This window comes from Pristis pectinata, chromosome 17 (genome assembly GCF_009764475.1).
Source record: "Pristis pectinata isolate sPriPec2 chromosome 17, sPriPec2.1.pri, whole genome shotgun sequence".
NCBI lineage: Eukaryota > Metazoa > Chordata > Chondrichthyes > Rhinopristiformes > Pristidae > Pristis > Pristis pectinata.
The window spans coordinates 43,179,616-43,323,794 of record NC_067421.1 but is presented as its reverse complement, the minus strand read 5'-3'; the positions used below and the strand labels follow the sequence as shown (position 1 = coordinate 43,323,794).

At 53.7% G+C, this 144,179-nt stretch overlaps 1 protein-coding gene across 1 annotated transcript; it reads right to left on the bottom strand.

Annotated features, from left to right (window-relative positions):
* Positions 1 to 30,529: 30,529 nt before the first annotated feature.
* rimbp2b (RIMS binding protein 2b) lies at positions 30,530 to 130,842 on the bottom strand. The gene is given in 27 exon segments (XM_052031816.1): positions 30,530 to 30,695; positions 31,111 to 31,250; positions 34,517 to 34,587; positions 35,203 to 35,367; positions 36,924 to 36,989; positions 37,648 to 37,816; positions 38,297 to 38,311; positions 38,313 to 38,482; positions 38,988 to 39,140; positions 42,263 to 42,380; positions 42,742 to 43,440; positions 44,918 to 45,076; positions 45,858 to 46,007; positions 48,004 to 48,153; positions 48,155 to 48,472; positions 48,913 to 49,064; positions 52,581 to 53,414; positions 56,434 to 56,543; positions 57,249 to 57,328; positions 60,922 to 61,073; positions 63,716 to 63,902; positions 74,547 to 74,597; positions 75,589 to 75,693; positions 77,942 to 78,064; positions 79,969 to 80,058; positions 120,023 to 120,139; positions 130,791 to 130,842. Coding segments are annotated over 23 exon segments (4,377 nt in total). The 5' UTR covers positions 75,691 to 75,693; positions 77,942 to 78,064; positions 79,969 to 80,058; positions 120,023 to 120,139; positions 130,791 to 130,842.
* Between the last annotated feature and the right edge of the window lie 13,337 nt (positions 130,843 to 144,179).

Genomic DNA, 144,179 nt, shown 5'->3' with positions numbered 1-144,179 from the left:
ATGTAAATACACTACAGGCTGCCACCCGTATACCGCTGGTGAATTCCTAGAAAATGGTCCCCAGCACGATCTTTAGTAATGTAAACCTGCATCATCGGCACATGCGTCAAGAAACACAACTTTGTTTATTTACTTTAATTTTTTTCACACATTCCATGAGAATTTTATTCTGCATCTCAAATTTTTGGGTAGTGATTAGTGAATTCTGTGAGGGTGAATTTCTGTGACCTGGGGGTACATAAGCATGAATGTCATGGCATATTGATGTCATTTGTGGGTTCAAGTTCTGTCAGGTATTTGTCCACAGAAACTAATCTGACATTTGATGTGCGGCTGCTCTATTGTCAGTCTGTCTTTCATTTAAGACATTTAATCCAAGGCTACATCTGTGTTCACAAGTGATTATGAAAGATCCCATGATGCTGCTTTGAAAAGCTGGCATATTATCCCTGTAGTCAGTCAATACTTCAGTCAACATTAAAATTAATTGTGTTAATGTTCATGGGTCAAATTTAGGTGCTGTGATTCTTGCATTGTAGCAGTGGTAACATTTAAAGGTTTGCATTTCACAAGGACTCCAGGCATCTCGCTGTCACAGAAAACACTAAGTATTGTTCTATAAATGATGAATCTGATTAGACTAGAGTCACTGGAACAGAAACCAGAAGCAGGAAAAATCTTTATTCAAGGGCTCACACTAACTCCCCCATTTAGTAAGATCATGGTTAATTTATTTTAACCTTGAGACCCCTTTCCTTCACAGATCCCATGTCTGTTGAATCTCTTTAAATCAAAAATATATCAGACTTTTCCTGGAGTAGGCTCAGTGACCAAGTTTCCAGTCTCTTTGATAGATGTGTTATACCGTGTGAAATTTCATTTGACTTAAATGGCCAATCTGATTCAAGACTGACCATGGATTAGATACTCTGGCCAAGGGAAACATACATGCATTTATCCTGTCAAGCCCTGTAAGAATTTGATGCAGTTTACTACTAGAGGACCTAGTCTGCTGCGTGGCTCCTTGTGTAGCGAACTTGCCTTCCCAGGAGTCGATCTGATGAGCCTTCACTATAGTCCTCTCATGCAAGTGTCATTCATAGAACCTCACGGTACTGCACAGGAACAGCCTTTTGGTCACAATGTTGTGCTGAACTAATTAAGCTAATGACACCTGATTAAACCAATCCCTTCTGCCTGCACATGATCATATCTCTCCACTTTCTGCACATTCATGTGCCTGTTTAGGAGCCTCTTAAACACTATTGGTTTATTATTGTCACTTGTACTGAGGTACAGTGAAAAACTTGTCTTGCATAATGTTCATACAGATCAATTCATTACACAGTGCATTGAGGTAGTACAGGGTAAAACAATAACAGAATACAGAGTAAAGTGTCACAGCTACAGAGGAAGTGCAGTGCATAGAACACTACATTACAGACCCTTCGGCCCACAGTGTTGTACCAACATTTTATCCTGCTCTAAGATCTATCTAACCCTTCCCTCCCACATAGCCCCCTATTTTCTATTATTCATGTGTCTATCTAAGAGTCTCTTAAATGTCCTAATGTATCTGCCCCCACAACCTCTGCCGGCAGTGCGTTCCACGCACCCACCACTCTCTGTGTATAAAAAAAACTTACCCTTGACATCCCCTTATACCTTCCTCCAATCACCTTAAAATTATGTCCCCTCGTGTCAGCCATTATTGCCCTGGGAAAAAGTCTCTGACTGTCCACTCGATCTATGCCTTGTATACCTCTATCAAGTCACCTCTCTCTCACTCCTCCTATTCTCATGCTCTCCAATCCAGGCAACATCCTGGTAAATCTCCTCTGCACCCTCTCTAAAGCTTCCACATCCTATAATGAGGCGACCAGAACTGAATGCAATACCCCAAGTGCAGGTAGACAATAAGGTGCAAGGCCATAACAAGATAGGTTATGAGGTCAAGAGTCCATCTCATCATTATAAGGGAACAGTTCAATAGTGGGATAGAAGCTGTCCTTGAGCCCGGTGGTATGTGCCCTCGGGCTCCTTTATCTTCTGCCTGATGGGAGAGGGGAGAAGAGAATGACCCGGGTGGGTGGGGTCATTAATTATGCTGGCTGCTTCACCAAGGCAGCCACCAGATTGATATTTTTGAAAAGAAAAACCTTTACCCTGCACATCTCCTTTTGAACTCCAAACATCGTGCCCCCCCCCCCGCCAAAACCCTGACCCTCAGTTTAAAGCTATTCCCTCTAGTATTTGACATTTTCAACCCGGGGGTAAAAGATACCGGCTGTCTGTCTATGCCTCTAATAATGCTATAAACTCCGCTCCAGAGAAAACAACCCGAGTTTGTTCAACCTCTACTTGTAGCACCTGCCTTTTAATCCAGGCAGCATCCTGGTCAAGGTTAAACATTCTCTCTTGGCTTGTCCTGCCTGGCCCCTGTGGTTGGGAACTTGGTGCCTTTTGCCACAACTTGGATCCCTTCCCATATCTGTTTTCCTGAAACCTTCCTATGCTCATCTATCCCACTAAACATGTGACACCGTGAACCAGCCTTCAGTCAAGGTATGGTATATTTTAGTGATTCCATCACAGTTTGCTGACACGTGCTCTCCGTGTTCCACATCCATAGGCCTGCTTCCACCATGAGCAGTTAGATGAGAAGCAGGGGGGCAGGTGTTATCCAAGTTTCCTGGAATAGCATTGTTAGTGGACTGACTCACTTGGTCTGCCTTCTCTCTCTGGTTCCCTGCAGTCAGCTACAGATTGCTGCTGCTGGTCCCATCCCTAATGTAAACTGAATCCTCATTTACATTTTCCCACTACACAATGCTGAACTTCAGGCATGTTACACATTTGCACTCTGGGAGGCAGGAGTGACCTGAATCCTGGCTGCTCATTTGCATTTTACAAGATAATGCATTGCAATTACTCAAAAAAAAGTTTTCCAAAAGAACTAGAGCTCAGAATCAGTGTGTTGACAATGGTCAATATCGTTAATCTTTTGGTTAAAAAAAATATTTTTTTTATAAAGCAGGGAATTGTTCCAATCTATCTTCCAAAAATGAATTTCAAATTCTCACTTTAAATATACATTAATCACTACTTTCTCAAAGTGTAAATTTCTCTCTGAAATGTGGGGATTGTGTATCTGGAATAGAGATGCTCACATTTCTAGTGTGGCCCGTGTGAAATCCAGGTCTTTCTCTCCCCCATATCAATTCTAAAGAAAAGTGCTCAACAAAAGTATATTCCGGTTAAAAGCAAGGACAGTAGGGTGGGGAGAGCCAGCCTTGAATAACTAAGGAGATAAAGGAAGGCATCAGGCTAAAAGCTCATGCGTACAAAGTCACCAAGAGTAGTGGGAAACTGGAAGATTGGGAAAACTTTAAAAAGCAACAAAGATGCACTAAGCGAGCAATAAAGAAATGGAAGGTAGATTATGAAAGTAACCTACCACAAAATACAAGAACAGATACCAAAAGTTTTTATAATTATATAAAGTGGAAAAGGGTGGCTAAAGTGAATGTAGGTCCCATGGAAGATGGGAAGGGGGAATTATCATTGGGTAATGTGGAAATGGCCGAGGCCTTGAATGACTATTTTGTGTCAGTCTTCATGGTGGAGGACACGTCTGACATGCCAAAGAGAGATGTTAAGGATGCAATGGGAGGTGAGGACCTTGATACAATCGCTGTCACTAAAGAGGTAGTGATGAGCAAACTAGTGGGCCTAAAGGTAGACAAGTCCCCTGGTCCTGATGGGATGCATTCCCAGGGTACTGAAAGAAATGGCAGAAGTTAATGTAGAAGCTTTTGTGATAATTTACCAAAATTCTCTGGGCAGCTCCTGGCAGATTGGAAGATGGTGAATGTCATGCCTGTTTAAATAAAATAAGGATGTAGGCAAAAGGCAGGTTACTACAGGCCAGTTAGCTTAATGTCTGTAGTCCAGAAAATGCTTAAAGCTATCATTGAGGAAGAAATGGTGAGACATCTGGATAGAAATGTTTCCATCAGGCCGACACAGCGTGGATTCAGGAAGGACAGGTCCTGTTTGACAAACTTACTGGAGTCATTTGAGGATATAATGAGCGCAGTGGATAGAGGGGAACAGGTGGATGTTGTATACTTGGATTTCCAGAAGGTGGTCGATAAGGAGCCACATAAAAGACTTATCCATAAGATAAGGAAGCATGGAGTTGGGGGTAACGTATTAGCATGGATAGAGGATTGGTTAACCAATAGAGGGCAGAGAGTTGGGATAAATGGGTGTTTCTGTGGTTGGCGATCAGTGGTGAGAGGGGTGCTGCAGGGGTCGGTGCTGGGCCTGCAACTGTTCAAGATGTACATTAATGATTTGGAAGAGGGAACTGAGTGTAGCGGATCTAAGTTTGCTGATGATACTGAATTGTGTGAAAAGCAAATTGTGCAGAGGATGTAGAGAGTCTGCAGAAAGATATAGATAGGTTCAGTGAGCGGGCAAGGGTCTGGCAGATGGAGTACAATGTTGGTAAATGCGAGGTCATCCACTTTGGAAGGGAAAATAGAAGATCAGATTATTATTTAAATGGTGAAAGATTGCAGCATGCTGTTGTGCAGAGGGACTTGGGAGTGCTTGTGCAGGAATCGCAGAAGGTTGGTTTGCAGGTGCAACAGGTTATCAAGAAGGCAAATGGAATGTTGGCCTTCATTGCTGGAGGGATTGAATTTAAGAGCAGCGAGGTTCTGCTGCAACTGTACAGGGCACTAGTGAGGCCGCACCTGGAGTACTGCGTGCAGTTCTGGTCTCCTTGAGGAAGGATATACCGGCTTAGGAAGGATATACTGGCTTTGGAGGCGGTGCAGAGGTTCACCAGGTTGATTCCGGAGATGACGGGGTTAGCCTATGAGGAGAGATTGAGTCACCTGGGACTATACTCGCTGGAATTCAGAAGAATGAGAGGGGATCTTATAGAAACATATAGAATTATGAAATGGATAGATAAGATGGAGGCAGCAAGGCTGTTTCCACCAGTAGTTGAGACTAGAACTAGGGGACATAGCATCAAGATTCAGGGGAATAGATTAAGGACGGAGATGAGGAGAAACTGCTTTTCCTAGAGAGCAGTGAATCTGTGGAATTCTCTGCCCTCATTAAATATATTTAAGACACAGTTAGATTTTTGCACAGTAGGGGAATTAAGGGTTATGGGTAAAAGGTAGGTGGAGCTGAGTCCACGGCCAGATCAGCCATGATCTTATTGAATGGTAGAGCAGGCTCGACCAGTCAGATGGCCTCCTCCTGCTCCTATTTCTTACATTCTTGTGTAAAAGAATACAGATTTAAAACACAGGTAAGAGAAAGCAAAAATCCACACATGCACTTTCCTTCCTTCTGAGCATTTGCAGATAACTACATTCCTTCAGAAGACCAGACCTGTACACAATATTGCTGAGGTAACCACACCAGGGTGCTACGTAATTGGAGCAAGATGTCTTGACTTCTACCCAAATCCTCTTTCAGTAAGGATAATGGCCCTACTTGTTTGCTGCACTGCAGGTTAACTCGCATTAATTCATGTGCAAGACCACCCAGGTCCCTTTGAAGACCAACACCTTTCAATCTCTTGACACAAGAAATTCTGCAGATGCTGGAATCTGGAGCAATACACAAAAAGTGCTGGAGGAGCTCAGCAGGTCAGGCAGCATCCATGAAGGGAAATAAACAGTCGACGTTTGGGGCCGAGACACCTTAATCAGGACTGGAAAGGAAGAGGGCAGAAGCCAGGATAAGAAGGTAGGGGGAGGGGGAGGGGCACACGTAGGCAGGGGACAGGTGAGTCCAGCTGAGAGGTGACAGGTAGAAGAGGCAAAGGGCTGGAGGAGGAGGAATCCGGTAGGAGAGGGCAGTGGACCCTGGAATAAAGGATGGGGGAGGGGAGGAGAGGAGATGGGCAGGTCATCAAGGGAGGTTAAGGGAGCCAAAGGAATAAGGGACGACAAAGGAGTCGGGGGGGGGAGGAGGGGCAAGAAGAAGGGGTGGGGTCACCAGAAGTTAGAGAAATCGACTTTAAGGCCATCAGGTTGGATCCTCCCAAGGCATGAGGTGTTGTTCCTCCAACCTGCTGCCGGCCTCGACGTGGCAGTAGAGGAGGCCGTGGACAGACATGTCAGTGTGGGGATGAGATGTGGAATTGAAGTGGGCGGCCACCGGGAGGTCCTGGCTGTTGCGGCAGATGGAGCGAAGGTGCTCGACGGAGCGGTCACCCAATCTACTTCAGGTCTCACCGATGTACAGGAGGCTGCACCGGGAGCATCTCTTGACACCATATTTTTAAGACAAAATGCTATGTTTTTCCTACCAAAGTGGATGATCTCACATTTTTCCACATTTAAATTTCATCTGGCAGTTGTCATGTGAATTCCCCACGAGCACTGCAGATTGGTAACCAAGGGGATGTAAGACACACGACAGAAACAAGAGCACAACAACTGACAAAAGCACAATTCCAGAGGAGTTCAGGAGCACAGATAACAATGCTGAGCTTTGCTAAAAACTACTGCCATTGTTAGTTATGTGCCTGTACTGTAGAGGACCTAAATAGCTCTTGAACCATAGAACACTACAGCACAGAAAACAGGCCATTCGACACTTCTAGTCTGTGCCGAAACGTTATTCCGCTAGTCCCATTTACCTGCACCCAGTCTGTAACCCTCCAGACCTCTCCCGTCCATGTATCTATCCAATTTATTCTTAAAACTTAAGAGTGAGCCTGCATTCACTACAGCAGGTGGCAGCCTGTTCCACACTCCCACCACTCTGAGTGAAGAAGTTCCGCCTAAATCTTTCCCCTTTCACACTAAAGCTATGTCCTCTCGTACTTATCTCTCCTAATCTAGGTGGAAAGAGCCTACTTGCATTAACTGTCTATGCCCCTCATCATTTTGTAAACCTCTATCAAATCTCCCCTCATTTTTCTACGCTCCAAGGAATACAGTCCTAACCTTGATTTAATATTAAACGAATTTGTTTCAATAAGATGTACGTTGGCAAGAAACGCCACAATTACACTATCAGGCTAATTGGTCTGTATTTCCTCCCTCTCTTCCTTAAGTAGTGGTGTTTCATTTGTTTTCTTCCAGTCTGTGGGAACCATTCCAGAATATCTCCACATCACCACCTTCTAAATGTTGGATTGCAGGTCATCAGGTCCTGGGCTTTTATCGCCTTTCAGTAGCATCAATATCTCCAGTGATAATGTTTTATTAACACTAAATTCTCTTGGGCTCCTGGACCTGTAGTTTACTATTTTGGTAGATTTCTGTGTCTTCCACGAAAACATAAAAAAATTAAGTTTCCCTGCCAGTCTCCAATATTATCCTGTCTCGATCTGTCTGTAGAAGCATTTGCAGTCTGGTTGCTTCTTGCTCGACTACCCTTGCATCCTACTTTCCTTTTACCAATGCCTTAGTTCTCCCTTGTGAATTGACATTTTCCCCAGTCCCCAGGGTTACCATGTTTTTCAGGCAACTTGATGAACCTCTTCCTTTGATCTAACTGTAGCTTTAAGTTTCTTTGATAGCCGTAACTGCACCACTTTTTTTTTGCTGTTTTGTTTTGTCTTAAAAGGAGATATATTGTAAATGTTTATTGTTTAGTTAATAGCCGCTGCTTAACCGTTGCCAAACCTTTAAATGCAGCTTCACCACCTACCACAGCCAACTTGCACCTCATCCTCTGTGAATTGTTTGGATTTAAGACATAATTTAAGATTGAACTAAATCATTTTCAATCTTTAAATCATATTAATGTCACTCTTTTACCATAGTTTCCCCAATTGAAAAGTTCTAGTTGATGTTTATGCCTGTGGCAGAGTGCAAAAATAAGCAGTCAAAATCTTTTCTTTAGCATTAAGGTTTTACTTCCAGCAACAATGCACAACATTTACACTTCTGAATGGGAGAGGTTGATGTGTTTTTATTAACTATGAGCATTCTTTTGGTGCCAAACATAGATTTTCAAAAGGAAAGTCATTCATAGAATTAATTGGCTGATTAATGTAAAATAAACATATAACATAGTAATAGAATATTTTTAGATTGTTTTCCACAGGAAGGATGGGGTGTCGATGGTGAGAGCAGGTTACCTTGAACAGAATTCATCTCTCTTGTAGCGTGCTTTTAAAGGGATATGTTAGGAAGTTTAAATATTGAGCCTACCTTTGTTTCCTCACCAATGGCAAATGAGCAAAGAGCTTTCCTTCAGTAATGTCTCCCACCCACTCTGTTGCAGGCCTTTTAATACGTTATTGTGCCAGAAGTTTGAAAATAAAACAAGTACTGACTGACATTGTGGAATGGAATGCTGCTCTGCAGGCTCTGTAAGAAGGGTGGGATGAAGGAGTTAACATGTCAGATTGACATGACCTACTGACGTGGGGTAAGGTGCACGTTCATTTATGTTCAAAGTGTTACACCATGGTTGTATTGTTGGAACTAAGCATATACAGCCAACTGAACTACCAATAAATCCTCAGCTGTGTACATCCCAGACAAGGCCAGCACCTACTGCCCAGCCCCACTTGTCCTTGCTGGTGAGCCATAATCCCGTGTTTAGTAGAGAGTTCCAGCGTTTGAACCTGTTGACTATGAAGGAATGGGAATATGTATGAGGTAGTGGTGTTCCACTGCACTTGCTGGGTTTTGTCCTGGGCAGTAGAGATCATGGTGGGAGTATTTATGCAGCCACCACATAGATGATGGAGGTAGTGGATGAAGTACTGCTTTGTCTTGGACAGTTCATGTTTCTCGATTATTGGTATGTCTGCAGCCTCCAAATGGGAATGATGCCATCGTGCTCTGGACTTGTGTCGTGTACGTGGTGGAACACTTTGGGAAGGCAGGAGATATCTTGCACCGTACATTCCATCTCTACTGATGGTGCTTCAGCATTTTGTGGACAATCATTTGATCCTGCTTGCTGGTCACCTCAGGATGTTGATTGTGTTGGAATTTGGTGCTGGTGAACATTGAATGTCAGAGAAACAATCAGCAATGGACTGCTTATCAGCCCAAGCCTAAAAATTAGCAAAATCTTGCTACATTAGTCATATTGTTCAATACCTTAAAGGAAAAGCAACCATCTGTGTCACATTGTGGAGGGCTGGGTCCTCGACGCTATGACTGAAGGTTCAGGCTGGGTCCTTGATGCTATGGCTGAAGGTTCAGGCCTAGGGCACTTCCCAGGAAATGTCCGGTGCTGAACTGTCTGGCCTCCTCCTTTGTCCCAGATTCAACTCCAACCATCAGAGAGTTCCCTGCTGCTCCCGATCAACCTCCATTTTGCTAGAGCAACTTAATCCTACACTGAAGCATCTAATTGGAGCCATGTAGCCCTGGCCAAGCCTACGTCGAGCAGGTTACTGAGACAGGAAATATCTGGGAAACACTTGTGACAACCCGTCAGTTGAAACGTGGTTGTGAGGAGGCTGGTGAACGGCCAACAACAACTTGCATTTCCAAAGTCCCTTCTAACATCGTAAAATATCCCAAAGTGTTTGACAGAAGGATAATTAAATATCAAGCCACAGGAATCATTGGAGAAGGAGACCTGGAGCTTGATGAAAGATTTATATTAGGAGGCGACGTAAAGAATGAGTTTAGTGAGGATGGCACTGGCTCAGAAATTCCTTTGTAGAGTGCAGTGTGACAGAGTTCCTTCAGAATGCCACCGAGTCATCTAAGGGATGTCTGGTCTGTGGACTCAGCCAGAGGTGGCCTTCCCTCTGATTATTGTAGTTTAAAGTCCTGTCTAATCAAGTCCTAACCCACGGGGACTGGCACTGGGAACAGCTACAGGGAGCTATGTGGGAGGGAAGGGTTAGATAGATATTAGAGCAGGATAAAATGTACTGTGGGCCTGTACTGTGCTGTAATGTTCTATTGTTGATTAACCATAATGAAGGCTCTCCCTCAGGGCAACAGCCCCACTCCCCAGCAGTGGCAGATTGTGAGCCTGCCTTCATTTCTCTATCCCACCGCCTCACAAGCTGCAGTCCTCCCTCTGGAACAGCAGTGCAGGAGAAGCTGTCAACTGTTTGAATTGTGCAAGGCCAGGCCTAGTGCTCACTGAGGCTGACCTCAGGCAATGGAAGGTTGAGCAGTGAACTTTGTACAAGATGTTTGATCACTGCTCCATGTTCCACTTCTGCCCTTCCTTTCCAGGTGACCCACTCTCTCTGGTGTCGGAGGGAGAGATTTTGGAGTCCGTGGACTGACTCCTCACAGACAACATACCTGTCTCTCAGTAGATGGAAATATTTGTGGCTGCATTGGGACAGCTTGGCCAAAGGTGCTTCTAATTCTGCAGCCTGTATTCTGAGCAAGGAATATATCAGGCGCTGCCATGTTCAGCTCACTTGATGTGTGGACTGAGTGGAATTGGGTTGATCAGCATATGTGATGATGAGGATCTTCAGGAAGCTGAGTGTGACCTCTGGCTGAAAGCTAACCTGCTCTTCTGCTCTCATGGTGGCACCGATAACACTGACAGTGGGAATATGTTCGTAGTTGTCCACTGCATTCATAAGGCAAATCTCACTTCCCTCCTGCCAGTGCTAACACTTTGTCCTTGTCTAACCACTTTAGCAATGTGGCCTACCACCTTCTGCAGACTTGTGGCAGTCAAACCAAGAGCCCTGGCTCCTCCATTTCAGTAAAATGGCAGTTTAGAAACAGCCGTTCCTGCCCTCCATTAAATGCTGTCCATCCATTTCACCACCAGACGTCAGAAGCTTTCCACCCTGTTTACTGCATTTCGGACCTTTCTGGTATCTAACCTTTGAAACTGTATTCCTTACATCCAAGCCCAACTCACTCACTTATCGAAATGATCTGGTCCCAGCACCTCATCTGTCAGAAGAGCACAAGACACTGGGTTCCAATCTGCTAATGAGCAGTAATTTGTCTTTTAATTTTGTTTCCCTGCTTCACTTCTGCCAATGTCTGTGATATGGTTCTCCCATTAAACCCTCTTTAAAAATCCACACATAAACCATCAGTTGCACGCCCTTTGCCCTTTGCACTGGCCCCTGAACCTTCGGCAGCCTGACTGCTCAGCCAGACTGAAGGAAATTCCACTGGTGAGCCTGATGGTGAAGGACGATCCTTCATAGTCCACAGGAGCTCCAGCCATGGCTGGGGCTCCCTGACTCACACAGCGTTCCTCATGGGCAGCAGTCAGTTTCTGGAACCAGGGCTGGCTGGGGAAGGAGGGCTTCGGGTCGGGTCAGTGGTCAGAGGGGTGAGATGGGGTCAGTGGGGGGGGGGGGGGGGGGGGGGAGTGTCCGGGACAGGGGGAGGGGGTGGTTCTCACACGTGCACAGTCCTCGTTTCCTTTGCCAGTTCTGTGAGGTTACTCTCTGTCCTCTGGAGTCCCCAGTTTATCATCAATCAACATTTATAAATCTCCCAGGTAGTTGTGGAGACGGATGCTGCTCCCGGAATGTGTGCGGTGTGACCCTGGTAAAGGGACAAACCCCCTACTGCTCACTCGCTGCTTCACCTCCAGTTCACTGGCACCAGATCCATGGCACCTCAGTGAGCCTGGGCCCCCTCCCCATTCTCTTCACTTGTGGTTGTTGGCTCTCACCGCTGCTCAGGTGGGTACAGGGTGAGCCCAACGCTGCCCTACCTGAGAACTCCACCACAGAACCTGAGGTGTCTGCAGAAGTGTTGAAATTGCAACAAGAATCTTTCCACACGTTCTGTACAATCTGAAAGTTGTATCCACAGGGATGGGCGACACTTGCCACACGGTCCATCGGTGCAAGATCACAAACAGCTTCATCACTCACAACCAGCTGGTTCTAAATCAAAGCCATAGCTCGGGAAGCAGCTTCCTCTGAAACGGCTCCCTGGTGTCAAAGTCTTGCCTTATTGATGGTGACAAGAGATGGCAGACACTGGAATCTGGAGCAAAAAACTAACTGCTGGAGAAACTCAGCGGGTCGAGCAGCATCTATGGGGGGATATGGATGGTCGATGTTTCACGTTGAGACCCAGCCTCAGGACTGAGAGTGTGGATGAAAGCTGCTCAGTGTAGTGCGGTGTGTGGGAGGGGGGAGGCAGAGCTGGGGGGTGATGGATGGGACCAGATTGGGGGGGGGGAGGGGGGGAGATGGAGCCCAGAGATGGGGGGAGGTGTCGAGACAGAGGCTGATACGTGGAAATGTAAGAAAATAAATAAAATAGGCAGGTTGGACCAGATGGGTGGGGTGTGTCCGGGTGTTGGGGGAGTGGGAGGGGTGGAGAAGGTGAACCAAGGGGGAGAGATCCTGGTGGCTGTGGGTTACCTGCTCAGACCATTGGGCTGTGGCTGCCCAGGGGGAATGTGAGCCATTGTCCTTCTCGTTTGCGTTTGGTCTCACTGGGGCAATGGAGAAGGGCAAACACAGACAGGAGGCAGTGGGGGGGCAGCTGGAGGGGAGGGAGGGGGGGCAGCTGGAGGGGAGGGAGTGGGAGGGGAGGGAGTGGGAGGGGAGGCAGTGGGGGGGCAGCTGGAGGGGAGGCAGTGGGGGGGCAGCTGGAGGGGAGGGAGTGGGAGGGGAGGGAGTGGGGGGTGCAGTTTATTGGAGAAATTCTGAGGATTGGCAGATTCTGTTACACGCTGATCCATTGGGATGTGGAAGGGCTTTGCAAGATGATGGGTTTCCAATGAGTGTTTTATGTCGGAAGGTTAGCTGACAGCCATCTCGGGTTGGCAGTAGTGATACCAACTCAGCCAGGAGGGTCTGGGTTCAAGCTCCGTGTGTAAGATTGGACGATAAAGTTCGTTTACTCCAGTGTCGCACTGAGGGACTGTTGTAGGATCAGTCTTCTGAATGAAGTCTCTGTTTGTTCTGGGTTTAAGATCACAAAATATTATTCAAAGCTGAAGTGTTTTCTTAATGTCCAGGTCAATTGTTCTTCCTCAGCCAAATCCACTTAGTTGGCCTCTCACCTCATTTGAAGAGCTTGTTAAGTGCATATTGGCTTCGGCTGTTACCTATATAATAGGGAAATTAGTCTTTGACTAAAGTGTGTTGAGATGTCTTGAAAGGCATTATATAAATGAAGCTTCATCATTTTATCTAGAAATCTCAACTTTGCATTTCAAATTGGTTACTGGAGGCCACCATGAAGAGCTTGCAGAATGATTTGATGCAGTGGGTCCATTCCTGAACAGACAGAATTGAAGTAGGTGCAGTGTGTTACTACAAGTACATTATAGTAACGAGAGGTGTGGGCACTCGTGACAAGGGAAGGGCACATTGTTCGAATGGGATCTCCAGTCTCTGTTGGCTGACAGTCTTCAGTTCAGCTCCAGCAGCCATTACAACTGCCTTCTGGAATCTTGTTCTGACCCAAGTAGTCAAGGAGTTTTTTCCCACCTCTTGACCTCTGAACAAATTGCTAATCTGTACACAAACTATAGACATGCAGGGAGAAGGAACAAGACTTCGGAGGAGAAATTTGCTCTTAGACTTTGGTATTCAACATTGGACCTCTCTGCAGGCGGGCTCTCTGATACAGGTGAAGGGTTGCATTCAACATGGTGGAACTTTGTGGCACTGACCTTCAGGTGGTGCCAGATGTTCACCATCTATAGGCTGCTGCTTAGAGGCTCAAACTGTCCTGTGGGAAGTACATGGTGCTGGCTCCCTCAACTCCAAGCCATGAAATGCCAGCAAATATTTCACTGTCAACTTTCCACAAACTTGTCAAACTTTCAGGAGCAACTTTTTTTTCCAAAAGTAAACTGCAATGTTAGTTCTGTAATATGCAAGTACAAAATACCAAGCTGGACACTGCTTAGGCTTTCAGATTCCCATCAGCAATATCACAGAGGTTACAATAACTGGTCACGGTCAGTGTTTACAAATTGGAAAAGGTGACTGATATTTAGAATAATTTCCACAGGTTCAGCAGCATTTCTGCCTGTTTTCCCATGGAAAAGTTTTTAATCCCTCCCTTCGGTTCAGTTCTCTGCTGTCAGACTTGCTCAGTGTTATGTGGATTTTTGGTGACAATGTTTTGCTGCTCAACAGAACCACTCAGACGGGATCCATGGCATCTGGAAGAGTACGTACAGTGTGGGAAAAGTTGGAGAACACTGGACTGAGTTTCAACAGGCCTGTGTGAGTTAGAGGTTATGTTTTGTTGCTGAGTGTTATTGGCCAGGTGAACTGGCCCTCTGAAAGAGCTCCCCATCAGTCCCACTCCCTGCTCTTTCCCCATGGACCTGTAAACTTGTACCTGTTATAGGTTTTGGGATCGTTATTTCCCTTTAATCTACAAGAGACCACATCTTCCTAGGTGGCAAGGTGAAGAAACTTGGGGAGTCACGAGGTCTGAGAGTTGACCTGGTTCACACTGTGTTGTGAGCTGTGTCCCGGTGGTGTCCAGGCGGCGATACTCTGAACTTTGACCTGTGTTTAAGGTAGAGACTTTGGAAAGTATGTTCCGTAGCTTCCTTCCCTGGGGCCATTCTTTCTATCAAACATCAGCCCAGGCTTTGTGAAGAGCAATGGATGAGTTTCCAGCCCACTGAACCATCTTGGTTGGCTGACTTCTTCCCATCAGACTGTCCTTTGGGTGACGTTCACCAAGGAATTGCGTTCTCCAGCTGATGCCCAGTTCCCCACATATCGACGTGCCCACCAGTGACGTTGGAGGGAGTATGCAGAGCCCAGCTCCTACAGCAGCCAAGGCCGTCTCACCACCACTTCTCTTCCGCTGGCTCAGTCACAAACAATCGGGTTTGAAGTTTACTGGAGGAAGTTGTAGCAAAAATATATATTTTTAAAAATGCTTTTCTTTTTAAAGAAAAAGATAGCACCTCCAGCAGGATGGGTGGGGGGTGGGGGGGGGGTCCTCACTGTCGATCAAATTTTAGTAAGAGGAAACAAAAGGATGCCGTGCCTTCAGGTTTGCTCTGGAAGCATTTCCCAGTCAGGGGGCAGTTCCATCATTTCATCCTTATGAATGTGCACGACTTCGCTCCTGCCTATCAGATTGTCCCATCCACCTGGAGTGATAGAAAAGTCAGCATTAGTGATGCTCTGAACGCCACAAAAATGGTTTTAATTTAAAAATGTCAATTAAAATTTGTTATTTGAATTATGGAAAGAAGATGAGGCATTAATAGTCATGAACTGGATCTTAGTGCAAAATTTAATCCATGATTTACTGGTAGATATTTAACCACGATGCATTATTTATAATGGTGCAGCAAGTATATTTACTGATCTTTGTTTAATGTTTTCTTGACAGAAGCCTGCTTAACGATCAAGGAGAGTTGTTAGGGCAGTGGGAGGGTTCCCAGTGAGAATTAGTTCCCACGGGACAGGTTTTGCTGCTCCCTATCTCCCTCAGTCTACTTTCCATCCTGTAATCTCAACAAACCACATGTGGTAACAGTCAATTACACCTTCCTGATGTACACTGTATATTCTGGCTGCCGTTTACACCCTTGGTGCCCTGTGCCACAGAACAAGCATTCACCATTCTGTCTGTGCTGCTCAGAGGGCATTTCACTGCAATAATCTCAAACCTCCCAACCAAAAGGTCCCTACTTCTTGATGCTACAACCACACAGTCTCATCGATCTACTATTGTCTTGGGATGGTTCATAGATTCCTAATTATTTGCTGCATGAATTATTCTGATCATATGGCTATGGATGGAGTGTTCATTTGAAATCCTGTCCTATAGTTGTGTTTTACCAGCTGTTGTGTATAACAGGGTCAGTAAAAGTTTAAACAGAGAACAGATCCTTGCATTGGAATTGAAGCTGTTTTGTAGCTGGATGTGAAGAGCTAGCACCAGCATATATAATGAGCTGAATGGCCTCACACTGTAATTCCCAGAAGTGAGCATTATTTATAACTTGGTTGGTGTTATGCATAAAAAAAAGGATAGTCTTGTAGAGATGGTAGTAGGCTTCATTTCACATTATGCGATCCCATTGCCAGTATATAACATATACAAAACAGAGGTTGGTATTCTACAAAAAATCAAATCATTTATTTATAAAAAATTTATACACATGAATAAATTTACACATGCACGCACCCACATCTGTAACCACAAATATATTGAAGGCTGATTTGCTCTTCAGTAAGGATAGCACGTGAATACAGCAGTAATTTACAATACTTTACACTGATTGTTATAAACACAATCTGGAAGGGAGTTGCGTCATTTCATTGGAAGGACATATTACAAAAAAAAGGCAATCTGTAAATAATGTATAGAAACAGTAAAAAGAATTTACAAATGATCGAAAGTACAAAAAGAGAAACATCAGTTAAATGCTTTGTACTAAAGTAAGATTATGTATGAAATCTGTTTCATTGGCGCTTAATGTTCAATTGAACACTCCATTTCGACACCCGGTAGTGAGCAGGAGCCCACTCCTGCCACTGTGGGAAAACACATCGCCCAGCCGACCAATTGTCCTTGGTTTTACAAAAACTTAAAACAACCCATCAGCTGCATTTGGAAGGGCGCAGTGGGGAGGGACGAGGTATGGAATAAGAATTTTTTGTATGTAGCCGTGGACACATTAAAGGTACATTTTATTTAGCATAAGTCTTTCACCTGCTGTTTGTTTTTTGCACAGTTTGCATGCCATTATTTGTAAAGAACATATACCAATTTTAACCAGTTTCTGACACAAAAACTGATATAAAATATACATTTAGATGGGAAAGCATGCATTTCATGAATGTGGTGTGAAATGAATTGTAACAAAGAGAATGGGGCTTGCTAATGGTTTCAGCTGAATGCCATTTTATGTCACTAAGACAATGAAAGTTTACCATGGAATGAACAAGCACAGCCATACTCTGGGGAATGGGGCAACATTGGACACGGATTCAGGAAGGCAACACAAGACTTCACAGGTTTCAACTGATGGCTTTTGGTGGAAAGAGCTAAAATGAATAGAAATACCACATACAACGTGTACCTTCTCCGACACTGGGTGGTGTGTAAAAGAAAGGAACTCTGTGCATCTCTAAGGCAAGACTGGAAGGGTGAACAGAACATTGTGGAAGTGTGTGGCTATTCAGAACACACAAGAATCACTTCACTCCACCAAGCTTCCTCAGCAGTTTCTTTCCTTTTGATAATAGTCCCTTTTTCTTTTTTGAAGCCATATCTCTGGCCCACAGTGGGCTGCCTGGCCCAGTTATTACAGCAGATCCAGAGTGGTGGTGGTGGGGATGGACAGTTGGAGACGTAGCCCTCCTTTGCGTGTTTTCACCAGGGACCTAGTGTGCATCATACGATTCAATTAGTTTTACCTTAAGTGTCGGAAGGGATTGCGCTAAAGGATAAATGAAAACCAGAAGCAGTACATCAATTCTAAAATGCACAAAGGCTATCTTGTGACTCAGTTACAGCACTCGAGGGTCAGACACCTGAAGATACCATAGACCAGGTTTGTCTAATGCATCCGGCAGCTCGAACTGAACAAATCTACTTGTTTCAGCCTCACAAGGAAAACAGGCATGAAGTTCTGAAAGAAAAAGTGTTCCCCAAAGTCTTCAAATCTGCTTTTATCTAAAAAAGGCACCAAATAAATATTCTGTTTTAGTTGATGAGAGTTAGTTTACGAAGAGCTGCTTCCAATCTCATGCAAATAAAACTGATAACAAAAGGTTAATGTGTGGATCTAAGGAATAATTTTGTTCATGATCACTTTTGGGGAAGTGTGTTTTTCTTTCATGGTCATTTGAGAACGGCTCCAGTGCAGCAGGTGCATCGGAGGCCAGGAGCTCCTGCTATAGGTATCTTCAGTTGTTCACTTACGTGGAGGTTACAATGCGTTTATTAAGATGTGAAATGAACACTCTTCTTCTGTTCCCGGTGATGAGCAAAGGAAAAAACACAGAAAAGTTTGCAATGACGAGACTGAAATGGAAAAAGCAAAACCCCAATTAACGTCGCTGCTCATAATTAACCAGGCGTTTCACTCAACTGAGCCCCAGGAGAATGGGTTTCTACCTTTGTAAACGTTTGAAGTTAGATCCAGCACCCTCAGCAGCTAATTTGATGCTTTTCTTTCCACAAGTAATTTTTTTGTTTGGCTTACTGGCCTCTTCAATTCTGCTTTTCGAGTAAATTAAGAAATGAAGTGAACTTTCAAAGCAAGGAGCTTTTTCATTATTCAAAAGGCCAGCCTCTACACACAGAGTGAGTTTCAACTCTCTGGTGCCCACTTTGAACCTTTGGCAATGTTTCAACACATTTTACAGAAGCTCTCTCAGGCTGGCATCAGTACCCCTACTCTGCTGGAGTCTTCACCCTTCTGCATCTGTTCCCCTCCCCCAGGTCCTGCTTAAAAACATGTGTTCCCAGCCAGTCCCTGGGGAGAGCTCTACCACCCCCACTGTCTGGTGAAGAAGTTGCCCCGAGCTCCAGGACAGATTGTGTCATCGATGACCCCAGGCTGGTCATCGATACAAGACAGAAACACCTCTACACCTGCCCTGTCAAACCCCTTCATAACTTTATCCTCCTCCATCTGGTCCACATCCATCCTTACATCCTTAATCCCGCAGTTATAGCCTCAGCCTTGTAAATGTTTATTCAATCCTTCCCCAGTGAGATGGAGACTCGAGCTGTTCACTGTTCCCAACCTGACCCAAGAGGAACTGCTGTGCTTCTCAAATCCATCCCCAAGAAATAAAGGTCTGTGTTGGGTTGGTGACACTGGCTTGTGTTACTTCTAGTGACGGGTATGTCTGTTCCTCCACCTCTTACGATTCTCACCAACAATGAAATGTTCCAGTGTTCACTGCCTGTTACTAACTGAGCTCGTCTGAAGAGAATCAGACACTCCCGGAAAGCAAGCTTCAGCATTTAAAACACAAACTGCTGGAACCCCACTGAGCTCCTCCAATAGTTTGAGTTTTGCTCCAGATTGCAGCATCTGCTGACTCTTGTGTCTCAAAGCTTTTGGATTTATTCAGGTTTAAATTCTGAGCAGTTGCACCGGCTCCTGGATTACTCCAAGGACTGAAGTGTCTCTAAATTTATCAAATGAACATTGCATGGTTGTGATGGGCAAGGGAACAGTCTCCGATGTCCACACAGTAATACTGCGGAACCACCAGGAAACCGAAGGAAGTCAATACGTTCATGGGACCGAAGGCTGATAAATCCCAAGACGCTGACATTGTTGTCCCAGAGATTTGACAGCCTTGGCTGTGGAGACAGTGGATGCATCGTTCACAACTCTATAGCTGCTGGAATGTTTCCTGCGGTTGGAGGAGAGTTAATGTGACCCTGCTGTTTAGGGGAGGAGGGAGGGAGAGCACAGGGAACTTGTCACCTGTTAGCCTGACATCTGTAGGAGTGAAAATGCTGGGACGTCTAATGAACGATGAAATAGCAGGAGCCCGGACTTGGAGCAAGAGTTTAAGACAGGTATGTCTCAGGACTTGCTGCTGAGTTTCATTTAAAGGGGCCTAAAAGAAGCAAATTGTTAGTTGACTGGCTAATTAGCAAATCAACAGTAGCCAATAAAAAGAAGTTAGGGTGAAGTGGAGAGGCCACTTTGGATCGGGCCAGTGTAAGAGTGGGGAGCTGAGGTGTGAAGGGACAGGGTAAGTGGCCCAGGTGTGCGGAGTGAGAATGGATTTTAAAAAGGCTTCACTGAGGAGGCACAGGTAAGGTTTTATGTTGTTGTTGATCCTTAGTTCAGTAATAGGCAGGATGGCAGTCAGGGCTCCTCCTGCAGATGTGGGGAGTCAGGGAACCTCACGGTCTCCCTGATGACTACATCTGTGGGCAGTGCACCCAGCTGCAGCTCCTGACACACCGGGTCAAGGAACTGGAGTTAGATGTACTCAGGATCATCTGGGAAGCTGAGGGCTTCATAGCTGAGACTTTTACTGAGGTGGTGACACCCAAGGTACAGGCTTCAGATAGATGGGTGGCCACCAGGAGAAGCAAGGACAGTGCAGTCAGTGCAGGGTTCCCCAGTGGCCATTCCCCTCACTAACAGGTAAACCTCTTTGGATACTGTTGAGGTGAATGATCTTTCAGGGGTTAACAGCAGTAGTCAGGTCTCTGGCATTGTGACTGGTTCTGAGGCTCAGAAGGGAAAGGGTGCAGTCAGACAGGGCGATAGTGATAGGAGACTCGAAAGTGAGGGGGACAGACAGGAGATTCTGCGGCTGCAGAAGTGAAGTCCGGATGGTGTGTTTCCTCCTGGGTGCCAGGGTCAAGGATGTCTCTGAGCAGCTGCAGAAAATTCTCGAGGGGGAGGGTGAATAGCCAGAGGTCGTTGTACATCTTGGTACAAATGACAAGTAGAACAAGGGATGAGGTCCTGTAGAATGAGCATAGGGACTTCGAGGGTAGTGATCTCTGGATTACTCCCAATGCCACATGCTAGCAAGGTCAGAAATGGAAAGGTAGGCCAGATGAATTTGTGGCTGTGGAGCTGGGGCAGGGATTCAGGTTCTTGGACCATTGGGATCTCTTCTGGGACAGAGGTGACCTGTACAAGAGGGATGGGTTGCACTTGAACCAGAGGGCGATCAACATCCTAGTGGTGAAATTTGCTTTTATCATCAGGGAGGGTTTAAAGTAGATTGGCAGGTGGGTGAGACTTGAGAGCGTGAAGTCAGTGAGAAGATGGGGGTAGGTGCAGCAGCCAAAGTGTGTGAGCCCAGCAAGCAGGATAGCCATGTTTACAGTAACAGGGCAGGTAGGACCACTGCTGTAACTTGCATCTATTTCCAATGCACATAGCTTAACAGGTAACGTGGATGAACTGAGGGCATGGATTACCTCTAGGGACCAGGATATTGTGGCCATAATAGAAACATCCCTGAGAGAAGGGAAGGACTGGCGGCTCAATGTTCCGGGATGCCGATGCTTTAGGTGTGACAGAGCAACAGATAAGAGTGGAGGGGGTGTTGCCTTTTTAATAAGGGAGGACATTACAGCTGTGCTTAGAGAAGAGATTCTTGAGGGATCATCTAATGAGACCATTTGGGTAGGAAATAAGAAGGGGATGGTCACCTTGGTAGGGCTATATTAAAGACTCTCCAATAGTCAGTAGGAACTGGAGGTGCTGATGTGTCGAGGAATTGCACGTAGTTGTGAGAATAGTAGGGTAGTGCCAGTGGGAGATTTCAATCTTCCGGCATCAACTGGGCCACCCAGAGTGCAGGGGGCCTAGAGGGGGCCAGAACTTGTGCAGTGCAATCCGAGACAGTTTCCTCACGTAATATACAGAGAAACCTACTTTGGAAGGAGCAATACTGACCTTCTCTTGGGGAACGAGGGGGCCAAGTAACTGAAGTGGCAGGTTAGGGAGCACTCTGGGTCCCGTAACCACAATTCTATTAGTTTGAAAATAGTTTATGGTCCGAGATAGAAACAGGTCCACAGGTTAAAGTCCTGAACTGGAGCAGGGCCAACTCTGGGGGCATTAGGCAGGATCCAGCTGGGGTCGACCTGGTGACTCTAATTTCAAGGCAAAGGAACAGTTGGCAAGTGAGAGGCTCTTAAAAGGGTCATATCAAAAGTCCAGGGTCAGCGTGTTCCTGTTAGGGTGAAGGGTAAACATACCAAGTTCTGGCTGACGAGAAATATTTGAGGATCTGGTCAGGAAAAAAGGAGGAAGCATACATTGCATTTAGGCAGCTGGGTATGAATCAATCCCTCAACAAATATAAAAAGTTTTAAGACCAGGTTTAAGAGGGAAATGAGGGCAAAAAGAGGGTATGAGATGGATTTGGCAGGCAGGGGTAAAGATAATCCAAGAGGTTCTCCAGTATACTAACAGTTAAAAGGATGACTGAGGAGAGACTAGGTCCTCTTAAAGACCATCAGGGCCGCCAACGTGTGGAGCCACAGGAGACGGCCGAGATTTTTAATGTCTATTTCTCCTTGGTGTTTATGAAGGAGAATATCACGGATGCCAAAGAAATGAGGGTAATAGGTAGTGAGGTCTTGGATCACATGCAGATTGAGGAAGGAGGGATTTGCAGTGTTGAAGCACAATATGGTGGGCAAATCCCCAGGGCCTGACCAAGTGCACCCTGGACCTTATGGGAGGCCAGGGAAGAGATCGCAGAGACCCTTGTAGAAATACTTGCTTCATCGTTAGCCACTGGTGAAGTTTCAGAAGACTGGAGGGTGGCTAATGTCCGTTGTTCGAAGGGTAGCAAGGACAGGCCAGGGAACTACAGGCCAGTGAGCCTGACTTCAGTTGTGGAGAAGTTACTGGAGGGAATTCTGAGGGACCAGATCTACCATCACTTGGATAGTCAAGCCCTGATCAGGAATAATCAGCATGGTTTTGTGCGTGGGAAGTCATATCTGACGAATCTTTTGGAGTATTTGAAGAGGTAACTAAGGGGATAGATGAAGGTAGGGCAGTGGGTGTTGTCTGTATGGACTTTGGTAAGGCCTTTGACAAGGTCTCACATGGCAGGCTGATCTGGAAGGTTAGGTTGCATGGGATTCAGGGGGAGCTAGCGAGATGGATTCAGAATAGGCTTGATTCTCCGACTGGAGGCTTGTGACTAGTGGGGTGTCCCAGGGTCAGTGTTGGGACCTCTGCTATTCATTATGTATGTAAATGATTTGGATATGACTGTACATGGCACAATTAGCAAATTTGTTGTTGATACTAAATTTGGGGGTCTTGTTGATAGTGAAGCAGGTACAATGAATTGCAAAGAGGTCTTGATCCAGTTAGGGAGATGGGCTGAGGAATGGCAAATTGATTTCAACTTGGATAAGTGTGAGGTGATGCATTTTGGACACTCAACCAGGGTAGGACTTGTATAGTGAATGGCAGGGCACTGACGAGTGTGTGGAACGGAGGGAGCTGAGAGTACAAGTGCACAGTTTGCTGAAAGTGGCCAGCGCAGGTAGACGGTGGTGAAGAAGGTGTTTAGCACGCTGGCCTTCATCAGTCAGGGCATCGAGTTCAGGAGTAGGGACATTATGTTGCAGTTATACAAGTCATTGGTGAGGCCCTTGGAGTATTGTGCAGAGTTTTGGTCAACCTGTTATAGGTACGACATCGTCAAGCTGGAGAGGGTGCAGAAGAGATTTACGAGGCGCTGCCTGGACTGGAGGGCCTGAGTTATAGGGGAGGTTGGCCACACGGATCTTCATTCCTTGGAGTGTAGGAGAATGAGGGGCGACCTCATAGTTTATAAACCATGAGGGGTGTGGATAAGGTGGACAGTCATAGTCTTTCCCCAGGGTTTGGGGAGTCCAGAACTAGAGGGCACAGATACAAGATAAGAGGGGAGGAGATTTAAGAGACCCAAGAAGTAACTTCCTCACACAGAGGGTGGTGAGTACCTGGATTCAACCACCAGAGGAAGTGGTGGAAGCCGGTACAATTGGAACAGTTGAGAGGCATTTGGACAGGGACATGGAAGGGAGGGGCTTGGAGGGTTATGGGTCTGAACATGGGCAACTGGGACTAGCAGGGAGGATGCTGTGGTCAGCAGGGACCAGTTGGGCTGAAGGGCCTGTTTTTCTGTCCTGTTTGCTCTATACAGAACATCTAGAAAAGAAAACTAGGGTCACGCAGAGGCAGCATAGGTTTATGAAGGGAAATCACGTTCGGTTAATCTGCTAGAGTTCTTTGAGGATGTGATGGGCAGGATAGATTTGGGTGACCTGGGTTTTCAGAAGTTTGATAAATTTCCACACAGAAGGATGGTGAACAGGGTTGGAGCACATGGAATTGGGGATAATAAACCTGCATGGATTGGGAATTGGTTAGTCAAGAGTGGGAATGAACGGGTCTTTCCTAGGGTGGCAGGCAGTGACTAGTGAGGAACCTCCGAGCTCAGAGCTCGGGCCCCAGTCTTCACAATCTTGTCAACACGTTGGCCAAGGGGACAGTGTCTTATTTCCAAGTTTGCTGCTGATACTAATTTGGTGGGTCTGGTGGAGGAGGAGGACATACAGAGGCTTCAAGGGGACATGGAGAAGTTGAATGAGTTGCTGAGATGATGGTAAATGTCCATACTGACCTTTGTGCCCATCTACACTAATCTCATTGCCCGCACCAGGTCCCTGTTTCCAACACCTTGCCTATTTAACTGTCGAAATGCCTCTTAAACGTAGTGACAGTATCTGATCTCACCCCCTCCTCTGGCACCAAGTTCCAGATATCACTCACTCTTTGTGTGTGTGTGTGTGTGTGTGTGTGTGTGTGTGTGGAAACAATTTTCCCCTTTAAACTCCTTCCTCTCTCCCCTCTTGTGTTTGGTACCCCTATAATGGAGAAAGGTTTCTGACTCTCTACATATCTATACCTCTTAATTTTTATACACCTCAATCAGGTCACCCCTCAGCCTCCTTCACTCCAGGGGAAAACAAGCCAGCCTGTCCAATCTCTCCCCATAACTAAAGCCCTCCAATCCAGGCCATGTCCTTAGTGAATCCTCTCTGCACCCTCTCCAGTGTAACCACATCCTTCCTGTAGTGCAGTGACCAGAACTGCACACAGTGCTCCAGGTGTGGTCTGACCAGTGCTGTGTAAAGTTGTAACACATTGTCACGATGTTTACATTCTGTAGCCTGACCTGTGAAGACAAGCCTGTCATGTGCCTCCCTCACCACCCTATCCACCTGTTGTCACTTTCAGGGAACTAGGAATTTAAACTCTGTCTCTCTACATCAAAATTCTTCCATGCCCCACCATCTACAACGTATGTCCTACCCCTAGTTGACTTCCCAAAATGATCACCTTGCACTTGTTGGGATCAAGTTCTATCTCCCAACTCTCCATTCAACTTTCCATCTGAAATGTACCCTGCTTTAGCCTTCAACCTTTCTTGCCATCCACAACCCTACCAACTTTTGGATCATCTGCAAACTGTCCCACACTCACATCTAAACTGTTGATGTCGATCACAGACAAGGATCCCAGCACCAGTCCCTGTTGGACACCAACTCTTCCAATTGGATAAGCATCCCTTCCACCGCTACCCCCTGCCTCCTGTCACCAAGCCAGTTTTGGATCCAATTCAGTGAAAATCAAACTGCAGATCCTGGAAATCTGAAATAAAAACAGAAAATGCTGGATACACTCAGCAGGTCAGGCAGCATCTGTGGGAAGAGGAACAAAGTTAATGTTTCAGGACAGACACCCCTCATCAGAACCGGGAAGGAGACACGTTTGTTCAGCATGCAAGAAGGGTGGATGTCTCTGAAAGGGTAAAACTGGGGTAACCATGGAGATAAGCTGCAGACAAAGTGATCTGGTCAGTGAGTGAGGGAGTGAGACACGAACAAAGGACAAAACAGTGCAGGGGATGTCCTCTTCTATGTTTTGTATCTCCTCTGTCTATGTTCTCGCTCCCTAACTGCTCCCATTCACTCACTGACCTGATCCCTTGTTTACACCTGATCCCCAAGGTCACCCTGGTTTTACCCTGTCAGAGACCCCCCCAGCCCCCTGCCACCCAATCCTCACCTTCTGTCTCTCTGTCCCCAGTTCTGATGAAGGGTTTCAACCTGAACCATTTTGTTTCTCTTCCCACAGATGCGGCTGACCTGCTGAGGTGTTCCAGCATCTTCTGTGTTTATTTATTACTGAGCCAGCTCGCCTTGGCTCCCGTGTGCCTTAATCTTCTGGAGCAGCCTACAACGTGGGACCTTCTCAAATCCAAGAGTCCATGCAGATAAGGTCTATCACCCTGCCTTCACCCATCTTCAGTTACCACCTCAAAAACACAATCAATTAGTGAGGCAAGATTTCCCCACACAAAGCCTTGTTGACCATCCCTGATCAGCCTCTGCCTTTCCAAGTGTACATGAATCCTAATCCCTTGGGATCTTCCCCAAAACTTCCCTGCCACTGACATGAGTTTTGTTGCACACAGTGGGTGAGGTCTGGAACGTGCTGCCAGGGGAGGTGGTGGAGTCACACAGTCACTGTGTTTGAGAGGAAGGCGTGGAAGGATATGGACCTAATGCGGGCAAATGGGATTGGTGTCAATGGCAAAAGGTTGTCAAAGAGAGGTGGAGGGGAGATGTGACAGAAGTTTATAAAATGGTGTGAGGCACAGACAGAGTAGAGAGCCAGCATCTTTTTCCCAGGGTTGAAATGTCTAGTACTGGAGGGCGTGTATCTAAGGTGAGGGGGGAAGTACAAAGGAGATGTGCACAGCAAGTTTTCTTTTAAACACAAGAGGTGGGGGGCTGAAACGTGCTGCCAGGGGTGGTGGGAGAGGCAGATAACATAGGAGCACTTAAAAGACTCTTAGATCGGCACATGGATATTCAGAGAAGGGAGGGATAGGGTCAATGTTGCGGGGATGAGGGATTAGATTAATTAGGTGTCATTGGTTTAATTAGTTCGGCATACATTGTGGGCTGAAGGGGCCATTTGTGTGCTGTAGAACATAGAACACTACAGCAAGGTACAGGCCCTTCGGCCCACAATGTTGTGCCAACATTTTATCCTGCTCTAAGATCTATCTAACCCTTCCCTCCACATAGACCCTCCATTTCTCTATCATTTATATATCTAAGAGTCAAATGTCCCGAACGTATCTGCCCCCACAACCTCTGCAGGCAGTGTGTTCCATGCACCCACCACTCTGTGCTTTTTAAAAAAAACTTACCCCTGACATCCCCCTTACACCTTCCTCCAATCACCTTAAAATTATGTCCCCTCGTGTTAGCCATTGTCACCCTGGGAGAAAGTCTCTGACTGTCCACTCGATCTATGCCTCTCATCATCTTGTACTGTTTTACGTTCTGTGTCCTATGGACGAGTTGGGCTGCAGGGCCTGGTTCTGTGCTGAACAACTCAATGAATCTGTCAGGGAAATCGGGGGATACGGTGCTGGAAATGGAGCAGAAATAGATCAGCCGTGAACTGGGTGATCTGGTCAGCAGGTCTGGAGGCACAGTGACTGTCCCCACTTCCGTTTCTAACGACCTGGCTGCTCGTACGCACAGAGTACACCTTCACACCCCTAAAGTCACAGCTAGCATTGGATCATTACACTAGTTAATTCAACCAATGAGCACAAGAACTGAACAGTAAATACATATAAAGCAGTGGCTGCACACACGGAAGGCATTGGCAGCAGGTTGCGGTCACACTGGCAGTGTGGCGTCGCTGCTTCTGAACTTGTCTCCACTAAAGTCAGTGGGAGTAAATTCACTGTCCTGATGGAACTGCAGAGCACACTTATTCCCCACTGCGGAGAATGGACTTGTAGGCAACTGAACGCTGAGGAATCTGTTAAATGGACCTTCTGGGCGGATGCGAGGAGGGGGGAAAGGAAACACAACAGCAGAGTACATTCACGCAGCACCGTTACTGTAACACAGCTCGTCCCACAAACCACACACAGCAGTGTACATTCACACAGCACCGTTACTGTAACACAGCTCGTCCCACAAACCACACACAGCAGAGTACATTCACGCAGCACCGTTACTGTAACACAGCTCGTCCCACAACCACACACAGCAGTGTACATTCACGCAGCACCGTTACTGTAACACAGCTCGTCCCACAAACCACACACAGCAGTGTACATTCACGCAGCACCGTTACTGTAACACAGCTCGTCCCACAAACCACACACAGCAGTGTACATTCACGCAGCACCGTTACTGTAACACAGCTCGTCCCACAAACCACACACAGCAGTGTACATTCACGCAGCACCGTTAGTGTAACACAGCTCGTCCCACAAACCACACACAGCAGTGTACATTCACGCAGCACCGTTAGTGTAACACAGGAGCTCATCCCACAACCACACACAGCAGTGTACATTCACGCAGCACCGTTAGTGTAACACAGCTCGTCCCACAAACCACACACAGCAGTGTACATTCACACAGCCACCGTTAGTGTAACACAGCTCGTCCCACAAACCACACACAGCAGTGTACATTCACGCAGCACCGTTAGTGTAACACAGGAGCTCATCCCACAAACAGCAGTGTACATTCACGCAGCACCATTACTGTAACACAGCTCGTCCCACAAACCACACACAGCAGTGTACATTCACGCAGCACCATTACTGTAACACAGGAGCTCATCCCACAAACCACACACAGCAGTGTACATTCACACAGCACCGTTAGTGTAACACAGCTCGTCCCACAACCACACACAGCAGTGTTACATTCACGCAGCACCGTTAGTGTAACACAGCTCGTCCCACAAACACACACACAGCAGTGTACATTCACGCAGCACCGTTAGTGTAACACAGCTCGTCCCACAAACCACACACAGCAGTGTACATTCACACAGCACCATTAGTGTAACACAGCTCGTCCCACAAACCACACACAGCAGTGTACATTCACGCAGCACCGTTAGTGTAACACAGAAGCTCGTCCCACAAACCACACACAGCAGTGTACATTCACACAGCACCATTACTGTAACACAGCTCGTCCCACAAACCACACACAGCAGTGTACATTCACGCAGCACCGTTAGTGTAACACAGCTCGTCCCACAAACCACACACAGCAGTGTACATTCACACAGCACCGTTAGTGTAACACCGGAGCTCATCCCACAAACCACACACAGCAGTGTACATTCACGCAGCACCGTTAGTGTAACACCAGAGCTCATCCCACAAACCACACACAGCAGTGTACATTCACGCAGCACCGTTAGTGTAACACAGGAGCTCATCCCACAAACAGCAGTGTACATTCACGCAGCACCATTACCGTAACACAGCTCGTCCCACAAACCACACACAGCAGTGTACATTCACGCAGCACCATTACTGTAACACAGGAGCTCATCCCACAAACCACACACAGCAGTGTACATTCACACAGCACCGTTAGTGTAACACAGCTCTTCCCACAAACCACACACAGCAGTGTACATTCACACAGCACTGTTAGTGTAACACAGGAGCTCATCCCACAAACCACACACAGCAGTGTACATTCACGCAGCACCGTTAGTGTAACACAGGAGCTCATCCCACAAACCACACACAGCAGTGTACATTCACACAGCACCATTACTGTAACACAGCTCGTCCCACAAACCACACACAGCAGTGTACATTCACACAGCACCGTTAGTGTAACACAGGAGCTCATCCCACAAACCACACACAGCAGTGTACATTCACACAGCACCATTACTGTAACACAGCTCGTCCCACAAACCACACACAGCAGTGTACATTCACACAGCACCGTTAGTGTAACACAGCTCGTCCCACAAACCACACACAGCAGTGTACATTCACGCAGCACCGTTAGTGTAACACAGGAGCTCATCCCCAAAACACCACACACAGCCACACGTCGGAGAGCCGTCAAAAGCTTGGTTGAAGCAAGTAATTTAACGGTGGAGAGGATTGAGATCCAAGGGAGGAGGGATTCCTGACTGGAAACATTGACTGGTTTCTCTTTCCGCGCACGCCGCTGACTGGCTGTGTACTTCCAGTGTCTGTGTGTTTGTTGAGGAGGAAAGTTGTGCTGGAGGTACAGCTCCACAGTCAGTGGCTGAACTGGGAATGCACAGGATGGGAAACACTCACTCCTGTTCTCTGTTAATGTCTGTCTCCCAATTCAAGTCGAAACAACTGACTGTACGTGTGTGCCAGGAGTGGGTGGCGTTAGCCTGAGGAGCAGGACTAGAAATGCAGGGTTCAAGGGTGTCTTGGGACAGACAACCCCCGTCGCCCTAGCATTAATCTATGGGAGCTGGCAAGGAATTTCCAAGTACTGTTTGCACTGTTAGCTCTGGTTTTTGCTTTGTCTCGGGGGCTGTGGGGAATGTTGTGGGTCTGGTTCCACAGAGCAGCTGACCTTCTTCTGGCCCTGATGTTTGCAATTTCCAATCAACAAAGCTGATATACACAAGCAATGGGCACTCTATTTCCTGAGTGTTAGTCTGGGAGTTATAAATACTCTGCAAAGGCAGACACCAAACTAAAGTTAATCCTAAAATTCCACATGCTGACAGCTGGCCACATCCAGGACAACTTTCCTGAAAACATCCCTGTTTTTCAGGGACATTACAACATGCAATGAACTAAATATTACAAACCAAAGAAGTAGGTTGCTATTGACTGAATTTTAGAACTACAAAGCTGTGAAATGCAAGGAGAGATCAGACTGACAAAGTGCAGAGAAATCTCTGCCAGAGACTGATTGGAACTTTACTCCCTGCCTTGTCCACAATCCAACAAGAGTTTTATATGAGACTACAGCAAAGATTTGAAATGAAGTCCCTTTGCCACTTTAACATCCAAACAACAAACATTCTGTAGCATCAGACTGACAAAGTGCAGGCTTTGTAAATAATGATCTGTTAACCAGGAAAATGACTTGGGATTTGAACAAACAGAATCACTTCCTGAAGCGCTGACAAGCCAATGCTTTGTTTATTGAGGCCACAGCTAACTACAGCCTGTTCCCTACAGGTAGAGTCCATCCCACCAGGTCCCCCCGTTCCATCACACTGGCTTCACACAACAACTCAGAGCTCACAGCACAGAGGACAACCTCGGAGAGCACTGGTTAAACCTGACAGGTACGTCACGCAGAACAGAAGGACTGAACGAGTGTGCAGGGGTCACTGCAAGGAGGCACGTACTGCCCGCTGATTCAGGCTGGTAACTCGGGGAGGTCACACATTCAGACAACGGAAAGCTGCAGAAGGGAAACGGACAAGCAAGGGGTCCCCACTGCCCATTCACCACACTGGGTCTGCTTCCTTTGGCCTGGACGTGACCCCTCCTAGAACCAGGCGCTAGTCAAAGGCAGCAGCAGGAGAGGAGCAGCTTCCTGAGTCCCCCATGGGCAATGTAGTGGGTGTGGGGATGGAGGGAAGTCCACCAATGCAGGGGCCAGATCAGTGACTGCCATCACATAGGATCCAGCCCAGGGAGGCAGTTGGCCCAGAACTGGTGACGCTGACACACCGGAGGTGATAGCCAGTGACGAGAACACAACATGGAAAAGACAATGGAAACATGAATCCGAGACCAGGGCCGTGAAATGAAGCAGAACTGGGATGTGTGGGGGATGGATCCCTGCCAGCAAATCCAGACCAAGGGGAAAATACTTGCCCTTTTCCTTTGCCCTGCACGGGTGCCTCCTGAGGGTATCTGGACGGGGGCATCGGAGAGGATAGACCTCGACATCATCAGGCACCTCTTCCAGGAAGTTGGAGGGAACCAGACCTCTCTGTCCGTTGATCTCCCCCTGTACATGGGTCACACAAAATTACACAGCATTAGCACAGGAAGCCATTCAGCCCAGCAGACCTGTGCCAGCCCAGAAAGAGCTCTGCAATCAGTGGCATTGCTCCCCCCCGCATCCTTCCCACCAGCACACACCCTCACTGGACGAGGGAATTCTCTCTCTTGCTGCAGAGTTCCAAACATCTTCTAATAACCTCCACAGCACAATCGCAGAATCCCAAGTAGCATGGCAGGAAAGGTGAATTAAGACATAGGAGCAGACTCAGGCCATTCGGCCCATCGAGTCTGCTCCACCGTTCGATCATGGCTGACTTACTTTTCCCTCCCAACCCCATTCTCCTGCCTTCTCCCCGTAACCTTTGACGCCCTTACTAATCAAGAACCTATCAACCTCCGCTTTAAATATACCCAATGACTTGGCCTCCACAGCCATCTGTGGCAATGAATTCCACAGATTCACCACCCTCTGGCTAAAGAAATTCCTCCTCATCTCTGTTCTAAAGGGATGTCCCTCTGTTCTGAGGCTGTGCCCTCTGGTCCTGGACTCTCCCACTACAGGAAACATCCTCTCCACGTCCACTCTATCCAGGCCTTTCAATATTTGGTGGGTTTCAATGTGATTCCCCCTCATCCTCCTAAACTCCAGTGAGTACAGGCCCACAGCCATCAAACACTCCTCGTATATTAACCCCTTCATTTCTGGGACCATTCTTGTAAACTTCCTCTGGACCCTCTCCAACACCAGCACATCCTTCCTTAGATATGGGGCCCAAAACTGCTCACAATACTCCAAATGTGGTCTGATCAATGCCTTATAAGCCCTCAGCATTATATCCTTGCTTTTAATTCTAGTCCTCGAAATGAATGCAAACATTGCATTTGCCTCCCTTACTACCGACTCAACCTGCAAGTTAACCTTTAGGGAATCCTGCACTAGGACCCCCAAGTCCCTTTGCACCTCTGAATTCTGAATTCTCTCCCTATAGCTGCTCTAAAAAGCCACCATCTAGGCATTCTACAAATTCCTTCTCTTGGAATCCAGTGCCAACCTGATTTTCCCAATCTACCCTGCATATTGAAATCTCCGTGACCACTGTAACGTTGCCCTTTGTACGTGCCTTTTCTATCTCCTGTTGTAATTTGTACCCCACATCCTGGCTACTATTCGGAGGCCTGTACATGACTCCCATCAGGGTCTTTTTTACCCTTGCGGTTTTCTTAACTTGACCCCACACCGATTCTACATCTTCTGATCCCATGTCACTTCTTGCTAAAGATTTGATTTCATTTTTTACCAACAGAGCCACCCCACCCCTCTGCCCACCTGCCTGTCTTTTCGATAGGATGTGTATCCTCGGATGTTTAGCTCCCCAGCTCTGATCTTCTTTCAACCATGACTCTGTGATGTCCACAACGTTATATCTGTCAATTTCTAACTGCGCTATGAGCTCATTCTTTCGTACACTGCGTGCATTCAAATATCACACCTTCAGTCCTGTATTCACCACCCTTCCTCTCCAATCTGTCTCCATATTGCCTGAAGTTAAATTCTATTCTTTTCTAAACTTTCCAGAATAAAGAATGAGACAGAGATTTCAGTAACCTCTCCTGCACTCCCCTTCCCTTTTACTTTATCCACACTGTTCCAATCTGTTGAACCCCACCACCCGACTATTTAGTTTATAGCCCTATCTACAGCCCTAGATATGCGATTCACCTGGACCCTGGTCCCAGTGTGGTTCAGGTGGAGCCTGTCCCATCAGAACAGCTCCCTCCTTCCCCAATACTGGTGCCAATGTCCCACGAATTCAAACCCACTTCTCCCACACCAATCTTTGATCCACACATTTAACGCTCTGATCTTACTGACCCTGTGCCAATTTGCACGTGCTCAGGTAGCAATTCAGAGATTATTACTTTTATGGTTCTGCTTTTTAGTTTAGTCCCCAGCTGCTCAAATTCCCTCAGCAGAACCTCTTTCCTTATTCTACCTACGTCGTTGGTACCCACATGGATAACTGGACCAACTGATCTTCCCCTCCCACTCCAAATTCCTCTGCAGGTCAGATGAGTATGTCCCGAACCCAGGCACTAGGCAGGCAACACAGCCTTCGGGTCTCTCAATCCTTGCGACAGAGAATTGTGTCCATTCCCCTGACTATACTATCCCAATCACAACTACATTTCCCTCTCTGCCCCTTTTGAATGGCTCCCTGAACCACAGTTCAGTTGCTCATCCTTCCTACAGCCCCCAATCTCATCTGCACAGGGAGCAAGAACCTCGGACTTGTTGGACAAGTTCAAGGACCAAGGCTCCTCCAGCACTACCTCTTGGATCCCCCTACCCTGCCTCACTCACAGTCACACCCTCTTGTCCCTGACCACAGACCGAATTTGAAGCAGTTAATCTAATGGGTGTGGCTGCCTCCTGAAACACAGGCGTCCAGGTAACTCTCCCCCTCCCTGATGTGTCACAGTGTTTGAAGCTCAGATTCCAGGTCATCACCTTGAGCCTGAGTTCCTCGAGCAACCAACACTTGCTGCAGATGATGGCACTAGGAACCACAAAGGGGTCCACCAGCTCCCACATGATCTGGTCCTGCATTCCTACTTTATTTAATTAGTTATAATTTGATGTCTTTTTATTTAACTACTATGTTGTCAGTAACCTCGATTAAGTCTCAACTACAAGCCTGCTGAGCAATTAGTCCATCTGAGTAGTTTAAAGGGGAAAGGTTGAGGTCTTACATGGTCCTCTCCGAAAACCTCCTCTCTTGCTGGAAATTGATGTTCTAGACAGCTGCTTCATTCCACACTTGGTCAAGCTGTTACACAAGGGTACATTTACTCTCAGCACTGGGAATTTTAATGAAGCAGTCGTCTGGAACCAGAGGATGGTGAGGAGTTTTGGTAAAGAGATTTCAGAAGATCCAGGCACCAAACCAGAAGCTGAGTTTATGGGAACGACAGCACCGATTTATTCAGACGGTGGGTTTGCTGAAACATTCGGACTGCTCCTCCCACACAGACCCGGCTGTGAACATCACTCCTGCCACACTCTCACTCTGGAGCAGGGGTTTTTATTTGTTGCTCCCAATTCATGCTGCAGGGAGTGACTCTGCGGCCGGATTGTACACAACAAGATCTCACAACCAATAGATGACTGGAGCATTTCCCCACGATGAAGCCTGACCTTGTTCATACTGTTCAGTAACAAATAACGCGCCTTTGAAAGTCGACTTCAAGCACAGACAAAGATGAACGTACGTAATAGAACCCGTCTTCATCCAGTTCTCCCCAGACACTGATGATGTCTCCAGCACAGAATGTCAGCTCTGCTGTAACACAGAAACCAGCTCTGACTGTGGGCGGTGAGGAGTGTGCGCGGCAGCGAGGGGCTCCAACGGTGGGCTGGAGGAGAGATCCAGGGCAGTGAGTGGGGAGGGGGTGCAGGGGGCTGACCCACCACGAGGGATCTGCTCACTCACAGGGAGCCCCTTCTCCTGGTGCACAGGTGTGCAAATAAACCCTGCACACGTAACAGGTGGGCACATCACACACGTCTGACATCAGTGAACACGTCACACGTCTGTCAGTGGACACGTCACACACATCTGTCAGTGGACGTGTCAGACACGTCTGATGTGGAGTGAACATGTCACGTGAGGACAAACGTGCACTATGTGCATGAGGACTGGAATAAATGCCCACAGGATGAAGACGCTCAGGTTTAGGAGTTATTCCCCTTGCAGAACACAAAGTACCAGACAAAAGTGCCGACACGAAGAGCTTCTGGGCTATGGCACAGGCTCAGACCACTCAGCCCATCGTGCTGTGCTGGCTCTGCCACGAGCCCCACCTCGTGGTCACTGTCTCTCACAGAACAGTTGTTCTGTAAACCGCCCGCCAAGGTGCAGGAGAATGGAGGCGCGTGCTCTCGGGGAGGGTCGGACACAGCTTGCCTTTACAGGAGGGGGTGTGACGGGAGGCTGGGAAGCAGAAGTCCGTCCCTACCTCCATATCAACGTTCGGGGAGCTCTCTCTTGGATCGTAGTCGTACAGCGCCACCATCCTCCGAGAGATGACGGGGAGTGGACGGCGGCTGCTCCTGTTCCGTTCTGCGTTGTGGAAGGAAAGGCCAGTTCAATGGTTACCCACCAAGGTTCCCTGGGACCAACCCCCACCCCCCCCCAGGAGGACAACTGTCGCCTGAAGCAGCAGGAACACAGACTCAAGCAATAGGGAGGAGGTGGGGGGGGAGGGGGGAGGGAGGAATGGGAAGGGAGGAAGGGGAAGGGAGGACGGGGAGGGGGGAGGGGCCGATTTCCTCTGGTCAATTGCCAGCAGAACCAAGTGATGTATTGAGCGGGTCCGTCCCCCAGCGCTCAGGTCCCGTGCTGGTCACAAACACCGACACGGGAAATCTGAAATAGAAACAGAAAATACTGGAAACACTCAGTGGGAGCCCTCTGACCTGAAACGTTCTCTCCCTCCAGCTGCTGCCCTACCTGCTGAGTGTTTCTGGAATGTTCTGTTCTGTTACCGACCACAGGAAATCTGGCTGGACCTGTGGGTCTCTGCAGCGCACAGTGTGAGGCAGGAAATGGTCAACGGTGGGGTCGCCAACTCTTACTGGACCCTTGCCCCTCTGCTCCCCAGCCTCCCCCCACCACACCCCCTTCTTGGGGCAATAACTCCCAGTGACCCCCAGGAGATGGGATCCATCTCCCACACCGGCGGTGATCCTGCCTCACCGCGCTGACAAGGTTCTGCACACACAGCCACACAGCGCCCGCGAGGGAACACAAGACGCCAGGGATGGGAAGCTCTGGGTGACTGCCTCCCTCCCCACCAGCCACGGGGACTGGGCAGGGGTCGCCGAGGGTTGGATGGCAGCAGGTGAGGAGGGTTTTCCCGGGGAAGAGATGGCGGAGTCTCCCAGCGGGAACAGCTGGAGGCATCGGCCAGTTCTTCTCCCGAGGACTCGTCTCTTTGTACAGAATCCACCTGCTGCCCTGATGTGGGGTGTGGGGGGGGCAGGTCAGAGGTCAGAGGGACCGGGGTCAGGGGGAGAATCCAAATCACTCCCGGAGCCGGGACAGAGAGGAGCAGTTCACCCGGAGCAGGAAACACAGAGTGCCGGAAAACAAGGAACGTTGGATCAAAGGGAGAAGAGGTAAGCACTCACACTCACACGTACACACACTCACACTCATACACTCGCACTGACACACACCCACTCAGTACAACACTCACCACAGATATACACTACTGATCCACACTTCCCATATCCACACTTTCACACACTTCCTCTCACTCAGCCTTCCACTCATTCACTCTAACATTCACTTCTGCACGCACTCTCTCACGCGCACGCGCACACACACACACACGCACGCGCATGCTCTCTCTGCCTCGCGCACACACACACACACGCACGCTCTCTCTGCCTCGCGCACACACGCATGCGCGCACACTCTCTCTGCCTGGCGCGCGAACACACACGCACGCGCACACACACACACTCTCTCTGCCTCGCGCACATACACTTGTTGTTTAAGGTGTTCAACAAAAATGAAAAGAAACAATGCGTTTCATTGGCCCAAAGCAGATCAGCACACTCAAAGGATAGACAGCACACAACTTTTATTAAAACAAGTTAGGTTAGACAGACCTCGTTTGGACTTTCGGGACCTGCGGTTAACAGAGCGCGTACTCTCTTTGTAACGCTCAGGGTTGGCTTCAGCGGGGGAGGCGTACAAACAGAAACAAAAGAAGAAGAGAAGAAGTGAAGCGACCAGAGGAATTTCTCGGACACCTGCTGGGTGTTTACCGGCGTGTTACTGAGCCGATGAGAATCCTAGTGGCAAAGCAGCAGGAATGGAGGGGAGTCTGTGGTTGGGGTGAGGAGCAGGGGAGGGGGCTGATCCTGTGCCTCACACAGTGCCCACCCCCCACCCCCTCAATCTATGAACAAAGGGTTGCTGCAGTGAGCTGTCTCAGCTGTCTTGTCTGGGAGGCTTCGCAACTTCAGAAAGCTTTGGCCTGCGGCCCCGTGTCAACGAGTGGAAGACATGATCCCGGCCAGCGGCCCCTCTCCTTCGGGATCTAAACCAACCCCACTGAGCCAACTGGTTGGCCTCACCTTAGAGGGAGTGCCTTCTCCCACCCCTCTCGTCCTCCACCAGCTGTCGAACGTTTCTTCATCAAGAGAGAAATGGGACCCTGCCTGAATGAAGGTGTTACTCCGCATTAACCATCAGAAGCCTCCCTTGCTATGATCCAACGCACACACAACCACAGTCGACTGCACATCTCGCACTAAGCATCTGGAGACTGCAAATGAATGCATTCCAAGCACAGCAGCCAAGCCTTGCCCAATAAGCAGCCAGTAATACCAATTTTCTCCACGGGCGTGTTGAGGGGCAGGAATCCCTGTGTCACCAGCTGCTCCACCATTTCCTTGCTGTCCGCCTGGATCTCTGACACCATGTTACAGGGGATGAGACCCACCCTGCCTCCAGTCTCTCCGTGGTAGAACCCGTCTGCGTCCTTAGTCCCGTGGACCTGAGGAAAGGTGATGGTTAGCACATCGCCGGCACAAAACCTGCCTACCCCCAGTGGCAGAGACGCTGCAGAGAGTGCAAACCCTTCTCCAGCCCCAGCGCGCACCCCAAAGCCCTGTGATCCACGTAGTCACAGTGGTAGGTGAGCCGGTTTGCCAGAGAAATGGTGGTGAACAAGGCAGGGTAGGTCACCCTCACTCAACCCTTCACCATGTCCACGCTAAAACCTGGCTACAGTGACCACCCATTTTCCCAGGGCGCCCTGTGTGGGAGTCGGGGAACTGAGGGTACAGAACCCAGCCGTTCACCCCGAGCCTCTCCGTTCCCCACACATCTGTCAGGGAGTCGGGGGTACAGATCCTACCTGTTCACCCTGAGCCTCTCTGCTCCCCACACACCTGTCGGGGAGTCAGGGGTACAAACCCCACCCGTTCACCCCGAGCCTCTCTGTTCCCCACACACCAGGCAGTCTGCCCATTACCTGGATGATCTGTCCCCTCCTTGAACGGCAGCTCTTCCTCTGCTGCGTCGGGGTTTGGTGACATCGACAGCGGGTCGTAGTCAAAGAGAGCCACAAAAACCCTGGTTGGCAGGTCTTCAGTGCACAGCTTGGGCTCAGCCTCTTCGTAGAGATCTGGGGACAGCCGTCCTCTCCCGCAGTATCTGTCTGTAAAACCACTCACACCGTGAGCCTGACGGAGAGTCAGCCACACACTGACCAGCAGACCTCCACAGCCCCAGCAATGGCTCTCAGGCCATCTGCTCCCCTTCATTTCTGCTCACTTCTACCCACTAATAGATGTGCATTTCCATAGCGCCCTGATCTCAGAGCTGTGGGAAATAGATTTTAGGGGATCACTGTTGCGATTAGTGGCGACCAGATTATTGAGGGTGATGGGACCCAGCCCAGGACACAGCATCTCCGTGTGTGAACCAAGTACCTGCTGCTCTTCCCCAACGCCACCCCACCTCTCGATGCCCAGCCACTGCCCTGACCTTCCCTCAACCCTCTCACCACCCTCCCATACCTCGCCTCAACCTCCTCCACCCCCTTGTTACACTACTCCCCTCATAAACCCCCACCCATTCCCCCATGACCCCCACCTCACCCACAGACCCCCACAACCCCTCCCACTGATCCCATCAATGGAACCGGATGGGGTGGTACCCACCGTGTCGATTCTCGGGGGCTGTGCTACGTTGATGTGGCCACTTCCTCCTCCCTGTGAGACGACGATAATGAGCATCCTCTCGGGATGGGGAAACGGGGCCTTCGCTCCCCGATCGCGAGCGGCGTCCCTCGCTGTTGCTGTCAACTGTGATCTCTACAGGAGGCAGAGGGAGAGCTGAAGATGTCACAAGGTCAGACTGTCCCTCGGAGCACCCGTACATCAGCCTGACCTCCTTCTCTGGGATGTTCCTCAATATCCCGGCATAGCTGCCAACTCCTGACAGCCCTGGTCTATTCAGGGATCACCCAGGGCAGCTCCCTGTCACTGAATTGTACTGAACAGGGGGGTTGAATGAGAGAGTGGGAGGAGCTCCGGAGAGGAGGGTGGGTGTCCAGACGACATGGGGTGAAGGGGATTGGGCACAGAACCCAAGAGGAGGGGAGGGGAGGGAGGCAAAAGATGTGGGGGAGTGGCACTGTTGATCAGAGATAGTGTCACGGCTGCAGAAAAGGTGGACGTCATGGAGGGACTGTCTACGGAGTCTCTGTGGGTGGAGGTTAGGAACAGGAAGGGTGTCAATAACTTTACTGGGTGCTTTTTATAGGCCGCCCAATAGTAACAGGGATATCGAGGAACAGATAGGGAAGCAGATCCTAGAAAGGTGTGATAATAACAGAGTTGCTGTGATGGGAGATTTTAATTTCCCAAACATCGATTGGCATCTCCAGACAGTGAGGGGTTTAGATGGCGTGGAGTTTGTTAAGTGTGTTCAGGAAGGATTCTTGACACAATATGTAGATAAGCCTACAAGAGGAGAAGGCTGTGCTTGATTTGGTATTGGGAAATGAACCTGGTCAGGTGTCAGATCTCTCAGTGGGAGAGCATTTTGGAGATAGTGATCCTAATTCTATCTCCTTTACATTAGCACTGGAGAGAGATAGGAACAGACAGACTAGAAAGGTGTTTAGTTGGAGTAAAGGGAATTATGAGGCTCTCAGGCAGGAAATTGGAAGCTTAAATTGGGAACAGATGAGATGTTCTCAGGGAAAAGTACAGAAGAAATGTGGCAAATATTCAGGGGATATTTGTGTGGAGTTCTGCATAGGCATGTTCTAATGAGACGGGAGTCACGAGAGGATACAGGAACTGTGGTGTACAAAGGCTATAATAAATCTAGTCAAAAGGAAAAGAAAAGCTTACAAAAGGTACAGAGAGCTAGGTAATGTTAGAGATCTGGAAGAGTATAAGGCTAACAGGAAGGAGCTTAAGAAGGAAATTAGGAAAGGCAGAAGGGGATATGAGAAGGCAGAAGGGGATATGAGAAGGCAGAAGGGGACATGAGAAGGCCTTGGCGGGCAGGATTAAGGAAAACCCCAAGGCATTCTACAAAGTATGTGAAGAGCAAGAGGATAAGATGCGAGAGAATAGGACCTATCAAGTGCAGTAGTGGGAAAGTGTGTATGGATCCGGAAGAAATAGTGGAGGTATTTAATGAATACTTCACATCAGTATTCACTACGGAAAAAGATCTGGGTGATTGTAGTGAGGACTTGCAGCGGGCTGAAAAGCTTGAGCATGTAGATATTAGGAAAGAGGAGGTGCTAGAACTTTTGGAAAGCATCAAGTTGGATAAGTCGCCGGGACCGGATGAGATGTTACCCCAGGCTGCTGTGGGAGGCGAGGGAAGAGATCGTAGAGCCTCTGACGATGATCTTTGCATCATCAGTGGAGACAGGAGAGGTTCCAGAAGATTGGAGAGTTGCGGATGTTGTTCTTTTATTCAAGAAAGGGAGTAGAGATAGCCCAGGAAATTATAGACCAGTGAGTCTTACCTCAGTGGTTGTTAAGTTGATAGAAAAGATCCTGAGAGGCAGGATTTATGAACATTTGGAGAGGTATAATATGATTAGGAATAGTCAGCATGGCTGTGTCAAAGGCAGGTCCTGCCTTACGAGCCTGATTGAATTTTTTGAGGATGTGACTAAACACATTGATGAAGGGAGAGCAGTAGATGTAGTGTATATGGATTTCAGCAAGGCATTTGATAAGGTACCCCATGCAAGGCTTGAGAAAGTAAGGAGGCATGGGATCCAAGGGGACACTTCTTTGTGGATCCAGAACTGGCTGGCCCACAGAAGGCAAAGAGTGGTTGTTGAAGGGTTGTATTCTGCATGGAGGTCGGTGACCAGTGGTGTACCTCAGGGATCTGTTCTGGGGTCCTTACTCTTTGTGATTTTTATGAACGACCTGGATGAGGAAGTGGAGGGATGAGGAAGTGGAGGGATGGGTTAGTAAGTTTGCGGATGACACAAAGGTTGGAGGTGTTGTGGATAGTTTGGAGGGCTGTCAGAGGTTACAGCGGGACATAGATAGGATGCAAAGTTGGGCTGAGAACTGGCAGATGGAGTTCAACCCAGATAAGTGTGAAATGGTTCATTTTGGTAGGTCAAATATGATGGCAGAATATACTATTAATGGTAGGACTCTTGGCAGTGAGGAGGATCAGAGGGATCTTGGGGTCCGAGTCCATAGGACGCTCAAAGCACCTGCACAGGTTGACGCTGTGGTTAAGAAGGCATATGGTGTATTGTCCTTCATCAATTGTGGGATTGAATTTAGGAGCCGAGAAGTAATGTTGCAGCTGTATAGGACCCTGGTCAGACCCCACTTGGAGTACTGTGCTCAGTTCTGGTCGCCTCACTACAGGAAGGATGTGGAAGCCATAGAAAGGGTGCAGAGGAGATTTACAAGGATGCTGCCTGGAATGCAGAGCATGCCTTATGAAAGCAGGTTGAGGGAACTCGGCCTTTTCTCCTTGGAGCGACAGAGGATGAGGGGGGACCTGATAGAGGTATATAAGATGATGAGCGGCATTGATCGGGTAGATAGAGGCTTTTCCTCAGGGTTGAAATGGTTGCCACAAGAGGACATAGGTTTAAGGTGCTGGGGAGTAGGTATAGAGGAGATGTCAGGGGTAAGTTTTTTTACTCAGTGAGTGGTGAGTGTGTGGAATGGGCTGCCGGCAACGGTGGTGGAGGCGGATATGATAGGGTCTTTTAAGAGACTGTTAGGTAGGTACATGGAGCTGAGTGAAATAGAGGGCTGTGGGTAAGCCTAGTAATTTCTAAGGTAGGGACATGTTCGGCACAGCTTTGTGGGCCGAAGGGCCTGAATTGTGCTGTAGGTTTTCTATGTTCTATGTTCTAAAGAGCTGGCACAAGCTCAGGGGGCAGATGGCCTCTTGCTGTGCCACTACAATTCTGCTTCTCACTCACCGATGGAGGGCACTGTCATTGGCCTGACCCGCTGCCCAGTGCTGCCGTGGGAGGCCCTTCTGCCCGCGTGATCCATCCTGTCTGACGTGCGGCCAGATCCCGAGCTGTTGCCCAACATCTAGAGGGAGAAACCCAGACAGAGGGGGTAATTGGTGACATCGGCAACTTGCTTCACATCTGTTCTACTGCAAAGAAACCAAAAGTCTACTTGGGAAAACTCTAGTCTACAGGAAGGGGCTGGTCAAATCAAGGGTGGGACTGATGGGCAGAAATTAACCCTGGGAGGAGGGTCCTCAGCAAAGCAAATGAAAACGTTGACAAGATGTTTCTGTCACTGAGTGCTGATGAAGCCAGGCAGACAGGACAAAATCAGAGACGGACTGCAGAGAACAGAAACAAATAAGCAGCAAAATAGTGTGGGAATAATTAATGAGGCTGGTTGGCAAGCAGATGGGAAGAGGAGAACTTAGTCCACACACCAGCGATCTCTCCTTGTCCCTGTGGACACATACAGTAACTGCATTTGGTACACTAGTGTTACTTGTTTGTAATTTAGTTGTCCGGCCGGACTGCTCCTGCCCTGGGACGCGGTGCTCTCCTTCCCGCAGTGCGCTGCCAGCTCTGTGTTGTGAGACGTCCCTATGGGCATGGTCTGAGACTGACGTGCACCTTCCGTCGGAAGCCTCCTCGCTGAAGGAATCCTCTTCCACACTGACTTGCCTCTGCAGAGATCCTCGGCGCCGGATCTGGTGGCCGTGCCTGGAGGTGCCTGGGTCCCGGTGGTGATGGGGCGGAACGGCGACCGCCTCCCGCCGGCTTCCATTGTCCAGCCTGCCGTCCGGGCTCCGCGTCCACTCGCTGCCCGCCACGTCCTCCCACGGGGGGTGGGTGCTGCCGGAGGCAGACTTCGCCCTGGGTCCCCGCTCCTGCCCAGCAGGTGACCAGACAGGGCAGCCACACGTCATGTGGTCTCGGCGCCGTCCCTCGGGCCCGGAGCGGCCAGGATCTGTGCTGCTGGCCCAGAGGTGGGAGTCGTCCAGTGGGGGGCTCAGCTGCCAGCCCCCCGGGTCCCCGGCTTCCTCAGGGATACTGCAGAGTTTGTTAGTGTGCAGCATCTGTGGGGTGGCCTCAGGGTGCTCCCTCTGAGCTTCTCCAACACTCTTACTCTGACAGGAGATCTACAAGTGGTTGTTAAACGACAATCGGGAGCGCGGGAAACAGTGAATGAGGAAAAGAAAATAAAGACAGAATTAGTTTCCCGGGCCGGTGGGGAGGGGAGCCCACGGCCCACCCCAGACAGGGTGACGTGCTTCTGATGGGGAACCTGTAAAAATAAGGTCGTGGTACAGACGTTACTTAAACACACTGAGGGCTGCAAGCTGGACACAAACAAGGCCTGACCACTCCCCCAGCTGTTCAATGAGGCAGGCAAACCAATGTGTTAGCACAAGCAAGCGGGAGGTAACACAGGAGGAATGTGAGCAACCCATCCACACGCCCAGACACATCCTGCCCGGCTGCACCCTGGGACCCCGGGAATGGCGAGATCCCAGCACCGGGACCCTGGGGAACGGGTAGATCCTGGCACCCGGACCCTGGGGAATGGGTAGATCCCGGCACCCGGACCCTGGGGAACGGGTAGATCCTGGCACCCGGACCCTGGGGAATGGGTAGATCCTGGCACCTGGACCCTGGGGAACGGGCAGATCATGGCACCCAGACCCTGGGGAACGGGCAGATCCCAGCACCAGAACCCCTGGGAATCAGGAGATTCCAGACCCTGGGGAATGAGCAGGTCCCAGCACCGGAACCCCAGGGAATGGGGAGATCCCAGACCCTGGGGAACGAGCAGATCCCAGCAGTGGGACCCTGGGGAATAGAGAGATCCCAGTACCGGGACATCAGGAACAGAAGATCCCAGCACCAGGACCCCGGCAAGAGCAGGGACCTGTTGCACTATACGTCAGCAGCCCACAGGCTGTCAGGAGCCAGAGGACCGGAAGTGATCGGTAGAAGGACCAGTGTTGTGCGCAGTGGGCAATGTGCTTGGTGCAGTGTTGGGCCAGGTTGGTGTATGGCCCTCAGAGGGAGCTGGGAGTTACCTGAGGGGGAAGGGTTTGCAGGGCTCCTGGGAGGAAGGTAGTGAGTTATTCCAAGAGCTGGTACAGACCTGATGGGCTGAATGGCCTCCTTCCCTGCTATCCCCTGTGACTGTGGATTCATTCATTGGAGACTTTGTGGGATTGGACTGTGTACCGCAGCAGTGCTGACTGGGGATTGGGCGATCTCGTGGGATCGGACTGTGTACCGCAGCAGTGCTGACTGGGGATTGGGTGACACAGACAGAGCAGCTTCAGTTCATCCTGTCACGGAGCCCTCGCCACCCCCCACCGTCTCTGCCCCCTGGGCTGACTTGTTTCTCTCTGCCTCGGTTCTGACGAAGGGTCTTCGACCTGAAACATTATCGGTTTCTCTCTCCTCAGACGCTGCCTGACCTGCTGAGTGTTTCCAGAAGGTTCTGCCTCTATCTCAGGGTCCCAGTGCCACAGAGGCAGGGGTGAGGAGCCCGGGTGTGCACAGGGCTGTCGGTGGCACACCACAAAGCTGGTCGCCATGGCTGCAGGGTGGCGCACGGCCTGCGTGGGCTCAGCTTACCTTCAGGGCCGTGTGTGAAGTCGCACTGTGCCTTCTCCTACCCCCCTCATCCAGCTGCATCTCCGAGTACAGCTCCTCCTCATCTTCCTCCATGATGTCGGACAAGTCGGATCCCCGACTGCTCTCCGAGTGGTAGCTGTCCCCGTGGTCATAGTGCTGCTGACACCAAGAAGCAGGAGAGTAACTGTCTGCAGCCGCGCAACAACTACCCCCTGCATTTGTATACCACCTCTCATGTACAACGCACCCTGGGTGCCTCAACATGTGGGAGCATACAAGGAGAGATCAGGTCAGGAGACCCAAAGCTCAGAGACAGAGAGAGGAGGCCAGGTTCATGGAGGGGATTCCAGAGCCTAACACACACCCACACCCACGTCAGTCCGCCTGGTTTCCCTCTGCCAGACCGAGTCTGGGTGACAGCCCCTGTCCACACGGTCAGCCTCTCCCACTGTATCTGCTGACTGACCTGTGTCCTCTGGTCCTGTGTCACTACCACCATGTGAACTTCACAGCAAGATTTAGAACAATGATTTTTTCTACCCTTCAGTCAATTGGCTGTTTGGCCATGCAACCCTCAGCTTCCAAGCATCAAATAAAACTGGGACCAACCAGAGTCTTCACTTCATTATCTCCCAGTCTTACATTAACAAAAACAGAAACTGCTGGAAACACTCAGTGGGTCAGGCAGCATCTGCGGAGAGGGAAACAGTTAATATTTTAGGTCTGAGGTCCTTTGACAAAAGTGCTCTCTCTCTCTTTCCCAGTGCAGACAAAGGGACTCCATTCCGAAACATTCACTCTGCCTCTCTCTCCACAGCTGCTGCCTGACCTGCTGAGCGTTTCCAGCATGTTGTTTTGTTTTTTATTTTGGACCTTCAGCAGCTGCGGGTTGCTCCATTAACACCGACAAAAGGATCAGGAATACCGTGGGGATGCTCACCTGTCTGCCCAGTTCCGAACGCCTCAGGAAATCATCCACTGAAGCACTGGGCCTCTTGATGCTTTGTGCATCGTAACCATCCTCCTCCTCGTCTGAGTTCTCCTGCTGGAAACTGCTGCTCCTCTGGCTGAATATGCTCCTCTTCTCAGCCTGAAACCCACGGACAGAGCAGTCAGTGTGGAGCTCACCACAAGTGAATGCCAAGGTTAGCTCACTAACTCACCAAAACAGAGGACAAATGCCAAGGAGTCTGACGTAACGGACAAATGGTTCATGTCGACAGGGACAATAAAGCATTTCACCTAAACGGTGAGAGATTGCAGAGCTCTGAGATGCAGGAGGATCTGGGTGTCCTGGTGTATGCTTCACAAAGGGCTAGTATGTGGGTACAGGGAGTAATGAGGAAAACTGACAGAACGTTACCGCTTGTTGTGAGGGGATTGAATGCAAAGTAGGAGGTCATGCTTCAGTTCTAGAGCACACGCGAGATCACGCCTGCAGTACCTGGGCTCCTCAGGTCAGGAAGGACGTTAATGCCAGCTGAGTGAAGACTGATTGGGCCAAACCTGCAATGGCTGGGTTGTCTTACGTGGAAAGCTTGGAGTGGATAGGGATGTACTGGATGGAATTCAGAAGGGTGGGGGGGGACGTGACTGAAACATACAAGATGGTGAGTGGTCTTGACAGAGTGGGTTGGCGAGGACGTGTTCCCTTGTGGGGGAATCCAAAACGTAGATGCTGGAATCTGATGCAGATTTGTCAACCATCCCTGTGTCTCCATAGACGCTGCCTGACCCACTGAGTTCCTCCAACTGTTTGTTTTTTAATCCAGAATCTGGGGTCATTGGTGAACAATAAAGAGTCAGAACTTTTCCACCGAGGTTCATGAGTCTCTGGAACTCTCTCCCTCAAGGACAGTGGGAGCAGAGTCTTTGAGTCTTTTTAAAGCGGAGGCGGATAGGTAAACATGGGGTTTAAAGGTTGTCGTGGGTGAGGGGAAGGCAGAGTTGAGGTTACAATCACATCAGGCATGACCTCATTAAATGGTGGAGCAGGTTTGAGGGGCTGAGTGGCCTCCCCCACTCCAAACGTTGACATGGAGCCCACGACTCCCCTGTGGAGTCAATCAAACCATCTCAGCCCCGGACATATTCACTGACTCCTCCCTCCCTGCGGTACAGACTTCCAAAGATTCACCACCCCCTGAGAGAAGGAATTCTCCTCACCTGCATCCGAAATGGGTAATCCATTCTTGGTACCCCACCCTGGGAATCTTCTCTGGATACCCCCACCCTGGGAATCTTCTCTGGATACCCTCATCCGGGAAGTTTCTCTGGATACACCCACCCAGGAAACCTTCTTTGGATACCCCCAGTGGGGGAACCTTCCCCAGATACCCGCAGTGGGGGAACCTTCCCTAGATACCCCACCCGGGGAACCTTCTCTGGATGCCCCGACCTAGGAACCTTCCCTGGATACCCCACCTGGGATATTATCCTTGCAGCATTTGTCAGTGAGCTCCCTCAGAATATTTAACATTTTGGTAAGATCAACCTTTCATTCTACTAAACTCTCTCGAGTACAGGCCAAAGCTACTCAATCTTTCCATACGTCAACCCTCTCACCTCACCACCAGCGCTCCCCACACTGCTGCCACTGAGATTCCATTCCTCCGTAAATAAGGAGACCAAATCTCAACACAGTGGTCTCACCAGAGCCTCGTGGTTGCAGCAAAGGTGCCCTCCGTCTTTACCAGTAATTAATTTCCCCAACTAACTCTGCTGTGCTTTGCTTCTCTGAAGCGTCTCTGGTCACCAGTGATCCAGTACCGTGAGCCGTCAAGGTTGTGACATGAAATGAGAGCTCAGTCTCAGCCCACCTAGCCTGGGATGTGAGCCACAGACACAGACCAGAGGACTTGGCGTTTACTGCACAGAAGAACCAGGCCTGGCTCCTGAGTCTTTGCTGCTGATGTTGGTCTGACTTTCAATTACAGGCACGGGAAGGGATTATCCTTGAGGAAGTGCTGGCATGGCAGGTGGTTGGTGTGAGGTGTGGGGTGTGGTCGGTGCGGGGTGTGTTTGGCGCGGGGTGTGGTGTGTAGTGTGCAGTTAGTGCGGTGATGAGGCCAGGAAGGAGAGGGTACCTTGCTGCTGTCTGTCACACGTTGGGCTGCCTCTCGAGCCATTGCCTTGGCCATGGTGTTGGAGATGGGAGCTCCCTGGGGCTGCGGGAGAATTCTCTGTGGCGATGGGGACCTCGTTGTTGCCGCTCCTGTTGGTGTAGTTGGGCACAGTTGGCTCCAAGGATCGTCCATGGAGCAGAGGCGGGGAGTGTGCTTGTTCCCAGGGCTCCTCCCGTTGCGGTGTTGGGCCCAGTGGCTGGTCTTTGGTATCAGGAGCTCTGGCACTTGCTGATGTCTTGGTTCTGGCAGGACTCCACGGCTGGGAGGCTTGAAGTCCCAGCAGGTCAGTTGGGATGGCTGCAGCACACGAGTCCTCGGACTCTCCCTGTGCCGACACCGTCCGAACGATGATCTCCCTGGTTTCCAGGTTCTGTATCCGCAGGTAATCCACGGTGACGCTCTCCGCTGTGGCCAGCTTCACTTCCGCAACCTGGGATCACAGCACAAGGGGTGCAGTGAAACTTTCCCAGCAAACCTCTCAGACAAGGTGGAAGCACAACGGCAAGGGAGTCACCGGTCTGGGCGCGTGGGGGGGGGGGGGGGGGGGCTTCAGGGAGACTTGGGGGTGGGGGGGGTTGGTGGGGAGAATGGGGGGACTGGGGGACGGTCGTGGGGGGACAGGCAGGGATGGGGGGATGTTCACGGGGAGACGGGGGGATGGGGGCAGGTGCAGGAAGGGGAATGATAAACACGAGAAGGTCAAGAGGTTTGGGGAGCAGATTCCAGAGCTGAGAATGTCCGTGTCCATCTGATGCCCCCCGCCGATGTCCCATCCTCCCCCTGCCCCCCGTCCCGTCCTCCCCCCGATACCGGAGCCGCTGGCGGCGGGGACCCTGGACCCCCTCCCCTGACTGAAGCGCTGGGACGTACCTTCTGACCCTTGGCGCAGACGCTGTAGCCGGTGACGCGGGCTCCATTCGACGTGCCCATGGAGCTGAGCACGGGGGGCTTCCAGCTGATCTGCAGCGTTCCTGGCGTCGACCCAATCTGCACCGTCACATCCTGAGGGGGAGCAGGGGGTCCTGAGGACAGGAGGCACGGGTTACTGCACCGGCCTGCCCTCCCCTGGCCTGCCCCTCACCAACCAGCACCCCCAAACCAGACCCTGCCCCCGTCAGCCCCAACGCACCCCCCCCCCACCAACACACAAGAAGTATCAGGAATAAGGGTGATGAACTGAGAGCTTGGATAAATACATGGGACTACGATATTGTGGCTCTTGCAGAGACATGGCTCTCACCAGGGCAGGAATGGATACTGAATATTCCTGCATTTCAGTGTTTTAAAAGGGATGGCGGGGGGGAGAAGAGGAGGAGGGGTGGCGATACTGGTCAGGGACACTGTTACAGCTGCAGAAAGGGTGGATAATGTAGAAGGATCCTCTCTAGAGTGAGTATGGGTGGAAGTTATGAACAAGAAAGGAGCAGTTACTCTACTCTATTCTATAGGCCCCCAGGTAGCAGCAGGGATACTGAGGAGCAGATCGGGAGGCAGATTTTGGAAAAGTGCAAGAATAACAGGGTTGTTATCATGGGAGACTTCAACTTCCCAAATATTGATTGGCACCTGCTTAGTGCTAAAGGTTTAGATGGGGCAGAGTTTGTTAAGTGTGTCCAGGACGGATTCCTGTCACAGTATGTTGACAGGCCGACTAGAGGGAATGCCATATTAGATCTAGTATTAGGTAATGAACCGGGTCAGGTGACAGATCTCTCAGTGGGTGGACAGTGACCACCGCTCTCTGACCTTTAGCATTGTCATGGACAAGGATAGGAGCAAAGAGGACAGGAAGATATTTAATTGGGGAAGGGCAAATTATGAGGCTATAAGGCTAGAACTTGTGAGTGTGAATTGGGGTGACATTTTTGAAGGGAAATGTACCATGGAGATGTGGTCGATGTTCAGGGATCTCTTGCAGGATGTTAGGGATAAATTTGTCCCGGTGAAGCAGAGAAGGAATGGCAGGGTGAAGGAAACGTGGGTGACAAGGGAGGTGGAACATCTAGTTAGGAGGAAGAAGGCAGCATACATAAGGTTTAGGCAGCATGGATCAGACAGGGCTCATGAGGAATATAGGGTAGCAAGGAAGGAACTTAAGAAGGGGCTGAGGAGAGCAAGAAGGGGACATGAAAAGGCCTTGGTGAGTAGGGTTAAGGAAAACCCCAAGGCATTTTTCACTTATGTGAAGAGCAGAAGGATGACGAGAGTGAAGGTAGGACCGATTAGCGATAAAGGTGGGAAGATGTGCCTGGAAGCTGTGGAAGTGGGTGAGGTCCTCAATGAATACTTCTCTTCAGTATTCACCAAGGAAAGGGGCCTTGATGACGCTGTTGGTAAGGTTAATGTTCTAGAGCATGTTGATATCAAGAGAGAGGATGTGTTGGAGCTGTTAGAAAATATTAGGACAGTTAAGTCCCTGGGACCTGACGGAATATTCCCTAGGCTGCTCCGCGAGGGGAGGGAGGAGATTGCTGAACCTATGGCTAGGATCTTTGAGTCCTCGTTGTCCACAGGAATGGTACTGGAGGATTAGAGGGTGGCAAATGTTGTCCCCTTATTCAAAAAAGGTAGTAGGGATAGTCCAGGGAATTACAGACCAGTGAGCCTTAAGTCTGTGGTGGGCAAGCTGTTGGAAAGGATTCTTAGAGATAGGATCTATGGGCATTTAGAGAATCATAGTCTGATCAGGGACAGCCAGCATGTCTCAACAGCCTGATAGGATTCTTTGAGGAGGTGACCAGGCAGACTGATGAGGGTAGTGCAGTGGATGTGGTCGACATGGATTTTAGTAAGGCATTTGGCAAGGTTCCACATGGTAGGCTTCTTCAGAAGGTCAGAGGGCATGGGATCCAGGGAAGCTTGGCTGTGTGGATTCAGAATTGGCTTGCCTGCAGAAAGCAGAGGGTTGTGGTGGAGGGAGTGCATTCAGATTGGAGGGCTGTGACTAATGGTGTCCCACAGGGATCGGTTCTGGGACCTCTGCTTTTCATGATTTTTATTAATGACTTAGATGAGGGGGTAGAAGGGTGGGTTGGCAAGTTTGCAGAAGACACAAAGATTAGTGGTGTTGTGAATAGTGTAGAGGATTGTTGAAGCTTGCAGAGGGACATTGATAGGATGCAGAGCTGGGCTGAGAAGTGGCAAATGGAGTTCAATCCGGAGAAGTGTGAGGTGGTACACTTTGGAAGGACAAACTCCAAGGCGGAGTACAAAGTTAATGGCAGGATTCTGGGGAGTGTGGAGGAGCAGAGGGATCTGGGGGTCCATATCCACAGATCCCTGAAAGTTGCCTCACAGGTGGATAGGGTAGTTAAGAAAGCTTATGGGATGTTAGCTTTCATAAGTCGTGGGATCGAGTTTAAGAACCGTGAGGTAATGATGCAGCTCTACAAAACTCTGGTTAGACCACACTTAGAGTACTGTGTCCAGTTCTGGTCGCCTCATTTTGGGAAGGATGTGGAAGCGTTGGAAAGGGTACAGAGGCAATTTACCAGGATGCTGCCTGGTTTTGAGAGTATGTATTATGAGGAGCTAGGGCTTTAATCTTTGGAGAGAAGGAGCATGAGAGGAGACATGATAGAGGTGTACAAAATATTAAGAGGAATAGATAGGGTGGGCAGCCAGCGCCTCTTTCCCAGGGCACCAATGCTCAATACAAGAGGGCATGGCTTTAAAGTAAGGGGTGGGAAGTTCAAGGGAGATATCAGAGGAAGGTTTTTTACCCAGAGAGTGGTTGGTGCATGGAATGTGCTGCCTGGGGTGGTGGTGGAGGCAGGTACATTGGTCAAATTCAAGAGATTGCGAGATAAGCATATGGAGGAACTTAAAACAGAGGGATATGTGGGAGGAAAGGGTTAGATAGTCTTAGGCGAGGTTTAAAGGTCAGCACAACATTGTGGGCCGAAGAGCCTGTATTGTGCTGTACTGCTCTTTGTTCTATGTTCAACCAGCCCCCCTCCCCCTACCAGCCCCCCCAAACCACACGTCCCAGCCCTGATCCGTCCCTCCCCTACCCCAAACCCACCCGGGGGCCGCTCCAAATGCTGCTGCTGTGCCAGGGATTCACTTGGGTGGGGCTGGGAGCTGGTCTGATCAGTTCTTGGGAGGCACCTTGGGGAGCTTTACTGGGTTAAAGGTGCCACAGAAATGCAGCTGTGATGGTTAGAGTGAGCAGGGTCCGGGTCTGTGAGGGTGCTGTTCAATATGTCCCTCACCAGCTGTGGCACATGGTGTGGCATGGGAAGATCCCAGGGGTTGAGTCACAATCTGGGTGAGGATCAGTTCAGCTCAGGGTCAGGGGTCAGCTGCGGTCAAGGTTAAGAGAAAGGTCGGAGGAGGGTTCACTCCCCCAGTGTAACATGGGTAGTCAGTTCCTGTTCCAAAGATTCCCCACCCTGGGGCAGTGTGTGGGGACCCCTCCCCCCACCCTGGGGCAGTGTGTGGGGTCTCTCCCCCCACCTTGGGGCAGTGTGTGGGGTCTCTCTCCTCTCCTCCCACCCCGGCAGTGTGTGGGGCAGGTGAACGGGGAGATACCACACCTGTGGGCAGTGTGCAGAATTCCACGATGCCCTCCCGGTGCTCCCGCTGTTCCAGGGGCAGTTGCCAGGGCACCTGGTGGGGCAGTGCGACTGCCTTCACCTTACACGTCATGCAAGGCTTCAGGTTGAAGAACTGGTACTTGTAGCTGGCGGCTTTCACCACGTCAAACTCCTCGCCGTTGAGGAAGATGGTGTGGCTGTAGTTACTGTTGCTGGGCTGCCAGGAGATCTCGGCCGTTGTCTGGGAGATATTGTCAACCTTCAGGTGTGTGGGGGCCACGCACACGTCCTTGCCAACGAGCAGGGTGCACCGGAGCTCGTCCGAGGTGCCACGGTCCGTCACGCTCTGGACGGAGATGCGGTAGGTGAAGTTGGCCAGGTTGAGCTTCTCGATCAGAGCCTTGGTCCTCCCCCCCGAGGGGATGTTACTCCGGACCTCCTTGTCCACCAGGATGTTGTAGCTGTGCACGGTTCCCCAGCCAGGGGGGACCGCCGCTGGGTCCCAGCCCACGATCACAGTCCTGCCCAGCTGTTTGATCAGGCTGATTCTCCTGGGATAAGGCACGACATCTTCACCAATCTCGTCGATGTTGACATCCAGCATCCCTGAGCTGTTGTACACTGACGGCTCTGGCTGGCTCAGCAACAGCCCGTCCGCTTTGGAATCCTGCAGCACGTGGTCGCCGTGGAGATGGAGGTCCATGTGATTCACGTCAGCATTCAGTAGGTTGTTGTCCATCTCTGTGTCCACGGACTGGAGCAGCAGGTCCTCGTCCTGCAGCAGGGCGACGAAGTTGGAAGGAACCAGACCTCGGCGGCCGTCCATCAGCTCACCTGTGGAGGGAGGAAGTGTCAGGACCGGTCAGTGCCCAGCTCAGCACCACTGTCCTCGCACCCAGGGGTCAGTCCTTGGCTCTGGGGTCAGTCCCAGACTCCCTGGACCCAGGGGTCAGTCACCAGCTCCCTGCACCCCCGGTTTCGGGGTCAGTGCCCAGCTCAGCACCACCGTCCCCGCACCCAGGGGTCAGTCCTTGGCTCTGGGGTCAGTCCCCGACTCCCTGAACCCAGGGGTCAGTCACCAGCTCCCCACACCCCTGGTTTCGGGGTCAGTGCCCAGCTCAGCACCACTGTCCCCGCACCCTGGGGTCAGTCAGCAACTCCCCACCGCACCCCCGGGGTCAGTCCTGGGCTCCCCGTTGCTACACCCCTAGGGTCAGTCAGTCCAGTGAAAGGCTCTGGTCAGCTACAGTCTCCCTTCTCTCCCACAGCCCCACACATTTTCCCCTTCATATCTATCCTTTGGAAGTTCCTCTTGGACCTACCCTCAGAGCCCCAGCCCAGCTCCCCGTGGAGAACCCCCCTTCCCCCGCTGCTGCCTTCCACCCCCACCCTCAGCCCCTGAACTCTCAGCACTGCAGGCAGCTCCTCCCCACTGCCCCAATGCAAACCTCTCACCACTGCAGGAGGTTCTCAACTCCTGGCCTGAAGATCATTGACTGCATGTTTACTGGGGGAGTGACAACCCTGGTACTCTGTTCTGCAGTCCACGGTACCCTTGACTCTGGACACATTCCCGACCCCCCTTGGCTGGTGTTCGAACGCAGGATGTGGATGGAGCCTGCGGTCAGTGACAGGATGTTGGGAACTGGACCCCGGGTAGGAAGCCACCTCCTCTGAGGGGGGAGTGCGGCTGGGAGAGGCTGTCGTGTAACGCCCAGGAACAGCCAACACCGTCAACCCCTTCTCCTGCCCTGTCCCCACATCTCTTAATTGCTCCAACATAAAGCAACACATCAGTCCACAACTGAGCCCAGGGGAGAGAAGTCCAAGGATTCACCATCTCGAGTGGAGACTTTCCTCATCAGTCTTAAACCCGACCCATATTCTGGGACAGTGACCAGTTCTAGACTCCTCACCCTCCCCTGTATCTACCCCGCACCTTGTACGTTCCACACTGTTCTGGACGATACAAGCTGTCTACCCAACCTCGCCTCATATGACAGATCCACTATCACTGCACTCCTCCTCGTTACGGAGGGAGTTGGGAAGGAGAGCAAAGCCGTACACAGTACTGTAGGTGTGCTCTCACCAGGCCCTGCGCAGCTGCAGGAAGACTCAAAACCTGGGGCAAGACAGGTGGACGTATATTTACTTGCTGCATACAGACACCTCAGCCACGAAACAGCCGTAGCAGTTGAAGGATTGACACAAACTTCTAACAGTCCAACACTCGATGATCTGAGAGTGTTGGAGAGTGAACAGGAACTTGGCAAGGGGGTGGGTATTATGCCAGGCCAAAGATCGACACCTATGTGATGTACGTGGGTGGGATGTGGACACGTTCAGTCACACTGACGGCCTGGACTGTGGACCACCCCCCCTCACCACCCCCCCCCCCACCCCTTTACTCACCCCCACTCACACCCCCCTCACCACTCCCCCACCCACACCGCACCACCCCTGGGAGACAGCCTGGAGCAGTTCATCCTGGAGAAGATGAGACCAGTGGTGTGCCACAGGGATCGGTGCTGGGTCCCCTGGTGTTTGTCATCTATATTAATGATTCGTAGGAGAATGTAGGTGGCCTGATTAGCAGGTTTGCAGATGACACCAACATTGGTGGTGTGGTGACAGTGAAGAAGGGTGTCTAAGGTTACAGCAGGATCCGGATCAACTGGGCCAAGGAACGGCGGATGGACTTTAACTCGGACAAGTGTGAAGTGATGCATTTTGGGAAGTTAAACCGGGGCAGGAGACACACAGTGAACGGCAGGGCCCTGGGAGTGTTGTTGAACACAGAGACCTTGGGTACAAGTACATAGTTCCCTGAAAGTGGTGACACAGGTGGGCTGGGTGGTGAAGAAGGTGTACGGCACACTCACCTTCATCAGATAGGGCATTGTGTATGAGTTGAGACATCATGTTACAACTGTACAAGACATTAGTGAGACCGCTCCTGGAGCACTGTGTGCAGTTCGAGTCGCCAAGCCAAAGGAGGGGTGCGATTAAACTAGAGAGGGTGCAGTAAAGGTTCACAGGGATGTTGCCGGGATTGGAGGGCTCGAGTGATAGGGAGAGACTGGACAGGTTGGGACTGTTTTCCCTGGAATGAAGGAGTCTGAGGGGGGACTTTGCAGAGGTTTATAAAATCACGAGGGCCATAGACAGGGTGGGTGGTCACAGCCTTTTTTCCCAGGGTGGGGGAGTCTAAAACTAGAGGGCATTGGTTTAAGGTGAGAGGGGGGGATTTAAAGGGGACCTGAAGGGCAGGTTTTCCAGGAACGAGCTGCCAGAGGAAGTGGTTGAGGTGGGTACAGTTACAACATTTTAAAGACAGGTACACGGATCGGAAAGGTTCAGAGGGATATGGGCCAAATGCAGGCAAATGGGACTGGTTTGCATGGGCACCTTGGTTGGCATGGCCCAGGTGGGCTGAAGGGCCTGTTTCCGTGCTGTGTGACTCTGTGACTGAGGGCAGTGTGGTCAGGGGTGGTGGGAGTGCCCAGAGACAGAACCTAGGACTGACAGGGGTGTACCCCAGCCAAACCCAACCTGACCCTGACCCCAAGCAGGACCAGACCAGATCCCAGGGTGTGTGATCTTTTCCAGAACACTCTGAGTGGGAGATGTCAGACTGTGCACAGGCTGTTGACTGGGGTCAGGCACACGCTAACATCCTGCTGGGCCCCACGCCTGGCCTGAGGTGAACCAGATGTTTCAGCAGCCTGAGCAGACAGCCTAACCCTGAGACAGGCAGGGGGTCCTGTGGGGGCAACGGGGTGGGCTCTGTCCTCTCCAGTGCCCAGCTGACAGTCACTGAGCTCAGAACAGCAGGATCTGACACACAACAAACCTTCGTAAAAACCATCTTCATCCATCTCTCCATAAACGTAGAGATATTTCCCAGCCTTGAGAGGAAGTTCTGCTTCCGGATGTTCATTTGGTCCCTTGTAGGGGTTGTAACTTGGTTCCGAGAAAGAGAAACAAGGGTTACTTTGCAGTTTGTGTCAAATCCAAAACTTCCTCTGTTAGTGAGAAAAGGCCCAACCCCTCCTCCTGCCCTGGGACTGCTGTTCTCAGGATAACACTGACCAACCCCGGCAGTCGGACGCAGTGTGTTGGGGAGCAGATGTCTGGGGGCGTCCCACCTGAGCTGCTCGGCTGACCACACACCACTGCTCGGGGGGCCACTGCTTCCTGACCAGCGGTGGACACTGTGCCAGTCATCACTGGACAGGAGAATGTGCTGTCACTGGAGCCACTGCACTGCGCCAGCGGGCGGGGGGGTCTCAGCACCGGCGGCGGGTGGGGTCTCTGATCACATTGCCATATTTACATATGACATCAGAGGCCATTCAGCCCACCCAGTCTGTGCTGGCTCTCAGGGCAATCCCAACCCCCATTCATTTCCCTGTAACCTACTCCCTCTCACCACCCATCAACTGCCTCTGGGTGACCCACCACCCCCTGGGTGACCCACCACCCCCTATACCGGGTGTGGCCAATTCATTCACCAAACAGTACATCTGCGGCGGACAGAAGCTAGGTCACAGGGTCACAGGGAGAGTGCACGACCTCACACACCGGACACGCGCGCACACACTGACATGCGCGCACACTGACATGGACAGGCAGACACATCCTCAGACAGTGAAGCGAGCGGTTTACCTGTAGCGGGCGACACACAGACGGACCCTCCCGGTGTACTTCATCTTGGGGTTGTCACCGTCGAGTTCAATGTCCATCTGCTGTCAGAGAAACGACGGGGAACAGAATCAATTCCAGCCGACGTAACCGAGAGACTCGAACCCTCCCTTCCGACACCCATCATCCCCCCCACACCCCTCACTGTGCGGGGGGGCTGTTGGCGCACACACTGTGTGGGTGAAGGCTGCATCTTGCTCTGCTCAGAATCTGACAGCAAGACACGTACCTGTCACAGCTCTTTGCCTGAGCTCACCAACATCCCACTCCCTGCTCCTTTCCTGCTCCTTCCCTGACCCTCACTGTTTCCCTATCCCAGGACTTATCCCGTTCCCTTTGGAAAGCTCCCGTTGAACAAGCTCTCACTTCCTTTTCAGGCAGCTGACCGTAGATCACAGCAACTCGCAGTGTGAAAGAATTCACATATTCTCTTGCTAGTCGACTTCAGTCTGTGCTGTAACATTACCTCCGATGCTCTCCCCACAGGTCCTGCCTGCCTCATACCACCGCCAAAATATTTAGTATTCATTGTTAATATAAAAAGCAGGAGCCGGCTGTCGGTCCCTCAGCTGCTCCGCCGTGGACCACGACAGTGGCTGAGGTCCCACCTCAGTATCACGCTCCTGCACGTCTCCCATCCCTCGATTCCCTGAACATCCGAGAACCTATTGACAACTTTACCCAATCTTTAACCATTAGCAAACACTTTGCTCCTCTGTTTTGTGCTCAAAGTGGATGTGCTCACATTCTTCCTCAAGGTGTTGCATCTGCTACGTTCTCTCCACTTGCTCAGCATGTCCATACCCTCTCTACATCCTCCTCCCTACTCACAACACCACCTCTTCAGCCAAAGGGTTGACTACCTGGGGCTCACGCACTGACCCCACTAGTCATACCTGACAAGGACTGATTTAATCCCACTCCTTGCTTCTTGTCTGGTGATCAGTTCTCAATCCCCATCAAAATATTTTCCTCAATTCCCTGTGTACTAACCCTGCTCCAACTGTGTTGACCAACCTCTAGTAAGGAACCTTTCCAAACACACCACACCCTCTGGATTCCCCCCATCGATCCTACGGGTCACATTTCCCAATAGACCGACAGGTCAGTAATTCTGTCTTACTCTCTCCCTCTTTCTTAAATAGCGAGGTCACACTTGTAACCTTCCAATCCATACTTCCAGAAAGAGGAACAATTCTAGAATTGGGAGAGCTTTGGAAGCATCCAATGTCTCCACAGCCTCCTCACTCCAAACTCTGGGATGTAGATCACAAGATCCTTGGGATTTTTCAGGTTTTAGTTTCACCAGGACATCCTGCGGTTGAGAGGACTCCCACCCATATCTCCGCCATCTCCCTCAGCTCTGCTCTCACCCCCACCCCTCCCAGACCCGACAGGAATAGGGTCCCCCTCGTCCTCACATTTCATCCCACCAGCCCACATATCCAACACATCATTCCCCGCCACTTCCGCCATCTGCAACGGGACCCCCCCCCCAAGCATATCGTCCCCTCCCCGCCCCTTTCTGCCTTTCGCAGGGACCGCTCTCTCTGCAACTCCCTAGTTCACTAACCCCCTAACCCCCCACCACCCTCCCCCCCAATCCTGCTCCCACCCCGGGAACTTTCCACCTGCCACTACACCACCTCCATCCAGGGACCCAGACAGTCCTTTCAGGTGAGACAGAAATTTACCTGCACCTCCCTTAATATCATCTACTGCATTCAGTGCTCCAAGTGTGGCCTCCTCTACATTGGTGAGACCAAACGCAGACTAGGTGACTGTTCCACAGCTCCATCCGTAACCGCGACCTGCATCTCCCCATTGCCGGTAACTTCAACTCCCCCCTCCCACACTGTCACTGATATGTCAGTCCTCGGCCCCCTCCACTGCCAGGAAAATTCCAACTGCAAACTGGAGGAACAGCTCCTCATTTTCCGTCCTGGAACCCTGCAGCCTAATGGCATGAACATTGAATCCTCTCACTTTAGGTAAACCCCCCACTTCCCCCCACCCCCCCCCAACGCTTCTTCTCTTCTCCCCTTCCCTGGCCTATCTTTTTTCTACCTTTGTTCCTTTCTCTCCTTCCCTTTGACCCACTCCCCGGTGGATCTGCTCTCCCCCCTGCCCCTGCCCCTGCTTATCACTGTCTCCTACCCGCATCTACCTATCACCGCCCTCTGGGAGAATTTTAGGGTTTAGGGAATTCTGGAGCTCGGGGCCCAGGCCGCCAATGGTGGAGCCATTCACTTCGCCAGAACTGGAGCTGGGATCCTGGAGCCAGGAACAGGTTACAGGAGGAGGGGCGAATGACGTTGGACGGCAGCGTGAGATGGGCAGCGCGGGACCAGCAGCGCAGCACGGGCAGTGGGTGACGGGCAGAGAGGGATGGGCAGTGCGGGACCGGCAGCGCAGCACAGGCAGTGGGTGACGGGCAGAGAGGGATGGGCAGTGCGGGACCGGCAGCGCAGCACGGGCAGTGGGTGACGGGCAGAGAGGGATGGGCAGTGCGGGACCGGCAGCGCAGGACGGGCAGTGGGTGACGGGCAGAGAGGGATGGGCAGTGCGGGACCGGCAGCGCAGCACGGGCAGTGGGTGACGGGCAGAGAGGGATGGGCAGCGCGGGACCGGCAACGCAGACCCGGCAGCGCAGGACGGGCAGTGGGTGACGGGCGGAGAGGGACGGGCAGCGCGGGACCGGCAGCGCAGGACGGGCAGTGGGTGACGGGCAGAGAGGGACGGGCAGAGAGGGATGGGCAGAGAGGGACGGGCAGCGCGGGACGGGTTCATTTACTCACCACTGGGTTGTGGAGAGTCAGCGATGTGAAACCTGAGCTCCGTTCCTCTCCCCACAGATGCTGCTTGACCTGCTGTGGACATCCACACAGGGAACTCTGCAATGGGACACTTCTGTCCGGATTACACCCTCCCGTCCCAGGAGTGGGGGGTTTGACCCATCGCCCTCAGCCTCAGTCACACTCTGACCACAGCATCACAACGGGGCAACTCACAGCCACCGATCTCCCCATAACGCCCATACACAGAGCTGGGAGCTGGCCACTACATGCCGGAGACTGCCTATCTGACCACAGAGGCATCACACCAGGGTCCCACAGTCATTCCCAGCAAGGATTCTGACCGTGGTCATTAGGAAAGGTTTGGTCGGCAAACCAACAATTACCTGCCGGCCTTGACAGGGATACTTCACAGCAGCTTAAACCCTTCCCAGCCATTCCCCACTGCCCTCTGCCTGGGAAAGATCTGCATTCCCATGGTCCAAACATCTCTCAAAGTGCAGGCCTTGCTCAACACATCGAAACTTTCCCCTCGCGCCTGTTCACTATTCAATGACCACCCCCAACCCTCCTGCACTAATCCCACCCCCCTCGATCCCCCTCACCCAATCAGTGTGTGATGGAGGTTGGGGAGGCAAGGGGCAAATCAGAGTGGAACTGTTGGTGTTGACATTACCCTGATTAACCTAACAAAGAACCTGCAAGCATAGCAGGATCCCGATTCACAACATCCAATGGGCAGGCAACAAGGGGCTGAGGATTAGATGTTAAACCAACCAAAGTGTGGGACAGAGGGTGTGCCTGGTGTATCCCCTCCCTTTGACCCAGTTCTGTAGACTGACCTCGGAGAGCTGGTCTTGGCCTGTACTGCTGGCTGTACACAGAGGGAGGAGAGTAGGTCTGACAGAGAGGAGCTCTGGCTTCACACCAGACATCGGAAGGGGTCTGATATACTCGCAGATCACTGGTTGGTGAGCAGAAGGGATTTCATGACCTGAAGGGAGAGCAGAGAGAGGTTGATTCTCAGAGCCACCAGAGGCCAGGGTCTCCATCTGTCCTCACCCCCACATCCCGATCCAACATCTTCACGTACATCGCCACGGCATTCCAGCCTCATCCTCCCCAAACCATTCCACACCGCGGCTGGGAACACTCCCATTCTCCATGTCTCCAGACCACACCACTGGTCACACGGAGCGTCAGGTGATGCCCACCTCAGTCTCGCCCAGTTGTTCTCACTCCTTCCTCACCAACCTACCACCCGTCTGTCAGCCGGGAACATTCCAGTCTCCCAACCCACCACCCGTCTGGGAATGCTGGGAATGTCCCAGTCTCCCAACCCACCACCCGTCTGTCAGCTGGGAACGTCCCAGTCTCCTGACCGGGACAAAGACCCTGACCCTTTCCTTGAGAGGGAGGGAGAGATTTCTCCACAGCCAGCCGAAGTCCAGTGACGGGGGAGAGGGGACGGGGTGGGGGGGAGGGGGGGAGGGGGGGAAGGGACGGGCGGAGGAGGGGGGAGGGGAGGGGGACGCAGAGGGAGGGAGGGAGGGGACGGGTGGAGGGGGAGGGAGGGGGGACGGGGAGGGAGGAGACAGGGGGACTGGGGGAGGGAGGGGGGCACGGGCGGGGAGGGGGAGGGGGGTGACATTCAGCAACATTACCTGCCAGACACTCTCCAGCCCAGCCCACACCGGCCTGGGTAATGTGGCTCCAACAACTCAAGAAGCTCAATACCATCCAGGACACGGCAGCCTGCTCGATCGGCACCCCATCCGCCCCCACCCCCCAAACACCCCCTCCCCCCACCCCCCAAACACCCCCTCCCCCCACCCCATCCTCCCCTCACCCCCCAAACACCCCCTCTCCCCACCCCCTCCCCCCCACCACTGACACACGGCGGCTGCAGTGTGCACCGTCCGTACAGTGCACTGTGGTCATCCACCCAGGCTGCTCCCACAGCCCCTTCACCCCCACCTCTCCCACCACCCGCAGATTCCCCTCCGAGTCGCTGGGAATCCTGACCAGCGTGGTGTGGTCTGGAAGACCACAAATACCCAGGAACACACTGTGAACTTCAGCAGGAATGTCCGGAAAGTCCAACAGATACAACCGGGAGGTTCCCCAAAGACGGCTGGTCAACTCTGTTTAAACTGACAAACATCCTGGGAAACAGGAGCACGGATAATGGGATCTAGGTGTAACGGGGATACTGGGATATCATGGGAAAATGGGAATAATGGGAATGGGATCCAAGGATCCCGACTGTTCTACAGATTCATGGCTGATCTGATTGTAACCTCAACTCTGAACTGGTGTCTACCTGCCATAGTTCTGTCATCCCTTGCCTATCAAGTATCGACCTGCCTTAAAGATACTGAAAGACTCTGCTTCCAAAGACTTACAAACGTCAGAGAAAAGATTTCTATTTTCTAAAACAGGAGACCCTTTATTTTTATACATGATGTGAACCCCAAGATCCCTCTGTTCCTCCACACTGCTAAGAATCCTGCCATTAACCTTGTATTCTGCCTTCAAATTTGATCTCCCGAAGTGTCACTTCACACTTATCCAGGTTGAACTCCATCTGCCACTTCTCAGCCCAGCTCTGCATCCTATCAATATCCTGTTGTAATCAACAGCAACCTTCTACACAATCCACAACACCACCAACCTTTGTATCATCAGCAAACTTACTAACTCACCCTTCCACATGCTCATTCAAATCATTTATAAAAATCACAAAGAGCAGGGGTCCCAGAACAAATCCCTGTGGAACACCACTGGTCACTGATCTCCAGGCAGAATACGCTCCATCTACCACCACCCTCTGTCTTCTGTGGGTGAGCCAATTCTGAATCCACACAGCCAAGTTTCCCTGGATCCCATGCCTCCTGACTTTCTGAATAAGCCTTCCATGAGGAACCTTATCTAACGCCTTACTAAAATCCATGTACACCACATCCACTGCTCTACCTTCATCAATGTGCTTTGTCACATCCTCAGAGAATTCAATCAGGCTCATGAGGCACGACCTGCCCCTCACAAAGTCATGCTGACTGTCGCTAATCAGCCTATGCTTCTCCAAATGCCCATAAATCCTGTCTCTAAGAATCTTCTTCAGTAATTTGCCCACCACTGAAGTAAGACTCACTGGTCTGTAATTCCCAGGGTTGTCCCTACTCCCTTTCTTAAACAAAGGAACAACATTTGCCACCCTCCAATCATCTGGGACTACTGGTGACCTCCAGTGAAAGTGACGGTAAATGTTCCATATTCTCCCAGGAAAGGATACATTCCCTCCACATCCACCCTGTCGAAACTCGTCAGGATCTGAGATGTTTTAATCAAACGGTACAAACGTGGCAGTCAATATGTGCACAGCAAGATCCCACGATCATCTGTGTGCTCCCCCCAGTTGTCCTCAGACCCAGGAGATTACTCACCCACCGTGGGATCTTCCCTGCCTGATCGATGGGCACGCCTCGGGCAGCCCCGGTGAGATACAAGCAGACAGCGGACTGTACACACACCCTGGGGGTGGTGTCAGCCCCTCACTGAGAGCGAGGGCAGTGCGGATGGACCTGGGCAGGGAGAGGTGGTGGGGGGTGGGGGGTGGAGGTGAGGAGCTCCTACCTTTGGGGAGGGGGCTGGACACTCCATTCTTCAGCTGAGTCAGGGGCTTGCTATCCCACGGGGAGCCGGGTTTGTTCAGCAGGTCAATGTTACCAGCACTCTGCCGGAACCTCTGCAGCTCCTGGGACAGGAGGTGGAACTGCTCGCTCTGCGCCTGACATTGCTTCTCCAGCTCCCGCACCTTGGCCTGCAGAGAGATGAACACAACCCTCAGCACCGCGTGCACACAGCCCTCGGTACCGCGTGCACAACTGCCATTGGCACTGCAGTGTACAGCCCTCAGTAGCGTGTACACGCAGACATTGGCACTGCAGTGCACAGCCCTCGGTACCGTGTGCACACAGCCATCGGCACTGCACACACCTGTGGCCCTCTGTACAGCACACAGGGCCCTCAGTACTGTGTATACACATAGCCCTCACTACTGTGCGCACACGTCCCTCGGTACCGCACACACATGGCCCTCAGTACCGCGTATACACATGACCCTCGGTACCACGCGCACATGGCCCTTGGTACCATGTATACACACAGCCCTCGGTACTGTGCATACACACAGCCCTTGGTACCGCATATACACATGGCCTTCAGTACTGCACACAAACAGCCCTCGGTACTTGTGGCCCTTAGTACTATTCACACCCACTCAGGACACACATACACAGGCAGATGCAAGTCCACGCCTCAGCCCCTCCACCAGTATCGACCACCTCACCCACCCCCAGTCCTGGAGCAGGGGTGCTGGGACCCTACAACCCCAGCACTGGGCAGTGGGTCGCTGCTCCACCCCACTCCAGCACGGTTACCCCCACAGACGGGTACAGGGGGAGGCAACGGGTGGGGTAAGAGGAGGGGGTTGGTGAGGAAGGAGGGGGTGTACAGAGGGGAGAGGAAGGAGGGGGTAGGTGAGGAGGGAGGGACTCTGTGAGGAAGGAGGGGTATCCAGAGGAGGGAGGGGTGGGTACAAGGAATCAGGCCTGTCAGAGGAATGAGGAGGTTCAGTCAGTGAGGAACAGACGAAGGTCAGCGCCCAGACCCAGGGCTGACAGACCTGCTTTATCCACAACGACCAGTGCCACGTTACACGGTGAGAGCGGCTCCCAGCAGCCAGTCTCGGCGCTGGGTTTGGAACAACCAATGGCTGGAGACTGATCCTTCCTCTCTCTCTGGTGCCTGCTCACTCTGTCTGTACTTAACAGCAGGGATCTTGTGTCGCTGTACAGGGGGACCTGGGGGTGTGAGTGTCGGTGTACAGGGGGACCTTGGGGAGTGAGTGTTGGAGTACAGGGGGACCTTGGGGAGTGAGTGTCGGTGTACAGGGGGACCTTGGGGTGTGAGTGTCGGTGTACAGGGGGACCTTGGGGAGTGAGTGTCGGTGTACAGGGGGACCTTGGGGAGTGAGTGTCGGTGTACAGGGGGACCTGGGGGTGTGAGTGTCGGTGTACAGGGGGACCTGGGGGTGTGAGTGTCGGTGTACAGGGGGACCTGGGGGTGTGAGTGTCGGTGTACAGGGGGACCTTGGGGAGTTAGTGTCGGAGTACAGGGGGACCTTGGGGTGTGAGTGTCGGTGTACAGGGGGACCTTGGGGAGTGAGTGTCGGAGTACAGGGGGACCTTGGGGTGTGAGTGTCGGTGTACAGGGGGACCTTGGGGTGTGAGTGTCGGTGTACAGGGGGACGTTGGGGAGTGAGTGTCGGTGTACAGGGGGATGTTGGGGTGACAGGGTCAGGGTAGGGCTGGGACTGGGGGGGGGTGGGGTGGGGGTATCAGGTACACAGAGAGACCGGACAGACTGGGGTTGTTCTGTCGGGAGGGAATGAGGCTGAGGGGTGACCTTACAGAGGTTTATAAAGTGGCATAGATAAGGTGGACAGTCACAGTTTTTTCCCCAGAGTAGGGAAGTTTAAAACCGGAGGGCACAGGTTTAAGGTGAGAGGGGACCTGAGGGGCAAGTTTTCCAAACAGAAGGTGGTGGGAATGTGGAACGAGCTGCCAGGGGAAGCTGTAGAGGTGGGTACAGTTACAACATGTAAAAGACAGCTGGACAGGTACACAGATAGGAAAGGTTTAGAGGGAAATGGGATTGGCATGGATGGGCATCTTGGTCAGCATGGACGAGTTGGGCCAAAGGCCTGTTCTGTGCTGTAGGACTCTGTGACTCTAGAGCTGCTCTAATCCCTGTCCGAGGGCTACGTGTGGCAGCAAAGATGGTGCATTACACAAGAGGTGTATACACACCCCTCTGCTCCGGATGGAACCTGTCTCCAGGGATTCCGTGATGTGGAATTCATTGACTGGACCCTTTGAAACAGCTGGAAACTACTCAGCAGTGGGAAATCTCGGGGTTTGGTGCACTGGACACAGCTGGATCAGTGCTCCGAGCGGACAGTCTGTCATCAGGCGGAAGGGGTGAAAGGTTACCATGGGTATGTGGGAATGGAGAGGTGGCCAGTCCTGGTCCTACTGATTGGTGGAACAGGTTTGAGGGGCCGAGTGGCCTAATTAATTTGTGCAATGGCGTGCTTGAGGATAGACAAGAAGGGTGACCGATGGCAGGAGTGTGGGGGAGGCTTTCGGCAATAAAAGCTCCAGGAAGATCCAACCACCGTGGGCGTGTGTGTGCAGTGAGTGAACGGAGGGTCACCATCTTACCCCGTCACTGGCAGTGTGATGGACCAGGTCCAGCTGTGAGCGGCCAGTGTGAGCTGGCTGGACACACTGCAGTGGGAAGGCAGACGTTGCCGAAAATTCCAAATCGGCCTGCCGACAGCCATCCTCATCAGGAAATTAGGGTTTGTTGGACCTGCAGATCTCCCACAGCCAACTGGAGAGGTGCACACCTCCCACTGCGATGTGAAAACGCAGGCAGCAATCAGAACAGCTAAAGGCCAGTGCATTTCCCAAATCCCTGAAGGGACAGCGGCTGGTGACAGTCAGCAGAGGAACAATCCCAAGGCACCAGAGGGAAGTAACCAGTCATCGCAATTGTTGCCAGCCCATTGCCCGTCGCCAGGGATGTCAGCTCTGCATTTTTCTCTTTGCAAGTTTCTGTGCACTGCAAACAGATGTTTGGAAGTCAGGCAGATGTGGAGCCCACCGTCCATCTGTAACCGCCAAGGGTCATCGGACGGGGTGGTTTGCAGAACGGGTTCCTTCTGATGGTCACTTCCCACCCTGGAGTTGTCGGCAGTGCACAGGCACCAATCCCACGGGACTTTCCCATCGATGTTGGACTTTGCCAATGTGCTTGAGTGCAAAACTTGCAAAGGAGCAGAGCAGGGTCTGTGCAGAGACCAGTCTAACACACACAGCACACCTCAGAGCAAGAGCAATCTAGCTAACACATCCCGAGTATGCCTGGGTACCTGCATGCTGTCCAATGTGTTCTGGATAAGGTGCAAAGCAGTAAGGAAACATCAGGACACGACATTTACACACATGACCACACCCGGCGGGTACATTTCCTCATGCTCCACGTCACTGTTCCGAGAAGCCCACCCCCCACCAGACCTCCGTGTCTCTGATACTCGCCTCCCCCACCCCTCTCCCGAGGCGCGGTCTGGCCCTACACCCCTCTCCCGAGGCGCGGTCTGGCCCTACGCCCCTCTCCCGAGGCGCGGTCCGGCCCTACGCCCCTCTCCCGAGGCGCGGTCCGGCCCTACGCCCCTCTCCCCAGGCTCGGTCCGGCCCTACGCCCCTCTCCCCAGGCTCGGTCCGGCCCTACGCCCCTCTCCCCAGGCTCGGTCCGGCCCTACGCCCCTCTCCCCAGGCCCGATCCGGCCCTACGCCCCTCTCCCGAGGCGCGGTCCGGCCCTACGCCGCTCTCCCGAGGCGCGGTCCGGCCCTACGCCCCCCTCCCGAGGCGCGGTCCGGCCCTACGCCCCCCTCCCCAGGCCAGGTCCGGCCCTACGCCCCTCTCCCCAGGCGCGGTCTGGCCCTACGCCCCTCTCCCGAGGCGCGGTCTGGCCCTACGCCCCTCTCCCGAGGCGCGGTCTGGCCCTACGCCCCTCTCCCCAGGCGCGGTCTGGCCCTACGCCCCTCTCCCCAGGCGCGGTCTGGCCCTACGCCCCTCTCCCCAGGCGCGGTCTGGCCCTACGCCCCTCTCCCCAGGCGCGGTCTGGCCCTACGCCCCTCTCCCCAGGCGCGGTCTGGCCCTACGCCCCTCTCCCCAGGCGCGGTCTGGCCCTACGCCCCTCTCCCCAGGCCCGGTCTGGCCCTACGCCCCTCTCCCCAGGCCCGGTCTGGCCCTACGCCCCTCTCCCCAGGCCCGGTCTGGCCCTACGCCCCTCTCCCCAGGCCCGGTCTGGCCCTACGCCCCTCTCCCCAGGGGCGGTCTGGCCCTACGCCCCTCTCCCCAGGCCCGGTCTGGCCCTACGCCCCTCTCCCCAGGCCCGGTCTGGCCCTACGCCCCTCTCCCCAGGCCAGGTCTGGCCCTACGCCCCTCTCCCCAGGCCCGGTCTGGCCCTACGCCCCTCTCCCCAGGCCCGGTCTGGCCCTACGCCCCTCTCCCCAGGCGCGGTCTGGCCCTACGCCCCTCTCGCCAGGCCCGGTCTGGCCCTACGCCCCTCTCCCCAGGCCCGGTCTGGCCCTACGCCCCTCTCCCCAGGCCCGGTCTGGCCCTACGCCCCTCTCCCCAGGCCCGGTCTGGCCCTACGCCCCTCTCCCCAGGCCCGGTCTGGCCCTACGCCCCTCTCCCCAGGCCCGGTCTGGCCCTACGCCCCTCTCCCCAGGCCCGGTCTGGCCCTACGCCCCCTCTCCCCAGGCCCGGTCTGGCCCTACGCCCCTCTCCCCAGGCCCGGTCTGGCCCTACGCCCCTCTCCCCAGGCCCGGTCTGGCCCTACGCCCCTCTCCCCAGGCCCGGTCTGGCCCTACGCCCCTCTCCCCAGGCCCGGTCTGGCCCTACGCCCCTCTCCCCAGGCCCGGTCTGGCCCTACGCCCCTCTCGCCAGGCCCGGTCTGGCCCTACGCCCCTCTCCCCAGGCCCGGTCTGGCCCTACGCCCCTCTCCCCAGGCCCGGTCTGGCCCTACGCCCCTCTCCCCAGGCCCGGTCTGGCCCTACGCCCCTCTCCCCAGGCCCGGTCTGGCCCTACGCCCCTCTCCCCAGGCCCGGTCTGGCCCTACGCCCCTCTCCCCAGGCCCGGTCTGGCCCTACGCCCCTCTCCCCAGGCCCGGTCTGGCCCTATACCCCTCTCCCCAGGCCCGGTCTGGCCCTACGCCCCTCTCCCCAGGCCCGGTCTGGCCCTACGCCCCTCTCCCCAGGCCCGGTCTGGCCCTACGCCCCTCTCCCCAGGCCCGGTCTGGCCCTACGCCCCTCTCCCCAGGCCCGGTCTGGCCCTACGCCCCTCTCCCCAGGCTTGCCCATCAGCTGAAAATCTACCCATTTCTTATCAACAATGAGTGGCACAGAGGGAGGCCATTCAGCCCAGCCGTGAGCCTGCGCCTACCCCTGCTCACCTCCTCAGCACTTCCTTCTGTCCCCTCTGTCAAAGAATGCTGATCCCTTTAAAGCCCCTGCCTCAGCCACGGCCCCTGGGAGCAGGGTCCGCACTCGCTCCCTACTCCTTTCCTGCCTGTTGGTTCCTGGGGCCTGGGCAAGGGCAGGGGTTACAGACCAGCATCTCGGACCTCTGCAGCCCCTCTGGTGAAGGAGCTCCCATGGTGCTGGTGGGGAGGGAGCTCCAGGGTTCAGACCCAGAGACAGTGAAGGAACAGCGATATTCCAACTCAGGACGGTGTGTGACTTGGGGGGGGGGGGGGATCTGCAGGTGGTGGTGTTCCCCTGCACCTGCTGCCCTCGCCTCTCTTGGGGGCAGAGGTGGTGGGTTTGGGAGGGGTTGTCAGAGTAGCCTGGGTGAGTAACTGCAGTGTGTTTTGTAGATGGTGCACACTGCAGGCACTGTGTGTCGGTGGTGGAGGGAGGGAGGGAGTGGGTAGGGGGGTGGGCGGGGAGGCGGTTGAGTGGGCTGCTTTGTAATGTGAGAGTTGGTGGTCTCCACTCTACCAGGCAAGTGGAGAGTGTTTCATCACACTCCTGACTTGTGCCCTGTGGATGGTGGACCAGTCTGAGGTCAGTCACTCACCACAGGATCCCCAGCCTCCGCCCTGCCCTTGTAGCCACGGTTCAGTCAGGTTGGGATTGTGGTCAGTGGTGACCCCCAGGATAATGAATGTATCAGTGATTGCCTTACACCGGTGTTCCCTGGTCCTGGTCACTCTATGGAAACATCTACCTTCTCCAGTCCTCCCACCTCTCCCATCCTGGGTCAGGCCCAACGTCTGGGGTAAAGGCACCCAGAGTTTGCTTTCAGCATCCGCCCCAGAGCAGGCAGAGAGAGATCAGCAGTGGGGTGGGTCGTACATCAATCAGCACAAAGATCTCCACACACACAGGCACCGGGGACTAACAAGTGAGCTGCAGAGGCTGGGCAGTGAGAGATCCCACGGGGTTTATTCATAAATGAACAACCATCTAATTACAGCCCACTAATTATACACAGGAAGTGGAATATAATTAGCGGCAGCTTGGTGTTTGCTCATACTCTGCACAGCGATCAGAAACCATGCAAAAACAGCACACAAGTAATTTCCCACAGCTGACACTGCAATTGTCAAATACGCCGGGGAATATCGGGCCGATCACATTGTTCTGTTCCATCAGCCCCGATCAAAACCTGAAGCTGCTCCAATCCTTCACCCGTCTCAGTCCGGGGGGCACCGAGCACCCAGTCTCACAGAGGGGCAAGGATTTACCCCTTCGCAGCTCGGGCATTGGGTCAAAGAACAGCAGCCCCTGCCTCTCGTGGGGAGGAGGGAGGGCGGACGGTATGGTGCAGAAGTGTGTAGAGCAGGGTGGGTGCAGGGGGAGGAGAGCAGAGGGGAGGGGAGGGGGTGTGTGAGGGGAAGGGAGATGGGGGGAGGGGAGGGGACTGAGATATGGTACGTAATCTTCATGCTGGGATAGGCTGCCCTGGTTTCTGGCGAGGGGGGGATCCCAATGGTTCTAGGCGGTGAGGACAGACACTGTGTCCGGGACAATTCACAGGGACAAGGGTGGATCCGGGGGCGGGATGTGACCACGGCCGGCAGCAGGACAGGTCCTGAGCTCAGGACCAACAGTGGTCACTCATCAGAGCAAGGGTGGTCTCACCCACTGGAACCCATCGCTCCCCACACTCTGGCCACGGGGGAGACCAAACCGGGCCCCGGGGCAGGTACAGAGGAGCAGTGGGGCAGTGTCCTGGTCACGGGCTGGGGTCTGGGGGTGGGCCTGACCTCTCCCCAGCATTAACCACCCCCCCAAGACCTCCCCCCCCCACCCCACACCCCCTACACCCACCCACACCCCCAGCTGGTGCTCAGTCTGACACGCTCCCTGTTGCAGGCTTTGGCAGTGCCATCGGTTGTGACACTGTGGGGAGGTGGGACCATGGGGCGGGGACCGCGGGGGTGGGGGGACTGCGGGTCAGTGATATTCCTGTCCTCACACTAAGGCTTTTCCCCAGTACTGGTGACGGTAAGTATGGAGATTTATAAAATCAAGAGGGTCACAGATAAGGAGGACGGTCACAGACTTTCCCCAGGGTGGGGGAGTCTAAAACTGGAGGGCACAGGTTTAAGGGATGGGGGTGGGGAACAATTTAAAGAGGACCTGAGGAGCACATTTTTCCACACACAGGGTGGTGGGTGTGTGGAACGAGCTGCCGGGGGGAGCTGTAGAGGGGGGTACAATGTCAGGTACATGGATGGGAAAGGTTCAGAGGGATACGGGCCAAACGCAGGCAAATGGGACCGGCTCAGGTTGGCATGGACGAGTTGGGCCGAAGGGCCTGTTTCCGTGCTGTATAACTCTATGAACGTCCTTTGGACCGTCTCTAATGCTATGCATCATATCATCGACTTGTACAGCACAGACACAGGCCCTTCGGCCCAGCAGGTCTATTCTGACCACCTTTCTATATTCCTCCCATTTCCCTGCATTAATTCCACATCTTTTCCTCGGTTAGGGCACCCCAGAACTGTGTGTGCTACGTCAGGTGTGGCCTCACCAACCCTGTACAGATATAACAAGACACCCCCATCTCGAAACTCTGCCCTCGTGCAATCAAATCCGCTCGCTGATGCCCTTCCTCACCACTTGCTACACCTGCCGGCAAACACATGGGGCATGCTCTGGAACACACAGACCTGTGCACAACTACGTACACTCAGCTACGGGGGACACACCGGCCTACAGGGGTCTAAGTCTGCGTCGTTCACACCCGCTCACACCTGTGCACATCGTTCACCCGCGCTAACAAACGTCCACATTGTTCACACCCGCTCACGCCTGTCTGCGCCGTTCACGCCCGTCCGCATCGTTCACACCCATCTGCGCCGTTCACGCCCGTCCGCGCCGTTCACACCCGCTCACGCCCATCCACAGCGTTCACACCCGCTCACGCCCGTCCGCGCCGTTCACACCCGCTTACGCCTGTCTACGCCGTTCACTCCCGCTCACACCTATGCACATCGTTCACTCCCGCTCACATCCATCCGCACCGTTCACCCCGCTCACACCCGACTGCATCATTCACACCCACTCACACCAGTGCACATCATTCACTCCTGCTCACACCCATCCGCATTGCTCACACCCATCCGCATTGTTCACACCTGCTCACACTTGCCCACATCGTTCACATCCACACACGTTCACTCTCATGGAACACAGAACAGTCCAGCACAGGAACAGGCCCTTCAGCCCACCATGTCTGTGCCGAACATGCTATGAATTAAACTAAACCTATCTATGTCCACATGACCCATGTCCCTCCACTCCCTGCACATTCACGTCTGTCTAAATGCCTTTCTAACGCCATGTTCATATCTGCCTCCACCCCCACCCCTGGCAGCCCGTTCCAGGCACCCACCACTTTCCCCCTCACACCTTAAATGCATGTCCTCTAGTATTTGACATTTCCACCCTGGGAAACAGACTCTGGCTGTCTACCCTGTCTCTGCCTCTCATAATTTTATAAACCTCTATCAGGTCTCCAGAGAAAACAACCCGAGTTTGTCCGACCTCTCCTTATAGCTCATGCCCTCTAATCCAGGCAGCGTCCTGGTGAACCTCTCCTGCACCCTCTCCAAAGCCCCCACACCTTTCCTGTAATGAGGCGACCAGAACTGCACACAACACTCCAAGTGCGGCCTCACTGAAGTTCTATACAGCTGCAGCGTGACTTCCTGACTATTGTACTGAACGCCCCGACCGGTGAGGCCGAGCGCGCCGTGCACCTTCTTTACTGCCCTATCTACTTGTGCGGCCACTTTCAGGGAGCTGTGGACTTGGACCACAAGATCCCTCTGTACATCAAAACTGTTAAGGATCCTGCCATTTACTGTACACACTTGATTTTTCATAGTGCGACACCTCACACTTGGCCAGACTAAACTCCACCTGCCATTTCTCTGCCCATATCTGCAACTGATCCATATCCCGCTGTATCCTTTGGCAACCTTCTACACTGTCCACAACACCACCAATCTTTTGTGTCTTCTGCAAACTTACCAACCCACCCATCCATGTTTTCATCCAGCACATTTATATACATCACAAAGAGCAGGGGTCCCAGCACCGATCCCTGCGGAACACCACCGGTCACAGAATGACACCCCTCCACCACTCCCCTCTGACTTCCACAGACAGACCAATTGCAAATCCAATCTACCAAGTCACCGTGGATCCAATGCATCTTAGCCTTCTCCACATCCGGCCTCATCGCTCACTCCCAGCTCCAAAACCCACCCCCCTCCCCATCATTCACCCCCACCCTGGTGCCCAGCCCTTGCTCTAGTGTCCAGTCCTGGTCATGCCCTGGACCGCTGTGCCGAGTGCATGGAGCGGGTGTGTCTGGGTCTTTACCTGACCATCCTGGTGGGACACTGATGGGATGGGATTGGGTCCGACCTCACTCTCCTCCCTTGTGGACTTTCTAATGAAGTGAACAGAAAGGTAGATCAGGCAGGGGAAGATCTCGGCATCCGATCAGATCCCATCAGTGGCAGCTCACCCCTCCTGCTACCCTCTGCATTGCACCTCCCCGCAGAGCGTCCCGTCAGGGGGCGAACGCTCGGGGGAACCACGCAGACTGACCCGCTCCATCCATGCACTTTGGGTGACAGTTAAACCATGGAGGCCCAGAGGTAGCCCTGCTCTGTGCCCGCTGGCACCATTGCCCAGCCCGCGGAGGCTGCAGTGACCTCTGTACCAAGCTTCCAAAATTCACTGATGGGGAGGGTGGTGCCAGCGTTTACCCCGGGGCCTCTAACTCAGGAAGACAGCCCAGAGTATTCACAGCAGCAACCGTGGAGACCAACCTCGTACTGGGCTCAGGTGAGGGACAAGCCCAGAGTCAGAGACGGACGGGTTTAGGGAACGTCTGAAAGGAGGAGAGGGATGGAAGAGGGAATTCCTGAGCTCAGGACCCGAGCAATAGTGGAGGGACGGGAATGAACAAGGCAGGGGAGAGATCCCAGAGGAACAAAACACTGCAGATACTGGAAATGTGAAACAGAAGAGAGCTGCTGTAAATAGAACAATGTGTTGTGTGTGGTGGGAGTCCCACATAGGGGAGGATCTGGGGTGGGGGGGTGAGTTCTGGATCTGGGGCTGGGCAGCAATAAACTAACTGTTTGTTCACTGATTGCGAGACCAACACCGTGCCAAGACAGGTGGCAGACACAGTGACACACTCAGCAGGAACTGTGCAGCTGTGAGCTTGGGTACAGAACCTCGCAACAAAAATGCGCAGACACCTGCCGCCAGCGATGGCCTGGCTCTCATTCACTCACCTCTAGCAGCTGGACAGCTCCCTCATGCTCCCTCTTCACTTCTATCTGAGCCTGAAGCAGAACAGGTGAAAAAACAGCATTTGAGGAGGTGTTAGCGTTGAGGTAACCCGTGCGTTACAGCAGGGCCGTCTCACTGCCAGCCGTCTCACTGCAGGAGGCCACACCCCGCGCCCCCACCCCCCCATCACATCTCTGTACTCCAGAGACTCCCATAGATTGCTGGTCGGGAGAGGGCTGAGTGATAGAGCGAGTCCCAGCGGATCAGGGAGAGGTGGCGAGGGGACTGGCCTGACCACTGGCCTCTGCAGAGGTCGCATCCAGGAACGCGGGAAGGGATCCCGCAGGAAGCAGTCGCCGAAAGTAACAGCATGGACGGCGGCATCTTGTGCCGTGGGCCAGCTACCGCGGGGCAGGAGGGAGTGTGGCAGGCCCGCTGCTGGGGCAGGAGGGAGTGTGGCAGGCCCACTGCTGGGGCAGGAGGGAGTGTGGCAGGCCCACTGCTGGGGCAGGAGGGATTGAGGGGAATTGACGTGGCAGAGAGAGGAGAGGTTGTCTGGGGGGCAATTCTGGAGCTCAGGGCCAGCATTGGAGGCATGGCCCCAGAGAGGGTGGGAATCGGGAATGATCAAAGGGCGGGGATTGTAGGAGTGGGGACATCTTGAGGTTTTGGAGATAGATGAAAATAGGGAGGTTGTAGGGGCCGGAGAGGTTGCAGAGGGAGAGGTGTAGGGGCCGGAGGGGTTACAGAGAGAAAGGTGTAGGGGCCAAGGGGGTTTCAGAGGGAGACGTGTAGGGGCCGGAGGTGTTACAGAGGGAGGGGCTGGAGGGGGTTACAGAGACGGTGAGGGATGTAGGGGCCGGAGGGGGTTACAGCGACGGGGAGGGGTGAGGGGCGGCTGTGGCCCCTTGTCATGTGGGGTATCGCTGGTATTTGTCCAGAACCGGTTGGCTGAGCCGCTGTGTCTCCTCATCCCCCTGAGGAGGGGGCCCACACCTGGGAGAAGCACCCATGGGTGCTGAGCTGCTGAGTGTTGCCCCTCACCTTCTGCAGGACTCGGATCTCCTGCTGCTTGGTGCTGAGGATCCCCAAGGCCTCCACATACTCCAGCTCCAACCGTTGACTCCGGACAGCAGCTTCTCTCATGTGCTGCAAGAGAAGGTCACGGCATCAGTAATGGCTGCACCCGGTGTCACGGAAATGCAGCAGGGACTACCACCCCAACCCCTGGACACAGGCAGCAAACCCATGGAATGAGCAGGTCTGCCCCATGACAGTCCACAATCCCCACACATTCTCCATGCCGGGAGAAAGGCAACGTCGACACTTCCTCCCCTCCCGCCAACACTGCTCCACCTGCCCAGTTCCTCCAGCAGACCATGCGTTACCTTCTGGTCCCCTCTGTACCTCTTACCCTGTACCCTGAACCTCTGCCCTCTGGTCTTAGACACCTCTGGTATGGGGAGAAGTTTCTCGCTATCTACTCATAATTGTCCACCCCTCAGGTCCCCCCTCAGCCTCCTTCGATCCAAGGAAAACAAACCCGGCCTCTCCCCACAACTGAGCTGCTCCATCCTGGTGAATCCCCTCCCCAACACTGCAGCATAGAGACCAGAACAGTGCACAGTACTCCGGCTGAGGTTTGTCCACCGTTTTATAAAGTTGTTTCATGACACTTGGCTTGGTGGAGCAGCTTGTAGAGTCCCTGCCTCACAGCCCAGAAACCCAGGTTCTATCTTTTCTTTCTTTTTCAATCTTTTTATTAGTTTTCAAATTAATACAGATTAATATATAACATCAATGTTCGTACACGTAATACAAAGAGATCTGGAGAACAATCATGGCACAGATAATCATAGAGAACAATAAAGTATAAAAAAAATCTGTAGATCCAACGATCTGTTAGTGAATGAATATAATAGAAAAGAAAGGTAAGAAAATGATTTATTATTCAATATAAAAGAAAGAAAGAAATCCCCAAAACAATAAGAAAGCTTATAAACAGTATATCAAACCAAACTAAGCTAAGGAAAAAAAATTTTTTTAAAAAACAAACAGGAAAAAGAGACTGGACTGAAATTTCTCAGCAGAAACAGAGCAATATTACATCGTCAACTCTGTTCCTCTAAGTTGAAAGGTGATTACAAGGGGATCTACATCATGTGAAAATATTGAATAAATGGACTCCAAACTTCCTCAAATTTAAGCGAAGGATCAACAGCACCACTCCTAATTTTTTCCCAAGTTTAAACATGATATAGTTTGAGAGGAGACCCGGGTTCGGTCCCAACCTCCGATGCTGTCTGTGTGGAGTTTGCACGCTCTCCCTGTGACCACGTGGGTTTCCCCCGGGTGCTCCGGTTTCCTCCCACATCCCAAAGATGTGGAGGTTGGTAGGTTAATTGATCACTGTAAGTTTCCCCTGGGCTCTGGGTGAGGGGAAGAATTTGAGGGAGTTGATGAAATGGGATTAACATCGGAGTAATGCCAATGGGTGCTTCATGGTCAGCAGGGGCTCTGGGCCAAAGGGCCTGCTGTATCTCTCTGTGACCTCCTGCTCTCATACCCGATGGCCCAACAATCCCGTCACCACCCTCTCTACCAGTGGACTGTGCTGCAGGGGGGCGTCAGTGGGCGATCTGTACAAACCTGGGGCAAGGCAAAGCAGGCCAGGGTGGGGGCTGAGGGTGGCATCAGCTCCCTCACCCAACGGCTTCCTGTGGGATCACGTGACCCCTGGGGTGGGCAGGCCGGAGGAACCCCGGCGTAGCCATGGAAACCATACTTCTCTCAGGCGGGAGGAGGCCCGATTACAAACGTCAGTGTTGTGGATGACGCCCAGCGACCAGGGTCACTGCTGAATATTCCAGCACCGGATCAACTCTGCGCGACCATGCTAGTGCAGGATGGAGAGCAGGATTTGTGGTTCTGTGGACCAGCGTTTCCAGAGGACACGGCCTGCCCACCCCAGCGGTCAGAGGGATAAGCCTCTCTCTGCAAACAGTCCACAGTGACCGCTGGCCTCAGAGGGGTTCCCAGCCCTGGATCTCAGGGCCCTGACTCTGCCTGGTCACTGGGAGGTGCAGTCAGGTGTCTCTGACTGATTCTCAGCATCAGGCTCCCTGGGACCACCCCTTATCCTGAGATCCCCAGTTCCAGACTCCCAGCTGGCAGCAGTCTCTGGGCCCCCACCCCGTGCACCCCTCACTGAAGCTGCCCCTCCCTCTGAGCTCCAGCCTCACTCATCACTCTTCACAGGACGTCTCCCAGACCCCCACACCGCACTGACCCTCCGAGGCCGCCGGTCACCAGCGTCGTGTAGTAGCAGCAGTGCTCGGTGCCCAGCTCTGGTTCCTGTACGTACAGGTGACACGGGGCCTTGGAACCTGCTGCTCACCTTCAGAACCTGCTCCAGGTTCTCCAGCTTGGCTTGGATCTTCTCCCTCTTCTTCACAGCCACATCCCGCTCCACAGTCACCACAGTCAGCGCCTCTTCAAGATCAACGTCCCCTGGGTTCACCTGAAGGAACGGCAAACTGCATTATATCTCACTGCACAGGACAAGGCCATTGGGCCCGTCGAGTCTGTGCCATCTCACAAAGCAATCCCAGTCCCCTCGAACGTTCCCTGTAACTGACTCTCCTCACATTCACATCAACTCCCCCCAGACTCTATCCCTGGGGACGGGGTATCCGGAGCACCCAGGGGAAATCCACGCGGTCACAGGGAGAACATGCAAAACTGCACACAGACAGCGCCAGAGGTCGGGATCGAACCTGGGTCTGTGGAGCTGAGGCAGAAACACTACCTGCTGCGCCACTGTGCCCCCCGATCCCTGCGACTCTCACAGGGGGGTCGGCAAGTAAACTCTGAGACTGAGGTACTGAGGCCAGTTCAGGGGGGAGGGTTTAAGGAGCATCGGAGAAGGGGGAATTTGAGGGAGGGGTTCCCGGAGCCCAGGCTGAAGGAATGGTTAAAGCCAGGGCCACAACGGGGGGAGCACAGCGATCCCTGGGGACTGAGGGCTGGAGGAGACCATGGACGGGGGCTGATGTGACTGGGCAGGGTAACTCGGAGCCCCTGAGGTACTGGGGTCAGGAGAGTGAGCACAGGGTGATGGGGGGGGGGGGGGTGCAGGCACGAGGGTTGGGACATGTCCACCCACCGGTTGGAGGTCCCAGGGGTGGAGGGAGCCGGCGGCCCACAGTCTGCCCGAATATTCCAGGATCAGAGGGTTCCGGCAGTGGGAGAGGGGGTGGGGCAGGGCAGGGGGCAGGGCAGGGGGGGTGGAGTCAGGCAATGCCCCAGAGGTGGGAATGGGTGAACTGGGTGATTGATGGACATGGGGCAGGACCTTAGCACACCAAACACGTCACAAACCACAGCCCCCAACCCTGTGGGGCTAGGACAGGAAGACCGAGATGGGCCAAACAGTCTCCCTCAGCTGGTTTTCAAGAAAATACAAAATCAGCCAAAAGCAAATGAGGAAAGCGAGTGATTTTTGTCACGTTTCTAATCTGGCTTTGTACCTAACTGTGCGAGCTGAGGTGTGGATTGGGAGAGGTTCTTGTGGGCCGATTGGTCGCTACCCAGTAAACTGTCCTTTCAAAACAGCTGGAACATAAACTTTCACTCAGCACCCCCGAGAATAGGCAGACACTGCGGCTCACCGTTAACCCCTTCAGCTCTAGGTGACTGCCTGCTGTTGAGTGATGCATGGTGTGACAGACCACAGCCATTCAGCTCATCCTCCCTGTGCTAGCCCTTTGGTGGAGCTCTCCAGCCACTCCCCCTGCCCTCAGATCAGTGAGGGGGGCTCCAGGACGCGTACAGAATATAGGGAACCGTACAATGCCAGTGAGGTCACAGCAGGAGAACAGTGTACAACTGACCTGGAGAGAGTGCAGAGGGGGTTTCCGACTGGATAAGATACAAGGAAAGATTGGAGAGGCTGAGACAGAGGAGGCCGAGGGAGACGAGAGGTGTGTAAACTGATGAGGGGCCAGGAGAGAGTCAACAGGGAGGATCGTTTCTCCCTGCAGTTGGTCAAACCCAGAGGCAGAGACAGAGACAGAGTGATTAATTCTGTGCTGTAGTACTCTTGGACTCCAATGGAAGGACTAGAGGTGAAGGATTTTCCCCCAGCAGGTGGTGGGGGGGGGGGGTCTAGAACTCACTGCCTGAGGGTGGGAGAGGCAGAGAACCTCCCCAGACTGAAACAGGACTGGCTGTGACCTGCAGGGTTACAGATCCAGTGTAGGAGGTGGAGTTGGGTGGGAGATCTTCCAACAGTCGACAGGATGGCCTCATTCTGCCTCAACTCTCAGAGGAGGGGATGTTGAAGGCCGGTAAATGAGTGCTCCCTCACTGGGCGCTCTCCCCCTCTCCCAGTCCCTCTGCTGCCCCCTTGTACGTGTGGAATACCTGTTCATAACGGGGCTTCGTCCGAGGAAGGTGGGGAGCATGCGGACACCAGTCAGACTTTTCCTGAGGAATTCCTTTCAGCTCATTCTCCTGAGGGAGGGAAAAACGTAAAGAGGCAGTGAGGGCGATGAAGCAAACCGTGGATTCACTGCTGCCCTGAACTCTCTGCCCCACACTGCTCTTTCAGTGCAAGGGCTGAAGCCCTTCCCCTTCCTCCAAACCCAGCAGCGGTGGGGGGGTCACCAGACTTTGCGAAGGGGGTGGGTTTGACAGGCAGGGAGGTCCTGCTCCGGGTGTGCAGGGTGCTGGTGGAGGACTGCTGTAGAGACGGTCTCCACATTTACAGAGACGTGCTTGCACTGGAAGCAGATCAAAGAAAGTCCAATGTGTTGACTCGTGAGCAAAGAGGTCGTGTTGGGGGAGGTTGTGCAGACTGGGGCTGCACGCACTGGGCGTTAGGTAACCCCTCTGACGTGGGACGATCAGGCCACCTGGAATCCAGAGCACGTTCTCAGGACGAGGGGTCAGGCAGTTAGGATTAGCCTTGGAGTAGCGAGGGAGCGGCGGGCCGTGGGAGGGGCGGTGGTGAGGGAGCTCCCACAGTGGGAGGGGCGGTGGTGAGGGAGCTCCCACAGTGGGAGGGGCGGTGGTGAGGGAGCTCCCATACTGTGGGAGGGGCGGTGGTGAGGGAGCTCCCACAGTGGGAGGGGCGGTGGTGAGGGAGCTCCCACACTGTGGGAGGGGACGTCACAGCCCTGGCTGTTGATGTGACCACTGAGTGATGCCACACTGCGAACCCGTCACTGTCCACGTCAATACCAAAAATATTCAACGAGCAGCCACTGTGGGATCTTACTATTCACAACTCTTCACCCTGCTCCCCACAGAGAGTTTGGTGGGTTTTGGGGGCAGTGCTTCACCAGACTTCTGAAGGTTGTGACGAGTGGTTGTTTGAAGACATGTCTGGTTCATCCACTGAATCTAATCAAACCAAGCTGCTCAGCTGAGCGAGCAGGTCCCCTGTTCACTGAGTGAATTCCCTTTAACCGCTTTACAAATCTAACGAAAGGGCTTGCAGTTTCTTGGACGATGCTTGAATTAGACAATAATCAGTAATTCAGCCAGGGCACCAGTGGAACCTGCTTTGCTGAACTAATTGAAACACATTTCATTTCCGCTTGTGCCTGAAGACGGAATTATTTTCAAAAATCACAAACACAGAATAACAGCTGGTGCGTTAACCCTTGACCAGCCGTGCTGGTGTGTTGCACAGCCATCTCTCATCCCTCTGAATCACTGCTGGTGTTGGGGCAGAAACGGAAACCCACCGTTTCTCAGTCACTGAGTGCTGCTCTGTCAATGAAACACTAAACTGAGACTGCCTATGCTCTCAGTTGCAGAGAAAGATCCCAAGCAGTGTGTTGAAGAGCTGGCAAATTCTGGTCAATGTTTAACACTAACCAGCAGGTTACCTGGTTGTGGTTATAACTCCCAGTGTCCGAGGTTACAGCACTAACAACCTGAGCAGCACTCCAGGACTACGGAATTCCATGTAATCCCAGAGACTAATTTCTATCTCAGATTCCTGCGCGGGTGTCAACGGGAGGTGTGGATTCTGTCTTCCCCTTTGTAATTCCCAAAATACAAACAGTGCCCTTTGCAAACTCCCTGGAGGGTGAAGGATAGGGTGTGGAACACTGTGTTTAGAACCTGTTCGCAGATATTCCCTGTACCCTTGGTGGTTTCATCCACTGGGAGGTGGTCATGGGTCAGGTCTGCCCTGGACTGACACAGCCTACCTCCTCGATGGGTTACATCACAGGGTGCCAACTGGTCAGTCAGGGTAACAGTGGACTGGAGTCACATATAAACCAGTTTGGACAAGGGCAGTCTGATGGAACAGAGGGACTTGGCTTGGCGTTGGTCACTTGTGGGATGGGAGTATTTTTATTTCTCCATTCATGGGGGTGAATGTCTCTGCAACTTGTCCCATCCCCAATGTTGTTGGTCAGGAGTCACCTATTGACCAGTGGCCCGGTGAACTGGGCTAGTAATCCAGAGGCCCCAACGTGTCCAGAGGCCAAGTTCAAAAGACATCACGGCAACCGGGTTAGTAATCTGGAATGTGCACAACACCTACGTTAGGATGATGATCACATGCCCATGGATTGTGTAACGGGCTACCTGGCTCACTAATCCCCTCAGGGGGGAATCTGTCCTCCCCGACCCAACCCCCACCCAGTCAGGGTGTATGTGATTCCTGACCCACCACTGACTCTGAAGTGGCCTAACAATTCACTCCACTGTACCATTAACTCTGCAGGCAGCTCACCACCACCTTGGAGGGCAACTAGCGGTGGACAATAAATGCTGGCCTCACCCTCAGCAGGAATAAATAAATTCTTTCCCCGAAGGACATTATTGAGGCAGATGGGCTTTTATAACAACTCAGACCGTTCACAGTCGCTGTTACTGAGCACAGGTCTAACTCCAGGTTCACCTAATTACCTGGTGCCACAGTGGAATCTGAACCAATGCCCCTGGATCAATGATCCGGAAGTGTCTGCCAGTCCTGTGACTTAACCCCTACACCGCTGGACCCTAAGGCCAGCGTGTGTGAGGAAGGCAGATCCCTTTCTCAGAAGACATCTCCCAGAAGACATTTTTCAGAAGTTTTGGTGAGGGTTAATGATGTTCAGCTCCAGGTTTATTCAATGACTGGAGTTTAAATTCCCAGCAGTAGGTGTGGGGATTCAAACTCTTGTCCTTGGCTAGCCGGCCAGTAACTCCCCCAGCCTGCACTGTTCCCTCTTAACACACAGGCAACGTGTGGTCCTAATCATGTTTCCATGGACTCTGTTCACTTATTTTAAGAGATATTGGATTTACACCTGGTCCTGCCCCAGACATTTAATTGCCCAGTGAGCCCTCACTGACTGCACAGCTTTCAGGTCAACACAATGGCTCTGAAAGTGGAGTATTTTTTTTAAAGGCACAAGAACGATATGAGACATCTGTAAAAGTTTCCTCCATCAGTGGAGGCAACACCGTCCATCAGTGACAACTGCACCTGGGTCTGAGTTGTTTTAAAAGCCATTTTAAAGCAGGTTCTCAAAAGCATGGGTCTAGAGACTCAGTCAAACGTTGATGAGCCCATTTCAACTGTCAGCATCACTGCAGCAAACACCTCTTCGAAATTGCAAGGTACAATAGTGACCCCGTGAAACGTTGCCCAAGGGTAGAAGCTGTCCGAGTGCGCGAGGCTCACGCTGAGTGCACAGGCTGGAGCACAACCCAAAACAAGATCCGGCCTTTCCGAGAACCACTGCAAGTTCCACCGCCTCAGAGATTAGCTTCACGTCAGAAAGTCCTTCCAACCCGGTAGATAACACAATTGGAAGTGTTGCGAGAAAGTCACGGCCAACAAGACAGATAAACTGCTTGCCAGATGGAGGGAGGGCAGTGAATTAACTTCCCGTCCTGTTCCATGTGTGAGCAATAGCCCTAGGCAATTAATGATGTCAGTTCTCACCGAGTGGTGGCAATGTTTAACCCTCAGTGCGACGGAGAGAGTGGGTGACCTTCTAAAGCACAGGCAGTGTGTGGCCCTAATCATGTTTCCATAGATTTATTCACTTGTTTTAGGAGACATTGGATTAAAACCTGGTCCTGCCCCAGACAAGTTTAAGTGTCCAGTAAGCCCTCACTGACTGCACAGCTTTCAGGTCAACACAAGGGCACGAGAACGAAACAAGTCACTTGTAAAAGTCTCCTCCATGGCTGGACAATGTCCATCGGTGACACCTGTTCCAGGTCTGGTGGGAGTGCTACCATGGCCAAGTAACTCAGCCACATTCTGGTGATTTGATGCAGGTCAACGTTCAGCTTCTCCTGACACTTCCATTCCACTGGTTTCAACACGAGCCCTCCGAGACCACTGGGAGGACCACCAAAGCAAAAACTCCCTCTCCTACTTGCGGTGTGGGAGCTGACGCTGACGGGAGAGACGGCTGGCCAACTGACCACAGAGGATGAGCATCAATGGGCCTCTTTCTGGCTGTAACGAGTGGTGTGGCTCAGAGATTGATGCTGGGAACGCAATGTTGTGAACACAAATTTGTGGAAATGACTGGGATAAAGGCACCAACACTATGGCTGCACCAACATTTACTGACGGCACAAAGCTTGGTAGGGAAGTGAGCGGCGAAGTAGTCACGAGGAGGCTATCTAGGGACAGGGATAGGTTTCGTAAGTGGGTAAAGATCTGGCCAAGGTAGTCAGAATCAGAATCAGGTTTATTATCACTGACTTATACGATGTGAAATCTGTTGTTTTGTGGCAGCAGTACAGTGCAAGGCATTAAATTACTATAAATTACAAAAATAAATAAATAGTGCAAAAAAAAAGGAATAACGAGGTAGTGTTCATGGGTTCATGGACCGTTCAGGAATCTGATGGCGGAGGGGAAGAAGCTGTTCCTGAAACACTGAGTGTGGGTCTTCAGGCTCCATACAGGAGTATGTGGGAAAATGTGAAATTGTCCATTTTGGCAAGAAATAGAAAAAGCAAATTACTTAACTGGTGAAAGATTGCAGAGTTCTGAAATGTGGAGAGATCTGGGTGTCCGAGTTCATGATTCACAAAATACAGGTAGCAGGTGTAATTAGGAAAGCTAATGGCATTACTGGGATGTTTAAATACAAAGTAAGGAGGGTGTGCTTCAGTTACAGAGACCACGTCTGAAGTACTGTGGGCAGGACGGGCTCCTTATCTCAGGAAGGATGTTAGTGCAGAGAAGGTTACATAAGACGATTACACAAAATTTATTGACCTGTCAATGCTCATCAGGACCACGGCTGATCCTCTACATCAGCACCGTCCCTGTACCTCTCAATTCCTTTGACGTGCTATTGATGTCAGTTTGGAATGAATTCAACCACCAAGCTTCTGAGGGAGAGAATTCCATAGGTTCACCGCCCTCCAGCTGAAGAAACTTTTCATCTCATTCCCAAGTGGTCTATCCTTTGTTCTGAGACTTGTCACTCGGTCCCTGTGCCCTTTAAGAATTTGATAATTTCCATGAAATCTCCAATCTACAGAGTGCAATCTCGGTCAACACAACCCCTCCTCACACGTCAGACCTGCCATCCCAAGAACACTCTCTCTGTGGTGAGTACACCCACTCTTAGGTAAGGCAGCTGAAACCGTGCACACGTTGTCCTCGGCTGCAGCTTCACCAAGGCCTGACAGACCAGACTAATACCTGGAACAGGTGGGTTGTCTTATGTGGAAAGGAGGGGCAGGCTGGTCTTGTGTCCCAGGGTCCTGAAGGGCCTCAACAGTCTGGGTATGGAGGGGTCTTGTGAGACCATCTGAATTCGGAATCTTTTGAAATAAGGGTGAGGCAAAGTGGTTTATTTTCTCAGGATTGAGAGTTTGGGATTCTCTTCCTCGTTGGAGAACTTTAGTTATGGGGAGCGGTTGGGAATGCTGGGCCTGTTTTCCCTGGAGCGAAGGAGGCATAGATAGGGCAAGTAGAACCTTTTTCCTATGGTGGGAGTATCAAGAGGGCATGGGTTTAAGGTCTGAGGGAGGAGTTTTTATGGAGGTTTGAGGGGAAAGTTTTTGTTTACAGAGAGAGTGATTGAACTCACTGCCAGAAGTGGTGCTGGAATCACACATAGTCGCTACATCTTCAGAGGCATTTAGCAGACACTGAAACAGGCGAGGTGTAGAACAATACAGACAGTGTGGGCAAATGGGATCAGTGTAGGTGGGCAAAAAGGTCAGCATGGATGTGTTGGGCCGAAGGGCCTGTCTCTGTGCTGTATGGCTCCGGGACTCTGTGGAAGGGCCGTGGAAGGAGAGTCTTTGCATATTTTAAGGCAGAGGGAGGTAGATTCTTGATGAGCGAGGGGGTGAAAGGTTATTGGGGGAGGTGGGATCATGGAGTTAACCTTACAGTGAAATCAGCTGATGGGGGAGCAGGTGCTTCTAATCTGTGTGTGTGAGAGAGAGCGAGGGAGAGAAAGAGAGAGAGAATGTGTGTGAGTGTGCCAGAAAGTGTGCCAGTGTGTGTGTGTATTTACTCTTGATCCTGGATACAGCCACAGGAGATGGGATGGAAGGATTTGCCAGTGGGAGGGGTGGAAGGAGGTTGGGGGTTGTGTGGGGCAGGATCACCTGCACAGGGCAGAGGGACAAGTGGCCTGTTGGGGGGCTGTATATACAATAAACCAGAGCAAGATGGACCCGTGAGACCTGCAGAGACTGACTGAGCCCAACCTTCAGCACAGGAAGGGTGGAAGGCCGTTAACAGAGCCAAGCCTGGGCACCAGGTGGCAGACAGTTAACGTTAGTCAGCCCAAGCTGCTGGTTAACCCCACATTGTCCCTCACTTCCTCATCAGGCAGGGTAGGTGAGGAAGCCATCAGCTCCCCCCCGCCTGCCCCACACGTTTAGGGGCTGGTGCAGGGTAGCAGCATTGGGAGAGGTCAGCAGAACAGGCACAAGGGGCTGAAGGGCCTGTTGTTTTGGAGTTTAATCTGAATGTTGGTGAATATCATTTGTCCTAAACTTGCACAGGAGCAGGGGGGTGGGGGCCCATGCATTCACCCCTCCATATCATGCCATGGCTTCACCTGAAGGGTCCCGAGCTCCAGAACTCCCCCCTTGCTTTGTCCACACTGGGAGCAATGGACCACAGTCTGCAGATGCTGGAAATCCAACATGGGAATGGAAAATGCTGGAAACACTCAGCGGATCAGGCAGCGCCGTGAGGGAGGGAAACAGGGTCAACATTTCAGGTGTTGGTATGTGTAACCCCCTCCCATCCCCCTGACAGCAGGTAAACCCAGGGACGGGGCTTAACCAGCTGTTCCCGGGGGTGGGGCTTAACCAGCTCAGCGCTCCCGGGGGCAGGGCCTGTCTGCTTCACTGAGAGGATTCACCAGCCAGGGTGGGATGTCCCTGGAGACCCCCGCAGTGACAACTGCTGCAAGCAGACACCTGTGGAATTCCCATCTGTGGAAGATCAGGCCATTGGCAACAGAACAGGAGACCATTCGGCCCTGCTTCACCATCCTGTCCACCCCAGATCCTCTTTCACCTGGGAGCCACCAACATGACCAGTGACGGCACACCCTCCACCTGACCTGCAGCCAACACGGAGCCCGACATGGGCATGGAGCCGGAGCCCGACGTGGGCATGGAGCCGGAGCCCGACGTGGGCATGGAGCCGGAGCCCGACGTGGGCATGGAGCCGGAGCCCGACGTGGGCATGGAGCCGGAGCCCGACGTGGGCATGGAGCCGGAGCCCGACGTGGGCATGGAGCCGGAGCCCGACGTGGGCATGGAGCCGGAGCCCGACGTGGGCATGGAGCCGGAGCCCGACGTGGGCATGGAGCCGGAGCTCGACGTGGGCATGGAGCCGGAGCCCGACGTGGGCATGGAGCCGGAGCCTTCCCGTTTAAACAGCTGCTCCGTCACACTCCAGAGTGCGTGCAGCAGGAGCAGGTGTGACCACAGGACACACCCACAGCCCAACACTCCCAATGCAGCAACATCAACTCTGTCTCCACAAAACAAGGCCTCCAGAAGACAAAAGTACAACTCACTCAGGCTATATTTAGACAGATATAAATGAGTTTAATTACACTCAGTGCACCAACAGCACTGTCACACGTACAGTTTACTGTGAAAAACCTCCACTGATCTCAACCTTGGGCACAGGGAGATTGTCTCCAGAAAGTTATTTTTATCTGAGGAGCTAGGTATTTTGTAAATCTCTTCCAGGCTTATTCCAGGACACAGCCGCCTCACACAACAGTCAGGGCTGAACACAACTCACACTAACCTGACGCAGAGAAACGCCAGGGATGGGTGGCGAGGAGTCCCCCACGGGAACTGGGGGGGGGGGGGGGGGGGGGTCAGCTGAAGGAGCTTCCCAGAAGAAAGAGCATCAGGAATGGGATGGGGGCTGGGAGGGAGGGATGAGGGATGGGGGAGGGATGAGGGATGAGGGATGAGGGATGGGGAGGGATGAGGGATGAGGGATGGGGAGGGATGAGGGATGGGATGAGGGATGAGGGATGGGGAGGGATGAGGGATGGGGGAGGGATGGGGGAGGGATGAGGGATGAGGGATGAGGGATGGGATGAGGGATGAGGGATGGGATGAGGGATGAGGGATGGGGAGGGATGAGGGATGGGGGAGGGATGGGGGAGGGATGAGGGATGGGGGAGGGATGGGGGAGGGATGGGGAGGGATGGGGAGGGATGGGGAGGGATGAGGGATGGGGAGGGATGGGGAGGGATGGGGGAGGGATGAGGGAGGGATGAGGGATGGGGAGGGATGAGGGATGGGGGAGGGATGAGGGATGGGGAGGGATGGGGGAGGGATGAGGGATGGGGAGGGATGGGGGAGGGATGAGGGATGGGGGAGGGATGAGGGATGGGGGAGGGATGAGGGATGAGGGATGGGGGAGGGATGGGGGAGGGATGGGGGATGGGGGAGGGATGGGGGATGGGGGAGGGATGGGGGAGGGATGAGGGATGGGGGAGGGATGAGGGATGAGGGATGGGGGAGGGATGGGGGAGGGATGGGGGATGGGGGAGGGATGGGGGATGGGGGAGGGATGGGGGAGGGATGGGGGATGGGGGAGGGATGAGGGATGGGGGAGGGATGGGGGAGGGATGGGGGAGGGATGGGGGAGGGATGAGGGAGGGATGAGGGATGGGGAGGGATGGGGGAGGGATGGGGGAGGGATGGGGGAGGGATGGGGGAGGGATGGGGGAGGGATGGGGGAGGGATGAGGGATGGGGAGGGATGGGGGAGGGATGAGGGATGAGGGATGGGGGAGGGATGGGGAGGGATGGGGGATGGGGGAGGGATGGGGGATGGGGAGGGATGGGGGAGGGATGGGGGATGGGGGAGGGATGAGGGATGGGGGAGGGATGGGGGAGGGATGGAGGAGGGATGGGGGAGGGATGGGGGAGGGATGGGGGATGGGGAGGGATGGGGGAGGGATGAGGGATGGGGGAGGGATGAGGGATGAGGGATGGGGGAGGGATGAGGGAGGGATGAGGGATGGGGAGGGATGGGGGAGGGATGGGGGAGGGATGGGGGAGGGATGGGGGAGGGATGAGGGAGGGATGAGGGAGGGATGGGGAGGGATGGGGGAGGGATGGGGGAGGGATGGGGGAGGGATGGGGGAGGGATGGGGAGGGATGGGGGATGGGGAGGGATGGGGGAGGGATGAGGGATGGGGGAGGGATGAGGGATGAGGGATGGGGGAGGGATGAGGGATGAGGGATGGGGGAGGGATGAGGGATGGGGAGGGATGGGGGAGGGATGAGGGATGAGGGATGGGGGAGGGATGGGGGAGGGATGAGGGATGGGGGAGGGATGAGGGATGAGGGATGGGGGAGGGATGAGGGATGAGGGATGGGGGAGGGATGAGGGATGGGGAGGGATGGGGGAGGGATGAGGGATGAGGGATGGGGGAGGGATGAGGGATGGGGGAGGGATGAGGGATGAGGGATGGGGAGGGATGAGGGATGAGGGATGGGGGAGGGATGAGGGATGAGGGATGGGGGAGGGATGAGGGATGAGGGATGGGGGAGGGATGAGGGATGAGGGATGGGGCAGGGGGGGAGGGAGGGTGGGATGTGGGATGAGAGAGGGAGGGATGGGGGATGGGGGATAGGGGCTGGGGGTGAGGGAAGGAGGGGGCAAGTTTACACCTCTCAGCAGCAAACCGTCACAGGAATACTCTACCCCGAGCCCACAGGGTAACAAGCACCGCACGACCTGCGTTTGTGTAGCACCCGCCCCACAGGTTCAGACACTTTCAGCAGTGCAGTCACTGATTCATACAGTAAGTACAGCAGTTGGGTTGCACATAGAAAGATCCCACAAAGAACACTTAATGGCCACTATAAATTGTCCCAGTGTGCAGGCGAGGGGCAGATAATGGGAGAAGGTGACAGGAATGTGGGGAGAATTTGTTACAGGAAAAATTAGTGGGGGGGAGGGGGGAGTAGGATTGCTCTGTGAGCTGGCATAGGTTCGATGGGCCAAATGGCCTTCAATGTTGTCAGGAACAGTAAGGACCAGGGCACCAGTCTTAGTGACAGCACAGGAGCTGAAGACCATTCTGCCCATCGAAGCTGTGTCAGCTGTTGGAAGATTCCCATCACACTCATTGCCAACCCCCCCCCCCCCCACTACACCGACCCACCTTCGGGATGAGGGAGGGAACCAGGCGCTCCCTCAGCACCGCCCCTCCCGCGGCGCGGCGCTCCCTCGCCGTAGACGGACCGGGACGTGTCCCCTCCCGCCCCCGGCCCGTGGGCTCCGTTCCCCGGCTCAGCCCGGCTCCACCTACCGGGGTCCGGACGGTCGCTCTCTCCGCGCTCCCGGGCGGGGCCGCGCCGCTCCCGCGGGCTCGGGCTCGCCCCCGGCCCCCGGGCTCGCCCCCGCCCCCGGCCCCGGCCCCGTCAGTCACCGAGCCACAGGCCGCGGCTGCTCGCGTCTCCGCCGCTCGCCCGGCCTCACACGGCGGAGGTGGGAGGCGCGGCCCCGCCCACCTCCCGGCTGGTCCCTCACCCCCCCCCCCCCACCGGGGTCCCGGGGACTGACCCCCCCCCCACCGGGGTCCCGGGGACTGACCCCCCCTCCCCCCACCGGGGTCCCGGGGACTGACCCCCCTCCCCCACCGGGGACTGACCCCCCCCACCGGGGTCCCGGAGACTGACCCCCCCCCCCCACCACCGGGGTCCCGGGGACTGACACCCCCCCACCGGGGACTGACCCCCCCCACCACCGGGGACTGACCCCCCCCTCCCACCACCGGGGTCCCGGGGACTGACCCCCCTCCCCCACCGGGGACTGACCCCCCCCACCGCCGGGGTCCCGGGGAATGACCCCCCCCCACCGGGGACTGACTCCCCCCCCCCCCGCACCGGGGTCCCGGGGACTGACCCCCTCCCCACCACCGGGGTCCCGGGGACTGACCCCCCCCCCCCACCACCGGAGACTGACTCCCTACCCCCCCGCACCGGGGTCCCGGGGACAGACCCCCCCCCCCCACCACCGGGGTCCCGGGGACTGACCCCCCTCCCCCACCGGGACTGACCCCTCCCCCCCACCAGGGTCCCGGGCACTGACCCCTCCCCCGATCCTGACTGGTCACTCATCCCCTCCCGATTGGGGTCCTGGGAACTGACCCCCCCCCCCCGCCAATTGGGGTTCCAGGGACCGCGACCCCCCCCCCCCCCGCCCCCAATCGTGGTTCCAGGGACTGACCCTCCACCCCTGATCGGGGTGTCTCAGTCACCAGAACCCTCACACCTCCCCCCCAATCTGGTGCCCCTTCCTCCCACCCCGACCCCCTCTCCACATCTGTATGTTGCCTGGGCAGCAGCTGGTGGGGGGTGGGGGGGGGGGGGGAGGCCAATAAACCAGGAATAAAGGGATCTGCAGCCTGCTGGGTCAGGATCAGACCCCACACACCGGAGCTCAGTGAACTCCCAGATCCTGTCCCCAATTTTCCACGACAATATGACAACCCAGGATGTTACCCAGGGAAGGGACATCTGCAGGACGCAGAAACTGAAACTGAGGGTGTAAACCTGTTTGGGCATTTAGAGGTCAAGGAGGAGGTAGTGTTCGGTCTCCTAAACAGTATTAAGGTGGATGTCCCCGGGGCCCGATGGGATATACCCCAGGTTACTGAGGGAGGCGAGAGAGGAAATTGCTGGGGCCTCGACCAGTATCTTTGTGTCCTCTCTGACCACGGGTGAGGTCTCGGAGGACTGGCAAGTGGCTAATGTTGTTCCTCTATTTAAGAAAGGAACAGGGGAAAATCCGGGGAACTATAGACTGGTGAGTCTCACGTCAGTTGTAGAGAAATTGCTGGAGAAAATTCTTAGAGATTGGATATACAAGTGTCTGGAATCCAATGGTTTGATTAGGGAAAGCCAGCATAGCTTTGCGCAGGGCAGGTCGTGTCTTACTAACCTGGTTGAGTTTTTTGACAAGGTGATGAGAGAGACTGATGAAGGTAGAGCTGTGGATGTCATCTATATGGACTTCATTAAGGCATTTGACAAGGTCCCACATAATAGGTTAATCAAGAAAGTTCGGATGCATGGGATCAGTGGAGAATTGGCTGTGTGGATCCAGACTGGCTTACCCATAGAAGACAGAGGGTGGTGGTTGAAGGGACTTAATCAGGCTGGAGGCCTGTGAGTAGTGGTATTCTGCAGGGATCTGTATTGGGAGCTCTGCTGTTTGTGATGTACATAAATGAGCTGGATGAGTATGTTTAATGGATGGGTTGGTAAGTTTGTAGACGATACCAAGATTGGTGGAGTTGTGAATAGTGTAGAAGACTGGCGATGGGTACAGTGTGATATAGAACAGTTGCAGATGTGGGCAGAGAAATGGCAGATGGAGTTTAACCCAGATAAATATGAGGTGTTGCACCTTGGTAGGACTAATGTCAAGAGGCAGTACACTCTTAAGGGCAAGACCCTTAACAGTGTTGAAGAGCAGAGAGACCTTGGGGTGCAAGTCCATGGCTCATTGAAAGTGGCTACACAGGTACATAGGGTGGTTAAGGCAGCTTATGGAATGCTTGCTTTCATTAATCGGGGTACTGAGTACAGGAGTCAAGAAGTTATGATGCATCTCTATAGAACTCTGGTTAGGCTGCATTTAGAATATTGCGTGCAATTCTGGTCACCTCACTATAGGAAGGATGTCGAGGCTTTAGAGAGGGTGCAGAGGAGGTTTACTGGAATGTTGCCTGGATTAGAGGGCATGTGCTATCAGGAGAGGCTAGACAAACTTGGGCTCTTTTCTCTGGAGTGGCAGAGGCTGAGGGGTGATCTGTTGGAAGTGTATAAAATGATGAGAGGCATAGCAATATCTTCTTCCCATTATTGAGCGATCCAATACCAGAGGGCATGCATTTAAGGTGAGGGGGGTAGGTTCAGAACAGATGTGAGGGGTAGGTTTTTTTTTACTGAGAATGGAATGTGTTGCCTGATAGGGTGGTGGAGGCAAACTCATTGGGGGCTTTTAAGAGGGGCTTGGATGGACACATGAATGAGAGGAAAATGGGATATGGGCATTCTGTAGGTAGGAGGGATCAGCTATGTCGGCACAACATTGTGCACCGAAGAGCCTGTTCTGTGCTGTACTGTTCTATGTTCTATGACAGCCATACACATCGTTGCCCCGGACTCCACATTTGTGCTTGGGTCGTAGTCCCACCCCCGACACTTTGAAACGCAGGGAGGGGGTGTTATAGCCCTGAGGTGGGAAGTACTCGGCCAAACACATTCCATGAGCTCACCTCAGTCTCAGCTCCACTTCCCAGCCTGTCCCCATGACCCGTGACCCCCCTCCGACACCAAACATCCCTCATGGGGAGACTGTCCCTTCTGTATACCCCATCCCATCCCCCACAATAAGGCTGATGACCCATTCACCTTCCGAACTACTGCTGCCCCTGGGGTTGATGCCCGAGGGCACCATCTCAGTGTACAGTGGGGAACCTCACCTTTCCCCAAATATACTCCATCTGTCCAAATCCCTCAGTACACTGAATCCATCTCACAGCAGGTGTCCCCAGCTACCTTCGCAGTTCTCCACAAGGTCCTGCACCAATATTTAACCAACGCCACAGAAATGGTTTATCTTGTCACTATTTGTGGGATCCTGCTGTGCACAGCTCCCACATTGCAACACTAACACCACCAAACGTCCACATTGGCTGTCGTGCTCTGGGACATCCGGTGGTGTGAGTGGGGCTGGAAAACACACCCATCTCTTCTTCCCAATCCAGCACCAGGACTGGTGGAAAATGCTGCCTGTCAAACAAAAGGGCAGGGCTCCTGAAGGATGTTGCTATAGAAACAACAAAGCATCATCAAAATGTGGGGAAAGTTGGAATTGAGGGCAGTTTGTGGGTCCGGGCAGCGGCAATCAGTGAGGGACGTGCTTCTCCTTCCAACAGCTCCGAGATCGCTCATCAGCTTCCTGCAGCTGGGAATTCACCAAACGTTAACTGATTGTGGCACAAACTCCACAGCAGAACTAAGTAAACACTTGATGTAACATCAGGGAAGATCTCTCCTGCCTTCACATAGCCACCAGGAATCTGTAACACCATGGGAAATACAAACATAACAAAGGAGCAGGTCACACAGCTCCCTCATTCAATGCCACAGATAACCTCTGCCCCAGTAATCTCTCACACCTTGTTCACCAACAATCTCACAGCCTTTGGAGAGCAGTCCCGAGGACTCACCTTCAGAGAAGGTTCTGCCTCATCTGTCTTAAACAGGCGACCCCTTTATGAACAGTTCTGGATTCCCCCACAAGGGAACACATGGTCTCTGCACCCACCCCGTCAACATCTCAGCATCTTAGTTCCCTCTCAGCCTTCTAAACTCCAGCAGGTACCAGCCCAGCCTGTCCAACCTTTCCTCCAAGGACAACCCAATCATTCCAGAATCAGTCTGGAAACCTCTGAACTGTTTCCATGGCATTAACATCCTTCCTGAAACAAGGAGCCCAATCCTGTACTGCAGACGTGATCTCGCGTGTGCTCTAGAATTGAAGCATGACCTCCTACTTTGCATTCAGTTCCCCTCACAATAAGCAGTAACGTTCTGTCAGTTTTCCTAATTACCCCCTGTACATTCTAGCCCTTTGTGAAGCATACACCAGGACACCCAGATCTTCCTGCATCTTGTGGTCCTGCAGTCTCTCACCATTTCAATAATATATCCACTTTTCTTTATTTTTCCTGTCCAAATTGGACATTGTTGGATTTTCCCACATTATACTCCACCTACTATCTCTTTGTCCATCCTTTAACCCCTCCCTATCGCTTTGTGGACTTTTCCTGTCCCCTTCACCACATCTCACCAACCATTAGTCAGCATGTTCAGCAGCCATACCTTTGGTGTTTTTGTCCAACTCTTGTACAAAGTTTAAGAACCCTGAAGTCCCGCACCATTCGGTTCGTGAACCAACCTGCACAACCCTGATCACTACCCCGGTAACAGCAACACTATCACCACTACCCCGGTAACAGCAACACTATCACCACTACCCCAGTAACAGCAACACTATCACCACTACCCCAGTAACAGCAACACTATCACCACTACCCCGGTAACAGCAACACTATCACCACTACCCCAGTAACAGCAACACTATCACCACTACCCCAGTAACAGCAACACTATCACCACTACCCCGGTAACAGCAACACTATCACCACTACCCCAGTAACAGCAACACTATCACCACTACCCCGGTAACAGCAACACTATCACCACTACCCCAGTAACAGCAACACTATCACCACTTTACACTTCAATGGAATTTGATCTTTTTGTTCTAATCGTGTTCTTTCTTGTATAATTTATGTTTTTCTTGTGAATGTTGCGTCTCCAATGCTATGTGCCCGTAACACTGCTGCTAGTAAGTTTTTCAATGCGCCTGTGCACACATGGACTTGTGCATCTGACAATAGACTCAACTTGACGAAGTTGGGGTGCTGGCACCAATCGATGTGGCACGCCTCTGGTTAAATCCTGCCAGCCAGAGAAAGCCCCATTAATGGCTGCGCTCCGTTTCCTGTGAGCCAGTCATTCTCTCCGTGCCAATATATTGCCATCAGCTGGTACTGTGGTGTGGCCCATTCCTTCTGCATCTCTCAGTACAACATCCACCACTTTCCCTCATCCACAGCACTCTCTACAGAGCTTGGGAAACATGACTTCCCTTTCACATCACCACAATGACTTTGCCTGTTTACCGTGAATTTTTCCGGGTGCCTGTTATAACATCTCTGATAACAGCTTCCAGCATTTCACTCTGCCGTTTGTAATGAAGAGGCCATTTAGCCCCTAACGTGCCCAAGGCTGCTCTTACCCCAGCTCCCTCCACTTCTGTCCCTGGGAGGTCACTGACCTGAAACACGAGCCCCGTGTCTCTCCCCATGGAAAGCCCCAACCAGCAGTGATATTCCTTTCATTCTTCCCAGTAAAACTCTCAGCTCTCAACTTGCCAAGGCACACGGTGTACGGACCAAGTGCTGGGAAATAGGATGTGTAGCTTGATGGTTAGCGCTGGGCCGAAGGGCCTGTGCCGTACGACTCTGTGACTTCATGAACAGAGCCCACTGCCTCCTGCAACATTCGTACCAGGCTGTGGGGGGAGAAATGTTTCGCATTTTCAGGCATCAACTGACTCTCCCACCAGCGATGGTTCACCTCCCTCCACGTTGATTCCTTTAATCACTGAGGGTGCATTCCGGGAGCTGTGTGTGGAACATGAGGAACTGAGCAGTGATTCTCAGTTCCAGGCAGTGGGGCACCCCAGACCCACACACGGGACCCTTGGAACGGTGTGGGAGGGGCAGTACTGAGGGAGTGTCAACACTGTGGGAGGGGCAGTACTGAAGGAGGGTCACACTGTGGGAGGGGTGGTGCAGAGGGAGGGTCACACTGTGGGAGGGGCTCCCTTTGAGAGATGCCCTTAAACTGAGTCTGTCTCGACCCACATGTGGGAGTCCCCCAGGACTATTCTCCTCAGCTCCTCCACCAAACTTTGCTCATTGTGGGATCTTCCCCTGCTGTGTTTCCTGGGTTTCTGGCACATCCAAGAATTGAAAGCTGCCGACAGAAGACTCCTTCCGCACGGATCGGAGCCTGTCTGCTGCGGACAGTAACCAAGAGACCACACCACACAACCCACTCACGGGGCAGTCACTCCACCAGCCCGTCTGCCCTGGATTTACCCACCGCTGCCCCTCCCACACACACTTCGGCTGCCTCACGCACCCACCCCATGCACACTGAAGTGTCTGCAGCCTGGCAAGTGCAATCACACCACTGAACACCCTACACCCTGCCCTGACCGACATGGTACAGCCCGAACACCCTACACCCTGCCCTGACTGACACAGTACAGCCTGAACACCCTACACCCCTCCCTGACTGACACAGTACTGCGCGAACACCCTACACCCCGCCCTGACTGACACAGTACATAGCCTGAACACCCTACACCCCGCCCTGACTGACACAGTACTGCGCGAACACCCTACACCCCGCCCTGACACGGTACACAGCCTGAACACCCTACACCCCCCCCTGACTGACACAGTATACACACACACACACTCACCAAGGTACATCCATGGAGGAGCAGGTCAGAAATAGATGAATCTTTAATCTTCAGTAGCCAACTCTGACGTCAGTGTGACTCAGTGGAAGAGGAACATTGGTCCCTTGGGTCAAATCGCGAGGCACCTCGCTCACTCCCTCACCTCACCCAGACGTTAGCAGCAACACCTCTGGGCAATTACTGGCACACTCAGTTATCTGCATTAACCAATAGGGTCTGAACAAAGACTTGACTTAAAGTGCAGAGCAATGCTCCAGAGTAATTACTCAACAGATGAGCAGGCATTAGGGAGACTTTAAGTAATTTCAGTAAGAGTCAGAGATTGGCTGCAGGTAAAACCAGTCCTGGGAGGGTCACTAAGGGAGGGGCGGTTCTGAGGGAGGGTCACACTGTGGGAGGGGCAGTACTGAGGGTGCCTGGCAGTTCAAAGATGAAAGGCCACTGGTATAAGCCTCCGGCAGTTCAGCAGCTCATTGCCCAATCTCCCGCTCCCACTGGCAGACTCTGTGCACTTCACAGCTGATTCCCCCAGAGGCGAAGGGTTAAATTCCCTGGGGTTTGTGGGTAATGGGAGATGTTCCAGTTCATTGCAGAGGCAGTGTTTACCTCTCTGCGGCTGTGGGAGTGTGGCACAGATACACTGTCCACCATTCCAGATGTTACACCCTGTGATAGACCTACCATTCACCCCCTCCCTGAATCTGCCTGCAGCCCGCTGAGACCCCACTCCGAGTGCACTAGTCCCTGGGAAATTTCCCACATTGGTGGTTAGATGCCCCTCCCACAGTGAGACGCTCCCTCACCACCACCCCTCCCACTGCAGGAGTGCTGCACTGCTGTTGGTGCTCTGCTCTGCACTGGAGGTGTGGGCATGGATTCTGCCCACAGTGAGTGTGTGGGTTGTGGAAGAGTCCCTGATGTGGCTCGTGAACAAGGCTCCACTGCAGCCTGCTGTAGGCTGCAGCTGCTAGGATGCGATGAGATGTGACAGACCAGAGCTTCAGGACGTTGTTACATAAACTCTGTCATCACTCGACCATTGTACACACCAAGGACAGGCTGCCTGAAATCTCAGCACACGTCACCCCCACACCGGCTCTCCACAGCACTATCACATTACCATCATTTCTAGTTCACCAAAAGTGAAAAGTTACCCGGCCCCACCCCCAAATAAAACCTCACCCCACCACGTTAACAATCGGGGAGGTGTCTAAAACACCACCTCCCCCCACCACTGACACACAATGGCTGCAGTTACCACCTGGACTTCTCCGACAGCTCCTCCCAAACCCATCACACCCCTCCCACCCAGGGCAGCAAGCAGGGGGGGGGGGCACCACCTGCAGCTTCCCCTCCACCTCACTCAGAAATATCTCGCCGTTCCTTCACCGTCACTGGGTCCAAACCCTGGAACCCCCTCCCCACCAGTACCATGGGACCCCCTTCACCAGAGGGGCTGCAGTGGTTCAAGGTGGCTCAGCCCCACTCCCCCCCCCCCCCCCAGGGGCAGTCAGGGATGGGCAATACGTGCTTGCCCCGCAGGTGATGTTCAGATCCTGAGGCTCTGGGAGCCCTGGCCACTGGATCCCACGCTGGGAAGGACCGGATCTGCTGGCAGAAGGAATGTGTGACATCACAAATCCCATGTCCTTAACACAGTCACCTTCGAGTTGACAGAACCCCCGCCTGGTTCACACACACACGTCCTCTGTGGGAAGCAAGGTGCTCTCCTTCCCCACTCTGGGCCCACATGTGGCTCCAGTCACAAACCAACTCCTAAATGCCCTCTGAAAAGGTCCACAGTTGTATCACCAGGGAGGGTAACTCTGCCAGCACCCTACCCTCCTGTCAGTGAGTCGCTTCTCGAAGGAGGGGGCATCGATCCATCTCCCACCTCATTCAACTCCAGTGTCAATCAGGAAGATGAGAGTCTGCTCCTCTGGACGGAGGTAACCAGCGCGGATTCACCCTCTACCAGTGAGAGTGTGCACACACTTTACGAGGCTTGGCACGAGGTGCAGTCACTGCAATACAGGGAGATGCAACAGCCAATCCGTACACAGCAAGCTCCCAGAAACAGCAAGGAGGTTATATTCCAACGAAGCTGTTTCCCAGGGTGATGTAGAACAGTTCGGACCAGTAACCAAGCAGATGGGATGTCTTTTCTAACTCACTGTGAGGTCTGTGGCCAAGATGTCTGTCACAGAACGTGCACATGACTGGGTGGGAACTGAAGCCAGGAACTCACATATACCACACAGAGTATGCAAGGTGTGCTCCAGGTAAACACACAACTCTGATTTATAGAAACAATTGGCAATTAATCAGGTGATTACAGTTTTATGGTGAGAATGAGTTCCTCTTTCACTAGCTCCATTGTTCTCAACACATTCCGGGACTCCCCCATGTTGATCCCAGGGCTCCAAACTGACTTGTGATCACAAGATATTCCTTAAACTCCAGCAGATTAATTCTACAAAGCCTCACTTCAGGCTTCCTGAAGTATCGATCGTAAAATGCAAAAGAAGGGGGAGCTCATGAGGTAAAACTGTGGCCGAGGAACCTCCCGAGAAGGAAACAAAGGCTGATTTAATCAATGCTGGTATTGATTAGTAGGTACAGTGTATGGTTCGTGCTCAGATTAATAATTAATGCAACCTCATTGTAAATCACTTTGGAATACATGAGATATATTTGCTTTTGGTCTGTATTGATATTTAAACAATAAAGCTGTACCTAATAAATATTCCCCAGGCAGCACCAGGGAATTCTCACACTGACAGCTCTGACACAAACAAAGGGGCAGCAAATCCACCAACAGAGTCCAGTTAAGAATGGGGTTTGGGTGGGGGTGGAGATGAGGAACGGGGGTGGAGATGAGGAACGGGGGTGGAGGTGGGGATGGGGGTGGAGGTGGGGATGGGGGTGGAGATGAGGGACGGGGGTGGAGGTGGGGAACGGGGGTGGAGGTGGGGAACGGGGGTGGAGGTGGGGGTGGGGACGGGGGCGGGGCGGAGTGAAGATGGGATGGGGTGGAGATGGGGGTGGGGGGTGGGGGGTGGAGATGGGACGGGGCGCAGATGGGATGGTCCACTCCTTCTCAACTTCCGTCCACTTCCCGTCTGGTGTGTGTCGATAGTGCTGGAAGGGGCAGAGCTGGTGGGGGGGGGCAGGGGGCGGGGGGGGGGGAGCGAGGCTTCACCCCAACATTGTGTAGACCAGCTGCTCCATTACTCAGTCAGAGTAATTCCTGCACCAACCCCATCTCCCTCAGATGGCTTTAATATCCCCCCCACCCCCGTCGCCAGTCTCTCTCCAGTGTACTCGGGCATCGAGCCTCTCACCTGTTGGATGGGGTGTTTCAATCATCCTCATCCCCACTCTCACCCCACCCCCCTATCCACATCTCCACCCCACCCCCACTCTCACCCCCACCCCACATTCCTGGCCTCTGTTGGTGGATTTTCTGCCTCTCTGTGTGTCAGAGCTGTCAGTGTGAGAATTCCTCCCTTAGTCCTGAATGACCCCTGACTTTGTCCTGGGCACCTGGGCACCCAGCTCAGGGGAACAGACTCCCTCACCCCCTGTGCCCTATAAGAATTTTACACCTTTCAATGCAATCTTTGCTCATTCTCCTAATATCAAGACACTACGGATGTTCTCTGCCTCATCTGATCCGGTGAACATCCACTGCACTCCCTCGATCACCTTGTTAGGTGGGCAGGTGAGTCCTGTACACAGTACAGGTGTGCTCTCACCTGCCTCCACACGTCCTTCAATCCCCTTTAAGTAGAGGACAATGCTTGCAGTGTCTGAGTCATACAACACAGAAACAGGCCCTTCGGCCCAACTTGTCTTTGCCAACCATGGTGTCCATTTACACTGATCCCATTTTCCCACATTAGGTCCGTATCCTTCTCTATTTAACTAATTGTCTGAATGTCCCTTAAATGTAGTGATTGGATCTGAATCCATCACTTCTTCTGGCAGTGAGTTTCTGATATCAACTATTCTCTGTGACTTTCCCCTTTAAAGCTTCTTCCTCTCACCTGGAACCTCTGCCCTCTCGTGTCTGATAGCCCCACCATGGAAAAAGGATTCTGACTCTCCACCCCATCCCCCAGCCTCCTTCACTCCAGGGAAACAATCCCAGCCTGTCCAATCTCTCCCCATAACTAAAGTCCCCCAATCCAGGCAACGTCCTGGCGAATCCCTCTGCACTCTCTCCAGCGCGACCACTCCCTTCCTACAGTGGTGACCAGAATTTCACACAGTGCTCCAAGTACAGTCTAACCAGTGCTTTGTGAAGTTGCAGCATAATGTCCCAACATTTATATTCCATGTTTCGACCTGTGAAGACAAGCATGTCATACCCCTTCTTCACCACCCCATCTACCTGTGTTGCCACTTTCAGGGAACTATGGACTCACACCCATAGGTCTCTCTGTTCACCAACATTCCTCAGTACCCCACCATTTACTGTACATGTCCTACCCCTACATGACTTTCCAAACTGCATCTCCTCACACGTTGGAATTAAATTCCATCTGCCAACACTCTGCCCAACTTTCCATCTGATCTATCTCCTGCAGTAGCCTTAGACCTACACTGTCCACAACACCAACAGTTTTTGTGTCACCTTCAAACTTGCCAATTATACCTCCTACGTTCACATCCAAGTCGATATAAATCACAAACAGCAAAGTTCCCATCCCTGATCCCTGTGGTATACCACTGGCCACAGACTTGCACTCAGAAAAACATCCTTTCACCACTACCCTCTGCCTCCTGTCACCAGGCCAAGTTTGGATCCAATTAGCCAGCTCACTCTGGATCCATGTGCCTTAACCTTCTGGACCAGCCTCCCATGTGGGATCTTGTCAAATGCTTTACTAAAGTCCATGCAGATAATGTGTATCAGCCTGCCTTCATCAATGTTCTTAATTACTTCCTCAAACACACACAATCAAATTAGTCAGGCAGGACTTCTCCACATAGAGCCTTGCCAACAATCCCTGATCATCCGTGATCGGGCCATTTTGGAGCAGCCATTGTGTGAGTGGGCCGGTGTAGGAGTGGGAATCTGAGGCTTTGGCGAGGAGGCACAGGTGAGCAGCAGGTAAAAATAGGTAAGTTTTCTTTTACAGTAGCTAAATAAAGAGACATCAGTGAATACAGGACTGAAGGTGTGATATTTGAACGCACACAGTATATGAAACAAGGTAGATGAGCTTATAGCGCAGTTAGAAATTGGCAGATATAACGTTGTGGACATCACAGAGTCGTAGTTGAAAGAAGGTCAGAGCTGGGAACTAAACATCCAAGGATACACACCCTATCAAAAAGACAGGCAGGTGGGCAGAGGGGGTGGGGTGGCTCTGTTGGTAAAAAATGAAATCAAATCTTTAGCAAGAAGTGACATGGGATCAGAAGATGTAGAATCCGTGTGGGTAGAGTTAATGAACTGCAAGGGTAAGAAGACCCTGATGGGAGTTATGTACAGGCCTCCGAATAGTAGCCAGGATGTGGGGTACAAATTACAACAGAAGATAGAAAAGGCACGTACAAAGGGCAACGTTACAGTGTTCATGGGGGATTTCAATATGCAGGTAGATTGGGAAAATCAGGTTGGTACTGGATTCCGAGAAAAGGAATTGTAGAATGCCTAGGAGATGGCTTTTTAGAGCAGCTTGTGGTTGAGCCCACTGGGGAAAAGGCAATTCTGGATTTGGTGTTGTCAATGAACCAGGTTTGATTAGGGAGCTTAAGGCAAAGGAACTCTTAGGAGGCACTGTACCGAGGTACAGTGAAAAACTTGTCTTGCATACTGTTCATACTGATCGATTCATTACACAGTGCATTGAGTTAGTACAGGGTAAAAACAATAACAGAATGCAGAGTAAAGGGTCACAGCTACAGGTAAGTGCATTGCAGGTAGACAATAAGAAGCAAGGTCAAACAAGTCCACCTCATCATATAAGGGAAGCGTTCAATAGTCTTATCACAGTGGGATAGAAGCTGTCCTTGAGCCTGGTGGTATGTGCCCTCAGGCTCCTGTACCTTCTGCCCAATGGGAGAGGGGAGAAGAGAGAATGACCTGGGTGGGTGGGGTCTTTGATTATGCTGGCTGCTACACCAAGGTAGCGAAAGGATGGGGCAACCATGGCTGACAAAGGAAGTCAGAGACAGCATAAAAGCAAAAGAGGGCACACAATATTGCAAAAATTAGTGGGAAGCTGGAGGATTGGGAAGGTTTTAAAAACCAACAGAAGGCAACTAAAAAGGCAATAAGGGGAGAAAAGATGAAATATGAAGGTAAGCTTGGCAATAATATAAAAGAGGATACCAAAGCTTTTTCAGATACATAAAGAGTAAAAGAGAGGTAAGAGTGGACATCGGACCACTGGAAAATGACGCTGGAGAGATAGTAATGGGGAACAAAGAAATCACAGACAAACTTAATAAGTATTTTGCATTAGTCTTCACTGTGGAAGACACCAGCAATGTGCCAGAAATTCGAGAGAGTCAGGGGGCAGAAGTGAGTGTAGTTGCTATTACTAAGGAGAAGGTGCTTGGGAAACTGAAAGGTCTGAAGACAGATAAATCACCTGGACCGGATGGACTACATACCAGGGTTCTGAAAGAGGTAGCTGAAGAGATTGTGGAGACATTATTAGTGATCTTTCAAGAATCACTAGAGCCAGGAATGGTTCTGGAGGACTGGAAAATTGCAAATGTCACTCCGCTCTTTAAGAAGGGAGGGAAGCAAAAGGCAGGAAATTATAGGCCGGTTAGCCTGACTTCAGTGGTTGGTAAAATGTTAGAGTCCATTATTAAGCATGAGGTTTCAGGGTACTTGGGAGATCATGATTAAATAGGCCAAAGTCAGCATGGTTTCCTTAAGGGGAAATCTTGCCTGACAAATCTGTTGGAATTCTTTGAAGAAGTATAAGGCAGGACAGACAAAGGAGAGTCAGTGGATGTTGTTTACTTGGATTTTCAGAAGGCCTTTGACAAGGTGCCGCACATGAGGCTGCTAAACAAGATCGGAGCCCATGGTATCACAGGAAAGGTACTAGCATGGATAGAAGATTGGCTGACTGGCAGATGGCAAAGAGTGAGAATAAAGGGGGCCTTTTCTGGTTGGCTGCCGGTGACTAGTGGTGTTCCGCAGGGGTCGGTGTTGGGTCCGCTACTTTTCACGTTATATGTTAATGATCTTGATGACGGAATTGATGGCTTTGTGGCCAAGTCTGTGGATGATACAAAGGTAGGTGGAGGGACAGGTAGTGTTGAGGAAGCAGGGAGTCTGCAGAAGGACTTGGACAGGTTGGGAGAATGGACAAAGAAGTGGCAGATGGAACACAGCGTAGGGAAGTGTAGGGTCATGCACTTTGGTAGGAAGAATAAAGGCGTAGACTATTTCCTAAATGGGGAGTGAATTCAGAATTCAGAGGTGCAAAGGGACTTGGGAGTCCCAGTGCAGGATTCCCTAACTTGCAGGTTGAGTCGGTAGTAAGGAAGGCAAATGCAATGTTAGCATTCATTTCCAGAGGACTAGAATATAAAAGCAAGGATGTAATGCTGAGGCTTTATAAGGCATTGGTCAGACCACATTTGGAGTATTGTGAGCAGTTTTGGTCCCCATATCTAAGGAAGGATGTGCTGGCATTGGAGAGGGTCCAGAGGAGGTTTATGAGAATAATCCCAGGAATGAAAGGGTTAACGTATGAGGAGCGTTTGATGGCTCTGGGCCTGTACTCTCTGGAGCTTAGAAGGATGAGGGATCTCATTGAAACCTACCAAATATTGAAAGGCCTGGATAGAGTGGACGTGGAGAGGATGTTTCCAGTAGTGGGAGAGTCCAGGACCAGAGGGCACAGCCTCAGAATAGAGGGATGTCCCTTTAGGACAGAGATGAGGAGGAATTTCTTCAGCCAGAGGGTGGTGTGGGGTCCCAGTGCCCAGGCGTGTGGGGTCCCAGTGCCCAGGCTCACTGCTGCAGTCACTGTGCCAGCTCTATACCCAGCCAGGGCACAGCGTCTGCAGTCACCAGCTGCCCCGCGTCTGCAGTCTCCGGCTGCCCCACGTCTGCAGTCTGCGTCTGGTGCCCTGTGGGGTGCTCACGCCTCATTTGAGGGAAGATTTGCAGACTGGGCGCCCGGCCATCCCTGGAACCATCTGTTGTGGTCAGTGGTGCCTCAACCCTGTGTCTGCTTGGTGACCTGCTCACACCATCCGAGGGGGTAGGTCACTGTCCGTGGGCCGTGGGGGAGGTCACCAGCCAAGGGTTGGGGGGGTGGGACTGGGGGGGAAGGTCACTGCCCCAGGGTCGGCGGGGAGAGGTCACACTGCCTCAGGGTCAGGGGGAGAGGTCACTGCACCAGGGTCGGGGGAAGGGGGGGGGGAGGAATCACTGCTCCGGGGGAAGTCACTGCCCCAGGGTTGGGGGGGGCTGTCACTGCCCCAGGGTCGGGGGGGGGGGGGGGGAGGTCACTGCCCCAGGGTCGGCGGGGGGAGGGAAGTCACTGCCCCCAGGGTCGGTGGGGGGGGGAGGGAAGTCACTGCCCCAGGGTCGGCGGGGGGGGGAGGGAAGTCACTGCCCCCAGGGTCGGCGGGGGGGGAGGGAAGTCACTGCCCCAGGGTCGGGGGGGGGGCAAGTCACTGCCCCAGGGTCGGGGGGAAAGGTTGCTGCCCCAATGTCAGGGGGACAGGTCACCACCCCAGGGCCCAGGTTCAAACCTCAACACAAGCCCAGCCATTGCTATTACTGAACCCGCCCCCAGCCGGCCCCACCCACAACTCAATCCAAGCCAAGACTCGACCCAATAGTGAGGGAGAGCTGCACTGTGGGGAGGGTCAATGCTGGGGGAGCAGGGAGCCACAGTGATGGGGTTGGTTACATTCAAAAGGCACTTGGACAGGTCCATGGGTAGGAAAAGTTCAGAGGAACATGGGCCAAATGGGACTAGCTTGGTGGGCACCGTGGTTGGCATGGACCAGTGGGCCAAAGGGCCTGTTTCCATGCTGTGTGACTCTAAGTCGGCGCTGGGGTTTGGTTATACCCGATTCAGTTGGAGTTTACAATGCCTTGAGATGACATTACAGCAGATTTATTGATTCACAACATTAGACCTTTGAACCTGCAGCGACCAGGTCTCTGCGGACCCGGGTGATTCAGGTCATGGCTGTGTTCAACATCGCTTCAGGCTGACACAGACCTCGACTGTGGGACAACAAACACCGACTCACCACCACGGCTGCACTCTGCAAACCCCGAGCACCTCACATCGTCAACACCGGGTTTATTTTCAGGGAGGCAGGCCTTTCCTTGATTATAAGGCCATTCTCTCTGCTTCAATGGTAAATATTTGAACCATAAATTCCAAAGAATCTCTGTTTGATTGATCAGACAGACCCCACACACACTCCACAGCCCTGCGCTGTATACACAGACCCACACACACTCCTCAGCCCTGCGCTGTATACACAGACCCACACACACTCCACAGCCCTGCGCTGTATACACAGACCCACACACACTCCTCAGCCCTGCGCTGTATACACAGACCCACACACACTCTACAGCCCTGCGCTGTATACACAGACCCACACACACTCCACAGCCCCGCGCTGTATACACAGACCCCACACACATCCCACAAATGACGTGGGAGATCGGTTACAACTGAAACTAATAACCACCAGACACTTGCTCAGACAGTATTTAAGTGTCGGTGTTGTGCTGACGTGAATACACTGAAGCTTCCTCCCTCCTGCTGCTGACATTTCCAGCTCTTTATGCATTAACACGGGGCTGGGATGTGTGGGAGGAAAGTGCTTCTGTGGGAATGGCCGTCGGGTGCCGAGCGGGGAGCAGACCCAGCTGAGGGTCTGTGTGACTCTCCCTAGCACCATAACCCAGGCCAGAGGAAGCCTCCTCCTCCAGCCGTTCGTGGGTTCACGGCCGGACTCCACTGTCTCGCCCCGGTAAAGTGCAGAGAGCTCCCAGCGTTCCCCACACTCTGTGTGAGGAAATGCAGCCCGACTCTACCTGAGGGCTGCTACCTCGTGCTTGTGATGTTGTCCAGCCCTCCCCGGGGCAGGGGGCAGGGGTGTGGAGCAGAGGTGTGGGGCAGGGGTGTGGGGTGTGGGATGTGGAGCAGGGGGCTGGGGTGAAGGGTGTGGGGGCAGGGGTGTGGGGCCTGGAGAGGGCACTGGGTAGAAACATACCATCAGGGCATTGAGTATGGGAGTTGGGGAGTTTTATGCAGTTATATAGTTTTTGGTGAGGCCGCACTTGGAGCACTGTGTACAGTTTGGTCGCCCTGTTCTTGGAAAGATGTTATTAAACTAGAAAGAGTGCTGAAAAGGTTTACCAGGATGTTGCCTGGACTTGGGGCCTGAGTTACAAGGAGAGGTTGCGTAGACCAGGACTTCATTCCCTGGAACGCAGGAGATGGAGGGGTGACCTGACAGAGGTGTATCAGATCATGAGGGGCATAGACAGGGTGAAAGCACACAGTCTCTTTCCCAGGGAGACAGTGATAAAAACAAGAGGGCAGAGGTTTAAGATCAGAGGGGAGAGATTTAAAAGGGACATCAGGGGCAGCTTCTTCACACGGAGGGTGGTGCGTATTTGGAATGAGCTGCCAGAAATAGTGGTTGAGGCGGGCACATTAGTGATGTTTAAAAGCAATCTAGATAAGTCCATGGGTAGGAGAGGTTTAGAGGGCTGTGGGCCAAATGTGGTCCAAATGTGGGCAGGTGGGACTAGCTCGCTGGGCAGCACAGTCAGCATGGACGAGTTGGGCCGAAGGGCCTGTTTCCCTGCTGTGTGACTCTGTGACTCTATCAGGAGGGGTGGACGGGGTGTGTGTGCAGAGAGCACTCCCTCCTGTGGGACAACCTAGAACCAGGGGTCACCGTTTAAAAGTGAAGTGTCACTGGCTGGACTGAGATGAGGTGATCGTCTCCTCTGGGATGCCAAGTCTCTGGAACTCTCTTTCTCAATGACACTGGAAACTGAGACATGGAATATGTTTAAGGCAGAGCAGCAGGTTATTGACTAGCCAGGGTGAAAGGTTGCTGGGGAGCTGGGGCTGGGGATCTGAGCCAGCGATCAGCTGCTCGTCAGCAGGTTCAGAGGCCTGAGTTCCCATCCTCATCCAGCTGACATTGAGCAGCAACCGTTCCTCAGGGATCCGGATTATAACATCACCAGCCGGAGAACAGGGGGCCGCTGCTATCCAACATTGTGACTTTCAGGGAATGCGTGACGATATCCCTCATCAAAGACGTGCTAATGGATGAAAGCTCGGGGCATGAAGGGAAATTGTTAATTGGATCGCGAGCCAGTGCGATGACTGGTAGCAGAAGCTCTGTGTTACTGGAGATAATTGGTGGGCACTTCGCTGTTTGCAGAACCCCTGGAGAATCGAGACTCACTGACAGCGCTGAGTAACATTTACTTGTTGCCAGAAAACACTCTGCTGAGGCTGTGCAGGAATACATTGTCCTACTGCGTTCCTGTGCCCACATCAACCGACTGGTTAACACACGGTAGCAGCTCCACCGAAGGGGACCTGTCCAAGATGGGGCTGAGTATTTACAGACAGTTCCAGCTCCCGTCAACATCAGCCGCTGCTGGTGCTGAGAACAACTCAGTGATATACAAAGCACAACACCTTTCACTTCCATTGTTGCCCTGATGGTCACACAGGAGGGAAAGGTGGCCCTGGCTTCTGTGAGGAGACATGTGAGAGTGGACAAGGTACGCACCCAGTCCGTGAGGTGTGTGTCACCCTCACCCCCTCATTCACAGTCATGCCTCAGCCCTGACCAGAAAAGGCAAGAAGCTAGTGTCTGCTACAAGACAACCAACCCAGCTCTCTCAACCCCCTTCCCCCTCCCAGCCTCCTGACGGGACCACTCCAACCTCCCAGTTTCTCCAGACGTCACATTCTGACGATGACGCTTTCCGCATCCGCGCCCCACAGCTGACAGAGCTCTCGGCCACCTCTCCTCTCTCTCCCACCCGCCTGCTCTCACCCAAAGCAAGGACAGGCTTCCCTAGTTCTCACTTCACTTCCACCCTCCACACTCAACGGGTCAAGTTCCGTAACTGCGACACCTTCAGAGAGATTGCACCCTGAGGCACGTCTCCCCCTTCCCCATCAGTGCTCCAAGGGGACCGCTCCCCTTGTGGCTGGACCACTCTCCCGTCCAGGCCTGTTCACACAGCACCTTCCGTGTGACCACAGGAGGTGCAGCATCTTGTCCCTTCCCACCACCCGGGGATCCAAACACTCCTTCCAGGTGAAGCAGTGATTCACCGTCCCCTCTCCCACCCTAGTGCACTGCACTGGGTGATCACACCGAGGCCCCCCCCCACACTGGGGAAACCAAACACAGACCGGGTGCCCGCTTTGCAGATCTCCTCCGCTCAGTCCACAAGGGTGACCCTGAGCTTCCCGTCACTTTAATTCTCCGTCCCACTCTGACTCCAACCTACGTTGCCCCAGTATAGGCTGGAGGAACCTCACCTGTCTGCACACACTGCAGCCTCGGGGCTCAGTGTTGAACAATTTCAGGTAACCAGCCATTCCTGTTTGTGGCGGGACTGGCCAGTTCTGGTGAAGGGTCATCAACCTGTAACCTTGACTCAGAGTTTCTCTCTCCACAGACGCTTCCTGACCTGCTGAGTGTTTCCAGAATCCCATTTTTCACGTCAGATTCCGGCAGCTGCAATGTTTTGCACCTCACAGTTCCAGCCCAGTGTTTGTCCCTGGCTCCTCCGCTTCAGTCTTGGAATTACGTCCCCTCCGGGCCAGATACAAGACTTCCGTGCCCCTCTCCACCTCGACCCCATCACCGATACACAGATCTTCCTTCCGTTCTCTCCACCACTCCTCTCTCTGCCACCTGAAACACCTTCCCTCACTTTGCTGGTTCTGAAGGAGGGGAGTCTCACCTGAAACTTAACTCTGTTTCGCTCTCCACAGATGCTGCCTGACCTGCTGAGTATTTCTGTTTTAATATGAAGGGTCTCGTATGGAGTACGGGAAGACAACGGGCAGGGTCACTCCGTCTGCAGCCACCAGCCATTATACAGAGGCCACCTGACCAAGGTTTACTGAGCAGAAGGCTGTCAGTAGCCCCTGGGTGAGTCACCGTAGTGTACGTGGGGGGTGGAGGGGGGGGGGTGCGGTCGGGGGGTGGACGGGGCATCAGGCTGCTTTATCCTGGATGGTATCAATGTTCCGGCACTTGTGCTCTGTGAATGGTGAAAAGGACGTGATGTCAGGAGGTCAGTCACTCACCCCAGGATCCCCTCTGACCCGTCCTGTAGTCACGGTGTTTATGTGGCTGGTCCCTGGTCCTAGGTGACCCAGGACGTGGATGGTGGGCACTCGGTGAGGGGACTCACCGAGGGATGGTTGCTGTGAGTGTTACTCGCCACTCATTCTGATGGAAGGAAGGTCATTGACAGGCAGCTGGCGGAGGTGCTCGGGTCTCGGACACGTCCCGTGAAAGACCAATCGATGGGGTGGAATGTTCAGTTCAAAAGCTGAGAGTGAATTCTGCACACATCCACGGTGCTGAGCTCACCAGCTCCAGGTCCCCTTCACCAGTCCCCTCACACGGTCAGCCATTGCCTCTGCCAGTCTCCTGCCCACCTCGCGGCAGCCCGATAGGAGCAGGGACCACACTCGCCGGCTGAAACCAGGCCAGGTCTCCGGCAGCGACATTGACACCGAGCGCAGAGTCAATCCCAGTGACTGCAGCTGTGCTCCCCATCCCGGTCGGAACGTGGGAGGGAGGAGGGTCGGACAGCTGACAGCGATGTGCCCGCTCGCCCACACCTGGGCTGCCCTGGAGCAGCCGGTCTTCCTGCAGCAGGGAGAGGCACGGGGAGGGTAGGGAACGGGAAGTGGGGAGAAGCACGGGGAGACAGGGAACGGGCGGCAGGGAGCGGGGAGGCAGGGCCTCTCTACCTCTCCCTGTTTCCAGGAGTTACCCCGGGGTACTTACAGCACTGTGTTCTGGGTTGTCTAAAGCCACAAATATTAAACTCTCTCTTTAGTGGGTGTGTAAGTGCCGCAGGTATTTGTTCTTTCTATTTCAACATAGGAGGAGGCTGTTTGGCCCATTTGTTCCATGCCAGCTCCCACCCTCATTTCCCTCTACTCCTGCAACTTATTCCCCACCAACTCCCCTTTGATGCTATTGCGACGAACCGACCAATCTTTGGAAAATGGGAGGAAACTGGAGCATCCGGGGGAACCCACCCAGTCACAGGGAAAACGTGCAAACTCCGCACAGACAGCGCCGGAGGTCAGGATGGAACCTGGGCCTGTTGCGCGGAGGCAGTGGCTCCAACGTTATTCAACAATGCTGTTTTCACATCCTCCTGCTCAAACCTGCCCACCGCTGTCCCCGGGACCCTCAGCTGTCCTCCGCCTGTACACCGCTCTGCCTAGTTCTGGTGTTTGTCCGTTGTGGTGTCCAGGTGTTCCTGTACCACATGAACATCTGTCACTGTGACAGCACTTCCCCCACCAGCACCTCGGCCCTGGTGACACGGACTCTGAAGACCCCTCCCTAAAGGACATCATGTTTTGCCATCGACGTTAACAACAACATGTTAGATAAAAATAGGACTTTGATTCAAGGAGAGCTCTTGAATTAAAATCTAGCCCAAAATATAATTTTACTCTGAATAAAATGTCCAGGGAATACAATGTGCAGATTAAACACGTAGCAGGGAAGAGAACAATGTTGGAAGTGAAAGGATCACACCTCATGGGGGACACAACTAGGGCAGCGGGTTAAGCCCTGAACGTTAATCAGTCCTTACCCTGTGTTCATGTAATTCCACCATTTTCTGTTTATTGGGAAATGAGATCAAGTAACCAATTTTAGAAAGTCTGTTCTCAAGCTGTTCCGTGACATAAAGCACTTTATTCAGCTTGATGTTTACCAGCTGTTCTATTCTCTGACTCGAGATAATCACACACTGATTAAAAATAGATCAATAATTCCATGATATTTTCTGCAGAGCTGAATGGCAGCAAATATCTGCTCCCCTCTGAATTCGCAACACGGAACCTTTAGACCCGAGACATCAGCAACAAACAGGCCGCTCTCTGGGCAGAGAGGACACTTACCACTGCTCCACATGTACACATATGTGTGCACACATCACACATGTGCTTATATACAGACATGCACACACTCAACAATAGAGGAAAACAGCAGGAGGCCACTCGTCCCCTCAAGCCTGCCCTAACAGTCAATGTGATCGTGGCTGATCTGTGCTGGTCTCAGCTCCTCTCTGTTTCATTGCGCACACACACACACACGCACAGATACACACACACACACACACATGCACAGTTACACACACACCTGCACACACACATACACACACACACACAGATACACACACCTGCACACACACACGCACAGATACACATGAACAAATACACGCACGCGCACAGATACAGGCACGTGCGCACAGATACACGTGTGCACAGGCACATGCAGAGATATACGCACGCGCACAGATACACACACACAGAAACACACTGACACACACCCCACACCCACCCACAGACAGATACATGCGCACACACATACAGAGATACATGCACCCAAAGATACACATATACACACACAAACACAGGCACACACACTGTACAGGGCCAGCACAGACCGGGGAACTCAGAGTTCACGACTCCAGCCACATGCTCTTCCACCAGCAGCCATAGCTGTGGGTGAGATACAGGTGTGTGTGTGCGTGTGTGTGTGTGTGTGCGCGTGTGTGTGTGTGCGTGTGTGTGCGTGTGCGTGTGCGTGTGTGCGTGTGTAGAGACCCAGTAAGGCAGGTCAGAGAAACAGATGGTGACCTGCATTTCTGTAGCACCTCACAAAAACCTTGGCACGTCCCACAGGGTCTCACTGCCAGCCAAGTCCCACCAAAGTGTGATTGCTGTTGGAACAGAGAGAATGTGCAGCCAGTCCATACACAGCAAGATCCCGTGAACAGCAAGGTGACAATGGGCAGGTGTTGGTGGGGGTTAAATATTCACCCTCGACACAGGTGTGGGACCTTGTAGCCTTGAGACAGGAGTGGACCAGCGTTTAACGTGTAGCCTGGTCAGCTCTGCTAACTCTGCGGACCCCTCGGTACCGACGGGTTCCTGCTCCTGCCTCCCTGAAGCTACAGGTGGCAATTGACTGCTTTAAAATATCCATCAAATGCTTTGCAGAGCACGGCAGGGTCATTACAGAGAGAGATGAAAGTGTATCCCTGCTGTGTTCCCCATCCCTCTCTCTGCACGCTCCACTCACAGGCTGCACTACTTCATTAGAAGCTGTTTCACTGCATCTGCCCTCTGTGGAATGACACAGTTGGTGCAGAAGGTCCGAGCTCAACGAGATGGGCCAGAGCCGCGTTCCTGTGAGTGAGCGCGGACCCACCGCGCGCAGCGAGTGCAGACCCACTATACACAGTGAGCGCGGACCCACCGCGCGCAGCGAGCGCGGACCCACTATACACAGTGAGCGCGGACCCACCGCGCGCAGCGAGCGCGGACCCACTATACACAGTGAGCATGGACCTACCGCGCGCAGCGAGCACGGAGCCACTATACACAGTGAGCGCGGATCCACCGCGCGCAGCGAGCGCGGAGCCACTATACACAGTGAGCGCAGAGCCACTATACACAGTGAGCACGGACCCACCGCGCGCAGCAAGTGCGGATCCACTGTACGCAGTGAGCGCGGACCCACTGTACATAGAACCACACGGCACAGAAACAGGCCCATCAGCCCGCCCCGTCTGTGCTGACCACGGCTGAGATACACTGGTACCATCTACCCATGTTTGGCCCGTATCCTCCTGCACCCTACCTATCCATGTACCTGTCCAAACACCTTGTAACCGTTGTAACTGCACCCCCTTGACACTTCCCCCTACAGCTCGCTCCACACACCCACCACCCTCCGTGTGAGAACGTTCCTCAGGTCCTCTCTCCCTCCCCCACCTTGTTCAGTCTCAGAACTGGTTCCAGGGAACCGAGGGGTGTGCGGGTGATGCAGGGAGCTGAAGGGCGGGCAGCCTTGCTGAGAGGCAGAGGGGCTGAATGGCCTCCTCCTGTTCCCCACGTTCTCCGCGGCGGCGTGGGGCAGGGCCTCGCACTCGGACAGAGCAGGACTCGGGGACGTGAGGGGAGTTGCAGACCCAGGTTCTGCACTGTGGGGGTGGGGTGTGAGGGGTGTGGCTGTCACACTGAGGGAAGGGGCGAGGAGCAGGGAGCTCAGGATCTGTGGTGCTGGGACCCTGTGGTTCGTGATAGAGGCTCAGGGAGGTGAGTGTAGGAAGTAGGATTGGTTAGTTTGCTGCTGACATGAAAAGCGGTGGCGTCGTTGACGGACAGGAGGGCTGTCTTGGGCTACAGGAGGGCACCGATGGGTAGATGGAACGGGTGTGAGGTGTTGTACTTTGGGAGGGTTGGTAAGGGAAGGACATAGTTAACGGCAGTATTGAGGAACAGAGGGACCTTGGTGTACAAGGATCCCCGAAGGTGGTAGCACAGGTCGATAGGTTGGTGAGGAAGGCCTTCATTAGCTGGGATATGGTATAGAAGAGCAGGGAGGTCTCGATATAACTTTACAGATCATTGCTTAGGCCACAGCTGGAGTTTGCTTCCCTTGCAGCAGGGAGTGCTGAGAGAGGAGCACGAGGGGAAGAGATAGGGTGGAGAGTGGCAAACTTTTCCCAGTGACGAAAGTTAGAGGGCTTAGGTTTAAGGTAAGGGGTGACAGATTCCAGGGGGATCTGAGGAAGAGGAGCTTCCCGCAGGGGGTGAAGCAGGAAGGTGGTGCTGAGCTGGAGGCTCAGCCTTGCAAAGAGGCTCAGGGGTGGTGGAGGCAGAGACTGCAACATCTGGAGTATCTGGAGCAGCTGAAGTGCTGGTGAATGGGATCAGTACAGACGGTCAGCGTGGATATGGTGGGCCAAGGGCCTGTTTCCGTGCTGCTCAACTGACCAAACGCCTGTGGAACAACCAGCAGGGGAGGCGGCTGTGACATCACTTACCAGCAAACAGGCTACGTATTAAAATGTGTCAGCCTGTGGAGAGATGAGGGGGCGCGGGGAGTGTGGGGGTTGGCGCGGGGAACGTGGGGGTTGGCGCGGGGAGAGATGAGGGGGCGCGGGGAGTGTGGGGGCTGGCGTGGGGAGTGTGGGGGTTGGCGCAGTGAGTATGGGAGCTGGCACGGGGAGAGACACGATGACAACCTTCTGCTGTGATTCCCACAAATGCAGGAAGGGCTTTGTGAGTCCGGCATCGGACTCTGTGCTGGAGCAGGTGTCCGAGATTGGAACACTCAAAGCTACAAACTGCAGAGGCTGTGTGTCATTTTTAATTACTGTGCACTAATTATCACTCTGGAGCAGTGAGACCAACACTAACACTTGCTGAATAAACCACAGACCACACAGGGTGAAACCAGCAGGCTGAACACAACCCTGCAATAACCACCCGGGAGCCCAACTACAGGCAAAACTACCTCACAGGAAGCACCACACTGCCAGATGTGGCTGACCTGGGAACTGACTGTCAGATGTTGCGGACCATTCACTGCTAGTTGTCACTGACAATTCACTGCCAGATGTGGCTGACCTGGGAACTCACTGCCAGATGTGGATGACCATTCACAGCCAGATGTGGATGACCAGGAAGCTCTGAGAAAACCAACCAATCTGGGCCCAGCCCAAAACAGATTTCCCAAAAGGTTCTGGATTCCCAGGATCAACCTTTGTGGGAAAGGTTTACAGGGTCCCTGTGAGGTTCGTCTCATTGCTTGGTGACAGGTTGTTCAGTCGGTGATTCTGGAACCTCCATGTACATCGGAATTAGGAGCCTGATCTACTGTTCACTGACCGTGGCTGATCTTCTGACCCCAGTCCCATATCCCACAATTCTCTGGAGGAAACATGTGCCAATGGACTTTCCCTCAGGAATGAGGGCATTTTACAGCCACACCTGGATCTCACCACCAACAACCTCCCGGTTGAAGGGAGCTAATCCTCCAAATCACTGGGAAAGTACTCAACCTACGGCCAGGCCAGCCTCAGTGTTGGGGCTGTAGTACACTGACCACACCGACCTTAGTGCCCCATCAACACTTGCACCAAAACACAAGAGAAAGGACTTTCTGGTCAACATCCACAACATCCCCGAAACACACTGAGCTCTGCTGCGGAAGACGTTACCATGTGCAGGGAGGAAACCATTCAAGGATGTGCCCAGGACCTTGGGAATCCCTGGTCACCACCGCCCAATGTTCAGGATGGGATTGAGAATGGGGAGGAGGAAGGTCGTTCCCCCTAACTGAGGAGTTAAGAGCGGGGAAGCAGCGTGGGTTAAAGGCCAAGTCATTCAGCACCAAGATGAGGAGAAAGCTCTTTACTCAGAGACTGGTGAATCGCTGAGTTCTCTCCCACGGGGCAGTGGAAGTGCAACAAGTGGTCAGGACGCAAAGGGCCACGTTGTCCTTCATGGTGACAGGGCTGGAGTTTAGAAATAGGCAAGTTCAGGTGCACAGGGAGCTGGTGAGGCTGAGCACAGTTCTGATCTCTTTATCTCACTCAGGGTTGACTGGCGCTGGAGGGGGCATGATTGGCCAGCAGAGATTCACTGGGCTAATCCAGTGATGAGGGGTCACCGCATCACGTGGCTAAAGAAATTAGGTCTATGTTCTTTGTTTAGAGGAATGAGCAGCAACCTTACTGAAACTAGCAGGATCCTGACGGGGGCCCGACAGGGTCGGTGTTGAGATCCACCGGGGGAGAGACCTGAATGAGGGGTGGTATTGAGCTTGGGGTGGAATGTGTTTGTTTACCACTGGGCTGTGTAGGAACAGCTTCTCGCACAGGTGGTGAATCTCTGGAACATAAATCAGTCATCGTCCCACCAAAAGACAGATGTTTCCTGGGAGCTGCGTGAAATGTTTGAACAGTAGACACAAAGTAAATGAACTAACCAGCTGTGCCAAGGGAAGCTTTGTCACTCTGACAAGGTGACCTTTACCCAGAGCAGACAGTCGCTCTCTGATCCATCCACACCCCCTGCTAAATGCCTCTGACTGCCAACACCCAGCTCCCATCTCAAAACCAACAGGCTCACAAAGCAACAACTTAAACATCAACGTGTCCTGTGATATAATCCTTCGACAAGGATAATCCCAACAAATGCAGGGCTTCGCAAGTCATAGAGTCACACAGCAGGGAAAGAGGCCCTTCGGCCCATCGAGTCCACGCCAACCATCGACCACCCATTTACATTAATCCTACAGTAATCTATTTTATTCTCTCCACGTTCCCAATGACTGTCCCGGGATTCTACCCCTCGCCCACACTTCTACACACTAGGGGCAATTTACAGTGTCCGAGTAACATAGCAACCGTATGTCTTTGGGACGTGAGAGATGCCCGGAGCCGGTCCCTCCACCTAACGTCATGTTGAAGATAGGATAACAATTTGGAGCCAAGAGAACAACAACCAGCGATGTCAGGGACGGAACGGAGTCTCAGTCCCACCGGCACTCCCTCGGCATGGCTCGGCACCAGTGAAACCTCCATCCATCACCCTCCGGAGCAGGCATTACCCCGAGGGTGCGGAGGGGGTGCAGCGGTCTTTGTTGAATGTGCTGCCAGAGGAGGTGACGGAATCAGGTACATTTAACCAGGCCAGGTACGGCAGGCCAATGGGACCGGTGTCGATGGGCAAGGTTGGCTTGGCCCATAGCTGTCCTGTACTTTGTAACTCTTCACCCCCGCAGCTACAGAGCACAGGGCCGTGTGGTCTCAGATACAAACCACCATGGATTCTCTCCACCAGAGCCACCTGACAGATGCATCAGACACAGAGGGCTCTCCTCACCAGCGGCAGGACTGGTGTTGAGGCCCCTGTAACATGCGCTCCCTGTATCCCAAGCCTTGGCCTGAGGCAGGTGTTCTGCCTGCTGGGAGGTCACCAGCTCGGTGAGAGACGCCCTTCAACTCGCCCAACCTCGCCAGTCTTCCAGTGAAACCAGGTGTCCGGAAGGGAATGCTGCCGACCGGCACATTCTGGAGCACGGGAGCACGCACTGAGGCTGCACTGTAGCAGGAGCGGCTGGGTGAGTGACCCAGACAGTGGACAAAGTCAGGGGTACAGATGGAGGAGATAATCTTACTCACAGCAGAGGCATCTAACACTCGAGGGCAGAGGGGAAGGGGTGAGATATTTAGGGGGGGGGTCCCAGGAAGGGCACTTTTATCCGGAGGTGGTGGGAATCTGGAAAAACTGCCTGAGGGGGTGGGGGAGGAAGGGGGGTGGGCAAGGGGTCAGGAGTTGAAGGGTGATATCTGACCCCTTGGGCGGTGGGGGGGGGGGGTGTTGGTGTATCAGGGACCCAGTGGGAGGGGCAGGGTGGTGTGGGGTGGGGAACACACATTGACCCCCGGGGTTACAGCGGCCGGACTCTCAGGGGAACATTCAAGCCCATTGCGCCTGACGGCTGTTGGCCAGAACCCCCCATTCCACCCCCCCCCGTCCCACTCCCCCCACAGCTCACTCACTGTACGTACAGCTCAGTCCTTTCCAGCCATCTAGTCCGTACACGTCACACAGCCTCATCCATTCAGCCCAGGTCCCCCCCGCTTGGCGGGACCCCGGGGCAGTCACTCGCTGCCCTGGGCCGTTCCCTGAGCCCTGCACCCCCGTCACAAATTTTTTTTTACAAAATAAACTTTATTCATAATAAAAGACAAACTATATACTATTACAAAACAGTGCAAACCTTTACATTCTTGTACAGATCATTCATTAGTGTTACCTTCTTATATAGAAAACAGCACCGATTCCACACGTGTGGCTCCCTGGAAACTACCCAGTCCCATATTTACAATATTTAGGGGGCGAGTCTGCGCTTCACCAGCCTCCCACAGTAACCCATGGTAACCCCGCAGTTACCCCACGGCAACCCACAGTAACGTCACGGTTACCCCACAGTTACCCACAGCAAATGGGAATTAAATGTGAAACATGAGGCTGTTAACGGTTTAAATTGTTCTTCCATTTGAATTTACATGAAATTACACTGTGCGACAGTAACAGTGTACACACTGACACACACACACACGCACACTAACACATACACTGACACACACACACACCGACGCACGCACACACACTGACACATACACACACACTCACAAACACACGCACACACACCGACACACACACACACACACAGACACGCACACACACTGACACACACACACGCACACACAGAGAAAACAAAGTATTTGCCGAGTTGGTGCCTGTGGCGTTCCCACGACAAACCTACATTAACTACACCATCTTTAACAACCTACTGAACAGCACAGTAAAAACAACACTGAAATTTTCAAAGAGAAATTATCACCACCAGCAAAAACGCGGCATGGGACGAGGGACGGGGTCCAGGGACGAGGGGGAGCACAGCTGTCAGTGGTGAGGTGATGGGGGTCAAGGGATGGTCACAGGGTAGGAACTGGTGCAGCACAGATGTAGGGAGGGGTGTAGGGGCCAGAGGGGGGTCACAGAGACGGGGAGGGGTGTAGGGGTCGGAGGGCATTGGCAGGCAGTCAGTAGGCACAGGGAAAGGGTCAGAGACAGGGAAGGGACGGAGGGGGGGTAGGGGCCGGAGGTCAGTAGGTGCAGGGTGAAGGGTCAGACAGCACTGCCCACTCAGGGGCACAGGCAGTACAGTCAACAGCAGAGACCTCAGCCCCGACACTCACCACTGGCCTGGGGGTCTGCTTCCCTTCCTTCAGCACCGGGACATGGGTGCCAGGGGCGGAGAGCGGGGGGGTCGGCCGGGAGCTCGTCCCTGCGGGGGGCAGCAGCCCATTCCTCAGCTGCAGGGAGAGAGCAGAGGGGTTATACTGCACGTTCCCCTCATCCACCCCACATACAGCCCCTCCCATACAACAGCCCAGGTCACCGAACACTCCCTCCCCACCTCTGTCCACTGCCCCACCCATCCCCAGTACTGAGGGAGTGTCACACTGTGGGAGGGGCGGTGGGGAGGAGGGAGGGCCACACTGTGGGAGGGGCGGTGGGGAGGAGGGAGGGTCACACTGTTGGGAGGGGAGGAGGGAGGGTCACACTGTGGGAGGGGTGGTGGAGAGGAGGGAGGGTCACACTGTGGGGGGGGGAGGAGGGAGGGCCACACTGTGGGGGGGGTGGTGGGGAGGAGGGAGGGTCACATTGTGGGAGGGGTGGTGGGGAGGAGGGAGGGCCACACTGTGGAAGGGGTGGTGGGGAGGAGGGAGGGCCACACTGTGGGACCTTCCATTCCTGGTGAGATGCTAAACTGACACCTCAGCTGGATATGGGAGCTGGAATATTCAGTGGACTCGGTGGATCAGACTGCAGTGTGTGGGAGCTTGCTGAGCACTCGTTCAGTGTGGGGTTCCCTGCTACAGCAGCTCCATTTCCGCAGGACTTCACCTTTGGCCAGGTGATGGAATCCGCTGTGGGAAGCAGAGATGGGGTCCACAGACATCACGGAAGTGTAAAACAGGGAACTTTCAAACTGAAGGCTCCCAGTGTGCGGGGAATGGGAGAGTGTATGGTTACCTCCAGTCACAGAGGACAACTGGAGGTCAGAGTGATCCTTGTCAATGCTTGGCTGCCGCTGTACAGACGGCCCTGGCTCGTTAGAAATTATTTATACAGCTGAATGCTGGGAGCACTGAGGCAGTGTGTCTGTTGTCAGCACTCTCAGCACACTCCACTGCCTCCATCCACACAGCCCAGTGTGTGTGCTTCACCTCTGGATCTCTCCACCTTCCCCCACACTGCCAGCTGACCCTCTGCCCCTCAGCCCCTCACCGTCCCCTCTCATCACTGGAGGACACGGTAACCCAACGCTCCAGTCGCCACGTGCCCCCACACTGCGCCTTTGGACCCCGCTGCCAGTTACAGGCGGGTGGAGGTGAAGAGAGGCATTGCAGTTACTGAGCAAGGCCACTGACCTCAGTGCTGTGGTATCAGCAGCAGCCCCTCCACTGCCCACACCAGGTCCCACACACGGCCGGGCAGGGCGAGGCTGCGGACTGGGAGAATGAGCAGAGATCTTATTGAAAGTCTCACAGGCTGAAGGTTGCCCTGGTCCAGGGCCCAGTCTCAGGGTAAGGGGGAGGTCACTGAGGACCGGGATGAGAAACTTCCTCACCCAGAGGATGGTGAACCCCAGAGTACAGTCTTGGGGGGTCAGCCCGATGGATGTTAAGGGAGAAGAAGACATGGTGTTAGGGCAGGAAATGGGGCTGAGGTAGATCACCCCGGTGTCGATGATCAACAGAACAGGCTCCAGGATTTATCAGCACCTTAGGGCAAATGTCCACCTCCCCCACCCTTCACCACAGAATCCCTGGCTTCCCTCTATCGGAAACCGCTGGAAACACTCGGCAGGTGGGGCAGTGTCTGTGGAGAGTCAACGTTTCCAGTCCGACACCCTGGCTCAGTCCTGATGCTGATTTTAGATGGTGAAGCAGTTCAGCTCAGCGAGGAGGGTTCCCCTCACCCTGACCGGACGCCAGCTGAGTGGTCCACTGACCCGGTCCACAGCACACTGCAGTCCACAACAGGCCGATCAGCCCATTCAACCTGCCCCAGATCCTTGAGCAGCCCCGTTCCCTGCTCTCTCTCTCTCTGCAGCCTGGTGTTTCCCCTTTCCCGGGATTTTCCCGGATCCCACTCCTCGGTCTGTTTCCACTGCCCTGATGCTGTGGAGACCTCCCCCTCCCCCTCCCCCCCAGCCTCTGGACACTGGACACTGACACGCACACCTCCATCAAAGCCTCCGGCTCTTTGCTAATCATCAACACCATCCCCTCACACACACAGTCACACACATGTTCTGTGGCCACAAGTATTGATCCACTCACTCAATCACTCCCTGTGGCAAACCACTCGATACTCCAGTGGTGACCGGCCCCTCCTGGATCATCTGATCGGAGCTGGGAATCAGAGCGACAGGATGCTGTGTGTGTGGGGAGGGACATCACAGGCGGACGGCTGGGAATCAGAGTGTCAGGGTGCTGTGTGTGCGTGGGGAGGGACATCACAGGTGGACGGCTGGGAATCAGAGTGTCAGGGTGCTGTGTGTGCGCGGGGAGGGACATCACAGGCGGATGGCTGGTGCAGACAGAAACCTAGTTACCTGACGCTGTAGAATTCTATACTGGCTGCAGAATTTTGATCACTACTAAATTCTATATTAACAGATATACGTTAATGATCCGGATGAAAATGTAGGGGGTATGATTGGTAAGTTTGCCAACGACACCAGCACTGCAGGTGTGGTGGACGGTGAAGGAGGTGTCTCAGGTTAAAGCAGGATTGACATCTACTGGGAGGGTGGGCCAAGGCATGGCAGATGGAATTTAATAAGTGAAAGTGATGCATTTTAGGAAGTTAAAGCAGGTGGGACATACCCAGTGATGACAGGGCCCTGGGCAGTGTTGTTGAACAGAGAGACGCAGGTGTGTAAATCCATAGTTCCCTGAAAGTGGGAGCGCAGCTAGACAGGGTGGTGAAGGCGTTTGGCATCCTTGCCTTCATCGGTCAGGGTGCTGAGTACAAGAGTTGGGAGGTCCTGTGACAGCTGTACAGGACACTGGTGAGACCACACCTACAGCACTGTGTGCAGTTCTGGTCACCACACTACAGGAGGGATGTGATTAAGTGCAGAGGAGCAGAAACAATTCACAGGGATGTTGCTGGACTTGAGGGCTTGAGTTATCGGGAGACACTGGACAGGCCGGGACTGTTTTCCCTGGAGCTAAGGAGGCTGAGGGGTGACCTTATTGAGGTTTATAAAACCACAAGGGGCATCGATAAGGTGGATGGTCACGGTCTTTTCTCCAGGGTAGGGGAGTCTAAAACTAGAGGCACAGGTTTAAAGTGAAAGCTGAAAGGTTTAAAGGGGACCTGAGGGGTGACTTTTTCCACACAGAGGGTGGTGGGTGTGTGGAACGAGCTGCCAGAGGAAGTGGGTGAGGCAGGTACATTAACAACACTTGGCCAGGTCCATGGAGAGGAAAGGTTTAGAGGGACATGGGCCAAACGCTGGCAAATGGGACCAGCTCAGGAAGGCACCTTGGTCAGCATGGATGGGTTGTGCCGAAGGGCCTGTTTCTGTGCTGTATGACTCTGTGGTTGCACCGTGCCCAGTCAGAAGATGAGGTGCTGTTCCTCAAGCTTGCGTTGGGCCTCACTGTGACAGTACAGGAGGTCACAGACCAATAGGTCAGAGTGGAAGAATGAACAGGGAGCTCGGTGTTCCGCAATCACCCAGTCTGTGATCACAGAACCGTACAACACAGGGCAGGCCATTCGGCCCACCACATTGTGCTGATCTTGATGCCAATTTATACTAAGTGTCCTCCTCCTGTGTATCATCCACATCCCTCCAATCCCTTCATATCCATGTGTCTAAAAGCCTCTTAAACTCCACCAAACTGCCTGCTTCCACCTCTACCCCCCGTAACCCATCCCAGGCACCCACCACTCTCTGCATAAAAACTTTCCCCTCACGTTGCCTTTAACCTCCCCCCCCCACCTTAAAAGCACGTCCTCTGGTGTTTGACATTTCTACCCTGGGGAAAAGATTCTCACTGTCCACCCTATCTGTGCCTCTCATAATTCTAAAAACCTCGATCAGGTCTCCCCTCAGCCTCCGATGCTCCAGAGAGAACAACCCAAGTTTGTCCAACCTCTCTCATGCCCTCCAATCCAGGCAGCATCCTGGTGAACCTCTCCTGCGCCCTCTCCAAAACCCCCACACCCTTCCTGTAATGGGGTGACCAGAACTGCGCACAATACCCCATGTGCGGTCCGACTAAAGTTTATACAGCTGCACCGTGACTTCCCTACTCCGGTGTAATCGGTTTCCCCAGTGTAGAGGTGACCACACTGTGCTCACTGCGTGCAGTGCACTGGGTTGGAACAAATGCAAGTGAATCACTGATTCACCTGGAGGGGTTTTCGGGTCCCTGGATGGTGGGAAGGGACGAGGTGAAAGGGCAGGTGCTGCATCGCGGTTGCACGGAAAGCTGCCGTACGGAGGGAGACGGGTGGTGGAAATGGAGGTGGAGCAGGGAGTCACGAAGGGAAATGCTGCAAGGAGAAGCTGTGTCTGATGGTGGAATCGGGTACAACAAGTAACTCGATTTCTGTTTGTGTCAGTCATCCTTCTGTGATTAAACCTCGATCAAAGGTCCCCCCGTGAAGACCTGCTGGCTCACTGCAATCCTCCAGCACCCTCCCACCAACCTCGCCCCCACCCAGTCCTGATTCAGGGTTTCGATCCAAAACATCGACAATTCCTCTCCCCCCACAGATGCTGCTCGACCCGCTGAGTTCCTCCAGCAGACTGTGTGTTACTCCTGAGAAATCGGCTCAGCCTGTTTTTCCCTTTCTCCCTCTGGGAGCAGAGTACATTCCCAGCCTGACCTGCCGGGAACGTCTTCCCGCTCTGCATTTCACTGCTCCCACATCCCTCTGCCCACGTTCTCCCTCTCGAACTGCTCCCTGACCTTGTTCACACCTGACCCCCGGCCATCCCAGGATTACCCTGTCACAGACACCACCCCCCCCCCCCCCCCCCCCCCCATCGAACCTGCTTCTTCTGTCTTCACCTGAAACATTCCCTCTGTTCCCCTTCCCACAAATGCGGACTGACCTGCTGAGTGTTTCCAGCATTCCCTGTTTATGGTTGAGATTTCCAGCATCGGCAGTATTACTCACCGGAGATGGGAGGAACCCTACTGCCTGGAACCTAGAATTTACTAAAAATAGTTTGAAGGCTTTCTGCAAAAATGCCTTCAGTTGCCAATGTCTAAACCTTCCGTGCGGTGGAATTGTGATATGAAATTCCCAGCCCCACGTCAGTGGAATCCCGGATCCCAACCGGACTGCAAGAGACCAGGAGTGCAGGTGGCAACAGTGGTGAGGAGATTCCAAGAGAGCCTGTATCCGATTCCCAAGATCCCTGGTGTTGGGGGGGGGTCAGTGTATCCGGTTCCCGAGATCCCTGGTGTGGGGGGGGGGTCAGTGTATCTGGTTCCTGAGATCCCTGGTGTGGGGGGGAGGGAGTCAGTGTATCCGGTTCCCAAGATTCCTGGGTGAGATGGGAATGACTAGGATCCGACCATCAGTTTGTGTGGGGACGGTGAACGGGATTGGGACAACCAGTTAGGTCCACAGGGGGTCAGGGAGAGGCAGATTGGGAGGGGCTTCGAGGTGGAGGTGAGGCTGGTGTCAGTGGGAATGGTGGGGGGTGCACTGGTTTACCGACCCCAGCCCCCACTCACTGGGTGATGGGGGTAGAATTAAGCTCCCAGCAAGCCACCAACTGGTACATGTGCCAGGTCAGACCCGGTCACTCCCAGGACAGCAGTGCAGGATTCCTGCAGGGATCCAGGACAGGGACGGAGAGCAGAGCTGCTGCCTCACAGCTCCAGAGACCCGGGTTCGATCCCAAGCTCCGGCGCTGTCTGTGTGGAGTTTGCACGTTCTCCCTGTGACTGCGTGGGCTTACCCTGGGTGCTCCGGGGGGTGGGGAGTTGGTTACAGAATCAATGAGGAATGGGATTGATGGTATCTCTCTGAGAGCTAGCATAGACTCAAGGGCCAAATGTCCTCTATGTATGTTGTAAGGAAAATATGAAAATAAATGAATATCAGGGGACAGGCTGCCTGATGACTGGAAATCGCTTCCGATTGGAGTGACGTGAAACAATTGGAAATGGTCGTCACCAACTCCCCACTCCCCTAAATCAATCAGTTTTCACTCGCCCAACACATTACGTCACTGAACTCATCACACTAATACCATCCACCACTTTCACAGATTAAATTACCCTGAACAACATGGTGTGAGTGGACAGAGTGGGTGACGTACGTCCTGCAGTGACCATCACAGTTCTGGGGTAATATCGATCCTGGGCGTCAGTCAAAGGTTTAAAGACCTACGTTTCATTTGACCAGTGGGTGGTTGGGTGGGTGCGTTGGTGGAGGTGTGAGCTGTCTTTGGCAGGATGACACAGATAGCCAACATATGTCTCCTGACTGAACCTGCATCTCTCCACCTTCAAAAATCCCCTCAAAAGAAAATGCAGGTGGGTCACGTCCTTTGCCAAAGAGAGAGTTTGTGGTTCAAGAATAACAGCGGGCTGTCACTCCAGGGTGAAACGGGGAGTGCGGCAGTGCCAGGGGGCAGGGCTGGGGCACACCACCGAGGAGCGGTTGCCTGAAGCTCGGGCATGCAGTAGCCCAGGGTACTGCTTATCCTGCCCAACAAACTGCACCTGAAATAGATTGTCCAATGATTACTACATTGCTCTGGTGGGGTTTACTCTGCACAAATTGCCTGCCTCGGTGATACGTTTACACTGCAAAAGCACTTTGCTTTTTTGGAAAGGGCTTTAGTCATGAAGAATCTGTGGGATTGCAAGTATTTGCCTGACGCTGACGATGAAAATGTTTATCCAGACATCGTTGGCTCTGCATCTGCTGCTTGTCACCAGTGTAAACGTCGCTGCATCTGGTGTTTAAGTGAGGGCTGCACTAAACTCCATCTGTTCTCAGACGGTGTCGGTGAGGCCACACTTGGAGCACTGTGTGCAGTTCTGGTCGCCCAGCTACAGGAAGGATGTGATTAAGCTGAGAGGGTGCAGAAACGGTTCACAGGGATGTTGCCGGGACTGGAGAGCTTGAGTTATCGGGAGACGCCAGGACTGTTTTCCCCGGAGCCCAGGAGAATGAGGGGTGACCTTACAGAGGTGTATAAAATCATGAGGGGCATCGATAAGGTGGACGGTCACAGTCTTTTCCCCAGGGTTGGGGAGTCTAAAACTAGAGGGCACAGGTTTAAGGTGAGGGGGGAAGGATTTAAAGGGGACCTGAGGGGCAAGTTTTCCCACACAGAGGGTGGCGGGTGTGTGGACATTTGGACAGGTACATGGATAGGAAAGGTTTAGAGGGCCTAATGTGGGAAAATGGAACTAGCATAGACGGGAATCTTGGTCAGCATGGAAGAGTTGGGCTGAAGGGCCTGTTCCATGCTGTATAACTCTATAAACCTGAGATATTCTGATCATGAAAGTCGGAATTGAAGCAGCCAACGGTCTACGTGACATGACTTTCACCACAGGACACCCCAGGCTGTGGGTCAGTCAGCTCCACTCCATGTTGGAATGCGAGAGGCTGAGACCTCCCAGCTCCTCTCCCCCTTCGCTGTGTATCCCCCACCACAACAACAACTTGCATTTAAACAGCACCTCCAAAAAACCTCCTGTGGACTACACTAGAGCATCAATAAAGAAGGCAACTATTTGTCTCGCCCCTCCCTCTCTCTCTCCTGAGCCCTTCAAAGCCAAGCCTGCCTTTGGGGCAGGTGACCAAAGGTTTGGATGAGAGGGGGGATTAGGGAAGAATTCCAGGGGCTTGAGGGTTAAAGGGGCTCTGGGTGGTTGGTTTGGAAACACGAGTTCAAGCCTCACTCGGGGCAGCTGAGAATTCACATTCAGTTCTGGAGTACATCACTAACCGTGACCACGGATTGTTGTACAAATCCATTAGGTTCAATCAATCCTTCAGGAAATAAATTTAAAAGCAAAATCCTCTGGCTCCACCTGACCTCTGCCGTGGGTCTCCTACACCAGTCCAACACGAGAAGGAGCCCTTGTCCTGACTGTGCCTGTTACACCTTCCAGACTCACAGAATTCAACTCATTTATCTACCTCACATCTGCGGAGACCGCTCCTGTCTCCTCCTGCGGCCTTCTGTTCACCTTCTGGTTACACCACCCCTCCCTCCCAACACATCCCTTGTTCACCAGCCTGCCACCCTCTCTCAGAGGAGGCAGCAGCCCCATGTGTGTCACGCTCTCCTGCTCTCTGCCCAGTCTCACACCTCCCCTTTCGTCCTCCTACCCCCCCCCCCCAACCCCACCCCATCACTTCCTCTGCAACTTTAAGGGTTTGATCTCCAACTTTCCCCAACCATTGGCTCAAAACCAGCACTCTGACTCTCCACACACCCTGTTGGATCTGTTGAGTGTTTCCGGAGTTTTTTGATTTTATTTTATCAAGGCTGGTCTGTGTGTGACTCCAGGTCACTGGGCTACACACTACCTGCCTCTGAAATCTTCTCACAACCCACTCTGTTCAAGAGCAGTCACCATGCACAATAAGTATTATAGAAAAGTGTTTCCCTGTTACAGGAATGATGTTACTAAACTAGAGAGTGCTGAAAAGATTTACCAGGATGTTGCCTAGACTTGGGGGCCTGAGTTACAAGGAGAGGTTGTGTAGACCAGGACTTCATTCCCTGGAACATAGGCGATTGAGGGGTGACCTGACAGAGGGGTATAAGATCATGAGGGGCATAGATAGGTTGAAAGCACACAGTCTTTTTCCCAGGGAGGGGGAGCTAAGAACAAGGGGGCAGAGGTTTCAGATCAGAGGGGAGAGATTTAAAAGGGACATCAGGCACAGCTTCTTCACACAGAGGGTGGTGCATATTTGGAACGAGCTGCCAGAAATAGTGGTTGAGGCGGCACATCAGCAATGTTTAAAAGCCATCAAAGTAAGTCCATGGAGAGGAGAGGTTTAGAGGGCTGTGGGCCAAACGCGGGCAGGTGGGACTAGCTCACTGGGCAACACAGTTGGCATGGACAAGTTGGGCCGAAGGGCCTGTTTCCCTGCTGTGTGACTCTGTTGTCCTTGCCCAAGGACAGACCAAACAATAATGTTCAAATTCAGGCTCTGGCAAGTGAAACCAAGTCCTTCAGGGGTGAGACAGTTACAGTCAATGATGAGAAAGAGGCTAGAATTGCAGAGATCTGTAGAGCGGAGACAGGGTGGGGCAAGATCATGGAGAACTTAAAGACAAGAATCAGTATTTTAAACTCAGATTGTTGCCAGATTGGAGTCATTGACAGTTTCCGTGTGGTGTTGGGGTCCGCTCCTTGGCCTGTCACTGACCTACTCACCCGTTCAGGCAGAATTACAGCTGAACAGGATGTCCCCATTGGGTCAACTATTTAATGGGGGTATTAACGGCTTTAACGAAGGGCCTGAATGAAATTTGCTGGCAACACCAAGACTTGCCGCAGGAGGATGGAACAGGTTCGAGACGGGGTCCGAGAGAGCAAAGACAGTGCTGGTGGAGGGTGAGGTGGGGAGATGGGAGCTGGGCTATGGTGGTGGGTGGGATGGGAGATCGCTGTGGGACATGGGGGCTGGGTCCCCATACAGCGAGCAGCCCCTCATCCCACAGCAATCTCCCATCCCTCCCATCTCCCATTCCCGCCCACGGCTGGAGCCCTGTCCTCATCCCAGGATAGATTCACATCCCGGGAACAGGATCACTGATTCCTGAGGATAGATTCACATCCCGGGCACTGGGCTCCCCCATCCCTGAGATGGGAGGTTACAGGGAGAGGTGATCTTTCTGAGACAACTTTCTGAAGGGTTTGGAATGTTGACCTTCCTGGGGATGTCCAGAACGTGGTGGAGAGACAGGGGGTGGTGGGGGGTGGAGGTGGTGGTGAGGGGGGCAGGTGCAAGGGGTCAGGCACCGTCACGTTGCATTTTATACAGGAAATATTTACAGCAGCAAACCTACACCGGAGGATCTCTCAGGTGTCCCCCTCGCCCCCACATCTCTGCCCCCCCAACACACTCACCCACCCCACCCCACCCACCGCTCTAACCTCCTCCCCCGCACACGGTCTCCCGCCCCCACAACCCCACCCCCCCCTCGGTCTCTCCCCACACCCCCCACCCACACCGGTCCCCCCCCACACCCCGCACCCACCCCCCCCACCCACACCGGTCCCCCCCCCACCACACCCCCCACCCACCCCCCCACCCACACCGGTCCCCCCCACACCCCCCACCCACCCCCCCCACCCACACCGGTCCCCCCCACACCCCCCACCCACCCCCCCACCCACACCGGTCCCCCCCCACACCCCCCACCCACCCCCCCCCACCCCCACACCCCCCCCAACCCACACCGGTCCCCCCCACACCCCCCACCCACACCGGTCCCCCCCACACCCCCCACCCACCCCCCCACCCACACCGGTCCCCCCCACACCCCCCACCCACACCGGTCCCCCCCACACCCCCCACCCACACCGGTCCCCCCCCCGGTCGCCCACCTCCCACCTCCAACGCGGAGCCGAGGCCGCGCTCGGTTTCAGCGGGACCGGCGGGACAGGGAACCGCTGGCGCCCGACCCCGGGGGGAGCGGCAGGAGGACCGGGGGGGGGGGGGGGGGGGTCCGGATCCCGGGGGTCCGGATCCCGGGGGTTCCGGGAGAGCCGTCACCCCGGGTACCCGGATCCCGGGGGAAGCGAGTGTCCGGTTGCCAGGGGTTCCGTATCCCGGGGGAAGCAGGTGTCGGGAGGGGGGGGGGGCCCCGGGGGGGGTCACCCCCGGGGCCGGGGGCCGGGGTCGGTGCGCGGGCCCGCGGACGGCTCCTACCTCCCGGCCTGCTCGATGCGCGCTGCCGAACGTGGAACCGCAGCCCGACTGCGCCGCGAACGCGCTCGGTTGTCCCGGCGCGGCGCCGGTCCGCGCTCCCGCTCGGGTCCCGCCCCTCGCACCGTCACCGGCAGCTGGAGCCCGTCCCCGTCCCGGTCCCGGACCCGGACCCCGGACCGCGCACTGCGGGGCTCAGCCCCCTGCCCCCGTCCATCTCCACCCCCCTCCACCCCACCCCCATCCAGTCTAACCCCCCCCACCCCACCCCACCCCAACCCCCCTCCAGTCTAACCCCCACCCTAACCCCCCCTCCAGTCTAATCCCTAACCCCCCCTCCACCCCACCCCAACCCCCCTCCAGTCTAACCCCCACCCCACCCCAACCCCCCTCCAGTCTAACCCCCACCCCACCCCAACCCCCCTCCAGTCTAATCCCCACCCCCACCCCCCTCGTCTGACCCCCACCCCACCCTAACCCCCCCTCCAGTCTAACCCTCACCCCACCCTAACCCCCCTCCAGTCTAACCCCCACCCCAACCCCCCCTCCAGTCTAATCCCCACTCCACCCTAACCCCCCTCCAGTCTAATCCCCACCCCACCCTAACCCCCCTCCAGTCTAACCCCCCCTCCACCCTAACCCTCCCTCCAGTCTAACCCCCACCCCAACCTAACCCTCCCTCCAGTCTAACCCCCACCCTAACCCCCCCTCCAGTCTAACCCCCACCCCACCCTAACCCCCCTCCAGTCTAACCCCCACCCCACCCTAACCCCCCCTCCAGTCTAACCCCCACCTCACCCCACCCCACCCTAACCCCCCCTCCAGTCTAACCCCCACCCCACCCTAACCCCCCTCCAGTCTAACCCCACCCCACCCTAACCCCCCCTCCAGTCTAACCCCCACCTCACCCCACCCCACCCTAACCCCCCCTCCAGTCTAACCCCCACCTCACCCCACCCCACCCTACCCTAACCCCCCCCTCCAGTCTACATCCCCACCCCCTCCTGCCACTGAGCCCCATCTCCACCCCCTAACCCTTCCCCTAAACCCCTCTACCCCTAACTTCCTCTCCCCAACCCCTCCCCAGCCCCCTCCCCCCAACCCAACCCAACCCAACCCCCTTCAGTCTAACCCAAGCCCACCAACCCCCCCATCACCCCTGCAGTCTAACCCCTTCATCTCCCATCCCCACCCCTCTTAACCCCCTCCCATCTAACTCCTACTCCAGTCTAATCCCACCCCTCGAACCCCCCAGTCTATCCCCCTCCCCCCCAGTCTATCCCCCACCCCCCAGTCTATCCCCAGAATTGTACACAATACTCCAAATGCAGCCTAACTGAAGTTTTATATGCAGAATCAAACAGCAAGGAAACAGGCCCTTCGGCCCAACTGGTCCATGCCGACCAAAGTTCCCATCTAAGCTGGTCCCATTTCCCCACCTTTGGCCCAGATCTCTCTGAACCTTTCCCATCCTTGGACCTGTCCAGGTGCTGGTTGTTGATGTGCCTGCCTGACCCACTTCCTCTGGCAGCTCGTTCCGTATACGGACCTCCGTCTGAGTGGAAAACTTGCCTCTCAGATTCCCTTTAAATCTCTCCACTCTCACCTTAAACCTGTGCCCTCTGGTTCTTGATTCCCCGACCCTGGGGAAAAGACTGAGTGCGTTCACCCTATCGATGCCCCTCGTGATTTTATACACCTCTGTAAAATGGACCTCTGTGAGGGGTGTCTCTTTCGCCTACGGTCCAATGAAAACGGTCGTCCCATTTGCCTGTGTTTGGCTCCTATGCCTCTGAACCTTTGATTGGACACTCCTACACACTGTAGGCTGAGTATAGGTGGAGGTTGTGGTTACAGTTTAATGTGGACACAAGGAACTGCCAGTGGAAAAACTATTCAAAAAAGAGGAGAAAACGTTATGTTTAGAGGAGGTCAGGTTGTGTACATTTATCGTTTACGAGATGTGGGAGCCATCAGCTGTGTAGCATTCCCACAGAGTGGATCAGGCTCCAGTGACAGCCCCAAGACCTGGTGCTGCTCTCTGCTCATGTCCGACCCAGAGACCGGAACACTGAGACCGAATGATGAATGGGTGGCAGAGGCTGGAGGGAGCTCTGTGCCCACAGGGGGTTAGACTTTAAGGAATGGCACAAAATGTCAGCCTGTCCAAGGTGACAGGAGGTCGCTGCAAGCAATCTTCAGAGGAAATCATGTTGAGTCAGGAACAGCTCCTCATGTAGAAGGAAGAAAGGCAGTGAAGTTGTTCTTGGTATCCAGGGATCCTGCCTCTTGATTTGAGCAGGAAGGTCTGGCATTGTAACTCTTCATTCACTGGATCCAGCCGGCTCTTCCAGCAGACTGCAACACCCGGACTTGGTTGGGAACATTGGGGGAGGTGTCAGTTAAACGAAACCCACCTCCTTCTGCTCCACCAGTTGGCTCTCCCACCAGGGCAGGGCAGCCACCCTGGCTGTGGGTAATCTGGCTCCTGCATTGACTGGTCTTTATACGTCACTGGCTGGCCCCAGTGGGTGGGTTACTGGCTCCCACGCTCTCAGAATGACACAGAGGAGATTTGCTGGGGTGGTCTCGGGGTGAGGGTCTTCCGTTAGTGCAGAGGCTGCAGGAGCCGGTGCTGGTCCTCCTGGAGCCAGAATCGTGGAGAGTAAAATGCAACAGGCGAAGGATTAATGTGGGTGGGTGCGGACTCGATGGGCCAAAGGGCCTGTTTCTGCGCTGTATCACTGCGAGGACTCCATGAGGAGGTTAAGGGGAGATTTAGTGAAAGTGTTGGAGAGATCCAGGACTGGAGGAGCAGTGGCAGGTTGGTACGGTGTGACAGGGATCAGGGAGGGGAAGGGGGGTATGGTGTGATGGGAATCAGGGCAGGAGGGAGTTCCTTCTGAAGCACATTGTTGATTTGGGATGGAAGCAGGTTCAAGACAGAAATCCTGGGAGAAAATGTCTGCAGGGAGTTGGGGAAGGGTGGGAGTGGGACTGACTAGAGGGTTCTTTCAGAGAGTCACCCCAGGTTTGATGGGCTGAACGGCCTCTTGGGCTGTGAAGTCAGCTCTGCAGACGTTGTGGGAAGGGCGGGTTTGGGGATGTGTCTCCGTGCCAGGGTTTGGGCAGAGCTGTGGTCACGGGCTGTGGATGGACAATGCTGGACAACCACACCTCCTCGACGCACACACTGCACTGGGACAACCAGGCCTCCTCGACCCACACACTGCACTGGGAATAACTAATGCTTCCACCTTATTTGGCATATTCTTGACACAGGAACTTTGGCCATTATATTGTTATGTTTAAGGTTCTATTGCCATCCATTTATACGGTCTCATTTCACTAACTGATAGTCCATTTATTGAGGTTTGATATATGATTGTTATTTCTGACGATTTTTAAGTCCATCATTTCACCAATTAAAAGCAATCTGAATAATTCAAAGGCCTGGATTCCAATGGATCACACTCTCTGAGAGTCACACCTTTCAGCTGATAAAACTCTGATGGGCCTCAAATGACTTCCTCCCTGCAGAGTGACCGATCCAGTGGCCAGGGATCAATAAACCGGATAGGACCTGCCAGTCCCTCCCAAAGCCACCACCTCTCCCACCAGGAAGGGCACGGGCAGGAGGAGCAGGGAAACACCACCCTCCCAGGCACACACCATCCTTTATCGTCACTGGGTAAGAACCCTGGGGGTCTGAGCCCTGGGGGCCCGAACCATGGGGGTCCAGACCCTGGGGGTATGAACCCTGGGGGTCCAGACCCTGTGGGTCCCTCCCCAACAGCACCGTGGGAGCACCTTCACCAGAAGGACTGCAGCGGTTCGAGAAGTTGGCTCACCTCCCCCCACCAACCCCCACCCCACCTCCTCACGGGCAATTAGGCGCTGACTTACCAGTGATGCCCACATCCAACTGTAGAATTAAAATAAAAAGTAGTAAATAAAGTAACCAATGGGAGGGAGTAGTCACCTGAAGAGCTGCCACGGTTACCTTGTACATGTACCATAGAACAGTCAATCAAATGATACAACCTCTGGAGTCCTCTGCCCCAGAGCATTGTGGAGGTGGAGGGTTGTGGAGATGATCTGATGATATTCAAGGTTGAGGTCAAGGTTGAGCAGAAGGCCATTCGGCCCCTCAAACCTGACTCACTTCAATATGACCGTGGCTGATCTGCCTCAGGACTCACCTCCTCTTTTGACCTCTTGGAGTCCAGGGTCATGGGGAACAGGTGGCAAAAGGTGCTGAGGCCAAGACTGGGCCAGATATGATTTAGATGACTGGTGCAGCAGGCTGGAGGGGTGAGGAGGGAGTGGGGAGGGGAGGAGAGTGAGAAGGAGGAGGGACAGGGGTGTGGGAGGAGGGTGAGGAGTGATGTAGGAGGGGGGTAAGGGGAGGAGGGGTGAGGTTGAGGGGTGAGGAGTAGGGGTGAGGTGAGGGGTGAGGGTGAGATGAGGAGGGTGAGGTGAGTGGGGTGAGGGGTGTGAGGTGAGGGATGAGGGTGGTGTGAGGTGAGGGTGGGGTGAGGGGTGAGGGGTGAGGTGAGGGTTGAGGGTGGGGTGAGGGGTGGGGTGAGGGTGAGGGGTGAGGGGTGAGGGTGGGGTGAGGTGAGGGGTGAGGGGTGAGGGTGAGGGTGAGAGGTGAGGGGTGAGGGTGAGGGGTGAGGGTGGGGTGAGGGGTGAGGTGAGGGGTGAGGGTGAGGGGTGAGGGTGAGGGGTGAGGTGAGGGGTGAGGGTGAGGGTGAGGGGTGAGGTGAGGGGTGAGGGGTGAGGTGAGGGGTGAGGGGTGAGGGTGGGGTGAGGGTGAGGGGTGAGGGTGGGGTGAGGTGAGGGGTGAGGGTGAGGGGTGAGGGGTGAGGGTGGGGTGAGGGGTGAGGGTGAGGGGTGAGGGGTGAGGATGCCTCAGGTAGGAGATCCCCAACCTCTGACTCAGCCACCTCGTGGTCTGTGCTGCCCTCTGCTGACCATCCACAGCCATTGCCACCGACGGGGCTCCCCTGCCTTTCTGTAGCGCCTCTCACAGCCACAGGGCTGCTCACGGCCAATGGAAAACAAAGTCAGTGGTGAGGAAAACATGGCAGCGAATCCATGGACACCTCAGTGAGCTCAGGATGGCGTCTGACTGGAGGAGAAGCCTCACAATGTTGTGAAGACCAGTCACGAGTTGGGAAATATTTAGGAACCACAAACTAAAAGTTTAAATAAAAGGGAGAGAAACTTGGGAATAAACCAGCAAATAACGTAAAACACTGAGGCCTCCTGCAGGGGAAGGGAATGGCCTGTGTCAAAACTGGTCCTTTAGAAGTAAGACTGAAGAAATGAGAAATGCAGAGATTTTTTATTAATTATTGTCGATTGGTCTTCAGCGGAGGATCGTACGAACATCCCACACAAGCAGGACAGGCTGGGAGCAATTTAACACAATCTCCATCTCTGGAGCACAAGAACCAGGTAACTCGTGGTGCCCCTGGATCTGATGCCAGGACCCTGGGGTCCTGACTCTGGTGGACCCATTGGTTGTAATCCCCCAAAATTCCCTGGGTCCCAGAGGACCAGAAAAAACTCTTCAAGAGTGGAACTCAACAGAAAACAAACAATCAGTTGGACTAACACCCGTCGCTGGTGGGATCCACGATTGAGGGCAGGACATTTACAGAGTCAGAAGATAGTTAAACAGAGTCACCTCGATTTTATGAAGCAGGAAGTGTGTTTGACAAATTTGCTGCAGTTCCCTGGAACATGTAACAGACCAAGTGTGATGGGTCTGGACTTCCAGAAGGCAATCGATGAGTGGGGATGAGGGTTGGTTGGGGGGGGGGGGGGGTGGGTCTGGGGTTGGATTGTATGAGGTTGGGGTTGGGTGGGATTGGGGTTGGATGGGGATGCGTGGGTTTGGGTGGGGTTGGGGGGGTGGGTGGGTCTGGGGTTGGATTGTATGAGGTTGGGGTTGGGTGGGATTGGGGTTGGATGGGTTTGAAGTGAGTGAGGTTGGGGTGGGTGGGGGTGGGTGGGGAAGAGACGGTGGGAGTGATGGGGCAAGGTCTGGGACGGGACCTCCGGGAGTTACCGGCCCCCGTCAGGGAGCCGGTCGCTGGCTGCAGTGGTGGTGCCGACGGCGTGAGGGCCACACACGGCGTGAGGGCCACAGATGTTGCGCAGACCTGGGACAACACCTGGATTAGCCAGTGGGACGGGGGTGGTGAGGGAGGTCAGATGCCCCCAGCATTGCCCCAGGAGCACAGAGGGATGACTGGTCCCTACCTCCTCCCCCAATCGGTAGCTGGGCACTGGGCTGCCCTCCCCAGCGAGCCTGGTGTCCAGTGCTGGACCTCTCATCCTCCAAACCGCACCACCTCCTACATCAGGTGGTGAATCACATCACCTCGTGTCTGTCCCCTCCCCCACCACTGACAGTCAACATCTGGAGCACACCAGCTGGTGGCCAACATCTGGAGTATGTTAGCTGATGGTAAACATCTGCAACACACCAGCTGATGGTAGACATCTGGATATCACCAGCAGGAACTCCTGGGTTGGGGGAAGGAAGCTGGGCCTGTACGTGACTCCAGTCCCACTGATCATGGACTTGGCCAACACCCTCACTGCACTGGTCCAGAGGAATTTCCGGAGTTAATGGTGTTTCCCAGAGTTAGCAAAGTGAGAGATTAGTTTTAAACAAACAATAACCTGTACGTCTGCAGAGTGAGACGGCAGGGAGAGGGTGGTGTTGGATTGTCACTGAGGGAGGGTCACACTATGGGGGGGTGGACAGGGAGGGTCACACTGTGGGAGGGATGGACTGAGGGAGGGTCACACTGTGGGGGGGTGGACTGAGGGAGGGTCACACTGTGGGGGGGGGGGTGGTGGTACTGAGGGAGGGTCACACTGTGGGAGGGATGGACTGAGGGAGGGTCACACTGTGGGGGGGTGGTACCGAGGAAGGGTCACACTGTGGGAGGGATGGACTGAGGGAGGGTCACACTGTGGGAGGGGCAGTACTGAGGGAGGGTCGCACTGTGGGAGGGATGGACTGAGGGAGGGTCACACTGTGGGGGGGTGGACTGAGGGAGGGTCACACTGTGGGGGGGTGGACAGGGAGGGTCACACTGTGGGAGGGGCAGTACTGAGGGAGGGTCGCACTGTGGGAGGGATGGACTGAGGGAGGGTCACACTGTGGGGGGGTGGACAGGGAGGGTCACACTGTGGGAGGGGCAGTACTGAGGGAGGGTCGCACTGTGGGAGGGATGGACTGAGGGAGGGTCACACTGTGGGGGGGTGGACTGAGGGAGGGTCACACTGTGGGGGGGTGGACAGGGAGGGTCACACTGTGGGAGGGGCAGTACTGAGGGAGGGTCACACTGTGGGAGGGATGGACTGAGGGAGGGTCACACTGTGGGGGGGTGGACTGAGGGAGGGTCACACTGTGGGGGGGTGGACAGGGAGGGTCACACTGTGGGAGGGGTGGACTGAGGGAGGGTCACACTGTGGGAGGGGTGGACTGAGGGAGGGTCACACTGTGGGGGGGGGGACAGGGAGGGTCACACTCTGGGAGGGGTGGACTGAGGGAGGGTCACACTGTGGGGGGGTGGACAGGGAGGGTCACACTGTGGGAGGGATGGACTGAGGGGGGGTCACACTGTGGGGGGGGGGTGGTACCGAGGGAGGGTCACACTGTGGGAGGGGTGGACTGAGGGAGGGTCACACTGTGGGGGGTTGGACAGGGAGGGTCACACTGTGGGAGGGGCAGTACTGAGGGAGGGTCACACTGTGGGAGGGGTGGACTGAGGGAGGGTCACACTGTGGGGGGGTGGACAGGGAGGGTCACACTCTGGGAGGGGTGGACTGAGGGAGGGTCACACTGTGGGGGGGTGGACAGGGAGGGTCACACTGTGGGAGGGATGGACTGAGGGAGGGTCACACTGTGGGAGGGGCAGTACTGAGGGAGGGTCACACTGTGGGAGGGGTGGACTGAGGGAGGGTCACACTGTGGGGGGGTGGACAGGGAGGGTCACACTGTGGGAGGGGCAGTACTGAGGGAGGGTCACACTGTGGGAGGGATGGACTGAGGGAGGGTCACACTGTGGGAGGGTGGACAGGGCGGGTCACACTGTGGGAGGGGTGGACTGAGGGAGGGTCACACTGTGGGGGGGTGGACAGGGAGGGTCACACTGTGGGAGGGATGGACTGAGGGAGGGTCACACTGTGGGAGGGGCAGAACTGAGTGAGGGTCACACTGTGGGCGGGGTGGACTGAGGGAGGGTCACACTGTGGGGGGGTGGACAGGGAGGGTCACACTGTGGGAGGGGCAGTACTGAGGGAGGGTCACACTGTGGGAGGGGTGGACTGAGGGAGGGTCACACTGTGGGGGGTGGACAGGGAGGGTCACACTGTGGGAGGGGTGGACTGAGGGAGGGTCACACTGGGGGGGGTGGACAGGGAGGGTCACTGTGGGAGGGGCAGTACTGAGGGAGGGTCACACTGTGGGAGGGATGGACTGAGGGAGGGTCACACTGTGGGGGGGGTGGACAGGGAGGGTCACACTGTGGGAGGGATGGACTGAGGGAGGGTCACACTGTGGGAGGGGCAGAACTGAGGGAGGGTCGCACTGTGGGAGGGGTGGACTGAGGGAGGGTCACCCTGTGGGGGGGTGGACAGGGAGGGTCACACTGTGGGAGGGGCAGTACTGAGGGAGGGTCACACTGTGGGAGGGGTGGACTGAGGGAGGGTCACACTGTGGGGGGTGGACAGGGAGGGTCACACTGTGGGAGGGGTGGACTGAGGGAGGGTCACACTGTGGGGGGGTGGACAGGGAGGGTCACTGTGGGAGGGGCAGTACTGAGGGAGGGTCACACTGTGGGAGGGATGGACTGAGGGAGGGTCACACTGTGGGGGGGGTGGACAGGGAGGGTCACACTGTGGGAGGGATGGACTTAGGGAGGGTCACACTGTGGGGGGGGCAGTACTGAGGGGGGGTCACACTGTGGGAGGGGTGGACTGAGGGAGGGTCACACTGTGGGGGGGTGGACAGGGCGAGTCACACTGTGGGAGGGGTGGACTGAGGGAGGGTCACACTGTGGGAGGGATGGACTGAGGGAGGGTCACACTGTGGGAGGGATGGACTGAGGGAGGGTCACACTGTGGGGGGGTGGACAGGGAGGGTCACACTGTGGGGGGGGTGGACAGGGCGGGTCACACTGTGGGAGGGGTGGACTGAGGGAGGGTCACACTGTGGGGAGGTGGACAGGGAGGGTCGCACTGTGGGAGGGATGGACTGAGGGAGGGTCACACTGTGGGGGGGGCTGTCTTTCAGATAAAATGCTAACACAGGCCCTGTCTGGCAGTGTAAATTATCTCTTGGGGAGCAGGGGATTTCTGGGCAGACGTGAGAACCAGTCTCCACTGTCATCACAAAACATTTCTGGTTCTCTTCTGTCGGATCTTCCCCTGACGTTAATGTTCCACTGGTGAACTTAGCTGAGAAACCCTCTGTCACATCCGTTTTCTCCTCGCACCTGTACGTCTTCTTTCCCCTTAAACCTGCTCTCAGGTTCTCCACTGGAGAGGAAAAAGTTACCATCTTCTGTTGGTGTTATCTTCGTAAATCTTTTATTTTCCCCAGTCCTACCTGTAATATCCCACCAGCGTTGTGCACAATCACTATCAACTGAAGGTTTAATAGGTTTCACAAAACATCTTGACATTTAACTTCTGCCCTGTAAGGTCTTGTGCTGTTGTGAATGAATTAATCCGTCCAACCTCATGTGCCTGTTGTATCGACAACGTGACAGTATAGCAGAGTACGTGGCAGTGAGAGAAGTGGGTGTGGAGGTCAGGAGCAGTGGTCCCGTTGACATTAGCACCAGTGTGGACGAGTGTTTGAAGGGAGATGTGGACAGGGCAGTGATGGGACACTGGCAGGACAGATGCTGATCGCCCTGGTGTCACCTTCAGTCAGGGTAAACGGTGACCAGTGAACCTGCCAAACCTTCTGAAGCCTTGGGGTTGCCTCAGTCCCAGGTACCCGGTACCTCCACCTGTTGTCAGAACATGAAGTTCCGATACCTCCCGCTTGTAATTCCAGGGTGGTGAGAATTCCTGGCTGGATGGGTTCTGTGGGGAGGGTGGAGGGATGGGGACCTGAGGGAGGTTCTGTGGGGAGGATGGAGGGATGGGGACCTGAGGGAGGTTGTGTGGGGAGGATGGAGGGATGGGGACCTGAGGGAGGTTGTGTGGGGAGGATGGAGGGATGGGGACCTGAGGGAGGTTCTGTGGGGAGGATGGAGGGATGGGGACCTGAGGGAGGTTCTGTGGGGAGGGTGGAGGGATGGGGACCTGAGGGAGGTTCTGTGGGGAGGATGGAGGGATGGGGACCTGAGGGAGGTTCTGTGGGGAGGATGGAGGGATGGGGACCTGAGGGAGGTTCTGTGGGGAGGGTGGAGGGATGGGGACCTGAGGGAGGTTCTGTGGGGAGGGTGGAGGGATGGGGACCTGAGGGAGGTTGTGTGGGGAGGGTGGAGGGATGGGGTGGCTGAGGGAGGTTCTGTGGGGAGGGTGGAGGGATGGGGACCTGAGGGAAGTTCTGTGGGGAGGGTGGGAGGGAGGTTCTGTGGGGAGGGTGGAGGGATGGGGACCTGAGGGAGGTTGTGTGGGGAGGGTGGAGGGATGGGGTGGCTGAGGGAGGTTCTGTGGGGAGGGTGGAGGGATGGGGACCTGAGGGAAGTTCTGTGGGGAGGGTGGAGGGATGGGGTGGCTGAGGGAGGTTCTGTGGGGAGGGTGGAGGGATGGGGACCTGAGGGAGGTTCTGTGGGGAGGGTGGAGGGATGGGGTGGCTGAGGGAGGTTCTGTGGGGAGGGTGGAGGGATGGGGTGGCTGAGGGAAGTTCTGTGGGGAGGGTGGAGGGATGGGGTGGCTGAGGGAGGTTCTGTGGGGAGGGTGGAGGGATGGGGACCTGAGGGAGGTTCTGTGGGGAGGGTGGAGGGATGGGGTGGCTGAGGGAGGTTCTGTGGGGAGGGTGGAGGGATGGGGTGGCTGGACAGGAAGGACCACAGCCTACAACAGGGCAACAGTAACCAGGGCTGGATCTCAGCACAATGGTGGAAAGATTGTGGAAACATGGAGCCAAACTTACAGAAGAGCAGAGGCCGGGAACCCGGCGGTGAGTAAGTCTCCTCCTAACTACGATATCTTTATCTTTATTAGTCACATGTACATCAAAACACACAGTGAAATGCTTCTTTTGCGCTGAGTGTTTGGGGGGCAGCCCGCAAGTGTCACCACACTTCTGACGCCAACATAGCACGCCCACAACTTCCTAACCCGTACATCTTTGGAATGTGGGAGGAAACCGGAGCACCAGGAGGAAACCCACGCAGACACGGGGAGAACGTACAAACTCCTTACAGACAGCGGCCGGAATTGAACCTGGGTCGCTGGCACTGTAAAGTGTTACGCTAACTGCTACCGAGCCTGTCCACCGTCTACAGGGCTCAAGTCAGGAGTGTGAGGGAACACTCTCCACTTGCCTGGATGAGGGCAGCTTCAACAACACTCACAGCTCAACACGCACAGGACACAGCAGCCCGCTCGATGGGCACCCCATCCACACCCAGTCACCCACTCCACCACCGACACACGGTAGCTGCACTTTGTACCATCTACAGGATGCAGTGCAGCATCTCACCAAGACTCCTCAGACAGCACCTTCCAAACCCACCACCTCTCCCAGCTAGAAGGACAAGGGCAGTAAAAGCACGGGGAACACCACCCCCTGGGAGTTGCCCTCCGAGCCACACACCGTCCTGAAATATATCGCCGTTCCTTCACCGTCACTGGGTCAAAGTCCTGGAACTCCCTCACTAGCAGCACTGTGGGTACACCCACACCTCAAGGACACCAGCAGTTGAAGAAGGCAGCTCACCACCACCTTCTGAAGGGCAACTCAGGACGGGCAATTAAACGCTGGCTCAGCCTGTGCCCACATCCCTTGGATGATTTCAGTCAGCGAGTGGAGGGAGCCTGACTCCCACTTCCCAGAATGGGGACAAGGCAGGGAACATCCCCACATCTGGAGGAGCTGTGAGCTGGGAATGGCAGTACCCTGACATCCAGCTGTGGCTGTCTTGGACATGACGGGCACCATGGCCTCCCGTGGTCCCGCACTGGGATCCTGCCATCCTGCGATGTTTGTGTGGTTGAGGCAGGCTGTTTACCTCTGATCTACACTCAGTGCAGCAGCTGTTGTTTTCTCCAGCACCCTGTTGCCGGGAGACCGGGGGTGTCCCCCGAGTTAGACTCTGGAAGTGGGCATGGATCAGTGTCCCGCTGTGGGTAGTGTTGGGGGACTGCCCGCAGGAGAACATGTCAGCAGCAGCCAGCTCTGTGGCACCACGGCTGGCCCTGGTGTACGGCGGGAGAGAGTGGAGCCGAGGAGCTGTAGGGCCAGGGGACTCGATCGTGAGGGGACAGACGGGAGATCCTGTGACCGCAAACAAGGTGCCCTTTGATCCACCGTCCGCACTGTCCGCATTTTATTCTCCCTGCATTCCTGTCAATTCATCCCACAATCTGAATTCCAAATACAATACAGGCGTAAAAAAGGCTCTGAGATAGGCACGTGAATGTGCAGAGAATGGAGGGATGTGGGCATTGTGTAGGCAGAAGGGATTAGTTTAGTTGGGCATTTAGTTACTAGTTTAATTAGTTCAGCACAACATTGTGGGCTGAAGGGCCTGTTCCTGTGCTGTCCTGTTTGATGGTGTGTTGTCTCCCGGGTACCAGGGTCCAGGATGTCTCCAACCAGTTGCAGAACATTCTCAAGAGGGAGGGGAGCAGCCAGAAGTTGTTGTTCACATTGGTACTAATGACACGGGTAGGAAAAGGGATGAGGTCCTGCAGAGAGAGTATAGGGAGTTAGGAGAGAGGCTAAAAAGCAGGTCCTGGAGGGTAGTACTCTGTGGATTAGCCCCGAAGCCACACGCCAGTGAGGGTAAGAATAGGAGGACAGGGTAGGTGAATGCGTGGCTGAGGAGATGGAGCAGGAGGGAGGGATTCAGGTACTTGGACCATCTTCTGGAGCTGAGGTGACCTGTACAAGAGGGACGGGTTGCACCTGAACTGGAGGGGGACCGGTATCCTGGTGGGAAGATGGGTCCGTGTCACTCTGGCAGTAGGGAGGCAGGTGGGCAAGTTGAGGCCAAGTATAAACGTTGAAGCAAGTTCAGCGGACAGGACAGGTGGGGACAGGGGGAAGGGGGCAGGGCAGGGGGCAGGGGACAGGGCAGGGGGCAGGGGGCAGGGTTCAGGCAGAGCAGGGGACAGGGCAGGGGCAGGGGGCAGGGGGCAGAGCAGGGGACAGGGCAGGGGGAAGGGGGCAGGGCAGGG